At 39.3% G+C, this 129394-nt stretch overlaps 7 protein-coding genes across 11 annotated transcripts; 4 read left to right on the forward strand and 3 right to left on the reverse strand.

Moving 5' to 3' along the window:
• Window positions 1–1045: 1045 nt before the first annotated feature.
• Window positions 1046–38798, reverse strand: pax3a (paired box 3a). 3 transcript variants are annotated; one of them, XM_041803492.1, is made up of 11 exons: window positions 38664–38798; window positions 38437–38496; window positions 37768–37827; window positions 18738–18973; window positions 18227–18356; window positions 17855–17998; window positions 8633–8832; window positions 7930–8095; window positions 7611–7831; window positions 3512–3775; window positions 1046–2087 (listed from the first exon to the last, which is right to left on the reverse strand). In XM_041803492.1, exons 4-11 carry the CDS (start codon window positions 18873–18875, stop codon window positions 2070–2072), a joined length of 1281 nt encoding a protein of 426 aa, XP_041659426.1. In that variant the 5' UTR covers window positions 18876–18973; window positions 37768–37827; window positions 38437–38496; window positions 38664–38798; the 3' UTR covers window positions 1046–2069. The 3 variants fall into 3 exon arrangements, with proteins under 3 accessions (XP_041659426.1, XP_041659425.1, XP_041659424.1); XM_041803491.1 differs by lacking the exon at window positions 38437–38496; XM_041803490.1 differs by lacking the exons at window positions 37768–37827; window positions 38437–38496; window positions 38664–38798 and adding an exon at window positions 19576–19958.
• Window positions 26585–31620, forward strand: LOC121520156 (E3 ubiquitin-protein ligase RNF182-like). The gene has a single exon (XM_041803493.1). It carries the CDS (start codon window positions 28922–28924, stop codon window positions 29564–29566), a length of 645 nt encoding a protein of 214 aa, XP_041659427.1. The 5' UTR covers window positions 26585–28921; the 3' UTR covers window positions 29567–31620.
• A 5659-nt stretch (window positions 38799–44457) lies between the features above and the next one.
• acsl3b (acyl-CoA synthetase long chain family member 3b) lies at window positions 44458–69964 on the forward strand. Its single transcript, XM_041803211.1, has 15 exons — window positions 44458–44646; window positions 49230–49705; window positions 52119–52296; window positions 52386–52495; window positions 52671–52809; window positions 55052–55202; window positions 55380–55503; window positions 55763–55834; window positions 58379–58518; window positions 58921–59093; window positions 60532–60606; window positions 60693–60884; window positions 61585–61699; window positions 61875–62032; window positions 64873–69964. The coding sequence occupies exons 2-15, from the start codon at window positions 49355–49357 to the stop codon at window positions 65028–65030; spliced, it is 2136 nt and encodes a 711-aa protein (XP_041659145.1). The 5' UTR covers window positions 44458–44646; window positions 49230–49354; the 3' UTR covers window positions 65031–69964.
• An 18659-nt stretch (window positions 69965–88623) lies between these two features.
• scg2b (secretogranin II b) lies at window positions 88624–91691 on the forward strand. The gene is made up of 2 exons (XM_041802689.1): window positions 88624–88710; window positions 89140–91691. The coding sequence occupies exon 2, from the start codon at window positions 89157–89159 to the stop codon at window positions 90939–90941; it is 1785 nt and encodes a 594-aa protein (XP_041658623.1). The 5' UTR covers window positions 88624–88710; window positions 89140–89156; the 3' UTR covers window positions 90942–91691.
• A 167-nt stretch (window positions 91692–91858) lies between these two features.
• ap1s3b (adaptor related protein complex 1 subunit sigma 3b) lies at window positions 91859–102068 on the reverse strand. Of its 2 annotated transcripts, XM_041804383.1 has the most exons (6): window positions 101921–102068; window positions 98897–99075; window positions 98632–98740; window positions 96146–96283; window positions 92706–92767; window positions 91859–92547 (listed from the first exon to the last, which is right to left on the reverse strand). In XM_041804383.1, the coding sequence occupies exons 1-5, from the start codon at window positions 101921–101923 to the stop codon at window positions 92726–92728; spliced, it is 471 nt and encodes a 156-aa protein (XP_041660317.1). In that variant the 5' UTR covers window positions 101924–102068; the 3' UTR covers window positions 91859–92547; window positions 92706–92725. The 2 variants fall into 2 exon arrangements, with proteins under 2 accessions (XP_041660317.1, XP_041660319.1); XM_041804385.1 differs by lacking the exon at window positions 92706–92767 and having other exon boundaries at window positions 101921–102066.
• Window positions 102069–102182: 114 nt separating this feature from the next.
• Window positions 102183–107219, forward strand: LOC121520770 (dehydrogenase/reductase SDR family member 12-like). 2 transcript variants are annotated; one of them, XM_041804381.1, is made up of 10 exons: window positions 102184–102485; window positions 102827–102960; window positions 103035–103117; window positions 103225–103320; window positions 103395–103476; window positions 103552–103613; window positions 103756–103860; window positions 106003–106093; window positions 106814–106951; window positions 107023–107219. In XM_041804381.1, the coding sequence occupies exons 1-10, from the start codon at window positions 102430–102432 to the stop codon at window positions 107187–107189; spliced, it is 1014 nt and encodes a 337-aa protein (XP_041660315.1). In that variant the 5' UTR covers window positions 102184–102429; the 3' UTR covers window positions 107190–107219. The 2 variants fall into 2 exon arrangements, with proteins under 2 accessions (XP_041660316.1, XP_041660315.1); XM_041804382.1 differs by lacking the exon at window positions 103756–103860 and having other exon boundaries at window positions 102183–102485.
• Window positions 107220–107889: 670 nt separating this feature from the next.
• LOC121520679 (cullin-3-like) lies at window positions 107890–120341 on the reverse strand. Its single transcript, XM_041804248.1, has 16 exons — window positions 120064–120341; window positions 117324–117521; window positions 115871–115984; window positions 114256–114416; window positions 113952–114066; window positions 113634–113862; window positions 113328–113473; window positions 111930–112106; window positions 111652–111822; window positions 111438–111545; window positions 110111–110235; window positions 109924–110020; window positions 109404–109538; window positions 109046–109232; window positions 108573–108718; window positions 107890–108441 (listed from the first exon to the last, which is right to left on the reverse strand). Exons 1-16 carry the CDS (start codon window positions 120121–120123, stop codon window positions 108310–108312), a joined length of 2301 nt encoding a protein of 766 aa, XP_041660182.1. The 5' UTR covers window positions 120124–120341; the 3' UTR covers window positions 107890–108309.
• Between the last annotated feature and the right edge of the window lie 9053 nt (window positions 120342–129394).

Below are 129394 nucleotides of genomic sequence, written 5' to 3' on the forward strand. Positions count from 1 at the left end.
CTAAAATATGTTTGTTCCCAGTGATGAGGAAATGTTAGAAACAATCATTTATTTAAAAAGGAAGTTGGCTTTTAAGGATAATTTTTTAGGTAGAACTGCATCATGTTAGCCCAAATGCTGTGCTGATTTGTTAGCATTCTGTATCTAAACTTTTTTATGAATGACTTGAAAATAGTATGTATAACTGACTGATGAGCAAAACATTTCCAGGGAGGCATGTCTCTAGACCCTTCCAAGTTTGGGCTTAGCCACGGATTTTTAAATCCTTTGGCTCCACCCCTGTTAAATTCATTTCTGATTGAATGTATAGGTTGTTAAATATGAGGAGGAGGACCTTAGACTAGCCTTTGTCAACTAGGGTGCCTTTGGCATTGTCAGGGGTTCCTTCAAAATGCTTTAAAATCAAACAAACATTACTCTGAATGTGCAGATCATTAGCTATCCAGGTATAAATGATCAAAATGTCTCATTTGCCCTTTTCCTGAAAACACATCAGTGTTGGGGCGAGCAAAGAAATGCCAGTTCAGCAGATGTGCCAAAACGTGTCAAAGTGTGTTTTAAAAGTCTACACGGCTATTCTGTAAAATATTGACATTTTAATTGTTTTAAGAGATTGCTTGCACATTTATTTTGTTAATCCTATCACTGCATGGATCCCACTGGATAGAAATGTAGAATGTTACTTTTTTATCCATACATTCTGACAGGGGTGACCTGAGACTTTTCACATTTTTAAAGAGTACCCTAACAGAAAAAGGTTGAGAACCATTACCTTAGACCTCTCAGCGGTTGCTACAGCCCTGGTATACATTTAAAATGTAATTTTATTGACTATGTTTATTTTTTAATTTTTTTTAAATAAATGATAAACACAGGCAAACAGCATACTTTCTGTAAAGACTCTAACAAGTTCAGTTTTAAAAGGTGTAGGATGAAGAATAAAACACGCCTAGTCCCGAGCCTTACGCTACAATTAATGACACCCACTTTGGCCAGTTTTCTGCATTTTTATACAGTTTATTATAAATAGTAAATAGTGCTGTATTGTACACAAAACTTCTTACAACAAAATCATTTGACACCAATGTAAATGAAAATTATACAAAAGAGGAAAAATGTTTACAGAGCATTGTGTAAGACTTACTGCACAAAAAAGACTTTACACTTACACACTAAATAAATAAGAAATGAAACCAAGTTTTGCAAGTTCCTGTTGAAAACTAATTAAAAACATGCAAAAAAAAAAAAGACAAATTAACTGTCAAACTGAATCATTTATCCACCGGCAGAAAATTTTTGGCTTAATGACATCACAGCTACCCTTGCTAGTTTTCATCGCCTGATGATGTCCCCTGATTGGTCGATGCACACAACCAACCTGAATGAATTTAAAAAGAAAGAGCAGTTTTTGGGCTTTAATCAGGGGCGTTTGTTCCTTGTTAATTTACATCACATGAGGTATGAATGTATTGCACTTTCTTTGGGTTGCAGTGGTTTCACTCTGACTCCACCCAGCCTCCGTTCACACCCCTCTGCCGGTGAAGTCACATATTCATTACAATGTCTTATGCAAAAGTCACATCAATGTATGGTAAACATTTTCCTAAGACACCGGGATGAGGGAGAGCAGAGGGGAGGGGTTGTAAAGGCTGCCTCAGCTTGTATCTCTGCCACGTATTACATAAATCAAACACAGAATCTTGAATGTATTTACTCCTTCTCTCTTCTTTTCCTCCTTAAGCGTGGACAATGAATCGTGCTTGGTCCTTGGAGCATGACGTGAAGCACAAGCAAAGCAAAGATTGCCAGGTAACAGGAGAGGCTGCTGCCTTTGGTCCTAATTACTCCAGCCGGCCCCCTCCTTCCCCAGCACCACACCTCCATCTCAGCTCAGTCTCTTGCTGGAGGAGAAAACTTCAACTTCCTCCACCAGCTAACTTTTCTCTCTGTTTTGCTGTCCCCAGGGCTGAAGAGGTTTTGCAAAGGCAGCATGTCGGGGTAGAGGGGGTTGTTCTCTGGCGATAAATGTCAGACTGGTTGGGAAGCCCGTTAAGGCCATGTTGGGGGTTTCATATAATGAAAGGCACCTGAGGAGAAGAGGACATAAAAAGATGGAGGGTTAAAGAGAATCACTGTTTTTTATTTAAGTTATATGAGAAGTGATGGAAGGAAAAGGTGCTTCAGAGCAGGTGTGAATGGAAATTGGGGTCCTAGGTTAAATAATAAACCTTAAAAACAGGTGAAGAACTTTGGAAATCTCCAGTTTTTTTTAAATCTCATGTGGTTGGTGAATGTATCCTTAGACTGAGCCTTAGCCTGGATCTCTGGCTCTGCTTCACTGATCAATAACAACTTTAAATCTGACCTCCAGTGGGACACATGGTTCTAATCCTGGCCTGCCAAGGGCCATAATCGGCCCCTGTTAAAGAGCCCCTTTTATACACGCATACATCCACACATAGACGCACACAGGTTCCCCCAAACCCCCAAAAGCTACATGCAAGTCTCTCCCAGGACGAGCTAAATTAATGACATCAAGATGTTGCCACTGATGGGCCAGTCAACATGTGGAAGCGTAGCTCAGATCAGCCCCGCCCTGACCCACACTCCCCTCCTTCCCCTCTGTCAAACACGCTTTGGGAAGTGGCTCCTTCCTTTCATTTGGGCGGCGATCTCTGTTACCAAAGGGTCATTACATGGCTAAGTGAGCTACACCGCAGGTTTGGATGGGCGAGCTCATCATATGGGGTCGTGAAAGGACAGTGAGTGAAAATGTGAGTGTGGGGATAAGACCCGGACATGCCTCCGCATCAGGACACGTGGATAGCATGATGATGGTAATGTAAACTGAGGGAGCCTGGCCACTAGCGCTCTCTAGAATCATGTAATTTCAGTGCTGTGCAGGGTGATTGGAGAAGCAGGCTCATCAGAGAGGAATGTGCAATTAACATGGGTTTGAGAATATAAACTAAGCAGACCTCCCAATTCAAATATAGGCAATTAAAATTTATAGTTGAAGCCTAAAAACCCCCACCTCTTTTTTCAAACAGAAACTTTTGCATTTGCACAACATGTGTACTTCTTTTATGGCCTAAAAATTTGAGATACAGTAATTGTGAAACTTAGGGCAGATGCCAATACCAGTGTTTAAAAGAACACTTTAGCTGATACAGATGCCAATACTATAATTCTCCAACAGGTTCATTTTTTTGCCCTGCAAAAATGTGTTATTGGCCAGATGTACAAGATAGTTTAAATTGATTGAAAATAATAGAAAAACACTAAAAACTGATATCTGTCCATGCCACATAAATTTGTCAATGGCCAGTGTTGGAAACAGGGATGATGTCGGCTAATCCCAATGTTAAAGCAATGCATCTGTGCATCCCTACTAAAAATACAAATACAAATTATTTTTACATCTAAACCAAACTTTTAATAACCTTTGAGCCTAATTTTAATCCATTACTTTTAAAAATAACTCAATAAACATGGTGGTTTTCTGGCATACCTTGCTCTGACTGTACTGTCCATACTGGTAGGATGGATGGTGGTCCACAGCATAGGCAGGGGTGGTGTAGGACGGTGGACAGTAAGACTGTGTGCTAGGCAGGGTGGGCATACTAGTCAGGCCTGGTAAAGCCTCCAGACGCTGGGAGCCGTGGCAGCTAGCAGCCATGCCACCGTTAGGCTCCAGGCCTCCAGTCAGCGGAGAGAGGGCGAAGTCACTCTGGGACTGATGCGGGACACCACCTGGGTTCAATAGGCCCATTACCTGTGAGGAAACACAAGAAAGCAGGGTTTCAGAAAGGTTGTTTTTCCCCCCTTCTACTGCACACTAAAAAAAATTACACCAGTCATTAATTTTCTTGTCCACACTGGTGGGCTATGGTGTGGACCCTCTCCTTGTTCATTGTCAGACATACATTATTAGTCTTCCTCACACATGTGGTTTCCCTTTCCTCTACTTGACTGATGGAGGAGCTGATGCTGCAAAGAGTTCTATCTTTCAGCCAAACAGTGCCACCTGATGCAGAAAACCTGTCAAACTCACAGGTATACACATTACATTACATTTGTATCATTCATTTTTCTTACAAGATTCCAACCTGAACTATTTATGAGAATTCAGGTGTTAATAAAAATAAAAATTATATACTGTTATATTAGGCCTCTTCAAAGCACTGCACCCTCTCCTGTCGTGTCTCTTTTCCTCTCCCACTTTCTCTTGATGCCCTAAAATCACCATGTCCTTGTGAGGCCAGGGTGAAGAGGCCAAAGGGTACGTGGGAACGAGGAGCACGGTGTGTTTATGTATGTGTGTGAGGGCTACCTCTCCTACGTGTGGATGGGGGTATTTAACAGTAGGTGTGTGTGCGGCGGTGTGTAATACAAGCATTTTTTTGCCCCGGTGTCGGGGGGTTGAAGGGGTATTGGTGATACATCATGAACAGCTGCACGTAGGTTTGCGTGAGAAGCAAAGTTATGAAAGTGTCGGAAAAATGGTTAAAGACAGAAGAAGAATTATAGTCTATGAAGTACAGAAATTTTATAAATAAATACACTTGAACAGATTAAAAGGGAGAAAAAAGTATCACTGTGATTTAAAAACAACAGATTTCCTAAATGACAGCAAGCAGCCTCACATGTCTTTAATGTATGTAATTTATAGTCAGTCTGTCAGAAGGATTTAGTCGCACGCATCTGTCAAACACATCACTGTGGTGTACCGCCAAACCATCCTACCGCTGAGATGTGTGATGTTCTTTGAGATTGCTGAAGTGTTTTACAAAAGTTTATGAAACCTTTTTTTTCAAGACTGACACTTTATGGGAAATGCTCAATCAATTCACCCAAAAACACACGTTGCTCTAAATATATTCTTTCCTTTAAGCTTCAAAAATATGTCTCCAAATATTTAGGTATGGATAGTTATTGGTAATAATACAAGAATTTCTAGTGGCTTGTTTAAGATCATATTTCCTTGTTTTTAGTCATGTCTTCTGAAAACACCCCCTGTATTTGTATTCTGTTCCCTCTCTGCAGTCTGAACGGCAGCAGTTCCCGATGGTGTCTGTTTTGAGGTTGTTCCGGGGATTAGGTCTCAGGGGGGTGCAAATCCAGGCCGCTCGCTTCCTTGGTGAGAAAGGGTTCCTTTGGTATGCACCAGATCAGCAGTGAGACGCCACAGATCCCGCACCACAGGGAAACCACCAGTCTGACTGAAGCTCCAAATACAGAGCTAACTGCCCAGACAAGAATATCACCTATCTAAAGTAAACTTTATCCATATCCAAACTCTGTGGTGCTCTAATGTGACCATATCTGGAGTTAACTGAACCTCTGAATCTCCTGCTGGATACAGAGTCGTAGATAGAGTAGCTTTTATAGGCTGATCTGGAGTTCAGATAACCAGATAATTCCAGGGAGGATTTAGCGCAGAATAGACCCAGCTATGTAGCTATTGGAGGAAATTGAAGCAGTTAAGTTTTCAAGTGCAGAGAGGTCTTGGTTTATTAAGTACCAATGTCATAGAATTTAATCAATTCTCATTTCCTCCCTCTTATTGAAGCCAAAATTAGAAAATTAATTCTGTCCCTGTTTGATAAAGAGAAAACTGTATCTAAATATACATTCAAACTCAGGCAGTGAATACATGAATTAAAACAAATTAGTCAACAAAGTGAGTCATTTGCATATATTACACACTTTGTTACAAGGAGATAGATTACTTCATTCCAATCAATTAACACACTGGAACGTTCTCTGATTGCAATTCCAGACAGAGCAAACATTCCAGGCTCGCCGCTGCCGTCCCTATGCAAGATGAGATGAGTGTTCAGTACGGAGCAGCCCGGCAAAGTTAATGCTGAAACCATGCACAAGGCTGCAGCACCTTTGGCCTCTTTATTGGCGGTAAAGTCAGTCTGTGACCCTGTGGGTGTGTGAATGCACACCACAGCCATGCACCCGGTTACAGGAGGGGAGGTCTGCATTCCACATATGCTCCAACTAAGTCATTAAACTAGGTACAAATTACAAGGTAGCAATCATGACACATGCTGACAGTTTGCATCATGCTGTCTTCATTTTCTCTTTTTTGTTCGATAAAATAAACAGTTGTTTTTTATAGTCAGACAACTTTCTGAGGAGGAAATCCAGTACTCATATTTCAAAGCAGTCAATTATACCTTCAGCAACAGCAGTACCACCTACCACTTACTCACTGTCACCTACTGCCACAACAAAGATCCACTTTTTTCAATAAACATACCTCCTCAGGCATCCACACATCAAACCTGCCCAAGGCTGTGTTTTTATCTGTCCCTGACAGGAGCCTGAGATTTCTCTCCCATGGGAATTAGTACCCAGCATGCATTGCACATGGGCCTGCCACCCTTTGTGGCGGTTAAAAGCTCGTTTTCCGCCTGTTAGTCCATCTTCTGGGCCGCCGGGGAGCCACTGATGGACACTGATGACTGTGTAATCGACCATAATTGTCTTTTCAGTTTTGATTTGTGTCATCATGCGACATCCATGCGTCCGTCCTCATGTCTGGTTCCCCCCCCCCTTCCCCAAAGACTGACGTTAACCACATTTTTAAATTCATCAAACAACCCATCAGAATCAACAGAAATGGAAAGCTACCGTGTTTCTTGGTCTAACAAGGTTTTCATCGATGTCACTGCAATGACACCTCCAAGGTCAAACACAAGCAATGTTGTCCTGTTTAATGGTGTGATATTGTGTGAGTGGACAGTTGTGTATTATTAGGAAGAGAATTCAAGTGTCGGTTTTTCTAACTACACTTGTACAAATAATCATACATTTGTTTTTTAGAGTTATTTTTATTGTTTTTCTTACAATCATGGCAGATTCCATGCAAAGGCCTGGTTCTGCTCAAAGTCTCTGACTGTCAAAAGAATGTTTAACTAGCCACTGCGTGGTATTTGCATGATCATGGATTATTGCTGGGTCTCTATAAATGAGAGTATGGTCTAGATCAGAGGTCACACACCTGTAGACTGCAATCAACTGGTGGATCTTTGAAACATTTCAAGCAGAACCCGAATTCTAAATAATTTCCAACTCTAATCGACACCCTGCCTCCGTTCAATTATCAGTATGAGCAAGGTAATAAGACTATTGAAATGTACTGTTCTAGCCATATACTGGTAAATTTAAAAAGTTGTGCAAATTTTTCTTTGTATTAGGCAATTAGGTAATTTTACACTAATTTTCCAGAAGGTTTGAATACATTCAATTCTTGCAGAAATTCTTAGGTTTGTATCAACACATAAATTTGAACATTTAATAACAGCGGGAATGCAAATGAAAAACATTACATGTTTTCTTCCTTCCCTTCACTACTTTGATAGATCAAAGAATTTAATTATACTGATAAAAAGTAGATATTGATTTCTCTCAGTGAATTTGGGTGGGAAGATCTAGCCGTCTCCATTCACATCAGATGAGATTTTTAGTTTAGTTGGTGACCACTGGTCTTTACCCTCTCCTTATGTAAAGTCTTTTGCGGTCACTTTTGTTGTGGTTTGGTGCTATACAAATAAAAATGGCTGATTGGTTGAAAGATGAAAGGAGGATCAAACCTGTGGAGAGAGGCTGTTGCTGATGGTGGGGTTGACCGTATTGGAGTGTCCTGTCGGGGCCACAAAACTTTCAGAGTATCCTGAGAAGCCATGACGTCCAGACGCCAGGCAGTAGGCGGAGCTTGCATCCTGTGAGCCAGTTGCAGAGCTTAGCCCAGTTTGGTGCACAGAGGTGGGTGGCAGAGGCTGCGGCCGGTGGACTGTACTGGGCTGCTCGGATGCTATAGAGGATAAAACATATGACTTTTAAATCATCTTTTTCTATCAGATTGTAACTTAATCCTGTGTGGATATCTGAAGACGTGCATGGTGAACCCACCTTGAGATATGGATGTAGGAGTGTAGGGGCTGTCTGAGAGCTGGTAGGGCTGCAAACCTGACATGGCTGATGGAGGGAAACCACCAGGGATGAGATGGTTAAATGCCATCAGCTGGCTGGCACCTGCTTGCTTCCTCCATCTTGCTCTCCTATTGCTGAACCACACCTGAAAGAAGATACAGAAACAAATGAAACTCATCCACTAACCTAACAGAAAATGTTGTACATACTATATGGTTATTTGTGTGAGTTTGAAGCTTCTCCAATCAATTACAGGCAGCTGAACTGATAAAGATCTCCACATCTGGAGCATGTAGTGAAACATTACGTCATTGTGCTACTGAAAGTCACTGAGTTCAAAGGGTATAATGCCAGAGGGCTGGTACAGCTGTAAAAGCCTGTATTGGAACACTATTTAAATTGGGTGTATTTTTAGAGATCTTTACATAGCGCCTTTTAGCAAAGTCTGACAAAAGGACAAAAATAAGAGCCCCTCTTCACACACAGGGTGTCTGTGTTTGTGTATGTGGAGAAGGAGGTCAGACATGACATACAGTAAAGTCTAATGGCTCTAAGGAATGTGTGGCAACATCCCCAGGGCAATTTAACACCCACATGACACGTATCCGTGACAAGCCGACACATTGCTTTGCTCTGCGGGGCCTTTATTCTAAAGAGCGTGTCCATGCATGATGTTTCTAACCTGAACCCGAGCCTCCGTCAGTTTGGCCCGCTGAGCCAGCTCCTCCCGTGTGTAAATGTCGGGGTAGTGTGTGCGTTCGAAGGCCCTCTCCAGCTCCTCCAACTGCTCCGCTGTGAAAGTGGTGCGACTTCGACGCTGCTTCCTCTTGAGGGGTAGGCCCGGTTCAGAGTCTACATCAGAGCCCTCGTCCGAGTGGCTTGCTAGAAGTAAAATAGAATTGTTAGTCGACAGCTCAAAGGCTGATACAGAATGAAGCTGAAAAGTAGGGATACAATAGATTATAGATTCTGCTGAGTAGAACACATGGTACTGAGCAACTTTAGATTGTGTCCTCCTGCTTCATTTAAACTCCTCAGTGGTTCCTGAGGGGATCAAACACCAGAAGCTGCTTGAACACGGATTAAAGGGGACTAGATCCCTCCAGGGCATCTATTCCCTGGGACACAGTGTCTCTCCTAGTCTTAGCCATGCTGTGCATGATGGCGATAGGGTCCCTTGGTGCCTTTTCTTGCAGGTGCTTCTTAATCTGTTTGTTCAGTTGAGGGTAGGAGAGAGCGACTGGGTAACTGGGAGACAGCTATTGGGATCTAATTCAGCAGAAGACTGGAATCAATGCAGGCTTGAGACCTGAGACAGAGAACTATTGCTACATTTCGGGGGGAGGTTACCCATCTATTAAATAATGATTAGGCTCCACAAGCTAGCGTGACAGCCAGCTATTGTGCACCATTACACGTCTGCACCCGACCCCCCTCATCCATTTCTCAGTTATACGCACACTCACAAACATGCATCTGCTCTGTCTCAGCAATGCGCTTTCACTCAATGAAGGCAAGTCCATGACAATGTGTCAAACGCAGATGGACACAAGGCAGAATCCACTCCCAAATCCAAACCCAGAACGACCTCTCAAAGCTCATGAGGAAGGTTCACTGCATCTTTTCAACACTGAAGACTATGTAGCAAACATCTCAACTGAGAGAGAGAAGAAATAAGCAGCAGACAGGTGTAAGCAGCAGAAAGGCTTGGCCTGTTTTTCCTAGACCGCTCACTCTGCCCTGCAGATTTAAAGCTTTAATTAAAAGTGCCAAGTCAGACATGGAGGGGGGTAAGCAGGGATCTCCCTTTGCCTCTGGAGCCTCTGGAGCCAAGCAGGAAATGTTTGTGCCGGTTGCCAGTGTGTGTCTGACCAGGCATTACACACGGATTTGCTCTCTGAGAATGCCTGTGTGCTGGGGACCGCCAGGGCACAAGATGCTGGTGCTGAGAAGAGCTCTTTATTACATTTGAAGCAAGGGCACCACAGGCTCGCTGTTTAAATGCTTCTCGAATGGAGTGCTATGAGTTTGTAAAGAGGTTTTTTTGGTAAAGATGAAGCCTGGGATGATATGGACAAAGTCTTGTAACAAGACAGTGGGCCTTTCCTTTAAACATATTTTCCCATCTGTCTTGAAGGTTTTTAAAGCAGTTTGGCAGATAAAGATCAAGATCTGTACCCTCTCTATGTCAGAGGCAGTGTTAATCTCGTTTACTAAAAACTGTGTAAAAATGTTAGTCAGCTGCCTTTTTTCTCAAGGAAGACAGGACTAAAACTAGCTACAAATAGATCTCTGGTACTTAAAACAAGACTAAAATGTAAGTGGTAGACTGCTAAACATTAATTTTTTATGATATTTCTCCACTCAACAGATAAGATATGTCTGTATTTTCATCAGTTTTTCATCATATTTTTTTGTTTTCATCAACCAAAACTAGAATGAAATTATTTAAGAAAAAAAAATCCTAAATGTGACTAAAAATAAAAGTCATTCTAATCGAAAGGCCTACACTAAATCTAAGATAGCTGCCAAAGTTAACACTGAACAGAGAAACAGATAAAGACACACAGAGACAAGCTGAATCCCTGCAGAAGACAGACTGTGCACCCACGGCAGCCAATAGGAGGTGAAAACAGAACTGCACTTTCAAACCTCCTGTCCTTTCTACAAGGACATTAGAGTCAAGTTCCTTCCACTTTTCACCAGCAAACAAAAAGTGTTCACAACAAACAGAAGCTCCCATATGCAAATGCTGCAGGACACTGCATGAGCTGTTGTGACAGAAGAACCTCAAACACCACAGGATTGCCTACACATATGAACAACAAACAAAAAAAATCTAAAACTCAACACTCTGATACAAATACCAATGATGATACCTTTTCTGTTATTATTTTATAAATTTGTGCACTACTTTGGCAATGCAAACTGATGTTTTCCATACCAATAAAACTTGTTGAATCGAACTGAATTGAATTGAATTAAAGTAAAAAACACAGGAAGAAAATGAAGAACCAATGATATAGGAGAAACCAAAAAGGTTCCTGAAAGAGGGAAGAAGAACTCATAAACTCCACTGAGGAGAAAGCCCCCCATTGGCACTGTAACTCATGTTAACTGCAGGGTGGGGGTGGATCTCTCCTCTTTTTGCCCCCTTTATTTCTGTCCGTCCCCCTTTATTTCTCTCTCTTTTTTTTCTCGCTCCCTGTTTTTATTATTAGTTACTACAGAGAAAACACTCCGTCACAGACTCTCCCTTAATGGCACATGACAGTGTTGCTTTTGTCATCCTCTGGCTTGCGCTTTCTCTTTTGCTCTCTTCCTCTCGCACTCTTCTCTGTCTCCTTTTTTTTATTTGGAAGTGATGTGGCCGAGCCTTTTGTATCTGAGCAGGGAAAAGCCTGTGGCAGGGCTCTATTGGGCCGATTACCACGCTCCATCTGTAGGAGCCATCAGGGACGCCCGAGCCCGCATTCAGGGGCCTGTCACCTGCCCAGCAGGGGAGTAGGTGGGGGCTGGAAGAGGGGGAGGCTGCAGGGCCAAGGGCTGAGTGGGGGAATGAAGGGTGGGAGGAAGGGGATGGAGAGGGGGCACAAAAGGGGTCCAGAGAAGGGCCATTGGGGGCTGCAGAGGGGCACAGCAGGGGAGCACCCCTTCATCCCCTCCCTTCATGGCCTGAGGGGCACCAAGCTATGGGGGGAGGGTGGGGGAGTTTAAGAGGTTGACATGGAGAGGAGATGGGAAGCTGAAGGCACCTGAAGGAGATGATGCTGGGAAACGGGTGCGGGGGTTGCTGGTCATTCTTAAAAAAAGAATCTGTCCTATCCATTCACCCACTGCTGCATCCACATCTTTGATGTTTTAAAAAAGGTCCTATGGATCGATTTTGAGGCACGCCATTGCAGAAGTGGCCCCAGAGAGCGTTATTCCCACACATTCCCAGCAACAACCAGCAGAAGAGGATACTAAAACCCACAAAGGAAGGCCCCGACCTCCTAACTTAAACACCCAAATCAAATTTTACGCTGCAGCTAAAGCGCCAGGGAGCTGAGAATGCTCCATAGCTGCTCGCTGTTTGGCTGTGGCTCCGACAAGAGTCTTAATAGAAAGATAGATTATTATCCCTCAGGCGGAAATTGGGGCTGCTGCAGAATCATCTATAAAGCAGACAATTTAAAACAAAGTAAGATGTAGGTTAATAAACTCAAAACAAGATGGTTTAGATAGTAACGTGGATTTATTTAACATAGTTTGGAGGCTGGAATTGAGCAGTGTTTAGGGAAGTATTCAACAAGTGAACTCAACAGGTTACATCAGGTTTTTCAATGGAAGAAGCTGGTGAATTCACGGGTGTGTATTTGCACATACACAACACAGATGCAGAGAGCTGCAGACAAGATAAACAGAACCATTTATTGATCCAGAGAGGAGACTGACAGGCAGAGAAGATAAACTCCAGCGGGTCACAGATGTGAACTTGGGGGATGTCCAGTTGCATTAGCTTCACCTGCACTAGCAGTACTCTTACAGGCCAAAAATACTCAGAGAGGAGTCCAACCAAGAGAATAAAGACGGTTCTTGTTTACCGCATAGCCTACATCGGCCAGGGCTCGCCTTTGCCAAGCATTCATCCCCCTCCCATCCATACAAGAGATGCTAATATGAAGAGACATGCGCATAGCCATGTTTGAGTACACATGGGGATAAAATCCAGTTACTCAGCTTGAAATAGCAAAAAAAATATGAATGAGTTGGAAAGAGAGACAAAAAGTGTGAGAGAAAATCAAAATAGATAAAGAAAATGGAAAATAGTGGGAAAAGGGAAGAGATGACATGTCTTTTCAGTGAGAAAGAAAAAAGAAAAGAAGAGCATATGGGGCCGTTTATAGCCTGGTCTTGCAAGGGGTTGGCTAGCCCTTCCTCCAGGGGCTGTTAATAGAGAAAGTAATTGAGTTGGTGACATGTGTTCGCAACCCAAAACAAAGGGCAGAAGAGACAAATGAACTAGTTATTTGCCCAGGGAAGTAGATCTGGGCCCTTTCAGGCCACGGTGCATAGTGTGAGCCGGGGCCACTGAATAAAATAGTGCCACACCACGTAGAGCCAGAGCGAGCAGATGCACCGGAGGAAAAGAATAGTTAACTGACAGCTTATGGGCTCAGCTGGGGTTAACAGTTAAGGGAAAGAACGGTAGCGTGGGCTGCTCACTTGACTTGCTAAAGAGCCCCCAGGAACCCGCAGCTGCCTGGGAAAAGAGGGGGGCAGAGAGGGAGAGGGAGATGATGATAGGATGGATGGACGAAAATGGAGTGAATACGCTCAGGAGGTTGGCACTTAACGGACAAAGAAATAGCCCGCAATATGACTTTGAAAGATGTATCTCTGTCTAATATTGGTGAAGTGACAAAAAGGCACAAATGGCCCTTCATGGCTATTATGTGTGCCCAGTGTGCGGTGGTTATTATTTAGTTCCACAGTGGTGCGGTTAGGTGACAGTTTCACGGTGGCATTTCCACCCCAGGGCAGGGACAAAGCAATGGTACAGAGCCCACGCGGGGACGAAGCAACAGGCCGGTCTGTCGCACGTTCCACTCAAACCAAGAGTAACACCTCAGCAGAAAAGAAATACAACCAAAGCAATCATCAGAATAAGCAGCATGCATGCAAAAAATGGCAACAAATATCACCATATAGTGAAGGTTTTCACATCAGAACTGACTCCCTGGTGAGATAGGGAGCCAGTCATTTGTCATCTTCTTCCAAACATTATTGTAACCTCCTTTTCCAGGGGCCTGATAGTTTTAACAGTCAAGTGACCCCAGGTTAGCCCCTGACCTTTTCACAGCTACTGCACAGCGCTGTAGGGAAAAAAAGACAAGCCCTGCAAATAAACTTCACAGGCACTCGAATAGAGAGAGAAGCCATCATCACATTCTTCAAGGCCTTTTTTAACCCAAAAGGGCAAGTTTTATGTGCTTCTTAAGACTAAGACATAATAATGCAATGTTTTGTTTTCTTTTTTTAATTTTTTAATTCTGATATTTGTTTTCCTTTTAAGGGATCAGGATAGGCAAAAAGACATTAATCAACGAGGCAACAGAGTAGTGCTGGCGTGTCCATAATGTGCAATGTGCTGGACGAAACAGCTCCACAAAAACTGAGGCTAAACAAAGTTAAGTGATTGACAACGCTGTCTGGCTTTACTCAATTAACTATCCCATTGTGCTCCTCTTTGCAGAGCCCCTTCGCCCCCGACCCTTTTCTCTCCTCGCTCCTTTATCCCCCCCATCACAGAGTTTTGCTTGGCTAATACATCCAAGGAAATAGAGAGTCCTTTTTCTGCCGGGGCTCCTCTCCTTGACCTTCCATTGCTCGCTGCCTCTCTTTCACTCACTTCACAGTGTCTCTGGGGTTAGCGGGGAGAATGCAGAGAGTACATCAGCGGCGAGGGGCCGGCTCAGGGCAGGACCCCAGCCTATTACTTCAAAGTTGGCCTGCATTCATTAATTGTCCTTTGAATTAATATTGGGGGATCACAATGTGGGTGCCAACAGAGAAAGAGGCTTTAATGAAGCATAGAGTCGGCATTCAGTTGCAGATCAGCCAGTGTGGATTTTTTCTTTCTTTTTATTAGAAGGAGGGAGAGTTTAGAAACATGCCGACATCACATGTAAAAGTGTAGAGCGTATCTATATATCCATCTATCTATATGTGTCAATTTTCACTTAACTTTGGTATACTTTAGCTCAGCAGTCCCTAAAATTAAACCAGCATTTCAACCACTATTAACACAGGAAACACATAGTGAGGCCTACATATAACTTTGCCTATTATCCAGCCCTGAGAGCAAAATGGAAATGTGGCTACAGCAGACATTCCTCTGCTAACATCGAGGCCTTCCGTCTCCAGTGTCGGCCTCCTTTAAACCTCAGATTTTTACGCATTCAGCGTGGAAATGCAACAAAAGACACAAGAAATTCAACCATCTACCTCTCCGTTTACAGTTGTGGGTCACTGACATGCTGCTCGGCTCCCCATGTGCAAGGGAAATAAATGTTTTTATTCTTAGATTTCTCAGGAGAACACGGGTCTTGAACTCTAAAATTGGATTAGACGGCTGTTCGTGCAAGTTTCATCATCTCCTGTAAAAAGATGCTTAACACGTCTTGAAAATATGGCAAACGCATATGATCTATCTGCCCTCCTCACGCTTTAAATTTCCCTCATGCCAAAGTCACAGGGAGCCAGTAACCCACTTTATTTACACAAACAAAGTCCCACTCAGCTCCTTTTACAAAAGCAGCTAAATCTTTCATGTTTTGTCAGCACTTGATTCCTCCTGTCCCCCTGGCTATTTGCCTGCCTGTGGACAATGGAGGCAGGAGAATGGCAGCAGATTGTTGGAATGCACCTCAATGAAACCAATTATTACATGTTGACTGCGTTCACCATGGCACATTTGAAAGAACTGGCCTCATTCAGTTTGGCACCGCGGGACTCCCTTTAAAGAAAAGTTATCCCTTTGACTGTTTGTATTTCTGAGCTTTTCTTTTTCCCTCCGTCTTTCTCCTTCTTCACCCCCACGGCCATAAATGAATCCTGCAAGAGTGGCTGCTTCTCTTTCATGACTTTGGTTACTTTAATTAGTTAAATGAGGCTAAAGTGCTAACATTAATAAAAAGAGAGAGAGGGATGCTATCAATTAATCCAGAGCCACTCAATTCTTGGCATCATTTTTCCCAATTAGAATAAATATCCAAAGACGCATTTGTGTTGCATCTTCTTCTACTTTATGTACAAATGTGATAAACCACAAATAAATCTTTCAAATGCCTTTCAAATCTGCAGCTGATTCAAGCATGTTGCTTTAATTCTGCACACTTGCAAATCCAACCACAGAAAAACAAGGCATAAACAACTTAGCATCAACTTCATCCCAAGAAACATCCTTTTCCCACAATGCTGCAGCCACTTGCTAATGCCATGCAGACCTGAGGCTACCCAGTTTACTTTATCCCACAAACCTTAGCAGTCCCTTTTCCCAGACAAATAAATCTAAATGAGCCAGCTTTGATCTTAGCACTTAGGGAAAGCCAACAATAGTGGTCGAGGAGAGAGGGGCAGAGAGCAACAGGCCTCTCTCCGGCACAACAATAGCCTCTGCAAACACCTACTTAATCAATATTTGGCCAGAAGACACTCTCTCAGTCCCTGAAGCAGCCTTTTCACATTCTAATGAAGAGCTATAAAAGAGAAAAACAACAACTACTTCCACAAAGAGACACAAGAATGAAATAGTGGAGTCCTGTATATCAATGGGGGAAAGTTTCCTCAGAGCTGTTTGCATATAGGATGTTACCTATTTAAAGTAAAAAGCTAATGTTATTTTTTTAAGTGTGTTGAATTATCAGCCTTAATTTCTTAGTTATATAATTAATAAACATCACATGTTTTCTGAGAGATTAATTCAGCATTTTGTTTAAAGTTTAGCCATCTCAAAACTTGAGTTTAAGCTGCTTATCAACAAAGATTCCAAATTACTTTTGAAGCACAAAATGAATCCTTAAATTTTAGTTAATGTGATTAATTGCAACTTCGACCATCTTCTCTGCAGGTATATAGATTTTTTTTTTCACTTTCCAAACAGAAGTTTTCGTCTGGCCTGGATGAGAGAAGTGCCCGCAGATAGCGCATGAATGTCTGCGCCCTGGGCGGAGAGGAAAGGGGCGGACTTTTGTCTGAGATGAAAGTGGAGAGAAAGAAAAGGTTTGGATTTAATCTAGTGGCGAGAAGAAGGCAGAGAGAAGGGCTTTCCCTGCCCTTCACGGGCTGGAGGCGTCACGCTCACATGCGCAAAGACTGTGCACAAAAGCGTCGTGCGTAAAAGTAACGGCACAGTTCAATTTGATTACGCAAGATGTGATTTTTTTTACGTATTTTGAGCAAAATCCATGAGCTCCTGTCAGTTGCTAAACGTGTTAACTAAATGTTTATCTTAAATGTATCATGTGTTGAATTTACCAGCCAATAAAAGTGCGCAACAAAACCAAGTCCAATAAACACTACAACAATAAACAAAAGGAATAAATCTGCGCGTCATGACGTTCCCAAAACACTCCAACTGTTTCTAGAAGTCAATAATTAACTGCAGACTGCATCATGTCTCCAGCAGCAACCTCCTCTTTTACGCCAACACTCCTCAACACCCAACAGGTCGTAAATCAACAGGTGTTTGCATAAACGCTTTCCCTCTGTATCTTTTCTTTTGAGATGACAAACTGTAAGAATCAGGGCGAAAAAAGCCCAGATTGGCACTTTTTTGAGCAGTCTATAAACCAGGTCGCTCTGGGCCCATTGGTGTCCCTGAATAATTCATCGCTCATTGCGGGTTCATAATGTCTTCTCGCGGCCTTTTGTCAGCGCACTTTTTTCTCCTTTTCTTTGGCCGTTTTGAAAGGCGCTGGCGTCTTTTTGTACACCACTGAGCCGCTAACCGGAGTTTGGCTTTTGTGCTCGTCAAACTGAGGTGTGATTTTCAATGGACTCTCCCGGCTTTGTCCACTGAAGTTCATCCTCAAGTGTCCGATTGTGCGTAAAAACAAAGTTTCTCAGGCTTGGAAGGTCGACAAATGTTTACTTATCCACTTTATAAAAAAAATCTCAGCGCATTTGTTAAATGTCAGACCCTTAACGCATGCGTGTTAGAGATGGGATTTTAATTTCTTGAACTTTTCTGCTTGTTAAAATTAACGCTAAAACCATTAAATGTATTATTATTGTTATTATTATTTATTCATGATAATAAAAATTTTAATATTTTAAAACTTGATCAGTTTTATTCCAGTGTTTTAACTGCTCATAATTTTCTTTTGAAAAGCACAGAGCATTCTTGTTCTTTACTTACATCTGTCACCCAGAATCCCATCGATGCTGTGTTTAGTGCGTGGTTCGCTCTCCTCCATCTCCCTCTTCACCACTTCATCGTCATCTTCTTCATCATCACCCACTCCGCCGAATTTAGAGCGCATGATGCGACTGATGGCACTCACTTTAAAAAAAAAAAATCAGATGAATTACATATTTAACGTGCCCTGACAGATAAATAAACAAAAATGCACACATAAGATTCCTTGCATGCTGACCATAAATGACCATAGAAAGTATTTTTAATTATCTGAGAGGCCTAAATAAGAGTAAAATTAATTTAAAGTAGGCTTATTATTTTCACATCCTTGTTTTTTAAGCCAGAGGTCAAGAAAAAAAAAAGTTTCCTCACCTGAGGGAACATTGTTCCTGTCGCAGATTCCATCTTTGAGTAATTTGTCCCTGATTTCCCAGCTGAACATGCCCGGGTTCTCTCTCTTGTACTCTTCAATTTTCTTGTCCACCTCTGGAGAAGAAGTTTGCTTTGATGGGAGGAAAGAAAGAAGAGGTATTTTTTACTTTTAAAGCACTCTGAAATACTGTCGATTTTTCTGAAAGGTGCCACTTAAATCAAAGTTTAGATCCAGGAGGACTTAAGATGCGCAAAACACACTTTAAAAGATTATTTACCAAAAGAAAAGTATGTAGTGCAACTTTCTCATTTTTTCACAGGGTATGTAAGGACCTATTGGCTTTTAACAAACTTGGTTTTATAGCCTGTTATTCAGCCAGATTTACTCTTCAAACTGAGGCCTGCATTAACCAGAGTAAAAGCTCATCGTGTTGCAGATTTACCTTCACTATCCTCTGCTGCTCACATTCAAACTCGACTTCAATAAGTTGTAAAAACATCAACTCCTTACCTTTGGCTTGCTTCCTCCGATGGCCCCCGGCCTGATGGAGCCTGTCTCCTGGTACCGGCACAGGATTTTGGACACGCAGCCGTGGGACACGCGCAGCTGGCGGGAGATGACGCACGGACGGACGCCGTGATGCGCCATTTCCACGATCTTATGTCGGATGTGGTTGGGGAGAGGTCTGCCGTTTATGAAGACTCCACCGAGCTGGTTGACCCGACCCTGTCCTAACGGAGTGGACACTGGACAGCAGGCCATGGGACATAGAAGTTAGGGTAACCTCAGCACTTCAGTCTGATATAGCTCTTGTTAAAATGTAAGAGCCTGCTAAAGGCCAGAACATTTACAGCAGATCAAAAGTTCTATAAATTTTACAATCAAAGAAAAGTATCTTTAAAATAGTTTTATTCAGCCTACTGATTAAAAGAATGCTCTTACAATATTTCTGAGAGTGGCACGAGACAGCCAAACTGTCAGTGATGCGCCTCATATAATCATTGAGATATGTTTGTGTTTTAAAGAAGAGTAAAATAATAACAAACAGTCTCTAATATCCTTAACTGATCACTCTTTATAGAACTATAGCTGTGAACATAGATAGCCTACTTTGTTGTCATGAAATATAACATAAAAAAGTTGCAACTGGACATGTAAACTTAATCCTAGTATTTTCTGTTGCTTTTTTTTTTTTTTTTTTAGATTTTATTTTAAGCAAGATTCTCTTAAATTAGTAAATTTAAATCTTTTAAAGCAGGCTTGTGAATTATTGGAGCTGTGATAAACTTCTCTCCTTAAAGCTGGACCATGTTGGACAGTCTTTCAGCGGCTGCTGTGGGCGTCTTACCCTCTAAAGAGTATCCTCCTCGGGGGTAGTTTTGGTGAGGAGTCGGTCTCATCATTCTCGGTAAACCTCCGGCCAGCGCTGTCATGATCCCTGACCGTCTGTCAGGTCACTCTCTGTAACACAGCTGCCCCTTTTCTCGTCGCTTTTTAATCCCACCAAACACTTTTTTTTGGGTGCTCGCCGTGTTTCCTCAGAGTAACAGGTTGGATCCTCGGAGCTGCTGCTGCTCTTTCTGTTGTTGTTTTTAGTGATGTTGTTGATGTGTATCCACAGGTTGGTGAGAGCCGAGCTCAGAGGTTAAAATCAAAGTACACGTCCTAACATTCCTGTAAGGACCAACAGGATGTTTTGGGAGGATGAATGGGAGTCAAACATTTTATCTGTGCTCGCTGTCCCCCTCTGTCTCCGCGCTGAGCACCCTGATTGGTCAGATACCCGGACGTTCAGGGGCCGGGGGAGCTCTGTGATTGGACAGCGCGAGCTCCAGTCTGTCTGGGTTGACCTCACGGGGTCAGCTCGCGGTGTCACAAACCCTCTGCTAGTGCAAGAAGTTTTCAGCAAGTGTAAAAACTTTTAATGATGCTATTTAGATAGGCCTGAATGTCTAAATATGCTTAAGATTGGCCTCACTGACAGGCATTAATTATTCAGATAGCTTTAATAGTTAGGCTATTACACTCTTTCTCTGTAAAGAGTCGAGACACTGATGAACTTTTAGCAAATGTTAATAACGAACAGAAGTGGATCATTTAATTGTAAAACCTGGGTTTTATTAGGCTGTGCGAGGAACGAAGGGTTGCAATAACATCCTATAATAGGGTCATGTAGCCTAAAGTAGCAGGCTCAACAACTTAGGCTTTAGGCCAAGTTATATATCTCATTTAGCCTATCATTTAAATATTTCTGGCATTTCAACCAGAAACACACATATGTGATTTTTTTTTTCTTGATGAAAAATAACGTTGTTACGTGTCAACAGACACAAAAGTGTCAGGCTAATCATAGCGAATGGATTACTGTATTTACATCATTATTTTGAAACATCTTAACCGGAAAAGGAATTAAAAGGTTAGCTTAATTTTAAAAATCACATTGACTTAGGCTTAACGACGTGATAGAGCGTAAATAAAAATCTAACGTGTTATTTAATAGAACATATTATCATCTCATATTATTTATGAGCACTCAACCTCAGGTAGCTTATTTCTACATGCGCAGAAGTGCCTGCGCAGTAAAATTTTAGCACGTTAAAAATGTTAGCAAACTGTTGATGCAGTCTCGTCTGCAACGCTTAAAAACTCTGAAGAAACGAAACAAAAACTGAATTATATTATTAATATTATTATTATTATTATTATTATTACTACTACTACTACTACTACTACTACTACTATTACTACCGTAGTTTAGTTTAGCTAGGTACCCATATAGGTGTAAATTGGACGCACGTGCCAGCGGACTCATCCACTCTGAATGTTATAAATACATTCAAATAACCTTTTGAGTGTTTTCTGGGTCGTTCTTTTTGCTCTCAAATTTATTTTCATTGTCCTACACATAGAAAAATAAACTGGAATTATTAATATTATGATTATTTAATTATTAGCCATGATGCAGTTGCCTTTTTTCTTAAATTCCCCAAAATATTAAAATGGGGGGGGGGCAATAATAAAAAATATTAATAGCACTGCTGTGGATATTAAACCGAGGGGGCTTTAGGCTACATGAAATTTTATACAACAGATATTTTCTTAAATGTACAACTGAGGATAAATATGACGTGGGGGATCTTCTCGGTGACTTTGGGGATCTTGATCCCCTCAGTTTCACTCTTCCCTGCCCACGCAAACGCTCCGCACCGTCATCTAATAGTTGCACGAATATAACAATAGCTCCTGCGCAGACACGTGGTGTAGCCATACGGCAGTGTAACACAGCCGTGGAAATGGCAGATTATGAACACATAGAAGCACATGAGGGATCATTTGACTTCTGTGAAGCTTGTAGAGTTGTTATAATGATGATAATTAGGCGTGTTTAATAGACCGCTACATTTTTTTGCCCCCTCTCACATGAATAAGACCTTATTGACCCATTCTGTTTAGAAACACATATATAGTCTATTTTTAATGAAGGCTGGTGGACATACATAAATACATACATAGATAAAATCATGCATCATAAAAGCTGAAATGTTTATTTGTTGCATTATTGTTGTTAGATAATCATATGAAGATTATTTACAGCTGCTAAAGAGGAAATAAAAAATGAATGAGCAAGTCCCATGACTTCTTTGTAAGTACACGAAAACCTGCACTATACTTTGTAGTATTTGCCTGAACTTTATTGCAGAAAAGTGTAATTTTCCCCCCTCCTTTGATTGCAGTGTCTCTCAGCATGTGGCCAAATTAATTCTTATTCCTCCTATAAGACTTCATGCAGGGAAAAAGTGGACACAGAGCAAGTTGAAACATTATACATCCATAAAAGAAGGAATGGAGGGGGGAAGAACGTTATCATAGTAAAGTTTGACTATCATGAAAAGGATATTGGATCTAGCATGTCAAATCAATTAGTGGGGTAAGCTGAGTCAGAAATGTGCTGGTGCTGCTGCTGCTGGTGGACAAAATGCAACAAGATAAAGAACAAAATGGCACCATAAAGAAATATACGCAAAGAATAAGCAATAGAGTTTCGCCGCAATATTTCAGAAACCTTACACATTATAAAAAACCCACAAATTTGCTTTGGATTGGCTCAAGATGAAGAGATTCTAGGGTAGAGATATGCAGTTTGATCTTGTCTATAGGGGTTAGATCCTACGCACTATCTCTATGAGTGTAAAAAGCTCATGATTAGCATTAAATACCATCAGATCAAACATAGATCTACATTTTTAGGTAATCAAATCCTCACAGTGATTATCCAAGCAGGAAGTAAACTGCTGAACTAACAAGCTTCAACTCAGAATTAAAATAGTCAGTCATGCATTCTTTTCTATAGGAGACATGCTGTATTTAACTACTGCAGAGGGAAAAAAACAGCTATAGCTGTGTAAATAGAACTTTGCATTTTGCATATGGCCAAAATATGGGCTTTATTATGTAAAGCAAACAGTCTCCAGTAAAAAAGCATGTACCTAACCTTCATTAGTCTGCAGAGAATCAGGCCAAAGCTGAGAGGAAATTTCAGAGTGCCATAATATCAGTTTCATTGCTAAAGGCGCCCACTAATTACAGCTGAAGGTTCTGTAGAGTTTGATCACTGCTGCCAGTTCTTTCTCTGTAATATTCTACATACTGATTTGGAAATACTGCGCTATTTCTAAGCCCCATGTTCTGCAGACAAAGTTCCTAAATAAAGCTGAGGTCTCTACACAGTAACATAGCTACATTCTGAGTGAATGCATTTATTATTATTCTTTTAATGCCATAGAGATTGAATTGTCCACTTCTTTCTTTGTGTATTTAACTATTAAGAAGTAAGTAATTGCCTGTTTCCCATTTTTTATATTCATGTATCATTAGGTGTTTTTGATGTTTACCCTTGGTTAACCTGCTGGAGCTCACTGATGGTGATTTAAAACAGCTTTGCATCACAAAAGGTGAAAAGCATATTGTGTGGAGAAACTGGTCAGAAGAATGACCAGGTCAGTGTTTAGATAATCATCTCAAAAACACTGAATGTGCAGAAGAAGGAAATCAGCTCTGTGATTAGTGGCTCTGTGATGCCACTTTTACAAGCTGCCTCTGAAAGAAGCTCTGTTTTTTTCTGATGTGATTGATCTTATCAAACACATATGAACCACAACACTTCAGTGGGAGCTCAAGCTGAGCGCAGTTATCATAACAAAGAGTGGTAAGGTGCACCCAGGTGAGGGGGAGAAGAGAAAAAGAGAAGCACAGTGTTTGTTAACCATACAGCCTGTGGGCATGCAGGGTCACCTCAAGACTTCAGCTAAGGAATGAGGCTTGGAAACAGGAAGCTGGAAGTTTAGGATCCCATGATGAAGAGCAGTTTTTACCTGCTGAAAGATTCTCATCATTCCTACAACACACAAGACCGTTTCTTTTAGTAATTTTATACAGTACGTCAGAGTGTGTAAGGGGAGAGGACATGCTATCTAATGGTGCAATAACTTGAAGGTGATTTCCCGCTTCCTAAAATGATCTAGAGCTGATATACAGTATACATCAGAATTGCAAGTTTCCCATACTAAGAACAAAGGCAAAACTTTATGTGAGTGACTGTGCAACAAAATACATTTTTTCAATGAATATATTCCTGCAGACAATGTGATTTACAAATATTTGTTTACATGCTTTGTGAATCCACAGAATTAGCAGAACGGAATCAGTGCTCTGCTGCAGATGTCTGCTGTTTGCAAAGTACATATTAGATGGCATCTACTTTGTACGTCCCACATAGGACAATGTTCATTGCATGTATCCCTTGATATAAACAAATAGTAACTGCATAACATTCAGAAAGCATTCAGACCCCTTTCAGTTTTTTAGTTTTGTTATTTTGCAGCCTAATGCTATAGTCAAGAAAAAAAAGTTTTATCCTCATTTATCCAGACTCAGTACCCCATCATGTCAATGTGAAAACAGAATTTTAGAACTTTTTGCAAAACCATGAAAAATAAAAAACAGAAATACCACCTATAAATGCATTCAGACCCTTTGCAAAACAAGTGAAATTTAGACCAGGTTTCTCCCATTTCTCCCAATCTTTGCTGACAATGTATCAGAGCCAAAAACCAAGCCATGAGGTCAAAGAAAATGCCTGCAGAGCTCAGAGACATGATTGATTGAAGGCCCGGATCTAGAAAAAGAAGAAAAATCTGCCTGAGCTCCAGAGATCCTGTGTGGAGACGGGACAAAGTTCCAGAAGGACAACTGTCACTGCAGCCCCCCACTGATCTGGGCTTATTGCAGAGTGGCTGGACGGAAAACACACATGAAAGCCCACTTTTCCCTGGAGTTTTTGGCAAACACTGAGCAGATTTTCATGTGTTTTGCACTGAGGAGAGACTTCCATCTTGCTTTTCTGCCATAAGCCCAGATCAGTGGAGGCCTGCAGTCCTTCTGGAATTTTGTCCCACCTCCACCAGGATCTCTGGAGCATAGTCAGAGTGACCATAGAGTTCTTGGTCATCTCTCTTGCTTTCTCATCTAGTTGCTTAGTTTGATTGGGCAACCAGCTCTTGGAAGGGTCCTGGTTGTGCAGAACTTCTTCCATTTGAGAATTATGGAGGCCACTGTGCTCTTGGGAACTTTTAGTGCAGCAGATCAAGGTGTGGAAGTATCTCAGCAAAGATTAGGAGAAATGGGAGCAACCTGAGCTAACTTTCATGCATTTTGAAAATACTCTGAATACTTATGTCCATGTGATATTTCAAGTTTTTCTTTTTCTATTTAACATAAATTTGCAAAAATGTCTAAAATTCTGTTTTTGCTTTGGTTACTGAGTGTAGATTCATAAGAATAATTTAAAAAAAATCTCAAAAGTAGCATCAGGCTGAAACTTAAATTTAGAAAAAGTGAAGGTCTGAGTCCTTTCTAAATGAATTGTATTTTTTAATTAAACCAAAAAATAAACATGAATTCCAAGATTAACACGTATGTCCTTTAAGTCAGGGCTGCCCAAAATTTTCAGCCCATGACCCCCAAACATTGGGCCACCCCACTGTCACTGGTAGCCCATAATAGTCCTTTGTCTACACTAGCATAAGCACAACACCAAAGAAATGCATATATTTTATTATAACAAAGGCTAGAAGTGGATACGAGTAATCTTGATGTAACGAAGACTGTAGCAGAAAGTGGACAGACAAAATTTAATAATGCTTCTCATAATAGCAGCAAAGCCCCTCATCACTGCTATTATGTGCGCACTTTAAGGATTTAATGAAAAAATGTTTGCTTTTATCCCAGCATAAATCTTACCTAATTACTATGATATTTTTAAAAATGAATTCATTTTATGTATATATTTTACAATAGTTGGTAAAATATACCATTTCAAAACATTTAAAAATGTTTTTGTGAGTGACCTCCACATCTTAACCCCCACTGTAGGAGCCCCTGCTCTACATTACAGACTGGACAAGGAGCCAAATGTTACAAGTACCTTCAAAAGCATCAACAATACTGTTACTGTTTTGTTAATCATTTTTAACACTTTTTGAACTGTGAAAATGTACATTGAACATTAAGTTACTTTAATCTAGTTAACATAAAAAATACCATGGAATATTTACTATCACATGAACTGGCATGCAGTCATACATTCCACCACAAGAGGGCGCACATTTAATTCAGTACAAGTATATGGAGACATCCTTGAGTTTATACTGGCTGAAGCCTATCTGGTATTATCAAACTCTCTAATCCCTTGTATATTTACATATTCTGTTTGAAAACAACTTTATCATGCATTAGTCTCTATAAATAACCCACTTTAGTGTTATCATGTTTAAATAAGTGAAGAAAATACTGTTACCATTAAATGATGAAATAAAACTGGAACACATAGTATAGCATGCTATATATCACAGTTTTCTCCCATTGTTTAAACACAAGAAACAAAGCACTGAAAACTACAGTCTCTATTCTCAAAACTGATTCCTTCCACCAAAAATGACAAACACAGTGATTGTGTGCTTCTGTTGAATAAAAACTGATGTGATCTGTTCAAAACACTTCCATCAAAAGTGTTTAAACTTGTTTTTAAGCTTCATGAGGTCACGTTACATATCTAATGTTGCAAGTTTGTGGAAAAAAGTTTCCCTTTTATTATTTTCGCCAATGTCAGGGATTGTTGTCCCTAAAATAAAAAATATCCACAATGTAATTTTATTGTTTTAATATGTGTCAAAAATAAGTAATTACACCTAAGTTACTAGAATGGGAAAAACTTCCAAGAAAATCAGTGCACAGATGTAGAAAGATAGAGTCAGTTGAGGCTTTATTTCACTCTTACACATGATTGAGGTGTTATTCATGCTGAGGCTACAACAAGTAAAATAAGCAAGACTAATTGGTGATCAGGGTGTTGCATGTTAAAGGTCAGTATTTCATAGTGATCAAAGTGTGCCATATGATGCAATTTGTGTTCAAAGTTTACACAAGTATGATTAAGAATGACATTTCAGTGAGATCAACAAAATCAGTTTAGAGTCATGTTGAGTCAAGTTTTCAAAATGTGCGGGTAGTTGCATTTTTTTGTGAGTAGAAAATGTATTGAAACTGTCAAATCTATCAACCAAGAGGACAGGATGTGTGACAGGTGGAGGTTGTTACATCCCGACACTCCTTAATAACTATACCAATTGATTTTACTTGGGAGGGGGGGTCAGTTTTACAAATTAGCCTTTATTTTCTCTATATTTAAAGGTGAACAATATATACGTCTAAACCTTCAAACCTACTGGTTTATACATGCATAGATGCACTAATTCTCATAGGGTATGGGAACCCCACCTCCCAGGTGGGGCAGCGGGGGGTTGATTGTTGGGATTCATCCAATGAAAACAACTAAACATTTTTACATAAATCAGGGTGGCACCAAGGAAAAGAAGTTCAGAACCAACACTTGTAGGTTTACCAGGCCTTTCCTTGGCAACAGGGCCAAAATTGTACCCATGCATATGCAGGGGTGGAAAGTAACTAATTATATTTACTCACATCACTCTAATTGAGTAGCTTTTTATATGTACTTGTACTTCCTGAGATAGTTTAAAAATAAGTAATTTCACTTTTACTCAAGAATATTTTGTGGAAAGAATTTTACTTGACTACATTTTAAAAAGCACCAATGGCTGATTAAAAATGTTTAATCTAATAGACAAACAAGGAGGCCCAAGCCTTCTGTCTCTGAAATAAAACAGAGCTCCAAAAGTCTGAATTATTTATTGTAAAATTGAAATCCAACAGTAAGAAAAAAACTGCTGTTAAAAATGGGAAAAGCAAAGCATGGAGAAAAAAACTTCCCTTGACTTTTCAGGCAGTTCCATAATTAATTGCAAGCTGAGAAATCAAAACAAGCCATTTTTTATGTTTTTGTCTAAATGACTCAGTTTTTATTCTTTATTCCTAATTCAATACCAAACCGCCTTTTCTGCGTTTTATTTCCCTATTTTTTCAAAGCAATTGGGAATCAGGTTGTTTCTTGGTTTTGGATTTCAAAACAAAAAAATATTTGGCTGTGAAATACATTGACCCATTATAACAACCCAAAGTTGTTGCATTTCACTTTATTATAAAGGTGTGACTTTGTGAACAATGATATTTTTCTGTTACATCTGTTCTGGTGTTTAAAGTAGCTATTCAGTACTCTGAGTTCACTCTAAAATGAAATACTTTTTGCTTTTACTTCGGTAGATTTATAGACCTGTATTTTGCTCTTTATCTGTACTTTTACTTGTACAGTTCTCTTCTACTCTTTCCACCTCTGCCTATATGTAGTTACCCAAATCCTTTATTTTTCTCAAAAAAAAAAATCTTAATTTAAATGAACAAATAAAAATAAAATTGTAGGATTAGAGAGCCAAAATAGTTTCTATTTGAGTTTTATTTTAATACATTCAAAAAGGATACTTAAGAGCTGCAAATGAGCAATAGGAAAAATTATTACAGAATGCATAAACTTAGAGCAGGTTCTCAACTTTTTTTCTTTGGATGACTTTTCAATGAGATGAGAAACAATCGGGCCAAAACGAAGCCCTAGGTTGGGAACCACTGACTTACATGACAGTTCAGACTCAGTTTCCAACTTTTCTTTCCAGGAGAACAGTCCATCTTTCAAAGTTAACATGATGAAAGAAGCACATCAGACTATGGTACAGTGACATGGTGAAAATAATAAAAGCTGCTGCTGTTTTGATGTAGTTGGAGGTGTCACTGCTGCTCGGAGCTGTCCACTGCCTGTGGTGCTGAAACCACGGCCCCCTTCACTGTCACTGCAGGCGCTAAATTCTAATCATACGCTTAAATAGACCCATTACATTCATCACAGATAACCCACTCTTGTGTTAAATCAGCCACATACGACAGGTTGGCAAAATGATTTCATAAACTAGTTTTTTTCTGTAATAAGCAAGCGTCCTAAAACTGTCCCAGTGCGTCGCTCATTTCCCGAGCTGGTTACACAACAAGTGCGTAAACACAACCGGAAGGACAATGAGCTAACGGGACTGACTAGTAGCGAAAGATTTGCATGTTTTATTTTCATCCGGGCTTTTCTTACCCGGAAATACGCATCTGTGCGCTATGGAAATCATTAAATCGATGCTTTAGGGGTTTAGCTGGAATTAAACAGCTTGAAGCCTAAATGGACAAACATGGCAGAGGTGGACACCGCAGAAGGCGACTCTGGTTCTGCCCCGCCTGGTTTGTTCCTCAACGAGGAGTACGAGTGCAAAATCTGCTATAATTACTTCGACCTGGACCGCCACACTCCCAAACTGCTGAGCTGCTCCCACACCTTCTGCCAGGAGTGCCTGGACATACTTCACTCCCGAGAGGGTCGAGGATGGAGGATCGGTTGTCCTGTTTGTCGCCACAAAACTCCTGTCCCGGAATACCAGGTTCGCAAACTCCCCGACAACACTGTGCTGTGTGAAGCTCTTCCCCTGAAAACACAGGAGTTTGTGAACTCAGATGTCCTCGTACCTGGCGCCGTAGTCTCCTCTGCTGTCTCCACAGAGAACAATGAAAGCTGTCAGACCTGCAAACAGGTTGCGTTTATGACAATCTGCGCGTGCGCCATCTTCTCCTTCCTGTCCATGGTGATGCTCCTGTTTGTGGGCCTCATTTTTGTACACTTCGACGACAGCTCGAAGTCGCCCGTCGGGCCTGCCTGTTTATTTACTGGCAGTATTCTCGCTCTGTTTTCGCTCATTCTCACTTGGGTAGTGTGCATGATAAAGTACCGACCTGAAACAGAGACGAGTAACTTCAGTTCCCCCACCTCAAATCAGATATGATCCTCTGCTGGGGCTATCAAAGTTGGCAAGACTGTGGACCAAAACCCTTATTGTTTGTAACAACACTGGAACTAGCTGTAAGTTATATCAGGGTATTTGTAGCTTTTAATTCATACAGGGTTGTAATGAGTAACCTTTGGTCTCAAGTGTGCACACTATCCAAGAGCCATAAATATTTGTGTAAATGTCAACTTTGAGGTCAATCAGCCTCCCTAGATCAGAAGAAACTTTTATGGTCTCATTGTCAGTCCTCATCAAAGTAGTTAGTGCCCACCCCCCATGAAAAAGATGTGAAGACAAACTAAAAAAGCAGACATAGCTTTTATATAGGTGGTGGCACAGTACTTTTCATGCATGAAATATAAACTCTAATTTTGTAGTGATCCTGACGGTTTTGTCGATGGCAAACATGAATCTCTCCACAGTTGCCTTAATGCCCCCCCCCAATCTAAATTGTTTTAGCACCAACTCTGAGCCTAATGATGGCTAATTTCATTCAGGAGGCTCAGTGACAGGGTCCTGGTGCTGTTCATGCTAGCTTAGTCTTGCTGGGTTTCAGATATTGAACATAGTTATCATTATTTATGACACCTAGAAGTTTCCTCTGATACAACTTAAAATGTCTGCTGTGAACAAACTGTTAAACTGTAACAATCCAAGCATGCACTATCTATAGCATATAACCGACTGTGAAGCTTTATTGTCCATCTTCTGTTGTTTGTATGCATCCGTACTTCCTGTTTGACCCATAGATTATATACTGTATGGAGAAGCACTTTGTGTTTATTTGAGTCAAGAACAACTTTGAAAAATGATGTACTATCTGTCATATGACTTTAACATGCATTACTAATGGCAACCTTTGCACACACTGATTTGACTGAAGATAGATAATTACAGCCTTCTCGACCCTCTCCCAGCTTTTTCTGCACTGAAATCTTGAATATTAAGAATTTGAAGGTGCTAAAGAACCAGTGTAATCATTGCCATGTTGTTGTACCAGCTATGTGTAAGTTCTGCCTTATCTCACCTAAAAGAACATTACATCTAAACTAATCAAAATACTAAAGCAGAAATTGTTGCCAGTAAGACATTTTTAATGCAGTGCTATTTCAGTGTTTTCTTCTGGAAAGATTAATGGGTGAAAATAATGTCAATTTATCTACCATCAATCCACAAATAGCAGTGACAATAAAGTCCCCCCTATGAACACAGCAAGCCTGTGCCCTTAATCTACTCTTACAGCCAGGGCCACTCATAAGGGTGGGGGGGAGAGTGTCTCATACATATTAGGGCAGTAAAAAGATAACAATTTTTAATTGTGATTCATCTCAGAATTTATGTAGTTAATCGCTATAAATCGTACCCTATTTATAGAATTTAAAGATTCCACAGTTTTGCATTTAAAAGTGTTTTGTGTCATTTTGGATGTTTCTTCTCCCAGACTCCGAGTTCAGAAACAGACCACCTTTTATAGGTGACTGAAGATTTAATCATGAACTTAACCACAGAAAATGGAACTTGTTATGGAGTGAAAAGAAAATAGGTGGATAGTAAAAAGGTAAATCTTTGATAAATGGATAAATGGTTCAGATGACTTCTGACTTGTCCACTAAGCTGACTGTGAGTTTTTTAAAGTGAAATGAGACATTAAGGAGTAGTGGTGGACTTATTTTACATCACTGTGGCTGCAGGGAGAGCTGACACGGATTAACCAAAGTTTGTGGAAAGCGACAACAAAGTCTGCAATTAATTAAAAAACATTAGTTGCCGTAGTTATGGATTGTAGTTCATTGTGATTAATGTGATTAAAGTCACATTTGACCACGTGAGATTTGGTGTTTTTGAGAGACGAGACCAGGCCAAGACTCCTCAAGTCAGTGAACAGAATCTGTTGGGTGTGTGGTGTGCTGCGTTGATCCTCTTGTTCTACACAAAACATGAACAAAAGTGTCAAATCTTTGATTATTTGTCAGCATGTGTGGGGGTCTCTCACATTGGAAAAAGTCTGTTAAGATTTTAAAAACCTTCAAGTGTGACAGGCTTAAGTTTAATGTTGCCAGTTTCATACTAAATTTCCATTCTTTTGTGTTTATGTAATGTCAAAATGTAAGCTGCTTTATGGGCTTGTCACACTTAACCTGTAAAATATGCTGTAAAAGATCTTAGCAGGTGATTAGTGCTTGACTGCCTATTCCAAAATAGCCATACATTTACTTGCAGACATTTTCAAATATTATACACATGTATTGATATGAATAAATCAGATTTATGGAGGATCCATTCCCTGCATATTTTACTGGTCCAGTCTTTACTGTGTGCAGGCCTGTCTACAGGTCTTATATGGTGGCACCAGGCAGTGAAATCTTCACTGAAAGCATAAGGTATTTTGGCATTGCTCTATTATTAGGCTGATGCTTAAACAAAAGTGCAAGCACAAAATAAAGTCTGTAAATCTGTGATGTAATCTATCCCAGAGAAAGCACTGCAATACAGTAAAGCTCTCTGCTCCTCCCCAACACTGAAACTATTCCCACTAATACACCATGATAATGCTACTTTACAAAGAACTTTGCACCTATAACAAGCAAGGTGGGAGATTTAAGTTGTGACTTGTGCCTTTTTTGGAGCTATACCAGCTTGTGCAACACCTATTATCTTAGGAGTGCATACCTGTGTATGTGTTATGATGTGTTGTATGTTAGTGTAAAGCTGTTACGATGTGACTGATTGGCCATATACTTGTATTAGCAGCGTTTAATTAACTATGGTACCAAAGACAGTGACACAATGACCTTCTTACCCCATTTCCACCTCTGTGGTATTACACCAGCTCCCCATGGTGGACCAGGTCAGCAGGGGACCCTTGGCCAGTGACCCTGAGGGGACATGAGTCTTCACAAGATGAGAGGAATAACTTTGGGGTAGGGGGCCAGAGTAAGTACTGTTGTAAAGTAGTGAGACAAAGGAGGTGAAGATGGCCTCCTATAGAGATCTTCAATCATGAAAAGGGCTTGGTTTAATTTACAAAGTCACACAAACTGCTTGATATAAAGTTGAATGATGCATTGGCCCTGGTCTTAGGCTAAAGGGAAGCGTGCAATCACAGAATGCTTTCTTGTCTCTGATTGTTTTTTTTTTCTGTAAAAAAGAAACCTCAAATGTGTTTCCTTAAAGTTAACATTTTCAGTATTAAAAAAATATTAAATGTAAATTAAAACTGATGTTTTGCCAAGTTTTGATTATTAGAAGCTATTGAGTTAAGGTATTTGCTGAATCCTTGCATTGTTTTTCTTTAATCTCCACTTAGTGTTGTTTTGAGGGGCGACACTGGTTTAGGGAGTTGAAATGGGTCTCTTTCAGGCCTCTCAAAGAAACCCCTTCATTCGGTCATCCCATCGCTGAGTAATGCCACTTAAATGCCACCATGACAAAAGCTTGAGAAATAAAAGGGGGGTGTTTGGGCTTCTACCAGGAGCCACAGGCAACACTGTGTCTAGAGTAAGGGGGGGCTTGGTTTCACAGGGACTGCAGGGCTTAAAGTTAAAGATTACTTTGAAATCTGCATCCCCTTTACCTTCAAACTCTCCCACTATTACTCCCCAGCACCCTCCCTCCTCCCTACAGCCGTCACTCCCTCTCCCAGAAAAATAAAAAGCTGTCGCCACAGAGCAGCGGATGAGTTGGGAGCAGATCCTCTTTGATGACAGAGAAGGATCCTTTTGTTCACTAATCCCCAACACAACCCCTCCCCAGCCCTCCTTTCCCAATAAGTCCAACTGGACGACAAGGAGCTCCATAATCAGCCCTGGGGCTTCAAAGTTATGGGTTTACTTGTTTGACTTTAAAAGACTGGAGGCTAAGGGGGGTTCTTGTCGTCATACATCCTTAAATACAAATTTCTTGTGTATGGTTTCTTATGTAGTCTCTTCAGATGGTCTGTTGAGAGAACAACTAGAATTACCCTGACAAGGCAGGTGACGCTTGTCTGTGGTTGTCATAGGTGGATCCCAAGGGACATGCCATTTGCTACCGTGCATGCTTGTCCAAGAAAGACAGGGTCAGTCAGAATCACACAGTTCAAGGATAAATTTCCTCTCTTCCTGTGTCCTGTCCTTAAGTGTGTGCAAAGTGTGTCCTTCTGTCATTATCACATTGGACACACACATTTCACAGAGGAGATGAAAGTCTTCCTTTTGCTCCTAACATCTGCCCACTGATGGTCTGTGTCCCTTAAAGATGACCCCTAAGACATGGCCTGAGGACGACGATTATCACCACTCTGTACGCACTCATGTGATCGCATGCTTGTGTCAACGTCTGGACCCGTGAGTGTGGGTTTATGGGTTGGATCTGTGTGTTCGCGTGCATGTATTTGCCATGAATATGTCCATACAGACATACGGCCTAATAGGCGTACAAACACTCCAAAGACCAAGGAGAGGAGTTCAGTGTCCAGGGTCAGAGCTTACTGAAACGTTTCACTTTTATGGTGTCGCTCTTCAAAAACCAAAGGAGACTTTCTTCAGTCCACTTAAATGCAAGCATTGCTGATTCTTATCTCTGTCCTGTTGAAACTAATGCATTATAGGGAAGTCAAAGCCCTCATAGAAGAAGAAAGGCTCACTGACTCCCTCTGGTGTTTTAAAGTGATAACACAGGACATAGATACAATTAAGCCACACATAGGAAGAGATAGGGTTTGAATTTTAACATTTTGATTGGTTCTATTTGATTGTCACTTTTTCAATAAAAGGGACACATTCTCAGCACAGAAAAAAATAACTGAGCATTTAATCTTTTTTTTTACATACATCTACAGCTCTTTCTACAGTTGAAACCAGAATTTTACATACACTGTATAAAAAGACAACACTGACTCACATTAAATCACACTAAACTTTACCTCTTTAAGGCCAGTTAGGATTACCAAGATTATTTCTATTTCAATTTGCCAAATGCCAGAAAAAACATTTGACTTGAGTCAAACATTTTGGTTATCCTTTCACAAGCTTCTCACAAGAATTTTCTTGAATTGTGGCCCATTCCTCCTGACAGAACTGATGTATCTGTTTCAGGTTTGTAGGCTGCCTTGCTCGCACACACCTCCTCAGCTCTGCCCACATATTTTCTATCAGATTGAGATCAGGGCTTTGTGATGGCCACTCCAAAACATAGACTTTCTTCTCCTTAAGCTACTTTGTAACTAATTTGTTGGTATGCTTGGGTCATTACCAATTTGGGAGACCCATGTCCAAGATTTAACTTCCTGTCTGATTTCTTCTGCTTCAAAATTTCTACATAAAGTTTTCTTTCCTTATGATGTCATCTATTTGAAGAAGTGCACCAGTCCCTCCTGTAGCAAAACACCCCCACAACATGACGCTGCCACCCCCATATTTCACAGTTGGGATGGTGTTCTCATGCTTGCAAGCTTCCCCCCTTTTTTCCTCCAAATGTAACAATGGTCATTATGGCCAAAAGTTAACGTAATTACAAAAAGTTTAGGTCAGTTTAGAAAAGTTTGGCCTGGTTTAATGTCAGACACTGAGGAAGAAATGTTATGTGTCCTTTTATACACTGTATGGAAACTTCAGGTTTCAACTGTATAAACAATAATTCTAGGGATGTGCAATAATAACAGAATATACACTGGTGCTGGCAGATATTGGCTTAAAAGTTATCTGCAGAGATAAAAATTTCAGCTGTAAATATTAGCCTAAAATGGCTGTAAATATAATCCATTTGTACAAATAAGTTGAGTTTTAAGAAGTATCAGAAGATATGTGTCAGCTGAAGTCTTTTCTTCAGTTTATTCTTATTCTTTAAAGTTTGTTTCTTTGTTTCAACCTGAAACATCAAAGATTTAGGGAAATTTAAGGACTGAAGTTCTAAGTCCAAATGACATTTATATGTCTGTGTTGATAATGGTATTGGGATCAGACAGAATACATTTGTGAATATAAGATATTGGCAAAAATCCAATATTGCATCCCTAACCAGAAGGGGAAAGACTACAAGACTGTTGTATTCTGTTAAAAGTGCATTTACTTGGGTTAAAAGTTACTAAGTAGCTTTAAGGTACTGGTCAATAAATCTACTTCACTACAAGTAAAAAATGTTTTGTTTAAAGTTTACTGAAAGTACCAAATACCGAGGAGCTACTGAGGAGCTGTATGTTAAAATATGTTTTTTTTCTTATTGGTAACAACATGGAAATATGGATCCCTCACCAGGTTATTCAGGTAAAGCCAACAGCTGTCTCTGGAGGTGATTTGGACTCAGCCTCTCTCTATGTGCTACTGACCATCATGTGCAGTCACTTACTGGCCAGTTTTATGTTGCTGACAGAAGCTAGAACCTCCCTGTTTGAACTTTGAGTGTTTATTTTACTCAGTACTTGGTGCTTTTAAAATGAAATAAAGTACAATACCAACAATTAGATTAAAATTACTGGTTTTGAAATGTACTCAAAAAGTAACAGGAAAAAACTACTCAATTACAGTAATTTGACTAAATATAATAGTTACTTTCTACCCCTGTCACTAACTCATTTACATTTTCTTACAATGGTCAGGTATAACAGGGTTCAGTATATTTGAGTTTGACTGTATTGACTGTTTAGGTAAATAAAATAAAATGATAAGGTAGTTTAATGACTATCAGCAAATCTTCAAGCTTTTTAGATGCTAAATTTTTCTCTCTGTAATAAACCATAAAACTTTTCAGTCATAAGTACATTGTTTTCATGATATCTTCAAATAGCTACAAGTTACTGTCATGAGACCAGAGTATATTGATTATCAACGGTAGCAGCTAACCGACATATTTTTGTTAACAGCTGCCTCAGTGTTTATGCTTGTCAGATGACTGCAGTATACAGAGAGAATGTTATTTATGTGTTTCTGGTTAAGGAGATCTCTTTAAAATATATTTTTTAAGTATGAGCATCAGAATAAAGTTTTTGAATTTGCTCAAAGATTGTCCTCCCACTGCTTCCCTATTCATCACTCCACAATCTCTCACCTCCACACCCATCTGGGACATCTACAACTCTGTCTGACTTTCATTACTCCCCTGTTCTCACACATTCAGTCAGCACTACCTTTAAACCCACTGTTAAATGTGACAGCAGAGTGATCAGAAAGAGTAGTGTGACTTCTAGATGAGCTCAAGTGTTGTTTTAATGTCTAATATTAATTGTAAACTGGACAAATGTGTGAAAAGGTTAAGAATGAGAATAAGACATTTTTTCGTAAAATGACTAAATTTCGATGCATGATCATTTGGAAAATAAAGCAAAATAAATACAAAAATACTACTGCACATGATAATGATTTAATTTGTATGTCTGTGTGTTTCCAGAATTAACTAAATTAATTTAAAGATCATAACATAATTCAACATACCAGACACAGCCTCAGTTATGTTTCAGGTCTTTTTTAAAGTACTTTTAGAAATAGAATATGTCTAAAAAAAAAAAAAACATTTTAAGTTTTTTGTTAGGAACTGCACGCAACTGCATGTTGATTGAAAAAAGGAGACACGCCGATAGTAGAAATCGGATGGAAAAGATTTTTATAACTTTTTTTGGGTAACACTCCCACATCATTTCCCTCAAATGTTTGACTGAGAAAAAATATAATAGCTTATCTGCCTAATTATATATTTCTTTTCTAAAAAAGCAACAATATGTAGTAAATAGCAGCATTTAATTGATACACCACAACAGATAAACAGTTGTTACTGACATCAGTTCACGCCACATCATTTGCTGATGACTGATGTTTTTCAAAATGGCTGTCAGCTGATACTGATGTTAAACTAGTTCAATGTGCATCCCTATTAAAAATATCAAGATTTGAAATGTACTTTCGAAAGTTTAGATAATGTTTTTTTAATAATGAACTTTGAAATACTTCAGTTTGGTCTACAGGATAAGACACAACTGAAAATATGCACTGCTCAACCACTGACCTTTGCAATTTTCAAATTTTCTATTGGATTTTAATGATAATTTATGAATTTGATGATTATTTATTGGGCTATGGGGTAATTGGCTTAATGATAAATTATTTGATTGTTTGGGCAACTGTTATTGCCGTTTCTAAATTACTGACTGATGCTACTAAATTGGTGGTTGTTGCCAAACTACATTTCATTGTGTAGAAATATGCAATGACAATAAAGTACCTCCCTACCTTCTGACTTGAACTGTGGAGTAGGTCAGTAGGTTTTCTGAGATGGATTAGGCATAGGCCCTAATGAAGAGAAAACAGCGTTAGAAGTGGTGTCAGGCAGCCAAGAGTGCTTTGAGCATTCTTATCCACTGATATTTACCATTTTTATAACCAATTATCAGTGTTTTTGTTTGTTTATTTATTTTTTGTCCTGCACCTCTGTCAATTTAAAGTCTTTTTTATGGTGTCCAAAGTCTTATAGCTAGATGCCCACCACATGCTGGATTTAACAAACTCTGCAATTTCCTGACTAATATGAACTTGTAATTTTTTTTAAAGAAACTGACTATATAGAATAGACCTGAATAAGATTAAAGTTTTTAAATATGTTATTAGATGTGCCCCGACCCCTCATCTTATCTCCCCATAAAGCTAAGGCTCTCAGAAGACCCTGAAGCTCTTCTGCATGAACTCCCACAATATACAAAAAAACTTTTCCCAGTGTCTACAGTTCTCTCAGATTTTCTTTGTTTCAGCAGAGCAAATTATCCCCATGGCAAAGAAGGCTAGGAACATCACCTATTCTTTCCAGATATGTGTCATGTCTTCTCTCAGACTTATTTCTCTGATGTTTGACTCGTTCTCCTTTCCCCTCACTTGTTCATGTTTCCACCTCCTATTTGATTTTACCTTAACAGTCTCTGTATATGGTCAGCCATATATCCAGGCCAAACTCCCTTATTTGAAGCTCTAAAACACAGTCGAAAAAAATACTCAGTTGTCATCTAACTGCTTCAGTAACAGCGCTTTTTTAATATTTGTGACAAACACTCAACAAAATTTAACCCACTTATTTTAACTTCAGCTTGCACTAAGTTTTCTCATAACCCAACTCGCTTTGTGTTTGTCTGACAAACCTCCGAAAGGACTGTGTTCAGTTCAATTCCAGTGAAGTTTCTCTCTCGTTCCTCCCTGCTGTAGCTCGTGACTTCGTCTCTTGTCACTTCCTTACTCCCTTATTTCTTCCCGCTGTTCCTTTTAAATTCATGCCCCTCAACCTTCCTCCTGCAGCTTCCATGTTTACATCTCGTTCCGGAAGCTTCGCGATACCGCGGGACCGGGACCTACACAAAAGCTCGTCTTAAAGGGACAGTGCCTCATTAATAAAAGACACGGCTTGTAAAACATTTTTAAACAGCCTATGTAATGTGTATTTTTGTAAGGGCTTTTTAAAAATTGAGGCGGGTTTTCTACCTACCTGATTAAACAAGATATAAAACGACAACGGCAGTTGATAGGCAACTGATTGCAGGGGTGGATTTAGCAATTATGGGGCCCAAGGCGAACGCTGATATGGGTCCCATTGTTCTCCTCTGTTTTGAATTATTATTTATCAAAGAAAAAACAGTAGTCAATGGGTTTTTTTGTTTGTTTTGTTTTTTTACAGAAATTTCCAGACAGATTTTAAAATGTGTGAAAGTTTTTGTTGGTTATGTTTTACCAACGAAAACATCTCAAAAAGTGGCCAAATATATTCTGTTTGTCAATATATTTGTATAACATCTATTATAAAATATTTGATAACAGCTACACCAAATGGCAAATGGCTTGCTTTTGGTGTTTTTCAAATGAAAATCTTGGAAAAAAAAAAAAACATAATTCACACAAATATTTAGGCTACTTTTGTTGTTTATGCTTTAATGCCACAATAACATGACCAAGTTTACTTTATATTTGAAGCTTTTAATGAGTGTGTTAACCCTTTAAGATTTTAAACAGCCAGAGAGCAGGCCGTTGGAGTAGAAAGGGTTAAGTCAGTCACGTGTTAAAGGAGCCCCCAGTTGTCCGAGTCCTCAGGCAATCGCCTGCTTTTGCCTAACGGTAAAGTCCGCCTCTAACTGATGAGGGGAAACTCTATGTCATCTTAGCGGCCGGCCATGTGTCTCTATCTCTATTGCTCTCTACGGGATTGCCTGCTTTTTTAAATGCATGTATTCTCATGTCTGTGCGTCTCATCTTTATTCCTTGTTATAAAACAGGCAGAACATGCAGTAGACTGACCTCACATGTTTTCTGTGAGGCTGCAGGTCCTGCCTCCAACAAGACTTTCAGACTCCTATCCATGACCCAGGGACTTGAAAAATGAGTATTTGAAGTTCCTGTCTTAATATTCCACAAAATGGTAGCTGTGGTGGGTCCTTGCACAACACAGCTTCACCAGATTAGTGCAGAAACAGCTGTCTAATTCATACCCATCAACCAGACTAAACGTTTGCACCTCCAGCATATGACCACACCCCTGAATGTGTGTCTGAAAGAATGCTTTGTGATCTTTTTAACATATTCCTGTGTCCTTTAAATGTATTGTGTTTTCTCATTAATTTCATTGTGCATGATTTCAGGGTGTCCTGTTTGAGTTGTTTAGCTTAGCTGCTAGCACTCATGCTAGCTAAGTGATTAGCTTTTATCTCCGTTGTAGCCTGGCCTTTCTCTGATGACTTTAAATTTGCCCACTTTTCATTTGTTTGCTAACTTATCAAACATAACATTGTAATGAAGGCCTTAAATAATATTTTGCATTGTTTTAAATTGGACTGGATTGGATAATTGTTTGTTTCACTGTTATTTTTAGCAGATAATTGTGTTTAATGTATTTGTGTAAATAAATCATCAGTTTGAGAATGATGCACATTGCTCTAGCTGGGGATGCTGCAACATTAATACACAAGCAAGTCATAAAATCTGGTCTGAAGAGTGTCCAAAATCAGTCTCTATAAAATGTTCACCTGGCTAACATTTGATTCCTGAAAACAACAAAGGTATCCATTACCCTCGGTATTTGTGGTTCTTTTATGTATTCAGTTGAACGTGGGTGTGTTTATTCTGTGGAGTAGAAAGATGTTAAATTAACTAACCTGGTTGAAAGCAAAGGCTGTGAATTTGTGCCTGCTACCTCAAATCAACAAGCTTACCAGTCCAGACCATATATGAACTACTGACTTCATCTTTCATGAATGAATGAACGAATGACAGAAAGAACGAATGAATGCGTAAAAAATAAAGCACATAGGCCGTCCACAAAATCAGCAAAGATGATCAGTTGTTGGTCCAGTCAAAGTTTTAGTTCAAAACGTGATTATATCCATAAAGATCCATGGACTGGTTCTGTATAAATTCAATTTATCATTGTTGTTCTCAGTAGTCAGCTGCATTTACCTAATAATGTCTATTTCCAGGCAATTATACAACTAGCAATGCTCTATGGAAAATGTCTGCAAATCTTGAAACTGTTTGGAGTCCCCAGTTGAAAACACCTGGTCTTTTCCTCGTAAAATCCTCATTTTCAGCCAATACCTCCTACCGACAATCATCAACAGGTCTCTGTTTCACAATACAGCTTCAGATAGGAAACAAATATTTGCCTTTTTGTTGTATTACCAGATACCAGTAGCAGCTACAGTCAGTCCAGTAGTTTGGGAAGAAACTTCAGAGTGTTACCTTTCTCAACACCTTTTTGTGCTTGCACACTCAATGGTCAAAACACAGCATTCAGTTTAATTTGGGTATTCCTGGATAGGCATTTTTGACTCATTGAGCCAGAATTCTAATGAGATAACTTACCAATTGCTGATTAAACAGCAAAGGAAAAGACAATAAACTGTGGAGTCAGGAGGAACTGCTGGAGAAAAGCTTTTCCATCTTAAACCTGGATAAATGAGGTCAAACCAAAAAAAACATGAAAAATCATGCTGTGGGTATGTGAACTTGTGACTAGGCCTACACAGGAAGTGTGTGCACATGGATTTTTTTTACTGCCCTAGATATCAACAGAAGAGATGAATACTGCACTCCAAATGAAGTGGATAAACTTCAAGGCTATTTTTCATATTCCACAAAAAAAAAGAAAAAAAAATAGGGAATCAAAACAACGTGTTCATGTAATATCATAGACATAGTATGTGTTCTAATCCACAGAAGATTGCAATAATGCACCCCAAATTGTTGCCAACTTCAACAACAAAAGAACAAATGACAGTTTTTCCAGCATCCAATTAGAAGAGAGTGGAACAACTCATTCTCGGTGACATGTTTGGAAGGTCTTAAGCTGATCAATTAATAGATCTATCGATTGATCGATTAATTAATATCTTTAATTCAAACATGTAAAATGACAAACAGTTAAATAAAGAAAAAGCATTATTCAAGTAGAACCAGACATTAGCAGTGGGTGGTGTTTAGTTGTAAGGTGAGCTGATCAACAAAGGTGACTGATGAGGTCAGATGTTAACCTGACACGCCAAATGGATTGGTTTCACACATCCATCTGGTAAACCTTCCATAGACAGTGTTTGGGAAAGGGCAGAGCCTTTGAAAAAAAATCGGAGGGTGACTGCTGAACATCTGTCTGTCATATCTTTACGGGCCAAACAGAGCAACAAAACATGTGACGTAGCCGCTACTGAGGTGTGCCCCTACTGAGGAGTAAACTCCATAGAGAACTGCATAACGCAAACCATGGCGACTGTAGACATGTCAGTACACGACTTTTGTCGTTTTTGAAAAGAAAACAACTCAGTTATGTTCTTTGTTTTTCTTTTAATGAAGAAATGTTGTCAAGTTCTGATAAAACTGGCGCTTTAGCAGCATCCATGCTAATGTCTTCCGCCATAATTGCACTGGCTTCTTGTTGCTGCTTGCTTATGTCACAGCTTCCCAGATGGATGTCAAATATATTCCATGCAATTTGTATGTGAAACAGTCAATGTGGCATGTCGGGTAACAGAAGCTTAAGGGCACAGCCTGACATGCACTCCTTCAAAAACGTAACTAACTACCTGTTGAAACACCAACTCACAATGGTGCAGACCACTCTAGCAGCGCAGACTTGGCACAGAAGTAGGTAATAAATCAGCTTCAGGGTGTAGAAATTCTACCTGACTTCTACAAATGCAGTGTGTTGATGGGTAGAAATAGGGCATGTTAGCACACAGAATTTCTGTTAACATGCCAGGTTTTACACATGTTGACACTGACTGATTTTATTTATTTATTATTCAAAAAAAATTACTCAACCAGGAAAACCATTTTAAGATCAAGAATCTCATTTACAAGCGTGTCCCTGCCAAGACAAGCAAACAGAGTTACACACATATAACAGAAAAAAATAACAAAAACAGATTTCCAAATAACTCAAATTTCAAGACCTAAGAGAGATTAAAAAGATAAGTCATCAGTTTGAAAATAAAATCAGCAGCAAATTTGAAAAAAAAACAAGACTTAAGATTCTCCTCTGATATAAAGTCTGTGGGCCTTACTCACAGTAACTGGCCTGAAACTAAACTGCTGAGGAACAGGAACAGTTATATAATGCTCAGAACAGACAGGGGGGTTTGTTTTCACATGGCTAACTTTGTCAAACAAGGGCCCTGAGGCAATAAAATGCTCATTAAACAAATTTATCAAGGCTTTATCACAAAGGGGGCAGTTCAATAGATTTCTCCATAGAATAGAAAACGTATTGAGTTGCACCTGCACTGTGGCATTTCTGATTGCCACATTGCAGATGTTCCTCAGACTAAATAAAGACAATAAAGTAGAAACACTGAAACTATAACAGTAGTTGCAAAAATGTAGACAAAATTGGCAAAAAGGGCAAAAAAAATGGATAAATTAGTGGTATAAAATGGTTATAAAGGGGCAAAAATGGGTTAAAGTTGCAACAACAAAAAATAAAATTGGGCAAAATAGGTTGAGGGGGCAAAAACAGGCAAAATGGGCAAAAACAAATGTAGTGGTTAAAAGTGGCAATGTGGTTAAAACTGGCAAAAATCTACTGTCAAAAATTGATTAAAAAAAGTGGTTAAAGAGAGGCAAAAATAGGTTAAAATGGTAAAAATTGGATGACAATTGTAAAAATTGGCAGAAAACTATGAAAAGTGGTTGAAAAGTGGCAAAATGGAATAAAGTTGTAAAAAACGGATTAACGGATGCAAAAATGGATGGAAAGTGGAAAAACATGCTAAATTGATTGGAAACAGTGATAATAAGGGGTTAAAAAAGTGACATAAATAAATAAGTTGAACATCACAACTGAATGAACAAAGGTTGACACCCTTCAGCTCTAAACTGCAGTAACTGTTGGTCAGGACTCTAACACCAATGCTATATCCAATGCACATACATTAATATCATCAATAAATCACAACTGGGAAGGGCTCAATCGCTGTGTTCTTCAGGCCAAGTCACGCCTGCAAATGAGTATTGAAAACTGTTAATTTTAATAATTTTCTTATTCAGAGAGGAGATTGAATACTGCGTTAACATCCGGTTGTGGGTCTTACAGAGTACACTGTTGTGTGACAAACATGTATCTTAGTATCTTTTAAATTAAATTACATTCTGATTATCAATACCTATTTTCGGTGAACTCATGCTCCTTACTATTACTACTTAGTTAGGGAGTTCTTTTATTTCTTTTTTTTTTTTTAATTAAAAAAAGGGAAAAAAAAGGTCAAACGTGTTGTTTTTGATAATGCCGGGAAATCGAGCCAATGTTTGATATATCGGGCAACATTTCCTTGTCTGTCTCGACAGTTGTGACCGCTAGTAACCTTACTGACGTCCCCGTTGCCTCAAGCACGCGCCACCTTCAGTGATCCAATCACTGACGGGAAATATTCCAACGTCATACAGCACTTCCGGGCTGGTAGCACTGTCCCGGTGATGCTCTGATTTAGAATATTACAGAATTTTATACTTTATTTTACCACAGACTTGTCGTTATAATTTATTACCATATACACCGTGTTACTAGATAATACTGATACAATGCCTGAGCTCTGGTTATTAGGATAAAAAGAGCAGATCCGACCCTGCAGCGACTCGGGCGTTAAGAAAGAGGTGAGAATGTGTTGCTGTGTGAACCTTTTGCAGATGTTGATGGGAGACTGATTGTTAGCCACCGGTCCACCCAACAGTGTCTCATCATCACCATCATTACCACGCTGGGTTTTAATGCAACAGAATATGAGTCTCTCTGTTATTCTTTAAATAATTTGAATATGAATAAAAAAGATCTCACAACAAAAGCAGCATGTCAGCTGCAGTGGTTAACTGAAGCTCAATGCTAGCTCTTCTCTTAGCTAGTAGCCGTTAGCGCGTCTTTGAGCTGTCCGCTAGCTGCTTGTCTTAATGCTACATTGCTAGCATTTATAGCTTTAGACATAAAACAGTGAAATGAACGAAGTTAGGCTCTTGTAGCTGTGTTACAGCGATGCGTTTTTATATTGTCTTACATTTATGCTGGTTATTTAAATTAAGGACACACGAATGAAAATACTGAAGCGATACCTTGTCAAATGAATGAGTTCAATAGTTAGCCTAATGTGGACTTAAAGGGATGCGATTATCTGACTCAAAAATATAAATACAACGAAAGATAATCACATGAAACCAACACTAGGTATCAATTAGAGTTATTTTTTGATACAGTGTATAAAAGTGATTTAATACCAACTATTTGTACGTCTCACTGCGTCGACGAGAATCGATTTTTTTAAATGGCATTTCTTTTTAAGACAATTGCAAAAGTCAGGAATGAGTCAGCCAATTCATGCAAGAAAACCCCTGCACATCGTATTTATTGCAAAACATTATTGCCAGTGTTTTTTGTGAAATTCAGACTGTGCTAGGGCTGCAATTGCTATTATAATCAAGAAATGAATAAACATTGGGTGTTTAGGATCCCTGTGTTTGCTTTAGCATTAAAATAGGTATAGATGTTTTCTGATTTTTATTAGAGTTTATTCAAAAATATGGCACTGAGACAACCTTACACCAGAATTACAGTCGAAAAGTGTGGGTTCTTATTTAGCTTCATTCGGTAGTCTTGACACACATACTATAGACTTTAATCATATATAACTATAGTTAGAAATGTTCACTCTGAAGCAGTGCTGCTTTTAAAGTTGGACTTGCAGGAAGGCATGTTTTCTTAGGCATTGAACGCTGATTATTTTACACACCAGAACTTTATGACGATTTTGTGATAAAACAAGCTTTATCACTATAACATTACAAACCTTTATTGATCATCTTGCATTGCCCTTATGATGAAATTGTCACTAGTGTCAATTGTGAAGCTTTATTTATGGTGGGCCATAAATACCTGTGTGTCAGGTTGGAGTGGGTGTGTCTGCTTTATTCCAAATAAAGTAGACAGTGACTTTGCCTGTTAGTTGGATGTGACCCTTCCCTTGTGACTGTTTATTCTTGGTGAGTTATCACATAGGAATTGTGTCGGTTGGTTGTGGTTTGTAAGTTGCCGCCAAACAGGTGAGACATGTTTAACCTCCACTTCTTGGGCTGGATTGGTTTATGTAGGCTTAGTTTAGATAAGGTGAAGATTGAGCTGCTTTGTGTGTTTTTTAAAAGAACTTTCTTATTTTACCTACTCTATCTAAAAATGAAGTTTAATTGTAGGTTTCTGCAAATGTGTTAATACGAGATAGCTCGAAGCACTCGTGTAACCATTCACGTGTACTCTGTAACACGTAAGTATGGGTTTTTTGAATTTATATTACAGTCATCTATTGTGTAGAAACAGATAGGCCACTGCAGTGTTGTTTGTTTTCCCAGCTGTGGTATTACAGTCCTTTCTGGAGCACAAGAGAGTGGTGCAGTGCAGGCGACTGATACTGAATAACACAAACATGTTAAATTTCTGCACACTGTGGTGTCTCTCTGCCATCAAAACAGATCAATGTAGAGCTTATAGAAAATACTAGTTTATCTAAATTAAATCTTCCCGAAATGGTCTTGAATGGGCTGCTTTGCATGTGGAGTCTCTTAGTAACATTTCAAATGTTTCCTGGTTTCTTCCTGCTTGTGTTTGCACAAGTCCAGGTGCGGCCCGCTTCATCAGCCAGCGCTAGATTCTCCTCAGTGCTGTTACATTCTCTGTCCAGGTTATGCTAACCTCCCACATGACCTCTGGACCTCTGCTTCTGAGCTGCAAAAATGAGTCACAGCCGCTAGTTCCAGCATGCTCCGGCTCAGTGGCTATTCTGAAAATTACACTGTGGCCCAAAGGATCCACTAGAAATAGCAGAGGGTCAGAGTTGATCCAAAGGTTTTTGGAGTACAGCCAAGGGACTGAAAGCAGTAAGGAGTGTAGCACATGGTGTAATACTGACGTTGCAGACACAATTATACCTTGGGGTGTAAATTGCAACAAGTGATGATAAGGCATGGAGCATGTGTTTAAAGCAGGAACACCAATGCTTCATTGAGCTGGACTATAAAGTTGTTGTCTATAAAGTTGCCTGAAATTGTATTTTAAATTACAATATTGTACAGTAGGATTAGGTGACGTTTTAGGCAGAACCAAAAAGCGTACCATGGCTGAAGGTTTTCCTCCCTTTTTTTCATCCTCACTGAAAAAGGGAACCACCCTGCAGTTGTGTTGTTTCGTTAAGGATATATAGTTAGGGGTGTAATTATAATCTGAAAGTATAAGCTCTGTAAAATAGGGTGCCATTTTTACTCTACATAGAGCACACTGTCAGTCAGGAGTTTGTTACAGCGATGTTTAGAGCTCTCAAAAACATAGGTCAAGTTTGGTTTGGTTCCCTTAGAAATCATATATCAATCATTAAATATATAAATATTACACTTGCTGAAGTTAAAATCTAAAGTTTAAGTTCTTAGAGCACACTTTAAAGTTTAAGGAAAGAGGATAATGGAGAGAAAAGAAAAGTGAAGGTAGGTTCATTAACCTTGTTTTATATAATGTCCAAACTACAGACACATGATATTATCGGCATGATACCAGCATCAGCAGATATTAGCTTAAAAAGTTCATTATCAGTATTGGCACATTGACACACATTTCAGCTGATATTTTTAGTTAGTATTTTTATTGATATAAATATCAGTCTATATCGGCTATAAATATTGACCTTATATAGAAATAAGTTTGTGGAGTTTTAGGCTGGACCAACAGATCCACATCAGCTGATGTCTTTTACTTTGTTTCACTTTGTTCATCCTCTCATCTCCTACTTTTAAGCGTGTTTTATGAACTGAAGTTTTAGGGCCTAACTGCAAAAAATCATCACTATCAACATCAGAAATTAATAAAATTAATTTGTAAATATTGGCATATTATATATTGGCAAAAATCCAATACTATGCATCCCTAGTACAAACTTATTCATGCATTCTGCAGATATGTTTAGTTGAAATAACGGCTGTAAATTGTTAGAAACAAATACACAGATAATTAGCATATTGACCCAAATATCAGACAACTCTGATTATAAGACAACCCCACTTTTCACATTACTTTCAATGAAAAACCCTCCTCCCCATATTCGTGACAATACAATACTTCTTTGACCTTTTATCTGCTAATACTAGCATCATGCAAAAATATTTGGCATTTAATGTACATTTAATTCAAGGAAAGTGTTCCCAGTTCTTCAGTATTGAATGTCTCTATTTGAAAAGAAAACATGCATCATTTATTGTTGAATCAAATGTTGATTGTCTTTTTTTAAAGTCTATTTGTAAAGCAAATAGACTCTCAAGCCTAAAAGGTAAAATCTAGTACAGGAGAGAATTGGTTTTTACTAAAGATGCACTGATGCATCAGGTTACCATCCATATCGGCCGATATTGACCCTGTTCACAAACAGCAGCCATCAGCAAATAATGCGGCATGAACAGACATCAGTGGCCATTGTTTATTTGGTGTGTCCAATCAGTTTATTGCTTCTGTCTGGTATATAAAACTGCTGAATCAAAGAAGATTTTTTTTATCGGGCTGAAGAAGTTGTGTGCTGGGCAAACTGATCTGGTTCCATGGTCAGACATCAGCAAAAAATGTCAGAACAGGGAGTCTTGGACTACAAGACATCAGGAAAATCTCAGTATCAGCATCGGTTAAAATATTACTTTGAACAGCAGTGTTGGCCTTAATTTTCCTGATCAACATCTCTTGTGTTTACAGTAAAAATAAGTGTGTATCAATATTGGTATTAGCTACATTTGCTAGGAAATATCAACATATCTGGAAAATCCTGTAGTGCATCACTAAAATATGTGGATGTGGAAACAAATCATGCATTCAAATGACTGTTTCTTAGATTTAAAAGAAACAACATCATAAAAGAAGATATTTTTCCAGTGATTTAACCTTTTTCTGAATTAGCTTATTCCATTCAGAACTATTTTGAAATCATGACGATGTTCAGCATGTGTGATGCTTTCTCTGTAACGCTGGAGTCCGTGCAGCAGGCCCAGTGAGTCTGGTGAGAGAAAAAGTGCTGACGAAGAGCTGGCCCAAGAATAGGCAGCCGAGGATTAATTTACCAGGAGGCCATAGCTCACATTTGACGCCACTCAATATTTCTCAATGTGCTAACTCATCTTTTATTCAAGACTCAACCTCTAAAGTTTCATGCTGTGTATTTGTGTTGCAGGTGTGTTGCATTGCTGCACAAAAGAGCCCCCGCCTGCGGCCTTCAACCTCGGCAGCGAGTCAAAATAGATCAGTGACAGTGGGTGCAGTGTATCATTGCCTCTCTGGTTGACTTCACCCTCAAAGATGAAGCTGAAGGAGGATATGAACCCACTGCTGCTGCAGGTCTTCCGCTCAGTCGTCTGGGTTTACTCCTTCATCACCTTCATACCCTGGTACTTCTTCTCCGGAGCTGGATCCAACCTGGAGCGAGCTCGTCGGCTCAAGGCACGCTCGATCAGTGGACACCCTTCGGGGCCTTACAGGGCTATCAACAGCCAGGAAAAGCTGGTGGCATGGCTGCACCCTGGGGTGGACACAATAGATAAAATGTTTGAATATGCTGCAGGGAAGTTTGCAGAGAGGAATTGTCTGGGTACCAGGGAGGTGCTGAGTGAGGAAGATGAGATCCAGCCTAATGGGAAGGTCTTCAAAAAGGTGAGATGAACTTAACTTTTTCCTACATGCAAGAGACTGTGCATCAATTTTAGTGCCTTGAACAACTCCTGTAAATTACCTGAATTTTACAGCGTAAGCTGCCTGTGTGAATGCAAATGGCCCAATTTTTCACCAACCTTTAGTCAGACTTTTTTTTTTACCTGGCACATATGATTTCTGTGTGTTGGGATGAGACGTTATTTGTAAGGAAATTTTCATGAAAACACACCACAGGCTAATGGAAGAGAGGTGATGATATTTAATCCTTCAGCCTGTGTGACCTCTGTGCATGTAGTGAAACTTTCATTCTCGGCAGATAGCGGAGCGTTTAGGCTGTGCCCCATGGCGTCTTCACTCAGGTTCAAATCAACCTGTGGTTCCTTTCTTATACACTATATTGCCAAAAGTATTCACTCACCTGCCTTGACTCACATATGAACTTAAGTGACATCCGATTCTTAATCCATAGGGTTTAATATGATGTCGGTCCACACTTTGCAGCTATAACAGCTTCAACTCTTCTGGGAAGACTTTCCACAAGGTTTAGGAGTGTGTTTATAAAAATTTTTGACCATTCTTCCAGAAACGCATTTGTGAGGTCACACACTGATGTTGGACGAGAAGGCCTGGCTCTCAGTCTCCGCTCTAATTCATCCCAAAGGTGTTCTTTTGGGTTGAGGTCAGGACTCTGTGCAGGCCAGTCAAGTTCATCCTCACCAAACTCTTTCATCCATGTCTTTATGGACCTTGCTTTGTGCACTGGTGCACAGTCATGTTGGAACAGGAAGTGGCCATCCCCAAACTGTTCCACAAAGTTGGTAGCATGGAATTGTCCAAAATCTCTTGGTATGCTGAAGCATTCAGAGTTCCTTTCACTTGAACAAAGGGGCCAAGCCCAGCTCTTGAAAAACAACCCCACACCATAATCCCCCCTCCACCAAACTTTACACTTGGCACAATGCAGTTAGACAAGTACCGTTCTCCTGGCAACCACCAAACCCAGACTCATCCATCAGATTGCCAGATGGAGAAGCGCGATTCCTCACTCCAGAGAACGCGTCTCCACTGCTCTAGAGTCCAGTGGCGGCGTGCTTTACACCACTGCATCTGATGCTTTACATTGCACTTGGTGATGTATGGCTTGGATGCAGCTGCTCAGCCATGGAAACCCATTCCATGAAGCTCTCTACGCACTGTTCTTGAGTTAATCTGAAGGCCACATGAAGTTTGGAGGTCTGTAGCAATTGACTTCTCCAAAAAGTTGGCGACCTCTGCACACTATGCACCTCAGCATCCGCTGACCCCACTCCGTCATTTTACGTGGCCTGCCACTCCGTGGCTGAGTTGCTGTCATTCCCAATCGCTTCCACTTTGTTATAATACCACTGACAGTTCACTGTGGAATATTTAGGAGCGAGGAAATTTCCTGACTGGACTTGTAGCACAGGTGGCATCCTATCATAGTACCACGCTGGAATTCACTGAGCTCCTGAGAGCGACCCATTCTTTCACAAATGTTTGTAGAAACAGTCTGCATGCCTAGGTACTTGATTTTATACATCTATGGCCATGGAAGTGATTGGAACACCTGATTTCAATTATTTGGATGGGTGAGTGAATACTTTTGGCAATATAGTGTATGTCATTCCCTGATCTCTCATACCCATTTCTGTCTCTATCCACTGTCCTATCTCTATAATGAAGGTATCAGAAAGCCCCAAAACAATTCTTAAATTAACCTAAAATGCAAAACAATACATAGCATAGATATAAAGGCATAAAGATTCTGTTGCTTCGTCAACCATTTCCCTGTTGTTTATCCTTCCTCCTGACACCCCCTCCCATCAGGCAGGCAGTCTTCTGCTGCGAAGAGCACATTTAAACAACTAACTCAGGAAGATTTAAACTGCTATAGAAATCTTTATGAGTGCACATAAGAAAACAGTTTTTCAATGTTTGTCATCAGGCTCAAAGACATACGTAAGCCTGTGGGTGGTGCATCTCATTACATGTTGTCTATAAGTGTGAATCTGTGGGTTGACAGGGTGAGTTCTTCCGTCTCTTGTGTGAGGCTGACAGCTCAGTCTGCTGCTGTGCATCGTGTGAGGATTGTGGGTGGAGGAGCAGCAGCCAGCTGAGTGGGACCTCATTAACACCTGCATAGCTGCTGTGGTCCTGTAGGTGGTGCTAACTGACTGTATGATTGGTGATGTGTGAGTGATGACAGCTTCAAAGCCTTCTCAGTTTAAACACTGTTAGTATTCGTTCTGCTGGGTTTTATTTTGAACTAAAACTTCTCCTGAAAAGATACCCCTGTCCTGGAGAATACATGCACATTAAAGTGTTAAAGTTGTGTGGAATAAAAGTGAAAATAATCCTGAATTTTGTTTATGTATTTTCATGTTGTGTGTAGGTCATTCTTGGCAACTACAACTGGCTGTCTTATGAGGAGGCGTACCAGGCAGCGAAGTGTTTCGGCAGTGGTCTGGCGGCTCTGGGTCAGAGGCCTCAGTGCAACATCGCCATCTTCTGTGAGACCAGAGCAGAGTGGATCCTTGCAGCACAAGCCTGCTTCATGTATAATTTTCCATGTGAGTGCCACACACATGTCGCAAGAATCATAAAATAATCTGAGGCCTACAGGGCAATGTCTGACTTGATCTTGATTTTAATTTGACAGTGGTGACCCTGTACTCCACTCTTGGACCCACAGCCATCGCCCATGGCTTGAATGAAACCGAGGTCACACACATCATCACGAGCAAAGACCTGCTTCAGAGCCGTCTCATGGTAGCCACCTCTCAGACATCACCTGTCTCCTTTAATCGGCTGTGTGAAACAAGGCTAAGCCCTTTAGAGTCATTGATTTGTCTGTGAATTACAGGTTGTAACAATAAGACTTGATAAGGAGCTTGGCTCTATTTGCACAATTTTTTTTCCTGCCACCCCCCCACCCCCTCCACAGGCCATACTGTGCGATGTACCCAGACTGCGCTATGTCATCATCGTCGACAGTCGACCAACCAGTTGGCCAAACATCCCCAGAGGCATTGTGGTGCTCAACATGGATGCTGTGAAAGAGATGGGGTCCAAGCCTCACAACAGTGAGTGTCTGATTAAAAAGGCTACTAATTTAGTCAGGAAATGGAAGTGCACTGATGCAGGCTTAATACAAAGCCAACACCCTGATGTGTAATTAAAGTGATGTGCTGTACATGCAGGATTCAACCAGGTCAGATTAAACTTGCAAAACACTGATGCCCAAATGGCATTGGTCTGCTCATCACTACCAGGTGTACCTTTTGATAAGGAAAACAAAGAAGGAAATATTCAAATCCCAGTTAGTAAACAGTAAATGGATCTGAACCTGTATAGCACATCTGACGACTCAAAGCGCTTTTCACTCTGCACCGCACATTTACCATTCACACACAGATGGTGGAGGCTGCTATGTAGAGTGTCCATATTAGCAAACCTCATCCATGCACATTTACACACCACTGGTGCAGCAAGGGGAGAGAGAGTGTCTTTCCCAAACACACAGCTACAGTAGCTGCAGTTTAAAAATCCTGACCTTACCCTACATAGACGGCAAACTCTATCACTGATACACAACCGCCCACAGTTCCCTTCACAGTTACACTGAGAACAAGAATATCAAGAAAGACTGCTGTTGTATAAATCCTCAGGTATTTCAAGAAACATTCCAAGGGGGTCATGCAAACAAACATTATGAAGCCTTTTAATGATTGGTATTCGTCCTAGTACTGGGTGATTGAGTTTCAATTACCATTTTAGTTTCCCACGTTCATTAGATCAGAGTAATTGCAAACAAGTGAGTACTTAGCTATATGTGGTTTTGCACCCGCTTTGTTGTACACAAAACAGAGTGCTTGCACCTTCCCTTCTTTCACAGCTTGTACTGTGAGCTTGTGCTTGCAGCGCTGTGTCTGAACCAGAAGTCGAAAAAGTACACAGCCATTTTACTCAAGTAAAAGCACAGTTAGTTTTAAAGTAAAAGAACTGGTCTATAACTCTACTTAAGTAAAAGTAAAAAGTGTTCAATTTAAAGTTTACTTCAAGTACTGAGTGCTAGGTAGCTACTGAGGAGTTAATATTAGCTTTCCTTATAGGCAAGACAACAAAAGAATAGATCTCCGACGAGGTTGTTCAGGCAAAGTCGCACCTCTATAATAAAGTAAAATACACTGCAAAACTAATGTTAATTCAACTCATATAGAGTTACATTTAACACTTTACAAGTGGCTATATTCATCAACTCTTCATATAGGTAAAACACACATTTGAAAGTGTTAAATATTTTACAGTATGACAAAGCTGCAATTATGCTGGAAAATTAGTGTCATGAGGTAGGTCTCCTCTGGCAAGAACAAAGCAGAGTCAACATCATAGCAAGGCAATGCATACTGATGCTCTATTTACCCTTTAGGAACACCTGAAATCACAGGCAGGCACTCTAACTCAGTCGATAACTTCACTCATGGTGCAAATGTGTCTAACATCAAAAACAACAACAATCCACCAGAAACATGAGCGAAAGAACCCAAGCAAGGATCACTGTACAACAGACAACATCTAAACACAACCAAACACATCTTACCGCTCTGCCTGAGGACATGGTGGGGAACTTGTGAGTCAGTAATGCAGGGTGGGAGTATTTTTTCTGAAAACAAAAGAAGCTCAGTGCAAATATAAATGAATAAATTAAAAGAAAAGGAAAACATAATAGTTGCTTTTTTTTGGTCTGTGAACTTAGTTCTAAATGTCAAAGTGAAAAAAATCTATGTGATTGAACATGGAAAAATACAAAATATTTTTGAGAATTTGGTACAGATGTGGCTGCCTCTAAGGCAATATGATGATTTATTCAACCATTTAAAATCCACACATAAAATCATAGGTAATTGTGTTCAATAATCAAAATAAACTCAATCATGATTTTTGCGACAGTGGAGCAGCTCTAATATGTCTTATCAAAGTGATTATTTAAATAGGAGTATGTAGAAAACAATAGAAAGCTGTTTGGCCATCTGTCTCTTTTCATGTATTATTAGGACTTTTCTCAGAATTGGTATGTGGTGCAGTTGATCAAATAATGAATCTGGTCCTCTACTTACTTCTGACACTAACAGAGCAAACAATGAAGAAAAATAATCACTGGTTTTATTCAGTGTGAAAATGATCATTACATGCAGCTCTTCAAAAAATATTTACAGCCTGTAAAAGTATCAAGCTGTTGCTTTTTTTTTACCTCTATATATTCAAACTTTTCTATAACAGCTGATCATTTTACACTGGTGAGTGATCCATTTCCTGTCTTTCCAGTCGCCGTTAGCCGCAAGAAGCCAGAGCCCTTGGACATCGCTGTCATCATGTACACCAGCGGCTCCACAGGCATCCCCAAGGGTGTCATGATCTCCCATGGCAACATCATTGCTGGAATCACCGGCATGGCTGAGCGGATTCCTAACCTCAAGTATGCTGATATCAAGTCAACAATATCTCTTCCTGTCCTACGCCCCTGCTTCTTTTGTGCTGCAACTCTTTCAAGATACCACACACACCTTTTCTGCCCTGTCTTTATCACGGCATTTGCGCTCTCTTCTTCTTTGTCTTTATGTAAATTAATCTGCTTCTGTTTCTTCTCTGGCAGTGAAACAGACACCTACATCGGCTATCTGCCACTGGCTCACGTTTTAGAGCTCAGCGCTGAGCTGGTGTGCATCTCTCACGGCTGTCGCATCGGCTACTCCTCCCCTCAGACCCTCGCAGACCAGGTCAGTGTGTGAAGAAGCTCATACATAGACGTGCTGCTGCCTGCATGTTTTTGGTGCAGTCAGTGATGCATGTCTAATATGATCATACTAAGTTGCTCTCTATCCTCAGCTGTAATGATATTAACTACATAATGTCTGTATTTATTTAATCCTTTAGCTAAAATTCACAATCCTCACATCCCTTTCATCACAATGCATGTTTGAGAACTTCTCTGGTTTAATGAATAAGATGAGTCATTTTTTCATGTCATTTTCACAGTCCACCAAGATAAAGAAGGGCAGTAAGGGGGATACCAGTGTGCTGAAACCAACACTAATGGCTGCTGTACCAGTAAGTCCTTTTTATCACCAAACAAAGCCATTAATCCATCCAGACTGTGATTGGATTACAGGATGTTATAAAGATGACTGCAATATCTTTGTTTATCTCTGATGGAAATTTCAGGAAATGTTTTTTTTTGCAGTCATTTTGATACTTCTGAATAGTGTCCTTTTGTAAAATTGAAAAGCCTCCTCTGTTATTTTTAGCTCAAACGTTCGACAAGCCATGCTATGGAGATAAGGTTATCAAACTAAAACAACAAGCAGGTTTATGAATATGCTAACAAGCTGTACAGATGTCTGCTGACAACAATTTTTTTCTATCTGTGCTGCATGTATTAGTGTATTCTTCATCAGAGGCCTGTAGTACCAAGCAGGATTTTAGTTAGTGATGTTATTTCAGGGTTATTTTTGAGTTTTTAGTACTATGAATATGGGGTAGATCACCATGGTTACTTCTACTGAACACCATACTTGCTCCAGATCATGCTGTGAACTGGAGAAGGGCTAAACTGGTATGAAGCATCCGCCTACTGACCAAGCATGTCTCTTCATAGTGGAGGTCTGTGAGCTGATCGTAAGAGGGGAAGAGGGACAGACAAACACTTCCATTTTTTTTTTGTGCCTATTAATATCTTTCATATGATGTCAAACACTTGTGGAACAGCCCCCCGGTGGGCAAGAAAAGCCTATTATTGCAGTACACTATAGAGACACTGAATTTCTTTCCCTTCAATCCCAAAACAGCAGCACTATAGACCTATATGCATCATAGATACAGAAACTGTGTGCTCTTTTGTAAACGTTCATCCATCCATTTGCAAATATTTGTGATATAAAGTGGGTCTTTCTGCAGAGCTCAGTGACTTCAACCGTGGTACTGTGATGGATGCCATCTTTGTAATAAGACAGTTTGTGAAATTTCAATTCTGTTGGATGTTTCACGCTTAACTGTAAGTGATCCAGTTAGAAAGTGGAAGCATTGAGGAACAATAGCAAGTCAGCCATGAGACTGAAGACCATGTAAAGTCACAGAGTGGAGCCAGCAACTGCTAATGTAGTGCTTGAAAGTTGCCAACACTCTGCTGATTCCATACTTGTACAGTTCTGGACTTCCACTGGTATTAATGTAAGCACAAAATCAGTGCAGTGGGAGCTTAATGGAATGAATTTCGTGGCTGAGCAGCTGCATGCAAGCCTCACATCACCAAGTCCAATGCCAAATATCAGATGGAGTGGTGTAAAACACACTGACATTGAACTATGTAGCAATGGGAACTGTGGAGTGAGGAATCACACTTATGTTTTTGGCAATCAGATGGGCGAGTTTGGGTTTGGTGGATCCTGGGAGAATGTTACCTTTCTGACTGCATTGTGCCAACAGTCAAGTTTGGTGGAGGAGGGATAATGGGGCTGTTTTTCAGGGTTTGGGCTAGGCCCATTCTTGTGAAGTGAGGGACAGTCTTAATGCTTCAGTTTACCAAGACATTTTGGACAATGCTATGCTTCCAACTTTGTGGCAACAGTTTGGGGAACTTGACTGGCCTGCACAGAGTCCTGACCTCAAACCCCATCAAGCACCTTTGGGATGAACTGGAACAACAATTGCGAGCCAGGCCTTCTTGTCCAATATCTGTGCCTGTTCTCATGAATTCTCTACAGAATGAATGGGCAAAAATTCCCACGGGATGACAGAAGAAGAGCGGAGGCCCTTATAGCTACAAAAAAGGCGGGCAACTATATATTATAGTACATGCAATTGAATAAAATGTTATCACAGCCCCTATTGATGTTATGGTCAGGCAGCCAAATACTTTTGTCCATATAGTGTATATCTTTATGTAAACATCCCTGAAGTGAAATTCTGGCTGTGCCTTTCCTGATTTTAGATTTTAAAAGTGTCCTTATGTTAGGGTCCAACATATAAAAAGCTTACAGTCCAGAGTACTATCTTGCTTTTCTGCGTTTGTCAGGTAATGTACTGTAAATGTGCATAGTTAAAAAGAGCTTGAGAATTAAAATGCCTGACGCATCAGCACCTCAAAGATGTCAACAGTAGCTGCCAATGCCCCAAGCCTTTTTGACCTCCATGCCAGTCACTCTACTGTGAGCTGTGAATAAAATACAGTATATGACAGGAGACAGCTATCCCCCTCTAGCAAAAACTAAAGCACAGACGCCCTCCTCTTCTTGTCTGTACAAGTTATTGAATAAAGCATAATTCACTTTCAGTTACTTTTTTCATGTTTATTTTTACAAGCATCATTTTCCATTTACCATCAGAGCTGCAGCTGAAATACAGATGTTTGCAGGCAGGTGGTTCAAAGACTGAGGTCAGGTTGCTTTGTGAAGGACTGCACTTGTAAAATCTGAAACTTTTTAGAATCGTTATTTCCAAAGTATGACTTATCTCAAGTGAGGCTACTGCACATGTGCATATTTGACAATGAAACAGCATTTTGCAAACCCAAGCCTCTAACTGGAATAACTTGGATGCAAAAAGTCAATATATATCAGATTATTAACTACAACGTCATCTGCTTGTTGTGTGTAGGAGATCATGGACCGAATCTACAAGAATGTGATGACAAAAGTGGAGGAGATGAGCCGATTCCAGAAGACACTCTTTGTGCTGGCTTATAACTATAAGATGGAGCAGATCTCAAAGGGTTACACCACACCTCTTTGTGACAGGTAACACATTTATATAAAACCCATATAAGACCTGATTTAAGGAATCTTACATTCCTGCATAGGGGCTGGCATGTGCCTCCCCTGTGATATTTGAGCAAACATTAACTAACCTCTGTTAACTTATGTCTAATCATAACCTAGCACATTTCCTTTAGTCCTTACAGAAGATGTAAAAATACTTCTCTTACACATAGGAGTCATTGCATGGTGTTGATTCAGATTTTGTTTGCACTTACAACTCTTCAGTATAAGTCAATATAGTCTATTTTTTATACTGTATGGTTTGAAGGCTCATTTTTAAATTATTGTTTGCAACTTTTTAAAGTTATTTGAGTCTCCTCTTACCCCTCTTTTAATCTCTGTGTTGTTTATTTTGGTTTTCCTCCTTCTCCTCTTTGTTAGTCTCGTATTCAAACGGGTGCGTGCTCTCTTGGGAGGAAACACGCGGGTGCTGCTTTCAGGCGGAGCTCCACTGTCAGCTGCCACACAGCGCTTCATGAACATCTGCCTGTGCTGCCCTGTGGGTCAGGGCTACGGCCTGACCGAGACCTGTGGAGCCGGCACCATCAGTGAAGGTAATGCAGTTTTCATGATGGAGGAGGGAAAGAGTGACAAACGGCAGAATTTTTTGCCACACTTTTGAAAATTAAGAGGTGCAGTTGTTTGGTCCTAGTACTAATCCTTGACTTTTTCTGTTATTTAATTCTTTAATTTATTCGTGATTCTTTTTCCCACAAATTGTAGTACATCACTTTATGAAAAGTTGACTTAAGTTTTGAAAAATTATGATAAAGGCTAACGAAAGTTTCTGAAAATTATTGGCAAATTTTTCAAGACAGTCTGGCTACAGCACTTTCATTTCTGATGACCACTCTCACATCTGTTTATCTGTTACGTCATATAGCTCAGAACGGAAATAAATACCAAAACCTTTGAAATAAAATTGGATTAAATTTCCATTTAGGGTGGAGGTAAGGGTAAAGGTAAGGGTTCTGATACCAAAAGTTTGATGTCCAAAACCTAATTACAAAACATTAAATAAAGCAGAGTAAACAGTCTACTTACATGAAAAAAGCTCATCCTCCATAAAAACGCCATAATGCAAAAAAAACAGCTTAAGTAAGCTACGTATCCGAGGAGCTACATAGCTAACAGAGCTACATGGCTAACACATCTAAAGATAAGCTCACAAAGCAGCTAAGCGATGTATTTACGTCATCTGCATAGCTAAGTTAGCTTTAGCTACATTCATTTAAGTTCATGTTGCTAAAGCTAACTTAGCTATAGATAACATAGCTTATGTAATTAATGTTAAATCTAAGCTCACAAAGCAGTTATGTAAGCTACGTAGGTATGTTATCTTTGCAAGCTTAGGTGCATTTGCTAAAGCTCACATTGTCAAGCTACCATAGCTGCAATGGCTTACAGTATGTACTAATGTTAATTATGTAGCTAGCATAGCTATGTTAGCTATAGCTAAAGCTAACAAAGCTAAATCGAGGTACTTTTCATGTATATACTTAAATATCAGGTGTATACATGATTAGACTTCTAACCTTTTTTTTTGTCTTTTTTCTTTTTTTTTTTTTTTTGCTATTTTATTATTATGTAATATTTGAATTGTGGTTATTTCATGAATGTAACTGCCAGACTTTATTAACACAGTAAAAAAATCTTAAACTGGAAAAACGTTGTACTGGAAAATTACAGCTTCTTTTCTAAGTTATACGGAGTCTCAGATGAACAGTCTGTTAGAGTGGCTGTCAGAAATGTACGGTCTACCGTCAGACCCCTCTCACATTTTCTGGAATTCCTAGCTATTGTTTTCAAGCATTTTTGATGAATTTGTCAAAAAAAATAATTTAGACAATTTAAATCTTTTGAAAAAAGTTTTGGGATTTTAGAAAAAATGTCAAAGATTTTGATGGCAATTGAAATAACTTCCAATAAAAGATTCAGCCTTTTCTTACAATAGTTCAGATTTTTCTAAATGCGTTTGCTTTTGTATTTCAGTGTGGGACTACAGCACAGGACGTGTTGGTGCTCCTCTGGTTTGTTCAGAGATTACGCTCAAGGACTGGGAGGAAGGTGAGTCTACATGTAATAACCTGACCTTTATAGGAGCCAACAGATGCACTCATACATTCCTGCTAATTGGATTTGTGCTGTTTTAGGTGGTTACTACAGCACAGACAAACCTTTTCCAAGGGGGGAAATTGTCATTGGAGGTCCCAATGTCACCATGGGTTACTACAAAAATGAAGGAAAGAACGGTAATGACTTTTTTGTGGATGAAAACGGTCAGCGGTGGTTCTGCACAGGAGACATCGGAGAGTTTCACCCAGACGGATGCCTCAAGATCATCGGTGAGAGATCTAGAGTTGTGTGTGTGTGTTTGGTTTGAGCAGAGGTGGGAATGTATTGGTTATTTGTTGCTGAGAAGAAATACAGATAGTAATGTAGGAAAAGGCCCAGAAGAGTAAAAGAAAAAAGCCCATTGTACTTATTTACTGAAGCTGAAATGTAAAAAGTAAATGCTACAAAAAAACGTGTAAAGGTAAGAAGTAGCTGTCTCAAGGACATTCCTGCTTGGTGGGTTTTTTTTTCTTATATGCAGATCTGTTTGAGGACGATGTATTTTTGTGTTTGTTTCAGTGTTTGCCGTGTTAGCTGGATCCCTTTCTTCTACAGGTTCTCAATGTTTTCTCAAAACATTCAGTATGTGGTTGTTGATATAGTCAGGTTTCACTCTTCTGTGTTTTTGCTTGATTGATCTTTTTCATGGTCTTGATGTTTGAGAGGAAGCCTGCAGGGATTCATAAAAGTGTAATGAATATTCCTAATCAGTATAATAAAGCTAAACCAGCAAATCAGAGTTCAGAATGCAAGGAGTGGAACGTGACACATTTGTGTTGCCATATAGTGTTACAGTAGCTGTCTGAAAATTAAAATGAATAATGTATGGATACTAAAGTTATGATAAAGGAACTACTACTTATAATCTTCTCTTTGATTTATTATTTATCTTTCCAAGGACTATAATATGTGCTCTCTCTCTCTCCACAGACCGTAAAAAGGACCTGGTGAAACTGCAGGCGGGAGAGTACGTCTCTCTCGGAAAAGTGGAGGCTGTTTTGAAGAATTGTTCGCTCATAGACAACATCTGTGCCTACGCCAACAGGTATAACCCTGCACACACTCCACCTCAAATATTTCTTTCTAACATTTGATAATTATTCAGGTACATATTTAAATGCATGCCAAACAGTCAGTATCATATTAGCGAGCGTCTCTCTTTTTTTTTTTTTTTTTTTTTGCTTCGTTAAACTCTCAGACTCTCTTGTATTGATTTTCAGTGACCAGTCGTACGTGATCAGCTTTGTGGTGCCTAACCACAAGCAGCTGATGGCGCTGGCGGAGCAGATGCACGTGAAAGGTACGTGGGAGGAGATCTGCAACAACCCCCAGGTGGAGAATGAGGTCCTCCGCATCATTACAGAGGCTGCTGTTGCAGGTAGGGACCTAGATTCTTGTGTTTCTTTACTGAAGTCCATCCTGATTACCAAAAATGAGAAAATATTCAGCTATCATCAAATAGAGTGGTATGGCTATTCAGGATTTTCCTGCCAATTCCATACCTCTGATACCAAAGACAATTAGAAAAAATACCTATCATCACCGAACCACTGTGTAGTACTTGCCTTGTATGAATTAAGTAGGATTTCTATTGTAGTTATACAGTGTCTATAAAAGTATTCACCACCTTGGATGTTTTACCCTTTTATTGGTTTTTATAAATCATAGTCATGGTTAAAATCATTTGGCTTTTTTGCCAAAATAAATTCATTCCAAAGTGAAAACAGATTTCTACCAAGTAAGGTCTATTAAAGAGAAATATATTTATGTAAAATAAGTGACTGCATAAATATTCGCCCCCTTTAAAGTGACTGACTTTATTAAACAGAGGTCCACCTGAATGGTGCTAGTAGTTTCACAATGAATGAAATGAGGATCACCTGAGTGCAGTGAATTTGTCTCAAGTGATTGTAGTATAAAGACACCTGTTTCTGGAAGGTCCTGTCACTGGTTAATCGGTTTTCCTGGCTACCATTACATCATGAAGACAAAGGAACACTCCAACTCAGAGAAGAGGTTATTAAGAAAGTATAAGTTGGAGGATAGTTACAAAAAAATTCGAAGGCCCTGAACATCCCCCAAAGTTCAGTTAAATCCATCATGGAGGAATGGAAAGAATATGGCACATTTGTAAATCTGCGAAGACCAGGCTGTCCTCATGGAGTGATTCTATAAGAAGGAGACTAGTTAGAGAGGCCACCAAGACACTTAATAACTACTCTGAAGGAGTTACAAGCTTCAGCAGCAGAGATGGGAGAGACTCTGCGTACAACTGTTTCCCGGGTTCTTCACCAGTCAAAGGTTTATGGTAGAGTGGCAAAAAGAAAGCCACTGTTAAAGAAAACTCATATTAAGCCAAATTATATTGACTATTAGGCCTGGGTTCAAAAGATCATTTCTCCGATTTAGATCAATTCTTTAAAAAAAAAAATCCGATATCAATCCATAAAATCCAAAGGCCGTTGACCAGCACTCACTTCTAAAAACGTTTAGATTGATACAAGGTTTAAATCTCACCCCCATCATCTATTTTTGGATATCTGGGCACGTTATTAATACGAGCTTGATATCTCTTCCTCAAATGTAAACTCCTGCTGGTGCAGCGCGAGCAGCAGAGCTCTACAGGTGAAGAGCACTTAAGCCACTGCTGCTACAGACGGGGCAGACTCACACACACAATAGTGATCATCTGAGATGCTACGATTAAGAGGAGCAAACCCAGACTGATTTGTGAAACCCCTGTATATGCCGCTCTGTACAGTGTGCTTGATTTTACAACTCCCTACTCCTCCGTTTCACGCACAAATTACGCATGGCCCCGCCGTTTACAGCAGGGAAATGACGGAGTGCTCAGTCATTTAGAGAGATGTGAGTAAAAAACTCGCATCTCTTGTAGATTTACTATCAAGTTAGCATAATATAACATTCACAACAACATACAATGTACATAATATGGTAGATAACATGGTGCATGTTTGTTTATATAAGCACTGTGGGTCTTTTAATAAAAGAGCATAGGTGTGTGTCTATAGTACACACCTCACAGACAGCAGACAGATAAACATTAAAGCACCACACTGTATGCACTATATCTGAAAATGTGACTGTTACTACTACCACATTCTAAACTTCAGTGTAATTATATATCATGGACTTAATCAGATTTAGTTAAAAATAATTGATCAAATTTACTTATTTTATTCATTTAACAACAATAGTTTAAACTTAGTATGCAATAAGTGACTTATCTCTGTAAAAGCAAACATGATGGAGCCTGGCAGCTCTGCTCCTCTGAAGGAACTTCCAAACCTGACTGCATTTTGGATTTAAACACTACAAAGACAGAGGCAAACTGACCAAAAAAGACCATATCCAGGATGGGCCACATGTAGATAAAATAGTGATGTAAATACTACTAGTCTAGGTTCAATTTTTGATGCAAACCCTGAAATTTTTAATAATGTGCCTAGTTGGAACTTTCTTTGTACTATTTCCAGCTTAAGTTCTCTGAGAATCTCTTAAATGTAGAAGCAACATAGGATTTTTTACTAAAATATCTCTACATGAATCGTTATTGAATCGAATCGAGAATCGAATCGGGGCCTTGAGAATCAGAATCGAATTGATTCAGGAAGTCAGTGGCAATACCCAGCTCTGTTGACCATGATTGATTTCTATAATCAATAAAAGGGTAAAACATCTAAGAGGCTGAATGTTTTTTATAGGCACTATGGCCTGGCTATGTACACCAGAGAAATCATAAACAAGATGAGCTAATGTTAGTTCATCAGATTCAGGTGACTTTATTTATACTAGAAGGGCCATTTAGTTTCAGTCTCATTAAAATAAATCAAAATAATCCAAGCAACTGAAAGACACAAACAGTCGCAACAGTATTTAGATGATCATAATCACTTGTCAGTGACAGCAGACCAGCAGATGCACGGGTCTGCCCTATATAGCAGCCTTTACTATCAGTGACCAGAAAAGCACTATTAAAGCTCAAGTTGATCATTCATTTTTTGCTGTAAACATTAGTTTTAGTCATGTTGGTGCACTGGCTGGCCTATTTATGAATGTAGAATATGCATTTTCATCACAGACTTTTTTTTGGAACATCTCTTGATATTATTTTATCAGTCCAGATTTGCTCTAATATTATCGGGGTTAATACACTGCAGCTTTGACTTGTAATTCTGCTCTTTCCCTAAAAACCAGCAAAACTGGAGCGCTTCGAGATTCCCAAGAAGATCCGTCTGAGTGCAGAGCCCTGGACACCAGAAACTGGCCTGGTCACTGACGCTTTCAAATTGAAACGCAAGGAGCTGAAATCACACTACCAGGAGGACATAGAGAGGATGTACGGAGGGAAATAACACACAGACTCACTCCTATTTGACATAGAAACAAGTACACACATCTCTACTCATACACAAAGAGCTCAGAGCCACTACCAGGACTACTTAGAGAGGAGTTCTACCTTCGATACAGGTAACACAAACACATGTATACACTTTACAGACACGTGACATCTCATGCACCTCCTACTGGCTTTCCTGTGACCAGATTTGATCAAAGAGGAGATAAAAAAACACTTGTCTCATCCAAGACCAAGAGGCGACAACTGAGCTGAGCCCCGTCTTTGATGGATTAAGCCCTTTGCGTTGTTATGACAACAGAGGCGGCACATGAAGTGGGACGTGTGCGAGGCTTAAAGTGAAACAAACGTCTGTGTATCTGGATCAATGTCAGCGCACCCTCCCTGTTGCTTTTCTCCCTCTTCCTCATTCCTTTCTCTTCCTTCGCTGTCTGCGGTCCAGGACTGGACGTGCAGATGACATGGCAGGGACTCTGGGTAGCATGAGCTTGATAGAGGAGATCCCTGCTGGGCTTTAAGTTACATTCAGGTAGGAATCAATGCAGGGATCTCTATTTTATGTTTCTGTTTATGTGCTCTCTTCATGTCTGGCTTTGAAACCCATTCGTCTGTGAGTTTTCATGTGGGAGGAATCTGCGTCGCAAAGCCATGAGAGATTGAGGTTTTAGACATTTTGAAGTACTTTTTCTTACTGTTTTTATTTTGTATCTTTCTGATGTTTGTTTTTTTTTTTTTTACTTTTCCTCATCCTCCATTTTTTACTGCCAACTTGTTTATGCTAACTGTATTTAAATGAGCTTTGTTTACAGGCTTTTTTATGTCCTTCTCTTATTTGCCCGTTTCCTGAAGTTTGTACCTTTTTGAGCGTGCGTTTACTAACTTGATGATAGAAGTGATTCGGAGGAGTTATTTTTATCTGCTTTTGGCCTTTGCAGCTGATACAAATGTCTTTTTACAAAGGCATCCATTGAGACATTTTCTGTCCTGCACTTTGCCCCATAGCATCATTTATTCTAGGGGTGTACTACAAAGTGAGATCAGTATGTCCAGGCTTTCTTCAGATAATCAGCGAGACAAAGCCTGAAGCTCCAGTTAAAGACACTTTCGGGCAGGGGTAGGGAAAGGGGACAGAAGCACTGCAGAATTGTTTATTAATTTGTATAGGCTATTTACCAATTAGCTGGCATTAGTTTATGCATAGTTGTCATTAATTTCTAATGTAAAAACTTCACACAGTACAACTCGTAAACTTTTCAGTTACAACCTTGATTTTAACTGTATAATCATAAAGTGTAGTTAGGTCTGATAGCTATTTACTTCATAAAAATAGTCTGCACTGAAATAACTGCCAAACTGAAGTTTATTTGTATTTAATATGTGATGATAACTGAAGACTAATCAATTTTGTCAACTGTACTTCTGCTGTAAAAGCAGCTGTTTTTGACTAGCTCTGTAGGATAGATTGACCAAACATGAATTGCTAGTTTCCCATGATGCAGTGTTCTCATCATTTTCTTACTATATAGATGATCTGCTGACAGTAAACATGTGGAGCCGACATGAACAAACAGGTAAAACAGGATGTATACAGTGCTTCTTATACATACAGTAGGCTTATGTGCCACTGTGACCTCACAGCTCTTTTCTGTGGCATTAGGGATAGAGCAGGCCCCCATGTACAGAAGCTACAGTCCTTGATGCACTGGTGGCAGGTTTGAATCTTGATCTTGGTGCTGTTTAGTGCTTAATCTTATCATATCTGTTTCTGATCTTTCAGATCAGATTAACAGTTCACAGAGGTCATGTTTTGGTTTGTACCTCATTTTTCTTGGATCACAGTCCAGTATGGGTTCAGTTCATCAGGAAAAAATTAACCTAAAGTCCCAGATTTATGACTCTAGATTTTAATTATTCCATTTAACTGGCAGGCAGTAGTGAAGCTTACAGTTTGTTCCATCTAGTGTGATAGTTGGTACAGCCTGTGCTGTATCAATCATAAAACACTAAAAAGGAGGATAACGATAAATGTGACGCAAAATAAAAAGCAACACAGAAATGAATAGGATTTGGAATGATGAAATAAAAAAGATAATAAAATTAAATTAAAAGAACTATATGTGCATTCTGGAGCGATGGAACATATTTAGGATTTTCAGAGTGTACTTTGACACCATCACATTGTTGTAAGTAAATACCTGGTGCCATGGTTAGTCATGCAAAATCACTACTTGTGTTTGCCAATGAAGAGCCCCTTGTTGACTAATGTAAACAACAAGATTGGATGTTGTAATGGAGCCTAAGCAGAGCACTTAAATACCCACTGGTAGCTAGTGTTCTCCACTTCTACATATCTGTGCAATGCCTTATAAAATGTATCAGTATCCATAATCTCTTTGACTCTTACTGCTTTTACATTGAGAGGCTTATTAAAACCAGCCTGAACAGATGAGAAACCAGCAGGTCTTGTAGCTCTAGTAGCTCCGCTGCTCTTGCTACTGACGCTAACTTTTCTTCTTCATGTGTTTTGTTGTGTCTGCTACTTCCTCTTCTCCATTAGCTGTTTAACAGCATTTAAAAAAAAATGTTACGAGTGTTACTGCCACCGAGCATGCAAAATGCATTATACATTTCATGACTATATGCACTAAACTGTGATCCCTGAACGTTACACCTCTACTCCCTTTTTCCATCTTATCCGATAAAGACAGAAAGAAGGGATGAACCAGTGCATCTGTTTAACATTAGTATCGACCGATATCAACCTTTTGACAAACAACAGCCACCTGCAAATGATGTGGTAAGAACCAATATCAGTGGCAGATGTTTATCTGTTATGTCCAGTCCATTTAATCCTTGCATCTAGTCCACCTACCTGCTGAATCAAAGAGAAGTTCTTTATTAGGCACCTGTTGGATAATCTGTTTTCATTGTCAAACACATTAGACATGTTGCAAAATGGGAGTTAAACCAGTTGATCTCAGAACCCGGAAATTTGGAGAGGCTAGCGGGATACGTCATCCTGAACTCCCCATAAAGTCAGAATTCTAATTCAGAAACTCAGAGGAACTCCAGTACCCTGAGTTACAAGCATGTTGTAGCTGGACTGGATCAACTTGAGTGTGATGTCATTTTGAGCTGCAACATATAACACCCTAGGTAAATGGCACACAGCATTCCACCAAAACACTTTTATTTTGAACCCCTGTATCAGCACTTGTTTTCACAATCAGTGCAACTCTAGCAGAAAGCCTGGATGCACAATCCAAAAAGGAAAGGAAAAAGGAACACTGCAATTTCCATAAACATACTCCTAAAACTTAAAAGAATTACACTGCCTGCAGAGACCATTCTGGGTAATTTATACTTAGCCCTCAATCTTCCTTTGTGGTACACCTCCTCTGTATCCTATCAGCTTTCTAAACGCCTCCCAACTTGTGTCTTAATGGTGTTTTTGTTGGATTCACTGACATACTGTAGCCCTGCCACATCTGCCACATACTCAATCATGACCAATGCACCATATGGATGTCTCCAAGGGAAGTTAGCCTACTGTAGAAGAATATTTAGACTTTCTTTTGCCCTCCTTAGCTCCTTTTTTGTGCAGCTGTACATGTTGTTCTCTTAGCTATAGGTCTAGCTTATTGTTACTTTTATCGATCTTTTTTATACTTACGAATATTAAATACAAAATGAATGTGCAATATTTATACACAAATTTTAAACTTGCATAGGTAGGAAAAAAGCGCACAGACAGCAGCCCCTCCATAGTGTATGAATGTGTAGTAACTTTGCAGTGCATATTTGAAGAGCATAAGCATAGGAATCACAGACAGGACGGTAGAGAGACACTGATAGAGAAGTCGTGCTGTAGCCCTTTCTAAACGTACTGTGCTAAACCATGTAAAGACTGTAAAGTGAAAAATGTACTATCTGGCATTGTAGAAAACTGCATGAAGAGAAATGTGCAACCGTACCAAAGCAGAAGCTTGAAAATATATATTTGAAAGAGAAATGAGAAAGTTGCACTCCAGTCGAACAACTGAAGAAACTCCTTATTTAATTGTGAGTGTATAGCATAAACTCAAATATTTCTGTATCTTTATTTCAACTGCTTTATGTGTATGATACTGTATGTGTAATGTATATAAAAGGGTTTTACAGTTCTCTGATGTTTATTTGACCTCCTGTGTAACTTTAATGGCTGTAGGTTTTCAAATTAACAGTTAAATTCTCTGAATGGCTTTGAAACACTTTGCTTCACTTCTTGTATTATCAGCATCCTTTATAAGGGCCACATTTTTTCTGCATTAAACCCTTTATTTGCATTCACTGAAAACATTTAGCATTAAGGTACAGTCAGGAACTATAACTACTAGCTTGGACAGCTTATTTTAGCATGTAAAATTTTAACAGTGCCATCATAATGCGGTCTCTCCCTTCCTGTTTTTGCAATATTTCTCTCATGATCTTTCAGCAGGAAAGTCAGTAGCTGTATGCTGCTTTTCTTCTGCCCGTCTGCAGGCGGCTAGTTGCCTTCCAACACAGATGAGCTGTCTTCAGGGGTCTTATGAATGTGAAGCACTCCCTGTGTTTCTGTTGATAGCACTCATGCTGTGCCCCCGCTACACCCGCTTGTACATCCAATGACGAGGCAAAGACAGAGCGGTGGATGAATATCATCACTCCTGTTGTTTTCACTTGCTTTGTAAATAATTTAAAATAGGAGGGGATTTATGATCAAAGTTCATTCAAACTACCAATAATTGTACAGGTGTAAAGTCTCCTGTTAACATATTTAATAATCTTTGTTACTGACCAGTTTGTTTGAGGGGGGTCTTCTTGTTTGTGTGCTAGATTGGCCCTTGATGACGGGCGATTGCAAGTGTCTCCTTCCTTATTTATTTGTGATTTGGCCTTGAAAATAATGTAATGAAATAAAGAAGTGTTGTAATTAATGCTGCTGTTTGTGTGTTTTTAGAGGTGTGTGTGCACCTGTATTCAACCTGTGCAGTGCACTGTGACTGATCCCATCTTGATTAGAATCATCCTGAAACCAGGGTTTCTATAGCAACGAAGGCCAGTGTGTTTGAGTGGATGTGAGAGAGCATGTGGTGAGTAGATGCAAAGAGAACACACAGTCCTGGGAGTCAACCTTCAGCCACAGTGAGTAAACAAAGGACCTTTTTTTCTCTTTTCTTTATTTTTCTCCATGTTAGATCACAGACATGTGAAATCACTTGGTTTGTTAAAAGAAGCTCCCTCTCTTTTACATCTGCTATTCCGCTGCCATCTGAGTGAATCTCTCATCCATCTGGGCTGTAGCCCATTTATAATGTCATTTTGACTATCCACCTGCTGTTTTCTTAATCAATGAATCACTAATTCATAGGATGGCAGAAAAAATGTTGAATGGCAGTCATGTTTTCCTAAAACACAAGTTAACACATTGAAAAACAACCCAAAGATGCACTGTTTTAGAGAAGATGACCTAAAGATGATTAACATAAGACTGTGATAACTCATCCAGCTCTATGAGATTTAACATCAGAAATTAGCATTACTTTTTTTAATGCACAAATCCAATGCTTTTTTTATTTTGATAGGCACACCATTCTAAAACTAAATATAATTTGGCTTTTTTGACAAAAAAAAGAAAAATCTTTAATGTCAAAGTAAAAACAGACTTTTACAAACTAATGTTAGAAATATTCACCTTGTTGTTATTCAAACACTTATGTGAAGCTTTGCTGTATGTTTTGTGTCATTGTCTTGCTGTGAAATAAATCTTCTCCCAAGCTGTAGTTATGTAGACTGAATAATGTTGTTGTCCAGGATTTTCCTATACTTTGCCACATTCATTTTACCCTCTACCTTTGCAAGCATTCCAGGGCAGGCTGCTGAGAAGCATCCCCACAGCACGATGCTGCCACCACCGTGCCTCACAGTGGCAATGACGTGTTCGTGGTGATGTTCAGTGTTGGGTGTCTGCCAAACAAAGTGTCTTGTCTGATGGCCAAAAAGCATAATTTTGGTCTCATCAGACCAAAGAACTTCCTTCAACTTGACCATGGAGTTCTCCATATGCCTTCTGGCAACCTCTATTTGAGATTTAATTTGAGTTTTCTTTAACAGTGGCTTCCTCTTTGCCACTCTCCCATAAAGCTTTGACTGGTGAAAAACCCAGACAACATTTGATGTATGAAAAGTCTCTCCCATCTCAGCTGCTAAAGTTTGTAACTCCTTCAGAGTAGTCATAGGTGTCTTGGTGGCCTCTCTCACTAGTCTACTTCTTGCACAGTCGCTCTGTGAGGGCAGCCTGGTCTAGGCAGATTTACACATGTGCCATATTCCTTCCATGTCTTGATGATGAACTGAACTTTAAGGGATGTTCAGTGCCTTGGGGATTTTTTTGTAACCATGCCCTGACATACTTTTCAATAACCTTTTTCACTGAGCCAGGAATACTGATTAACCAGCGGCTGGACCTTCCAAATGTCTTTATACAACAATCACTTGAGACTCATTCACCTCCATCAGGTGATCCCCATTTCACTAATTGTCAGACTACAGCATTAGCACCATTCAGCTGGACCTCTGCTGAATTAGGCCAGTCACTTAAAATGGGGTAAATATGTATGCAGTCACTTATTAAACATCACATATTTTTTTAGTTTGACATTACTCTGTTGAAATCTGTTCTCACTTTGATATCACATTATTTTTGTCACCTTTTTTGTAACAAAAAAAAGTATATTGACCATGTTTGACTTACAAAATCAATAAAAGGGTCAAACAGACAAGGGGTAAATGCTTATCTTGGCATCCCACATTTCCTGGAAAAGCACTTTGATGCTGTCTCCTTCCTTGCTTTTTTTCATGTCAACCAAACTGTTTTGTTGCTTCAGCAATTCAGGAGCAAATTTTTTAAGTATCTTATGAACGAACATTATTGTAAAACAATGTTGTTTCTTATAAATACAGGGTTAGGGTTAGAGTTAGCTGAGCCAGTGTAATGACATGAATCCAGCCACATTACTTCTGAACATCTGTGCTTATTCTAACAGGTTTACAAGGATTTGATGAAAATGGATCCATATAAATGAAAAGCCAACAAAGCATGATAAAGTTTTTATAATTCCAATGAAATACAATTGTTTAGCTTAGCCTTAAATGTAAAGATGAAAACACTTCTCACCTACAGCAGAGCTTCAACGGCAACAACAAACCGCACTCGCAGTGAAAGCAGTCTGTGAGGACGCATGCGGTTAAACCCTGCATGATGCGTCTGTCTGTGATTGTTTTGCATTTCATTTCCAATAAAGCAGAAGCTACAAGACCACAGAGAGACAAATGCTTCATCTCACCCCTCCTTCTCTTCTCCTTTCTATTCCCTCCATCCAACCCTATGGGACCAGAGAGTGCGTCAGAGGCATAATGCTCCCTTCATTAGCCCACTGATTCTGACGCACACACACACACTCACAGAGCCTCCACCATAAAGGCAACAACACCACCACCAAGCAGCAAGGAGCTGTGAAGGCTGTCTCTCCTATTCTAAGATGTGTTTGTGTGCTTGTCATCTCTTTGCTCTCTGACACTTTATTCCAACTTTTTTTCCTCCTACTCCCTCTGTATGTCCTTTGCCTTCCTTCTCTTCCTGTCTACTTATGACTCAGAAGTGCGGAAAAAAAAAACAAAAAAAAAAACAACTTTATCCGTGTTTGTGGTCCACGCGCACACTCCTGTGTGAGCCAATAAGCCACGCTGGAGTTTACCCAAGGATGAGCGGAGATGAACTGGAGCTGCCTCATAACCCTGGAGAGATGGGTGGGTGGTGGAAGGAGAAAACTGAGAGTAATTACATGTTAGGTGGCAAGATGGCGGCACAGCAAGGACTGGAAACAAGATATGACTCTAGAGTGTTGACAACATGTTAGATGTGTGCAGGTACAGTGGGAATTGGCCGCATTTGAGATACAAGGTGGATTTTGGGCAGGAAAGGTATAGATGATTCCCATTTTTTCCACTTGTGTCTACAGTCGCCTAAAAAACTTTTGTTTTCATTATTCCTGCTGCTCTATTATATCTCCTCTGCAGGCACACATGTAACAAAATGTATGATAAATCACTGCTAAAGCACAGAACTGCTTTTTAAATTGAAATCCACATTCAAAAGTTTCCTTAGAAAGCAATTATCTGGCCTAAAATGCAGTAAAATGTAAAAAAAAAAAAGAAGAAGAGAGACTTTTCTTTTGATGTGAGAGCTTGCTGCACTGGAACAAGTCAGCGCTGAATATATCTCTTTTGGCTTCACATTGCAAGAGAGAAAAAATGTCTTTGCCTGACTTTGAAGCTCCATAGGGGGCATTTGAGGAAAACGAAGGCTGCATTTCTTCTCAGCTAATTGGAAACGTAATGAATATGATGCAGTACTTTTTGGTTTCCCAAAGTTTGTGCTCTCCAGCTGTTCTTGTTTTTTTGGTTCTTAGGTGTTGTGCTGACCTTTGGCTGCACCTGCTGCACCACACCAGGCGCAGGTCACAATGATGTAAGGGCCAAAAGTGGAGGCGGGGAAAGGTGTGAGATCTGGAGTAGAAAGAAGGGGGGGAAAGCAGGAGGAGATCGGAGAAAGAGGAGGGGGGTGAAGATGAAGAAGGGGAGAGGCAACCGATACGTCTCGGCGATGACTCACCGATGCTGGGTATTTATAGCATCAGGAGGGAGGGAAGTGTGGGGGTGGAGGCATGGGGGGGGGCAAACGGTTTGGGAGCCAGCCAGAGCAGCATCACCGTACTGCCCGACAGGGAGTGGTGGAGGAAGAGACAGAGACCGCAGAGATAAAGCAGCAGAAAGAAGGGGATAGTGAGAGGGACGGATAAGAGAAAAAAGTTGGACAAACAGGCAAAGTGGAGGAGAGGAAAAAAGAGGGGAGGGGAGGATGAATGAGAATGAGGGGAGACAAAAATAGAACAACGCTCACAAGAGAAAGAGCATATTTAAAACTCTCACATTGAAAACAATCGCTCCATGGTGAGAAGAGGCTTGTCAATAGACAGCTGGGCATGATTAAAAATCACATATTTGGTTTCAGACTTGAATGTTTGCTATCTTTATCTGTGTTTGCAGTGATTCACATTCTCAAAAACACTTTTCCTGCAGTCTCACATTAATGCCATGGTCAAATAGAGTCATGCAGAGGAGGACAGGGAAAGGTGGCAGACTTTAATGAACATAAAAATCACTGCGGTTGCTTGGACACTACATCTCAAATAATGGCAGCACATGAAGCTGCTACATGACAGCCAACAAGAGAGCCAGAAAATCCAAAAAATCCAATTAGAGGTGCAAATATCTTCATGGACCACCATAGCAACTACACAGTCCTTTTGTAATAATGATTCACTGAAAACATGTGCCTTAATTTTAGAGCTGCTTGTATAAAAGCATTGTTAAATGTGACTTAACTACGTGTTACAAATTAATCCTTCTGTTTTGACAAATTGTAATTTTCACCCATGGTTGCTCCTGTTTCTAATTGCGCTCTCTTCATTGACAGGATTTCTTCATCAAAGCACACACATCCTGTCTCAGCCTGTGGTGACGTCAGCTGGTGCGTCACGCTGCATCCCTCACCATAGACACTAACATAATCTGTACACGTGGGCTTATATACTCACACATGCACAATACGGAGAAGAAGGGAGGGCGCATACGCACACACAAAGACACTGTCGGTGTTTCAAAAAGGGATGAGTCAGAACATCAAGGTGAATGCTCACAGACATTAAAATGAACAGGGTCTAAATGATGGGGTGGAGGGGATTAATAATGAGAGGAAAAGGCAAAAGGAAGGTTGACAGGTTAGAGCCAGAGAGCTCAACCTGAGGATAAGTTTAGAAAAGGCAGAAATAGTGCTAAAAAATGGGAGGTGGATGCTTAACAGATGGAAATAAACAGATTTTGTTATGCTGGAGGGAAAATGTGAGTGATTAAGTGACTAGAGAGTTGCACAGGGGCTTGGGTGCTAATTAGATTCAAAAGGATAAAGGAAGATTTAGTAGTATTTTACTAACAACTAGAACTAATCTGCTCACCTCAGTCTGCTTTCAAGCCACCTCACTTGTTCCAGGTCCAGTTTCTCAGAAGTCTACTCCTTATCTGATCCTGCATATCTCATCAACACCACCAGCGTCTAGACTCCAAGACCTATATCCTATTGCTGCTGTCATCACGATTTAATGAAATCACCAAAGACTTTGCACATTTCTCTTTCATTACATCTGTAAAATAAATTGATACACTCCTATTAAGTCTCTCTCGATTGAAAAACAATTACCAGACAGTGAAAACACAAAAGAGGGTCAGAAGAAAGGCGTTTCATTAGAGTGGATATTTGTGCAAACTCTAAAGATAATCCCTCAAAGTATTCTTGAGAGTGCATTTCCAAAAAAGAGATTAACATGAGACCCAAATGATTTTTATTAATGACCTCCAAAATCTAATCAGGTCCTGCTTGAGTCAGAGAACACATTTGTGTGACCTGGGCAGACCAGACACTGTAAAAACATAACACCTCTGGCCTTGGTGATCACTGATGGCATAATAACAATACATAAACTAATTTCTTTCTGTTATCAGTCATTTTCCAACCAAGTCAGTAGCCATCTGCTGTATTTTCTCATTAGCTGTGTTTGAGCTATGTTTTGGCGTCAAACTTGAAGCAGTGGGTGTGAAGCCCCAGTCCAATTAGAGTTTGAGAACAGAACTCTATTAAAATGTACTTAACAGATGCCAGATTGTAAGCAGGCATCCGAGAAGAAAGATGACAAATCCTAATAATCTTGCCTTTAAGGCACCAACCATAAACCATAAAGTCTCTAATTTAATAGGTTTGTCGATAACCATTATCAAATGTCAGTTTCAGTTTATTACCATCACTTCCTGACAAATTTACACAATTTAATGTAAGAAGAGTACAAAATGTTAAAGAAGTGTCTACAGCAAATCAAGAAGCATGAATTTAGAAGTCATCATATTTTAACTAAAGTGTGCTGCTTGAAATGAAGTTATTGATGGAGGTACAGTGCCGTGAAAAAGTATTTCCCCCCTCTCTGATTCCTGATTTTTTTTTTAATATTTATCACACTTAAATGTTTCGGATCATCAAACCAATTTTTATGTTTTACAAAGACAACCCAAGTAAATACAAAATGCAGTGTGTGTATGATTATTTAATTTTTTAAGAGGGGAGAAAATTGCCCCCCTGAACCTAATAACTGGTTGTGCCACCCTTGGCAGCAGTAACTGAAGTCAAGCATAGCGATAACTGCTGATGAGTCTTTCAAATCGCTGTGGAGGAATTTTGGCTCACTCTTCTCCACAGAATTGTCTCAACTCAGCCATATAGGAGGGTTTTTGAGCATGAACTGCCCGATTAAGGTCACGCCACAGCATCTCAATTGGATTTAAGTCCAGACTTTGACTTGGCCACTCCAAAACCTTCATTTTGATTTTCTGAGCCATTCAGAGGTGGACTTGCTGGTATATTTCAGGTCGCTGTCCTGCTGCATAACCCAAGAGGGCTTAAGCTTGAAGGCAGGAACTGATGGTTGGACGTTCTCCTTCAGAATTCATTGTTCCATCAATCACAGAAAGTGGTCCAGGTCCTGAAGCAGCAAAGCAGCCCCAGACCATCACACTGCCACCACCATGTTTGACTGTTGACATGATCTTCTTTTTTATCAAATGCTGTTATTTTTACTCCAGATGTAACGGGCCGCACACCTTCCAGAAAGTTCAACTTTTGTCTCGTCAGTCCCCAGAATATTTTTCCAAACATCTTGGGGATCATCAGGATGTTTCTTGGCAAATGTGAGACGAGCCTTTGTGTTCTTTTTTTTGTCAGCAGTGGTTTTGGGCTTGGAAAGTTCCCATGATGCCATTTTTGCCCAGAATCTTTCTTATTGAGAACAGAAGAGTAATGTCTTTGAATAAAATTAACTTAAACAGAAGAAAAACAACTGGTGAATGGTGGTAGAAAGTCTGGACCACCTTTTTTTAAGTTTTAGGGGTTTTTTAGATGCTGTGTAATATGGCAAAAGTACAATCATTTTCTCAAAAATTACCTGATTAAAATCAGTGGGTTTTTTTTAAAGTAGAAAAGTACTAGTAGGCCTACACAAAAAAGCTTTAAAGAGTAGTAATAGTAGCTGTGGCACTGGCCTGTGGTGGATGTGGCCCCAAGGAGTGTGAGGCGTCCCTTATTTTTGTGCATACAAGTTGGCAACTCTACTTATCAGAAACAAGCTACTCAGTGCTAGCATAGATAAAATAAAACCAGAACACAGGAAAAGCATTAGCACAGACTTATTTGACAGTGCCAAGTTGCATGCTGCTAGTCATGTCATTTATTATCCAGTATTTGTATGGAAAGTCATCCCTAAGGTCCCAACTCCTAGCTAAACTAATGACTGTGATTAGCATCTCCTAGTGGCACCCATCTACCACTTAGTGTGACCACACCACTTTTACAAAACTTAATCCCTACTGCCACTGACCTAATTGGGGAAATTAGTTTTAGAGATGAAAATAGCTTTACATACCAAGTTTTAAAATTGTTTAATTCTGGTTTAAAGTTAGAAATGGGACACAAAAAGACTTTTTAAGCAAACCTCTGACATTTGGTTATATGGGCCACTGATTTTACTTAAGTCTTTAGTCTAAGCTAGCCAGAAGCTAAGCATTATAGCATAGCATAATTTGCGAAGCTTAGCATTAAGACCACACTTACTGTTAGTCCAGAGTAAATGCCAAGGGATCAGCAGACACCATTCATCCTGCTACAACTGTTAAACATCCAAAATTAGCAATAATGCAATATAGGTGAGTTTAAGAGTTGTTGGGTCAGTAAGCAGATTTTGGACTAAACTAGTTTCTTCTCTTTGTTCCTAATATGAAATAATCAGCTGCTAATACAGCTATATACTTGTTTATCTTGCAGTATTAGCAAGCATGCAGTGCTACTGGAGTGTACTGGAACAACACTCTGGGACTTTTTGGACATAGAATTTCAGCAATCTGCATAACCTGGTGGAAATTAAAACAAAGTAACTTTTTTGAATACTCCAAATCTGATCATAACTAGTGTTTGTCATGTAAAGACAGACAATAAATGCAAACAATGATTTATCATTTTGAAATCTAAAGGCACGTTTATACTCTACATACAAAACGTACAAAAATAGATCTGTGTCTTAAACGTTACAAACATCACTGCCCTCATGCTGACACCCATCTGTTTTGTTCAATGTGACTATGTTCACACTGCAGTTAAATCTGACCAAAATCTGATTTCTTGACTCATATATGACTCTTACAGTCACATTGAATCTGATAATTTCATATCAGATTCAGGTAACTTTTGTAGTAAATCAGATTCATATCTGATCTTTTGGAATTTGATAGTTGTTTTAACAGCCAAACAAAAAAATCAGATCTGAGCAAAAAATCAGAATTGAACATTGAGTGTGAATGCAAATTATGTGCAATAGGGCTATGTGCAATAATATTAGCACTTTAATTCACCAGGCCAAGGGCGATGTGCAATTTCTTCTTTAAGCACAGTCATGATCATGTGCAATATATCAGCACACTTGCACTTTTGCACTACAGCGCTTTACCGTCTGCCTTATGCACTTTAACTGCAATGGTCACTTTATTCCTGGTCTGTCTTAAGCTAAGGTCATGTAGCAACCTACGGTATCGTTATCTTTGGGTCTTTGTATTTTATTGTTCTGTCTATGTTGTCTGGTCTCTTGGTGTTGTCTGATTTTTATGTAGATTTTTTATGTACTCTTTGTTGTATATACCATCAACCTGCTGGGGACTACAGATGGAAATTAGCCTATGGCTACAATCTGGCACATTAACATGTCTATGTTCATTAATGTGCATTGTCCCTTGTAATTAATAAATAAATAATAAATAAATAAATGTAGCCTATGACTTATGCTGTTTCCACTGCCGGAAAAAAATATCTGATAAGAATCACATATCAGCAAAAAAAAAAAAAAAAAAATCAGATCTGGGTCACTTTTAACTGCTGTGTGAATATAGCCTAGCATAAACAGTACTGTGCAGAATTTTACACGTCTTGTCAACAATCAAGGCTGAAATAAAGCATAGGTCAAGCCAGTAAGGGCACCACTGGGTGGGAAGTAGGACTGACACAACCCCGGTTGTGCACTGGATGTCCTTGCACATAACCAGGGGCATAGGAATTATTCTGTGAAAAACATAACTATCACTTTGATATGGCACAATTTGCACACTTTTGACCCATTTTGGAAACATTTAACCCCTTTTTCTAACTTTTTTCCTTCCTCCTTTTTGTCACTTTTACCCATTTTTGCCACGTTTAACCCATTTTTGCTACTTTTTACCCATTTTGACACTTTAAAAGCCCATTTCCTGATCTTTCCCATCCGTTTTTGCAACTTAACACCAATTTTGCCATTTTTGTACTCCCTTTTCGCCACTTTTTCTGCTATCGTGTGATAGCAGCATAGGTGAATTTCCTCTAATCTAGCTTAGTGGGGCCTGGTGTTAACTCACTCACCTTGTCTGAATGTCTGTCATCTTCAACAGGAGGCTGTTGGTGATGATTTCTTTTTTTGCTGTAGTCTTTTCCTTCTCCTGACTGGTGCAACCAGACATGACTTGCCAACAAAACCTTCGCTTTCCTTCAAATTGTGTATGCAATTAGAGACTGAATGCCAGATACTGTCCTGAGGCTTCTGAACACTACACAGACAAGAATAATCCATCAGTCACCAATTGAACTGTTTGGGTTAGTGCTTCATATTAATAGATCATCTGGTCATTATGTTAAGATTCAACATGATCAAACTATTTATAAAGTATTTGATCACGTGTTATACAATTCATTTATCTGTGAACTTGTCACAGAAGGGGCAGTGGTTATACAACCTTCAAAAGGAGCCAAATGTTAACCCACACATGCGTCAAAGGTGCGCTGTGATACCTATAAAGCTAATAGCACGACAGCCCTGGGTATAATTGGTGATAATCCTTTCATATAGGCCTAACTCAAACAATGCATGTGTCCTATGCGCTGTTGTGCTCAGAATAAAAACTTGACCATTAGCAGCAGTCAGACTCATTATTCAGAAAAATGAATCTCACTCCCACTGGTCTTCATCTGCATTTCTGTAGCATTACATAGACGTGCCCTTTTCAACCTCCACCTTCATTCCTTTCATACCTTCCTTCAGCTTTCCTGTCTCCTCCCTATCTTGCTAAAGACATCACACTTTCATCCTTACCTCTCCTCTATCCTAATGACTCATACAACATATTGTTGCTCTAATCAAGCCCAGCCCTGTTCCCAGCCATTACTACCTGCCTCCAGAAGACAAGGACCATACTTTAACGGCAGTAATTGGCACAAGGGGGAGAGATGAGCCTGAAAGGTACAACAGAGGAGAGATAGTAATGAATACAAGCTGCTCAGAAAATGACATTCTGAAGAAAGAGGGGGAGGAAACCAACCTGTGGGAAGAGACGAAGGTGGAAACAGATGAAAGGGCTGGGATCTGCGTCACCATGGAGACGTCGGTTGGGAAGAAGGCAAGCCATGACAACAGGAGTGCCATTCTCCCACTGCTTCATGATGGGGGTGAGAGGTGAGGAGGAGGAGGAGGATGAAAACAAAGCAATGACAGCAAATGCGGCCCTGTGGCCTCTCTTTCACAGTGATCATATTATTTTGTATTGTTATGTGAGAGTTAAGATGTTCTAGAAGAATCCAAGGCTGAAACATCTGAGGTTTGATTAGAGGGTTTCTGATTCAGCTCTCTAACCCTGACTCCAGATTGAGTCATGGATCCTTGAGCTGGTGAGGCTTCACAGCAACAATCTGAAAGCGCATAAAATATCAGAAACAGCCCTGAGACACAGCTTTGTGTGCGAACATATGGGCGTGTGCCTTTGTGACGCACACGAGCCGCTGTTGAGCTGATATCACTCTCTCCCCGCTGCTTTGATTGACACGTGGATAAACAGAAGAAGGGTCCCAATTGACTACAGTGGGTTTATTGACAGAAGAGGAGGAGGAGGGAGACGCTGGAGATGATTATACTATAATGGAAGAGACCAAATTATGCAAATGGTCTTTGGGCTGAAGGAAAAAGAAAGTCAAATTAAATTTGGCATGCAGATTAGTACCTGGCTTGAAATATTAATACCACTGCACTATATGGAAGATGGTTTTAGGGAATGCATGAGCAACAAAATGGGATGAATTTTTAATGTCTTATTAGAAATATAGACAAATATTGACTTAAATAGTTTAAAATCCCTCTGCAGATTGCTCCAAGAAAAAGGAGCAGAAAACCTGAAAGCCTTCTTTCACAGCTCAGTCCAGACTTCAGGAACAACAAACTGCACGATGTCAAACGAATGCAAGTTGTGCAGTCCATCCTTCAAGATTAAAAAAGAGGAAAGAAAGTCTAGGATTTTGCCTAGAATAGCTCTGTAAATAAAGACATACCAAAGAAGAGGTGAACTCGAAGTCCAGCTGACTTTAGAACATAAAGTACAGTGGTAAGTAAGAAATCTTAACCTTGCAAAGCAGATAGATACGGCCGTTTCCTTCTTTTCACTGGCGAATCCATCTTGCAAAGCTACCATCTGAACCGTTTGGGCCCCGTTAGAAAGTGACAGAACCAATCAGTGACGAGGGGCAGTACTTTCAGGTGCAGCAGAGTCGTGACTTAAACAAGCAGCAGCGAGAGCTGGTGCAGTTATGGAGGAAGATATTAGCGTGGATGCTGCTAAAGCCCCAGTTTTATTAGAACTTGACAACATTTCTTCGTTTAAAGAAGAACAAAGAACAGCAGTGAGTTGTTTTCTTTTCAAAAACGACAAAAGTAGAGTACTTACATGTCTATAGTTGCCATGTTTCGCGTTAATCCTCAGTAGCTGCACGCGCTGCTTGATAGTGACTACTTCATGTGTTTTGTTGCTCTGATTGGCCCGTAGAGATGTGACAGACAGAACGTTCACCCAATCATACTCCGAATTTTTTTCAAAGCCTCTGCCTTTTCTTTTAAGCTTCATTTTAGCTGAGTATGTGCGTTACCTCAAGTAGAAAGTGTGAAATTGCCATTACTCTCCCACTGTGAGTGATCCTAGAATACTATAAGTGCAGCTTGTGGCAAAGACCAGGAAAAAGTTGCTGCCTTTGAACAGCTGTTCTCCCTTTTTATTTGAAATTCCCAATGCCGGTGGAATTTGCATACTCTGTGTCTACAACGCCTCACAGAAATTTTAAGAATGCTGGATTCAATTTGACCAAAATGAGCTCAGCTTATATTTAAAAGTACAACTTACATGGTTTTAGTGTTGGGTGGGTTTTTAAATTTCCTTTAGGGGCCAAATGGCTACAGACAGATTTCGTTTGACTAGTTTGTCAGTGGAAGGAGGAAGAAAAAACTGCTTCCCATCAGAAGACTCGTTTGCAATATTTTAAACTGCACAAGCTCTCAAAAATAAAGACACTTACAATATCATATATCAGTGGTAAATGTATCTGAAAAATCTTTTCCCTCCAAATGTGGCTTATAGTTTTGCTTGGTAGGAAGTCAATCATGGAATATTACCAAAATCAGAAGCATAGAAGTAATTCATGTCTTTAATAGTTTTACCAATAACATGATGAAACTTATTTCTACAGCCATATAGAGATAAAGGAGGTTAAATAGACTAGGAAACAAGGCCAATAAACGAGTGACAGAGCACTAAGGACTCTTAATCTAGTTACTGTGATTTCCTCTCTTCCAAGCTGTAACTCCAACCAATAAATAAAGACAACGAGGGAGAAAAGAAGTATGCAGCAGTACCAATCACTGCAAATGCTCCTCTTGTTTGGAGTGTCTGACTCTGTGGGGCTGTATGGTACAATGCACTCAGACAGCCCATCACAACCCCTGAGGGGAACCACAGAATCAGACAGTGCATCTTTCAGCATGTCTAAAGAACCTGCTGGGATTTGGGTTTTAAATTCTCTGATCCATCACTCAGATTCCTCATAGCACCCAGGGGGCTGCAAATATAGGCAAAGATTTCCACACAAAGACGGACGCATGAAACACCTTTTATATGAAACAGTCAAATGACAACATAACATATTCAGATTTTATTGTATAAGATTCGATACAATAAGATACAACATGACAGTATACACTCTGTTGTCTCCTTGAGAATAGTTGACTTTGACTGTGAATGTATGCAGCACTTAGAGTCCAAGACAAATGGCCCCAAGGGGAGGGGACAATAAATTAAACTGTGTCATATCAACTATATTAAGTTATACATCACTACATTAACTTACAATGCCAATCAAAAGTATTCATCCCCTTAGATGTTTTATCTTATTATTGATTTTATAAATCAATTATGGTCAATATAATTTGAGATTTCTACAAAGTAATGTCAACTAAAAATATATATATTTAAACTTTAAAATGACTGACCTAATTCAAAAGAGGCTCAGCCAGTTGGTGCAAATAGTCTCACAATTAGTGAAATGGTGATCAACATAGTACAGTGAATGTGTCTCAAACGGTTGTTGTAAAAAGACACCTCCATCTGGACAATCAAGTCATTGGTTAATCAGTATTCCTGGCTGCCATTACACCATAAAGGCAAAAGAAATCTCCAAGCAGCTCAGAGAAAAGGTTATTGAAAAGTATCAGTCAGAGGATGAATACAAAGCCACTGAACATCCTCCAGAGTTCATCATCAAGAAATGGAAAGAATATGGCACATGTGTAAATCTGGAGTTTCAGCAGTTTCAGCTGAGATGGGAAAGACTGCGTACAACAACTGTTACAGGGTTCACCAGTCAAAGCTTTACAGGAGAGTGGCAGAGAAAGCTACTGTTAAAGAAAACTCATTTTACAACTCAACAAGAGTTGAGTGGAGTCTCCCACATATGGTCAGGCTGAAATAAGTTCTTTGGTCTCATGAGACCAAAATGTCGCTTTTGTCCAACAAAGAAGTTGCTATGTTTGTCTGACGCCAAACACAGCATATAACCACAAACACACCATCTTCACTGTGAAGCATGGTGGTGGCAGCATCATGCTGTGGGGGTGCCTATTGGACCCAGCCCTGGAAGGCTTGGGTAAAATGAATGTGGCAAAAGGTAGGAAAATTCTGCATATACACTACATATATTGTCGCTATCATTTACTATTCTTTGGAAAAACTTACAGCTGCGTTTCACCTAATGTCAAAGGGAAATCTTAACTTTAACTGGAATGCTGTAGTACTATACTTTTTTAAATAAGTGTTTCCATTTTAATCACATTTTAAATTGCAATAAATTTAATCAGATCATTTCTTACATGAGAAATTTCTAAAAAAAAAAAAAAAAGTTTTTTTTTAATTGAAATGTTGCTGATGGGGTATGGCTTTACTTGTAATGATCAAATGTAATTCACAACAACTAATCAGTCATAGGGATATTTTTTTACCTTAATGGTGTATGTTTTTCACTTGTATTAAAATCTAAGTTGGCCTCTGTTTGCATGACTTAACTAATATCTGCACTAAAACAAAGGCTGTAAATACATCTTGATTAAACTCTACAGACAGATTTTTGTTTGCCATCGATCCATTTTTTTGTACATTAGGTGCTGAGAAAGGTAAATTTGAAGATGTACTGTACCCTGCTTAAATGCAATGCTGTCTGTTTGGTGCATAATGACTCATTCACATCACAGGAGCTGTGTGACAAGTTATTTATAGCAGTGAAAAAACAACATTAGAGCCTTTCTGACTCAGACACTTAAAATACAGTACACAGGGTCACAAATATTTTCATAATTTGCCGAAAAAGCTTTCACACATCCAATCCAGCTCTCTTTCTCGTCAGTCTATATCTTTTAAGTGTACTCATCTTGCAAGACGGCAATTCCATCGGGCAGGACAGGACATAGAATTGCCTGAACGATTAGATTCATCTTCGTATATCCTTCTGTGTGCTTGTTCATTTTCCATTAAATTGATAGCATGCAATAAGCTTGTTCCACTACTCCTCCCCTAATGGGCATGCAGGAGAAAGCAACCTTTAAATGATTGATACTACAGTGTGCCGGCTGCCTTGGTGACCTCTGGAGTTGAGGCTTTTTGTGAATGGAGAGCTGTGATGTCAGAGCAGGAATGATGCTGTGGGATTATACAACACGACTGACAAACATCGCCACGCCTCTGCTTCTCTGTTTGTCCCTCTGTAGGTCTCCTGGGCTGTGATTCAGTTTCTTTTTCACCCCCTCCCTCACAAACACGGATAAATTTAAACAAGCCAGAGCAGAAAGCAGCAAGTCAGATAGATGCATCGCAGTGTCTGACCTTCCACAGCTCTTTGGATGAGCAGGGGAACTGATGACAGATATAAGTAAAAAGCTTCTCCAATTAAACATTTCAGTTTCCTGTCTTTGATTACATTATGCCTCCTCAACACAGAGTGAATTTAAAAGATGAACTTGAAAAGCTGGAAAAATAAGGATGTAATAAGAAATGCAATGAAAATAAAGGAGTTGGGTGGGGATCAGGCCTGGGATGGCAGAGAAAAAAAATCACTAAACTGTGTGTAAAGCAGACTTGAAATAACATTGGAGTATAAAAAGGCTATACTGCAGACTAAATATTAATTATTGTTTAAAGTTCTCTTAGTTTTAAAGCAAAAAAGGATATGGTAAACCAAGCAAACGACCTATACTGTCAAACTCTTTATTAGGAGGGGTGGAGTCAAACATTTTAACTGGGCCCTAACTTAAACTGGGATGATATGAAGTGTGGAGTGCATACAAACCATACAGTGCCTATAAAAAGTATTCACCCCCTTTAATTTTCCTCTAAAAACCAGATGGATGAGTTAGAAAATGTATAAATCAGCTTGTTTTATTGTGGATTTGAAAATATATATCCAAGTCACAATTTAAAGCACTAACAAAAAGAAGGGTGTGGTATTGACAAGATAGATACTGGCAAGATATGGATAAGAATAAGCAAGATTAGTAAGAAAGATACATTTACAAAACAGCCAAATGGCAGAGGTAGAAAGTAACATTTATTTGTGTTACTGCAACTGGGTAGCTTTTTTGCATTTTTAAGTTGTTTTTTGAATTAGTAATTTTACTTCAGTGTTTTGGGGAAATACTCTGCTGCATTTTAAGTAGACTTTTTGGAAAGAAAAAACTTCATGACTAAAGGAGGCAGTCTAAGCTTTCCATTGGCTACATAAGGCTGATCAGTTACTTGGTTAATGCTACTTCATGATGCTCTCATAGCAAGAGAATGAAATGACATAACACCTAAAATGTATTGATGCATTGCACTTTGATAAATGTACCTTTGATTAAATAACCTGACATGTAGATTCATAATCTCTTGTTGTTTCTGAACTACACAGGAAAGAAAAATCTTTCTTTACTTTTCAACCCCACTCCATTTAGTTATCAAAAGTAACAATCCGGTCCTAAGAAGGATATTTTGAGTCAACTTTTAAAGTAGTTTTTACCTTTTCTTGAGTAGATCTGACCAGTAGTTTTACCCCCTCTTGAGTGAGTTTCAGTGGCAGTAACTTTAACAGTAACTTTTTTGTAACTGTGCACCCGCTGCAGCCAACAGGAGGATGAAACAGAGCTCCACTTTCTAACCACCTGTCCTTAACACCAGGACACCAGGGACAAGTTCTTTCCACTTTTTACCAGCAAAATAAAAGATTTCACCAGTTTGAACAATGAACAGAAGCTTCCATATCTGCTTGGTGAAGTACACTGCTTTGGCAATGCAAACTGTGTTACATGCTTAAAAGGTTGTTGAATTAACCCTACTTGAGTACAATATTCTAGTAGCTAGTTTAAGTCCCACCTCTGACAAGGCACAAAACCAACCTCAGTTAGGAATTTTGAGGTGGCTGCTCAGATTGATAGGGTGGTCATGGCCACTTGTGGCCAGCCCTGGCTACATATATGCATATAACATTTTCAAAAAATATGCATAAAAATATAACTATCTTTCAGCTATTTTAAAATTATATCTTAAATATTAGAAAATCTACTCAATATTTGTATAACTGAAGCCATCTATCATGACAATAGATGAGCACAACCCACAGACAAAGCTGATACCGAAAGAGCAAAGACCGTGCACCCACTGCAGCCAACAGGAAGTGGAAACAGACCTGCACTTTCTACTTCCTGTCCATTGTACAAGGACTTTAGGGACAAGTCATTTCCACTTTAATGAATGTTATACCCCCAACTTTTCATGGTTCTTCTCATCCACCCTGGAGAACACTGAAAAAAGTGACCAACAAAAGTTGTGATCTAATATAAAGTGAGCACAAATCTAGCACCTTGCATTTATTTTGAATCTACCACTACAACAATGTTCACAAACACTGGTGCTAACCACTAATTCCAGGTAGAATAGAGGACAGAATTGGTCAGCAATAGATTCAACCTGCCAAAGTGGCTAGTGGGAGTCACTGCTCTCATTGCCATGGCTGAAATCTGCCAGCAGTTGGTTGTGGCAGGTGTTAATGTCAAGCCTGAAACACCACATCACCACCATGAAGAGAACTGTGGACTGCCTAAACACATTTTTAAGAAATTGATTAAAATTTCTGCAGTTTGTACCATAATTTTAAAGTAACCCAAAATGCTGATACATACACTAATTCCAATACTTTTTTTCTCTGTTATTGTTATTATATTTGTCTTTGGCAGTGACAATGATGTTTCCATGCCAATAAAGCTTATTGAATTGAACTGAATAAAGGTCACAGATTCTCTTTTTAGCGTTACCCTAGGCTTCTGATTACACCGTGATCTCTGTCACACCCTATCCCTGACCTTCCGTCATCAGGTGTCGTGCTGCTGCCCCTTCATCCTGCCGACCTGCCTGTGGAAAGAGCCAGAGGAGAGAGAGAGAGAGAGAGAGAGAGGTGGCTGCTAAACTGCGACAGCAACTCCGCGGTGGTTTTAGTCTGTGAGTCATCGCTAGAGGGTTTAACTCTTCAACTACCATGACGAAAAAAACTGCAAAACACTTCATTTCTAGATTCTTAAATTAACTTTATTGTGGCACGACATTGTGAAAGGATTTTTGGCACCGTTAAACTGCATGATGTATGATGAAAGAAACAAATAAACAGTGCTTTTGTGAATGAAGATTTCATTTATGTTTTTATGCAAGAAGAAAAGCTGAAATCCTCTGATATTTCAATGTGAACATAAACGTATCACCATGAGATCTAGCTCTGCAGTCAATGCATACTTCCAGGCTTTTAAAACCGCCTTTCCATCCAGTCGATATGCTTTTACAGACCTCTGCTGTGCAGCAGACAGCGAAGAGAACTATTTTTAACACAGCGAGGTTCTTTGGTATGCCATATCATAAACCTGAATCATTTATATGGATTTTTTCGGAGCGGCTCTTGCGTGTGTTGTGTGATGACGCGGTGGTCAGGTGTCCCCTCATATAACGAAAGGGAGCTGTCCAAGTGCTGAAAACAGAAGAGAACGAGACCGCTTCTAGAGGCGATGATAAACACCTTCACTGCTGTCTGAGCTTTATTGCCAAAGGTAAGACGCGGATTTCGTACGATATTGGGGTATTCTGGCACATTAGCATGTCTTTATTGAACAGATTGATAACCAGTTTTTTTCTACGTTGTTTTTTCCCCCCTCAAATTAACAATAGAGGTTAACGACGATGTCGCTCAACAGTCGATGATCAAACATGTTGCCACAAAGAAATGAATAAGCACATTTTTAAGGTTTGTGTTGTTCACTGGAACTCGGATGTTGAGGTTGCCCACAACAACGCGGGAGGTGACTCATCAGTGATGTGCTCCTCACGCGCAGCATCGTTTTCAATTTGCCTGATAGCATACAAAACAGTCTCGCGCTCAGTGACGCTCTACTTTCTAGTAGGTTTAAGCTCGTATTATTCGGTGAAAATGCATTTCTACCTTTATCCTCTAAAACATTTTGTTCTCTTTTGACTTCCAGGTAATAAAAAGCCTATAATGCTGCATTTTCACCACAAGTTGCCCGCGGGGGGAGCCGTGGTCCTGCTCGCCTTCCTCCTCCATGGATGCGCCGTGCAGGCAGCGTCTCTGCCCCGCCACTACAGGCTCCGAGGCGGGGAGAGTGAGGGCTCCGACATGATGAAAGCCCTGGAGTACATCGAGAACCTGAAGCAGAGAAATGGAGGGCGAGCTGAACCCGCGGATTACGACGAAGTAGACAAGTTCAGGGTCCTGCTCCAGCTCGCCTCGCAGCAGGATGAGGCTCCAGGGGACCGCCAGTCTGCCCCCGCTGCGCAGCAGAGGCAGGACATTACCGCTGAGCAGCTGATGAAAGCCCTGCTCAGATCTCTGCAGGACCAAGCCGGGAAAGACGCAAAGATCAGCCCCGCGTCTGCGCCAAGGAACGACAGGCGCACGCACAGGCACCGCACCAAAGACACGGAAGTCCCCGAGAGTGCGCCGGCAGACTACAGTAATTACCCCAGACCTCACAAGAAATACCCACTCATGTTTGAGGACGAGGAGAACGCGGACGCAGCCAAGAGGGCTACAGAGGATCTGGATGAGCAGTACACACCTCAGAGCCTCGCCAATTTACGCTCCATCTTCGAGGAGCTGGGAAGGATGCCCTCAGTCGGCGGCCAGAAGAGAGACATATTCGGGGATGAAGATGAGGAAGAGGAGGAGGGAATCAGCCTGAGGAACCAGGCCTATGAAGATGTGGCCGGGGGAGAGGAGTGGGTCCCCGTGGAGGAGAGAGAAGAGACGGAGGAGTTGGAAAACGGGAGCCATGAAGAGATGGACAGAGCGCTCGGGGAGCAGGAGGAGGCAGAGAGGGAGGAGATGCAGCGCAGGGCGAGCCAGGACCAAGAGGAAGCTGATGACGACACCAAGCTCGTGGACTACTACCTGTTGAAGGTCCTGGAGATGAGCGACCAGACCCAGAAGAGGGATAAGACCGGGGAGCAGAGGAAGAGACTCATCCGCCCCTCCATCGTGGATCCCCGGACGGTGAAGGAGCTGCTGGAGCTTTCATTGAAGCTCCACGTCCCTCCGCAGGACCTCATTGACATGCTGCTCACACAGGAGCTAAGGAAGCTCCACCGCGACCCCCACGCTCCTGTCCGCTACACCACCGGCCAGAACCCCAAGATCCGGTACTTCAGCCGCAGACTGCCACTGAAGAACAAGCCCGCCAATGAGGACATGGACAGGGAGGACTTTCTGGACATCATCGGCGTGGAAACCATCAGTAACGAGTATCCTGTGGTGCAGAGACCCCTGAAGACGTCCTCTGACAGAATCCCCGCAGCGCCCAGTCAAGGAGCAAGTTCAGGCCCGCTTAAAATCCCTCCGCCCTCCGGACGTAGGGAGAACCTGTTTCTATCCGAGCTCAATAAAATGCCCCTAAAGCGCCAGGCTGCTGCTGCTGATGATGAAGACGAGGATGGCGACGTAGAAGACGAAGTGACCACCTACCTAGCGGCCAAAATCCTCACCGAGTACCCCAACCCCATCGCCAAGAGGGACACGCAGGCGCAGCTGAAGGGCCAGTTCCCCTACGAGCTGTATGAGAGGGCTTTGAAGGATTACTTGGGGCAAGCGGACGCTGAAAAAAGGCCAGTGGCCAAGAGGGAGACCGAGGTCGCCACAGAGGGGGTCAACCCCACGGAGATGCAAGGAAAAGAGGAGATCACGGCCAAGACGTCAGCGCCACAGACCGTCAATGAAGAGGTGGAGGAAGGGAAGGAGCTCCGGGAGAAAACAGCGGCTGGGATGTAGCTTAAGACGCAGGAAATCCAGAATATAGTATTTATACTGTCTCAAAAATAAAGTTTGGTGGACGTGATATAGTTTACAAATTTCTATTATAGAATTATAGCTTATAATGTCATCCTTACGAAAATGAACATTTAAAAAAGTCCCTACTTGCTGCAAGGACATTTTAAAAATGTTAAAGGTGCAATCAATAGAAAAGACATCCTCAAAATGATTGGATGTAAACCTGTCTTTACTCCCAAATTGCCTATAAATACATCAAATAATATCACTATTTCACTATGGAAACTGATGTTAATAAAGTTTTGTGACAATGTTAAAGGTTTGTTTACATTAATGTTGTTTGCAAACAGGAACGGGCCTATATTTTCAATTATAATCAACAGAGTGCCGGTTAGAACACTTGTTTTTCATCTATACGTGAATATATCTGTTAACGGTCATGCAGACTGGGCCAGTAAAACACAAGCATACAGTATACTGACAGGAGAACTACAGGAGCATTATGGGAGTTTATTATGGCACAGAACAAGTGTTGTTTTGACTCTTGATACATTCAGGGTTAGTGGGTTTAATGTTATCATGGATGATTATTTCAAAGTCTAAATAGCAGATCGTCGCCTGCCTTCCAGCCCTTTCATACTGCGAAGCTCTGTATTGTCGGCCTACCAGTGGTTGTGCTATGTATGCTCATTTTTAAACCATTTTGTACATGTTCAATAATGTGTGATCGATCACAGATGAATAAAGCATCAGCGGTATTATTTTTCTTCTTTCTGAGTTGTGTTGTCTTATTAAAAACACCATCCAGAGTTTACATTCTCAAGGGATTTTTAAAAACACCTTTTCCCTTCTTTTAAGACGTGTGGTGATCTTTGATGTCAGGAGGAACTGCTGTAATGACAACTCAAAAAGTCAGCTGTGTATCAAAACATACTTTAATTAAAAGATTCAACATGATAAATTGCACATTATAAAAAGACATTCACACCCACATCAGAAACTGCTCTGTCTTCAAGACAAACATATGAGTTAACGGTTATAAAGATGCAAAACGGTAAGAAAGTGTCCCTCAAAATGAGTGTGGGAAGAAGCTGGAATCAAAAACACATCAAGAACATTATTTATAAATACATTTAGTTTTTTTTTTTTTTTTTACACATTACTTTCTTTTCCTGACCAACAATTTGTAGTGTCCCGAGAATTAATCATCAATATATTAACATGGTTTTTAAAAATGATGAAACACTCTTACAAATCTAAAATGACTTCATTATCACATCATATTCATCTATTTCTACTTCACTTAATTCAAACAGCTAATTAAAAAATCATCCCTTCCTACCCTTCATTTTAGCACACAACAATAAAACATTAGGCTTACTTGAAAAAGAAGTTACTTTGCAGTAAAGGCAAGAAGACATTCAGTGTGCTCATCATCTTTAGAAAAAGTTCAGGGGTATCAAATTAATCCCTGTTTTGTTTTCAGAAACTTTGACTCATAAACAGTACATTTGGCTCCTGTATTCCTCCGCTGTTACTTTAAGTCTTTTTTATTTAATCCAGGCGTGCGCTAAAATGCTGGTTTGCTCATATATTCCTCCATGGTCTAGAAAAACAGAGTGAGAAATAAGATCGTCAGCCTTGTAAACACACATTGTAAGACAATTAATATTCACAGGCAGGCAGACATCCACACACGAGCTGCTATTGAATGCTGAGCACACCAACACAAGGTACGTGACTAACACAAGCAGAACATCTAACCTTTCTGTCCATATTCAAGGTCATCCAAACAGCTCCACCTCATACCACTCACTGCTGTCATCCTGAAGCGATAATAGTCAAAATGAATGAGGAGGCTACGCTGCGCACAGTCCAACTCTGCATTGTCAAGTGTTAGTCAGCGCTGCTCAGAGGCACAGAACAACACACCCATTAACTACCGTACCACACAGAGCCACAGACCTACAGGGAGGGGAGAGGGGGAAGCATCAGCCAAACACTAAAACCTACGCCGCGGTCCAGAGAAATCCATCTCTCTATCCCAATCACAGTCAGTATGTTTACATGACATTAAAATTAATTAAATAATTGTGTTATTTTGACTAAAACTAGACTTTAAAAATGTGTGTAAACTCTTGAAATCATGCTAAATTGATTAAAGTTGGACTAACATACCTAGATAATACAGTTGGAGGTCTATTTTGTCTTTCATGTATAAGCTTTAATTGGACTAGACTAGACTAGGTTTTGTGTTTGCTCCACAGTCACTCCTCTCCAAGTATGATGTGTGTAATAACAGCAACATACAGTGAGTTTGCAAAGCGTCTCTGTCAGCCTGTCTCAGGTTTTAACACAAGCTGTGAGCTGAAATGGATTTACTCCGTTTATCTTAACCCTAGCACTATGGCCATTTATATAATAACTAGGGATGCATTATTTCTGTTACCTGACACGCCATCTGGTAAACCTCTCATAAACAGCATTTGGGAAAGGGCTGAGCCTTTGCCACATCTGTTACGTCTTTACAGGCCAATCAGAGCAACAAAACCTGTGACGTAGCCACTACCAAGGTGCACCCCTGCTGAGGAGTAAACTCCACAGAGAACTGCATAAAGTGAACCATGGCGACTGTAGACATGTCAGTACACGACTTGTTGTTTTTGAAAAGAAAACAACTAAGTGCTGTTCTTTGTTCTTCTTTTAACGAAGAAAAGTCGTCAAGCTCTGATGAAACTGGGGCTTTAGCAGCGTCCACACTAATGTCTTCTGCCATAACTGCACCGGCCTCTTGTTGCTGCTTGTTTACGTTACGACTCAGCCACACCCGAAAGTACTGCCCCTCGACGCTGATTGGTCCTGTCACTTTCTAACCGGGCCCAAACTGTTCAGATGGGAGCTTTGCAAGATGGATTGGCCAGTGAGAAGCACGGAAACGGGCGTATCCATCTGCTTTGCAAGGTTAGGATTTTTGATTATATTTGACTTTTGATGATATTTCCAGAATAATTTAAGCCAATACAGATATGTAAATGTGGTTTAGACCTAAAACTTCAGTCCTTAAAAAACACAATTAAAAGATTAAGGATGAACAAATTAATAAATTACAGTCCTTAAAACACTTTAAAGCAGGCCTATTCAATTAGCGGCCCAGGGGCTACATGCGGCCCAGAACCAACCCCCAAGTGGCCCAGCCTGTGGTCATGCCAGAAATGTAGAGGGCAACCTGTTTCGCAGGTTGTCACAAATTTCAACAGTATTTCAGCGATGAATGCAGCACTCCACCTACAATGCACTGCATTGTTTTGAAGAGTGGCTAGCGATGCTGACAGATGTAGCCCCAGGACACAGAGTATAAAACATGTCCTTTTCAACAGTAGCTACAACTGTACGAATTTAGTTTTTATGCACTTTAAGATATGCCTGGGTAAGATGTGATCAAAATTATTACTTATGGAATTTCATTTTATTTTTCATTCTATTTATTTTTTATTTATTCAAGTGGGAAAAAACATTTCTACTACCTCAGGTTATGTTCAAATACAGATCTGTTGTTGTGTTTTTACGCACTTTTTGATGTGCTTTTGTCATGTTGCTGGGTTTAAAAGGGAGACTATGAATACAAAAGTGCATATTTTTCATCAAATTGATCTGTATTGGTTCAAAATTTGAGATCACCTTGCTGCTTACTGGACACCCAACATGTCTGGCCCGGCTACATTTCTTGATTTTAAATTTGGCCCAGTTGAATTTGTAATTGAATAGCCCTGCTTTAAAGCGTAAGGAATGATGACGAATAAACAATACAGTAAGACAGCTGGTATAGGCAAATTTTACAGCCAAAATATAGGTTTTAAATATCAATACCATAAATCTTTTTTGCAGCTAACATCTGCTGATAACGCTATCATACTGATAATATAATGCAACAGTTAAAGCAACAGTTTAAAGGCGTGTTTTAACTGATGCCTTGCTTTGAGTTTTTAAGTTTATGATGACTCAAATAAGCGTGCTGTGGAGTTAAACAAGGTTGGAGAAACAGCTGTAAATACAGTAGCTCCATTCACTCCATACGCCAACCCCTCTGCTAAAGCTAAGCTAACTCATTGTTAAAACAAGCCATGTCCTATGAATTCTTCACAGTAAAAGTCTGTAGTTGTTATTGCTCCAGTGCCTTTATTGTGAACACTCACAGCAGAAAATGTGGTGTTGTCAGTTGGAGCATGACACCTAAGCAGGAGAGAAATGAAAATTTGAACTACAAAGAATTTCACACAGACAGACTTGTAAAATCATTTTCTGTTATCTTATGCATAGACATAAGACGAGTATGCCATCAAAGGGTTGTTTTAGGAGAAGGGGGGTTTCAACATCTGAATATGCATTTATGTGCATTAACTGTGTAATGTTGTAATAACACTATTACTGCAAAGGGCAAAAAAACCTTTCATAGCAATTTTAGGTCATACTGCCAAGCCCTACTAGAGGTATGGTTTTCATCTCATTTGTAAAAGTAAAGTATGGGTTTATACAATAGAGTTTATAGAATGTATAGAGCTGTAAAGTTTGTCCATGTCTTCACTTTACACATACAATCAGTTAGCTACTTGCTAACTTGTTAGCAAGGTCAAATGAAAGACAGTCCACAGTAAATAGCTGAGAGGGGACATATCACCATCTAGGCAAACATGCTCCCCCTGGTATACTTGAACAGACAACAGTTCAGTTAAACTGCGTATTCAAGCTACAACTGTAGCTCAACTTTATGATGCATGTAAACATACTGACAGGTAGAGACAGAGAGATGCACACAGGCAGACAGAGGGGGGATAGAGACAGCAGCACAAACACAAATCTATAGAAAGAAAGGAGCAACACATTAAATCCCAAGCCTAATCACCCCTAAAGACAAAGACCCACCAGAGACTCAGCAGCCCCGCTGTTATTTTATCTCATTATGACACTGACTACTACAACCACACACACTTGATTCATGAGAAGTTTTTTAAGAGCTCTGCCAATTTCTGACACCCAAACCCTTCTAAATACCCAACAGACAAGATAAAACAATCAGCTATAAACTACATTTATCAACTATTTGGAGCTGTGCAACAGATGTTAGATGATCACACCACTGATGCAAAGCCACACCTTGTGTTGTGTGTGTTGTGTCATGCACTAAAGTGTGTGTCAGAGCATCTCACCTCCTGTAACATGTCTGAAGCTTCGATGGAGCGGTTCACCGTCTGTTTGGAGGTTTCTTGTATCTCTCCTCCCATTAGAAACTCATCCAGGATAAAATAGGCCTTCTCAAAGTTAAAGATTATGTCCAGCTCACACACCTGGAAGAGGTATGATGGTGATTATTTAAATTAAATATAAATGAGACAATTCATAATAATCCCAGTCTTGTTTAATAGATAATAAGCTCTTAATTTAGGCTGGGGTTGTCTTGAAAAAAACTGATACATCATAGTTTTAAGGAATTTTAATAAAATGACTTCATGGATACATGCAGTCCAAGTATGAATATTCTATTATATACAGGTGGGTTTTCTGTGGTGTAAAAATAAGGCCTCAATATGTATTTTCCACCTTTAATGCAACCTGTAACAAATGCAATTATGCACCTTTGGATCTTATTACAACAGTCTGTGTTTTTGGATAGTAGTCTGTCAGTGTAGCCTATCTCAACTTAGTAGAATTTTCCTACTCTTCCTTTGCTCAGAATCTGTCAGATTATGAGAGTGTTTCATGTGCTTACCTCTTCAGCTCACACTGGAGATTTTCAGCAGGATTCAGGTCTGGACTCTGGCTGGGCCACCCTAAAAGGCTTATCTTTAATTGGTGAAGTTATTCTTTTGTAGACTTGGATTTATGCTTTGGGTCATTGTCACACTGAAAGGTAAAATTCATCTTCATCCTCTAGCAGATACCTGGAGGTTTTGTGCCAAATTAACTGGTATATGGAATTGTTCATAATTTCTTTACCACAGCCCCCAAATCATGATGATCTATGGTATCAGCTAGAGAGCTGGAAACACAGACCAATTTCACCTTTCAGCATGACAATGACCCAAAGCATCCAAAACTAGAACAGAATGGCTTCACCAGAAAGAGTTTGGGGGCCAGAGCCCAGACCTGAATCCTGCTGAAAATCTATGAAGAGACCTGATTTTACCAAGTCAAGGGAGGCTACGCTGATAAACATGTACCCCAAATGACTGAATATTTCTATAAAATCAAATGAGGTATGTAGTATTAGAAGTATTAGTCTACAGTTGTGCAAATTTATGCAACCTTTTTCAATTACTTCCTCATGAAAAGATTTTTATTTTATTGTTTGGACTTTACTGTTTATGTTAAAGGTGGGAAAAGTTCTGAATTTAAATATTTAGGCACCATAGAATATGACATTTTAAAAGGGAGTGTTCATTTTTTATAGCCACCTTATTTCTGAGGGGTCTACTGTAGCTACGAATGTGGGTTGAACTACCAGCACAATGATGGATAATAGCAAAAACCTGTCTCCCAATAGCTTACCAAAGTGATTTAGAGCCAACAGTGCTTTTATTTTTAAGGAATGAATCCTCAATTTAGTATGCACTGCTTTTTTAAAATCAGACATCAAGATAAATGTTATTTTCAGCTGAAAACAATGAGTTATATTTCTCTAATGCCCAGTACCTGTTGCTGTGATTGTGGGACTAATTAGACAGAGACAAATATGTGTCTTTGATTTGCTCTTGTCAATCAACAAACAAAACAAAAACTTAAAATCAAACTGACCTCTGCAGTCCAGGGATAGTGGATTTTACACAAGGATTAAAAAAAATGTCAATGTCTCTGAAAAAAATGTAGTTTCTTTAGTGTTAAATCACAAAAGTTTCTTACAAACAATTGGCATTCTCCTGATCCAAACCTTCCTGTTAAAAAAACACTCACCTTCACTGATGCCCACCCATCCTATTCTACCTGCCCATAATATAGAGGTCTCCTGGTGCCAAACCAATTAAACAAAATAACACTCTTAACAATAACAATATTGATATCAAAGTCAATCATTAAGAATCTCCCCCAAACATTGCATAGTGAAGTCAGAAGAGCTTACTCTATGGGACTGATAGGTTTTAAGATAAAAAAAAGATTTAAAAATGGTTTAATTTCAAATTAAGCAAAGTTATGTTAATTAATGAACTAAAAAGATGATGACAATACTCTTTGTCAGGCTATAAGTGGTTATATATTGCATGCTTAGGATTACAAAATTATGGTAATTTGATGCTAGTTTCAGGCTTTGTGGCATGCCAAAAACCACCATTAGGATTTCTTTTCCTCCTGCAATATATGAAATACAAAAAAAAAAAAAAATCAAACCAGAAAAAAAAGCAGTATTTTTTTTATGTATATGGCCTGGATGATATGAGACAATGTGGGATATGTCATCATGAATGCAAGCAGTTATTTCCTTATAAATTACCATTTATTACTATGAAAAAAAGTCTTTTGTGTTGTGTTTATTGTGAATGTTCATACTGCAATCATGATGCCAGTGTGATTTCTCTTGCATCTCTTCATTGTGTGCATTCTCCTCTGATGATTCTACTTCTAATCAAACATGACATTTAAACAAGTACACTTCAGGCTAACGTTGGATATTAAATTAGAAGAAAAGAAAACAATGAAATACATTGCCAAAGTATTTGTCCAGTAGCTCCACATAGCGATGAATAACCTCGAGTGCCAACAGTTCATTCTCCTGGTTCTCTATGGCCAAGCAGAAATACAAGCTGGCATACCTGAAGAAAAGGTGACACAGTGTTTTCATTGTTTAATAAATCTATAGTTGAGTTACGCATTAAACAGAGCAAGCACAGATGTGTGCAGAAGAGAGACCAGTGATCCTGCTGCTTAGGAAGAAGATAAATAATCCAACATGTGGGGGCAGCACCTACCTCTTGTAAATAATCTTCAGGTCTTTCCAGTGCAGGAAGTTGCAGGAGCGTGGTTGCCGTGACAACACCATGGAGGTCATGTCCCTGATGATCTTCTTCTTTTCACGTTCTGCCATGGGCGTGAACCACTTCTGCAGACGCAGCTTCCCTTGGCGACTGAAAAGCAGCAGGAAGCGCATCTGACAACACAGACACGCAGCAGGGTCAGAGTGGCAACTGTGATACAAGACTGAGCTGAGGGGACAGACACAAACAGCCATGCGTCGGCAGGTATAGACATTATTAACTACCCTCTAACATCAACAAAGGGTCAGACAAGGTGCTGTTCCTGTAAAGGCTCATTAAAGAGTAACTTCACTGGGAAAGAGAGGCAAACATGTGAAGGTTAAAGTAGATCAGAGTTTCCTCCTCAAGAGTTAGGTAACGGATGTTTGGAGAATATCCTTCCTTAAGTTGGAAATACATTCTCCTAATATCAGAAAAGGGTTTATTTCCCTAACTAAAATAAACACTGATACACTATTTCTTTTCCTTTTCCTTTCATTGTTGAGGTAAGAGAAGCAGAAAATGTGAATGGGGCTTTTGTGGAGTGTGACCATTAGTGGATTATTGGTCAAAATACAGGTGGTGTGTTTTTATGGCATTTTCGATGATTATGTTTTTTGTTCTATGCAAAATATTACATTTAATTTAGATCTGTGGTTCCCAAATGGTGTTCTGCAGGAATTGCATGACCACGTTACTACAACAAATGTACAACTAAAGATACTGTAAGGTGTTAGCAGCTATTTCGTATGAATATGTCCACCAATAACACTCTAGGGCAGGGGTGTCCAACTCAATCATAGCAGTGGCTGAAACCTGAATTTAGGTTTAGCCTGAGGTCTCAACAGGGTCAAGATTTAACCATAAACAATCAACCATGTTTTCACAAATAATGAATTATGGGGAAAATATAACAGTGATGATAAATAATTTTAAGATTAAAAAAAAAAAGAGTCAAAATGATAAAATATCACAGCATCACTGTTACTGTGTTCGTGTCAAATAAATGCTAAATAAATGAATAAATGAGTTTAAAGGCTCAAAATCTGAGATAAAAAGTCAACTTCATGAGTCATAAAGGTCAAAATACAAAATTAAAAGTCAAAATAAGGGTTTTAAAAGGCAAATCTAAGAGAGATAGAGTTCAAATGTGAGTTTAAAAGTCAAGATATGATGTAAAATACAAAATCAAGAATTCAAAAAGTCAAAACAGAAGATAAAATTCAAAATTGTGACTCTATAAGGTCAAAATATGAGATAAAATTCGATATCAGGAGTTTAAAAAGTGAAAATATGGGGTTAAAAGTCAAAGTTAGGAGTTTAAAAGGTCACAATATGATTTAAAATGAAAAACTGTGAGTCAAAAAGGTCATGATTTAAGAAAAACAGGTCAAAATTATTGATTAAAAAGGTCAAAATATGAAATAAAAAGTCAAAATCCTAAGTTTAAGTCATAATCTTGAAGTGCAAAATGAAAATATGAAATGAAAACACAAATTAATTTCTTTTCCTTAGTGCTCACTATTTATCTAGAATTATTTCTACTCTCTACTTTTACAGATTTTTTAAATTAATTATTAATTATAATTATTAATTTTTATTTATTTATGTATTTACCTGTTTATTTGTAATTTTCAAGGTTAAATTTAAATTCTTATACCAGAGGAAATTTGCAGACTTAATTTAGGTGAGCCACCTCTAGTTAAGATAAAGTATGATATGATCTTGCGGGTTGGGTAAAACTGCACCTTGGGCCACATTTGGCCCCCGGGCCTTGAGTTTGACACCCCTGCTCTAGGGTTTAAAATATGAATTTCTAAGTATTTCAATGAGAGCTCTATAAAGACTAAAGGACAGAGGAGGATAAGGAAGTAGCTACTGTAATGTAGACTGAGGTGAGTACACTCAGAAAGATGTGGTAAGGAGACCATTTGATATCACTACCCAGAGTGTATTAAACAAGTATGGCAGCCTACTTGTGAATCTGTTCTTCAATTTTTCCAAAATGTGGAAACCTAGTTTTAATTTATTTTTTAACTACGAAAAAGTACTTATTCAAACAAATAGTGACAATACATCTAAATATGCAGGGTTCTCATTAAAATATGTTAAAACTTGCAGTGCATAAATAATCTATCTTATGGCTGATGGTCCCAGTTGCTTTTGCGGATCTAAAAATGATAGCTATCTGTATTAATTAAAGCTTGTTCTATAACAAGGCAGGAATTCCAAACAGGAGTTTTAAGTCTGGAATACCACCAGTAAAAATCAATTTACAAGTCGATCTGATTCACAAAGCAATGTTACACTCCACGTTTTTCAGATGAGCTTGAAAATGAGCTTTGACAAAAATAAGGATTCAAAGTATTTAAAAACAAAAGTTGCTAAAACAGAATGGCCTCAAAAGAGGCGTGTGTACATTATCACTTAGGCCAGAAAAAGTTCAGTTCAAATAATGGATTAACTAATTTCATAGCCTTTAATATGACAGTTTAACTGGTTTCTTGAAATAGTCATTTAAGAACTACAGCTAGAGAAAGTTCGGTTTTAAACCACTGCCACCCTGCCGTAATAGAATTCAAGAAAGCAGGGTTGAAACCGAGAATAAACTGGTATTTCCAGGTGTGTGTCCCCTGCTAAGCTTGTAGGCAAATTGATATGGACAGCCTCAAACTGCCACCTGGGCAGGACTAAAATATAGTGACGAAACCTGTTCTGCTGAGGTCCACAGGTTAAGGAAACACACACCTTACTTCCTACTGTCGTTTAGTTCAGAATAAATACACTAAAATCCTCATTTTTTATCAAAAAAGAGCCACTTAAGAGTGGTATTTAACACCAAATCGGCGTCAGCGTTACAGGAAGTGGTGAGCAGGAGTATTTTAGCTTCTTTAGCTACCTGTCAGCGACAACAGGTGCAACAGGTGAGCAGCTGTGCGTAGACTGACGCTATTTTAATGAGAATGAAAAAACACTTACCATTTTGAAGCTGCGCCAGGGCTATACACACATTAAACGAATAAAAAAGGCCCTTTAACCCTCACAAAGGGTCAAATAGACCGGCTAAAGACATATCTGTCCGTCGTTCACTTCAGCTACTGTGAAAAGTTGGTTAACTCCGCCCCTCCTGGCCGCCGTCGGTGCCTGCTGGACGCGTCACCAAACGTCACAACCATCTGGATTGGTTGCTGTGGAAATGTAAGGCAGGGATGCAACCTACAAACGGCCCATCACAGTCTGGAAGGACATAACCACATGACCTGCACTCAAAGATGTCATGACTGAGCTCATAAAAGTTTAACTTGTGAGATTTTTACTGTAAGGCTGAGCGTGTTTGAAGTGTTATCCCCATGAATGGTCGGCAGATAGAAGCAACTGCGCCCTCTTTCTGTCTTTCTCCGCCTGTTTTTAATTGCTGATCTGTGACAGTGGTTTAAAGAGGAGGACAAGCTGAGGCACTATTTGGATTGTTTTTTTTACTTGATGACATGTCTCTGTATCGAAATACAGTCTGGTTTTTGAACGGGATTCACCATTATACAAGGTCAGTACAACTGAATCCAAACTTTTGAGCTTATTTGGAAGAGAAAAAAAAATAACTGGAGGGTATTTTATTTGAGAATATACATCCTGAAGTGTAAGTGCAGCTCGCTGACTTTTTATGTTAGTTATTTATGTATTTTTTGGTACTTTAAAACTGCTTAACACTGTAATATAAAGAGTCTGATCACTGAATGGCACCACAGACTTGCCTTACTCACAGTTGTTCCATTGACAGCCCATGCTTATTGGGAAAGACATCATCACCTGACTCTACTGAAGCTAATATCAGAAGGAAAATATGTTACACTCTAATAAACTGGGGTATTTTCTGTTTATCTTCAGGAAGGGATATGAGACAGCAGCTAGAGACTTTGACCCTCAAGAGCTGAATGTGTCTGTTGTGGGGAGGTCTTTTTTGATCACAGGAGCAAACAGTGGAATTGGCAAAGCAACAGCCATGTGTATTGCAAAAAGAGGTAAGAACTGAAGAGGTATGCTCTCTGTCAAGCCCCTTATGTTGATTAGAAAAGTATGATTTTGTTGTTTTCAGGTGGAACTGTCCACATGGTGTGCAGGAACAGAGACAAAGCAGAGGAGGCAAGGGAGGACATCATACATGAGTCTGGGAATACAGTGAGTGTTGTGCAACACTACCATGACTGTGACCAAAGGGGAAAATATTGAGATTAATCATATGATTTGTGTTATGAGAGAGGCTGATACTTATCTGATTATTTTAGGAAGTTTTTGTACATATTTTGGACATGTCAAACATTCGGAAAGTCTGGGAATTTGCAGAAGCCTTCAAAATGGAGTATCCATCCTTGAATGTGTTGGTAAGAATAATTTCTTAATATAGTATTTGCATACTGTAAAATCAATAATAATGTTGTCTTCCATTTCTTAACAGATAAACAATGCAGGCTGCATGGTGCACAAGAGAGAGCTGACTGCTGAGGGACTGGAGAGGAACTTTGCTACAAACACGATGGGTGAGCCCTGCATCTGATGGTCAAAAATCACCATGCTTCGTCAACCAAAATAACACTTTTTCTCAAACTCTTTAGGGGTGTACATCCTCACCAAGACTCTCATACCATTTCTACAAAAGAGCCGGGATCCTAGAGTGGTATAAACACACACACGTACCGTTACACACAAACAAAGTGCTCATCTGTATAATAAGGACAGCACATAAAGGCACTTCTGTTTACAGCGTTGTAGAGGCTGTTGTCTTGAGCACACTGAGCCTCTTTCTCCCTGCCTGTTAGATCACTGTGTCATCAGGAGGCATGCTGGTCCAGAAGCTCAGAGTCAGTGACTTGCAGTCAGTGAAGGGCTACTTTGATGGTGTTATGGTGTACGCCCAGAACAAGGTAGAAGACTAAAATATGACATTAACAAATATATATTTAAACCACACTCAGTCATTTCATAGCTTTATCCACTGATGGCTTTGCAGATTTAGATAACATCAGACAAACTCTCTAGCAGCAGGGACCCTGCACCAGTGTTTCCCACACTGACAATAGTATTATCCCTTAGGGGAGGTTGTGCGCATTTTACACACTTTTTATTCTTCCTTTTTAGATCATTTTGGCTATGTTTATGTATATGGTATGAATTTTGGCAAAATTGTGTATTTTTATTTGATCTTGATTTTTCCAGATCAGGTCTTACAGTAAGTCTAACATACACTTTTTACAAGCAACAGTTTTACTCAAGCTGCTAAGCACAAAAAAAGCGCCACAGAAGCCCATTCAAACCGCATTTTTTTTAATCTCACTTCCATTAAAGCATGCTCTACATGCTATTTATTATATCTGGGTGTCAATCTGGGCTTTTGCCTCGGAGTTGATTATTTTTACAATTCTCCACCAGATGGCGTCATTTTGACCATATCTTGCATATGGAGAATAAAAAACATGCAAAAAATAAACATGCATAAAAATCAATGTTGCTGCTAATCATTTAAATATCCCAAGCTGTCATAATTCAACACAAAAAATTACTTTGCATGTAGTATATTGACAATAATTCATTTTTCACCAAAAAACATGGTGGCATCATGAGGAAAAATGGCATTCAAAGGGTTAAAATCTTTTTAAATTAATGAATACTTTATACCAATATTTAGGTCAGCTGTAGGCGAAATAAAAACTCAGTGAAAATAGAATAAAATTAATGTATAATATTTTTTACAGCTACCGTATGAAAAGATATTTTTTTGCAATTAGCAGCTTGAGTTTGACTAATATTAAGGTAACCCCTAAGAGTTATCAATAACTCAAATTAAAATATAAAAATCATTTAAGTTAACTGAGACTAAATAATGTATGTTGAATGCCTTTAACCCAGAAAACCTCATTGAGATTAAAAATCCAATTTACAAGAGTGTCCTGGGCAAGAGAGTCAGCAACACAATTAACAAAACGACAGACATAAAAATAGAGCAGTTACAATCACAGAGATACCAAATCCTGAGTGACAGAGCAGAAAGTCAAAATATCTACAAACTGATACATCGTCTATCAAAGCTATCAACTACCATTAAAAATACCTTTAAAAAATATAATCTACTTTAAAAAGAAAGGTAAATAAAAACTGATCTTTACCAAAAAAAAAGCACAAACTAACTGAAACGTAAATCTGTGTATACAAAACTAAGTAAAATATGATAAAATTAGGGACAAAATCTCTTTAGTTTCAGTCTTTGACAGCAGCAGCACCCATTCCTGGGAGTGTAAAATGGCCTGATTAAATTGAAGAAAAGGTCTAATGTAGTTTTCAGATATTACATTTAAATAATTAAAAAGAAATGTAAAACATTACTTGTTTTTATGGTTTTGGATTTTTTTTTTCTTTTAAATTGTATGATATTGACTTTTTTTTTACCCCTTTAATTCTCAACCCTGACAAGTATACCGTATTGCTAAAAAAAAATGAAACTCTTAAACTAATAAATAAAAACTAACCCAAAATAAACATTTTTGTACGATGAAAACAGTCAATAGAGCAGACCAAAAAAAATGTGTTCATAACAGGACAAGGCTGGATGGCCCTCCACACTGCTAGAGTAAAGAGTAATTCTGTTGGAAACACTAATACATGCTTTGTGGCCGCATATATATTCTATTTATACAGTAATGCAAAAGATCATTATATACTTTATTAATCCTAAGAGAAGTTCAAATAAATATTTGACCAGGAAATTATTTTACTTTATGTATCCTAATGATATTTTGATGCTGAAGCATTTGTACCTTTCTCTTGCAAGCTTCCTGAATGCTCTTGCAATGCATGGTAGACTTGTATCTGTTTAAAATCCACTACAGCATTGCTTCTTCTGCTTGTGTTATATGAATAATGCTTAACTTTATACATCGCTCTGTGCTTTGGTTTCTCGGTGCAATGTGGTTCAACAGAATTCAACTGACATGCAAATACTCATCTACAGAAGTTGTGTTCTCTGCTGGGGTAGATTTGCAGCTCAGAAACAATGTGTTGTTTCTTCTCAGAGACAGCAGGTGGTGCTGACACAACAGTGGGCCAAAGAAAACCCGCTCATTCACTTCTCTGTCATGCATCCAGGCTGGGTGGATACACCAGGTACTGACTGAAGACTTGCGGCTGCTAGTATTTCATTTTCTGTTTCCCTCCTTTCTTTAATGTATAAAAGGATTTACATAAAAATTGAAAAACAAACTGTATTTGCACAGCAAATGTATGTATAGAATATTGCAACAATCATCCAGATGGTGGTGCTGTAGCTCATGTTTTAACAGTAATTTTTGAATAAAACATGAAAAAACCACCAAGCAAAACTCACCAAAAACCAAAGTCAGAAGCTCTGTAAAAGCTTTGTATTCGAATAAGTAACAAAAAAAGGTGCAACCATTGATTTTTAATTACTTTATTGCTTAAAAAAATGTATTCAGATCAAAATATGCACCTTTAAGATTTCATGTACATAAAGCTTAAAAGCTAAATTTTTAAAGAATATTTTCTTTCTTTTTAGCAGTTTTAAATAATTATTTTTATTATGAATTATATTACTCCAAAGTATCTAAATTATCCTAAAAACTAAGGAATGCCACTCTCATTTTGGCTCATTAAAAATTCAGGCATCCCTGGTTAGTTTACATTATACTAGGAATTAAATGTAGACCCTTTAATGAGCGGTAGTATCAGAGAATCATGTTATATCTTTATGAGAGGGAATAATAGTAGAGAATGTCAAGCAATCAATTTAAATCTTTTCTGCACTCATACAGTACACACTAACGAGCATACACACCATTTACCATGTCAGATTTGCTTTGTTTCCAGCTGTTGCCACCTCCATGCCTCAGTTCCACCAAATGATGGGGGATCGGCTTCGCAGCGTAGAGCAGGGAGCGGACACGGTGGTGTGGCTGGCCTTATGTCGAGCCTCTTCCCGTTCACGCAGCGGCCAGTTCTTTCAAGGTGAGCAGAGTCAAAGTCGCACATCCCTATCGTCAGGCATTACAAGCTCTGACAGGCTGCTTGTGTTTCAGATCGTAGCCCAGTTCCTGCCCACCTGCCTTTGGCCTGGACTCACAGCTCTGCCGAAGACGTTCAGCGTTTCATGAGTCAGCTGGAAAGTTTGGCCAAAGACATTCTGTCAAAATCTGTAGGGGAAGACAACAGTCCAATGAGTGCTACAAAACCCCAGTTTGTGTGAAATGTGATGGTAAAAACTGCCTCTGATCAATAAAAGCATTGGTTTCAAAGTAGCTCTATCCACATTGTCAGATTTGTTCAGTTACTTTGCCTTCTTATTCCACAGCCATCCTAAAGACAGGCGTGCTTTCAGGTCAGTGCTGCTGGGTTTATCTGCAATGTTGAGTTGGTTACTGGATGTGTCAATTTAAAGACAAATTCCTTGATTTCCATATAATGTTAATTATAGTGATCAAATGATGTTAAAACCTGCCCCTATGTTAGGTAATAAATATGGTTCTGAGGGGTCACTGCTGAATGCAAGTCACAATTTGGACCTTTGGCTCACATTTAGAGACAAGTTTTAGTGTTCAAACTATCAGAAATACTTACATTTTGGATGTGCAGAATAAACAGTTCTGCCCTTTGTCGAAAAGGTTTTTGGCACTAGAAGTGATATCAACAAATGTAATGAGAAATATGTAATCTGATCCCTTTTAACTTGCTTAGTGTTTGAAAAGAGACACTTTTAATTTATTGCTCTTACCTTCATGTGATTCCTAAAAGGCTATAAAATGTAGCAGAAATGCGTAATAGTTCCTTTTAAAGAAGATACAGTTAATCCTGTGGACAGAGTGAATGTTCACAATGACAGAGTTCAATGCTGATCTGCAAAACATCTGTGTGAAAAACTACAGAGTATCAATACTCATTACTTTTATTTTAGTTTTTTAACAATCCACATTTCCTGTTTTTAATAATTTTATTATTTTTATACAGTATTGAAACAAAAAAATAATGTGGTGCATTCACATTTTCCCAAGGGATTCTTTGCAAGTTTGATCTCTACAAGGGTAAAACAGTGAAAAGCTTGAAGCTGGATCCATCCAAAACTCACAGGGAATAGGAAGACTGGGCCCGATTTTAAAAATCATCTACAAGTTTTGATGGATTTCTTTTTCTGCGACAAAATTTCATTTCCCATTTACGAGTGTTTACTGTGTTTTTCTCAAGGATGACGAATCAGGTTCCCAGCATTTGTCTTTAAAAGAAACTTCCAGTCCATGCGTAACAACAGTCCAAAGAAAACAAACAAATCCACTGTGTCCAGTCTCTTCATCTCCTCATCCAGAGTTCATCCTCTATGCAACGTAGGTGTACACTTTTCGATCTTCTGGTGTCCTCGCCAAGTATTCTCTTTCTATTAGTCCTTCTATACGTTTTTTGATTACCACAGGACTGGGAAGAAAACGTGCCCGGAGCTGCTGGGTCACCTAAGATGCAAAAGTAAAAGATTATTATGACATATCTTAAAGTTAAGGGATTTAAAAGTAAAGATGGAGGATCATAAAAAAAGACTTCAACAGCTGATCATTAATATAGCAAAACAGTCAAATCTTCCTACCTCTGCCACCAGGACATTGTGCTGCATCTTCTTCCGTGATTTCATGATTCGAACAATGGCTGCTTCAATCTCATGCTTCCTGTCATCATCCACTTTCTGCCGCGTCTCTTTCCTTTCAGGGTCTGATTCCCCTTGTTTAGCAGCAACTGAGAGAAGAAAATACAAAGACAAGATGAAAATGTAGAATGGGAGGAATATCTGAGGTATCTGTAAATATCCTGTGCCTTATCTACCAGTGTTAACTGTTTTTTCCAAGCATAATTATTGATAAAAACTGTGCCATATTTGTTTTACAACAGGATGATCAACTTTTAAAAGCAGCATGATCTCATTTACTTCAAGTATAAAAAGAAGTCCTTGGCATCATGTTTCAGATTATAGACATCTAACTCTCAAAGCAGAACTCGCAGTTGACTAAAGCCAAGCCAGAAGTTCTCCATGGAGACCCTGTGCTGTAAACAAACTTTACCCACCTGTCTGTATTTTGACTCTGTGCAGTTTAGAAGTAAACTGATCATTGACTGTAAACACGTGGCCACTCTCGATCTCCTTGGACTTTGGCTCCTTGGTGAGAACTCTCTGTGTTGGCTTCCCGCAGGCCAAGGACTGAAGCGCTCGCACTAGCTCCCTCTCGGGAATATCTGTCTCCTGCTGGATCTCCTAAAGACGGGGTATAAGGAGGAGATAATGTCAAAGGCCAGACACAGACTTGCATTTCAATTGTGTCCTTACTCAAAGGATGCCTGAAAGTCATGCATCAAGTAATTTAATCTCTTTAAAAACAGATTGAAATTAAGATGGCTGGATGAAGATCCTTGACTGTGCCCTCACCTCAAAAGTACATCTTTCTCTGTTGTTGAAGAGCATAAGGATGGTCATCTGGAAGGTGGAAACCTGCAAGATGTGCTTCCGGGTATTAGAGCCTGTCACCTGAGCACCTCCTACGCCTACTTCTGAACCATCCTCCTGGAGGGGAAGAAGAAGAGAGGAAAGATTCCCACTTTAAATTATAGTCCTGCCTTAATGAAAACAAAGCCCTATTCACACTATCACAAAACTCCTGATAATGCCTAGAATCTACCTGGGTGAACAGCATGTGTGAACTGAGTTTTTCACCCTAGCTTTACCTTAAAATTCCCTTTTTTTTCCCTCCTATGCCCCTCCACTGACTGACAGGCAAACTGCAGAAAAAACTGTCTGCTGTGAGATACAAGTGTGAACAAACAAATCAGAAATGTTGTATGTGTGAAAAGGGCTCAAGATCCCTTCAAATTCATATACTCCACAATAATGATTTACAACACTCAAATGGAAGTCAAACAGGATTTTTAGGTGAATGTTTGGTGTTAACCTTTTTAACAGCTCCATAAAAAGTTGCATTTAGGTCTGCCCCGCCCATGTGGTGCTGCAGTGTGAGCTGTCTGCCACTGTGCTTAGCAAGGTAAAACCTGTAAAATACAGCATTTATTCATTAGTAAGCAGCATAACAATAAGCCCATTTATGTAGAGCAAGCAGATTGATAAAATTTAAGGATTACCTTCTAAAGACTTCAAACGCATGTCTGGGAGCAGGTGGGATGGTGCATTTAGGTGTTGCTGATTGTGTAGGCCAGTAGCCAGTAGTGAGGACTCTGACTGTGAGGTCCACACCACTTAAAGATGCCTTAAAGAGATATGCATAGTTTTCAGAATAAACATTTTTATAGTTAGCAGGACTAAACAGAACTTTTCAAATACAGGAAAAAAACATTACTGATATGTCATCCTTTATGACTATATGAACTATTGATGGTAGACATTTTCTTCTATTTGCTTTAAATAGTTTGTCCATTAACATACTAATGACTTGTACTTGAGAACAGATTGGTACAGTAGTGAGTCCTAAACTCAGGCATTAGATGCCTAAAGAAAGGTCTGTTGTTAACACAGGCTTCAGAGATTTTTTCCCTGTGACAAATACATCTGACACTGAACCATTTATAAACTTCACAGCTTTTTCACTTTTTCACAAAAGGTGGTTGCTAACAAGAGGCTAACCAGGACTTTAGACTTGGTCTGGGTCTGTTGTCTGCCTTTCACTTGGTGTTTTGTTAAGCTAAAACTACTCTGATGCAAACTTTGTAATTTGTTGGTCACACAGAGAGGAAAGTTTTTTAATAACTTTTTTATGAGAGGTAAGAGCATGAAAAAAGTTGGAAGCTTAGTGGTGGTGATGTTGAAGTTAGTTAACTGTGGTCTTGCTCCTTTAAAGACTAAAGTTAACTTTTATACTGTCAATTGCAACAGCACTCCGTTTGATGAACAAAATGTATTAGTGTCATAAACTTTTCTTCGTTACAGATATTATTTTCAGCAATTAGGGACACAGTGAAAATTGGGGGTTGTCCCAATCCTGATGTGTGACAACAATTCAAATAATGCCAGTGAAGACACCAATGTTTCTACACTACTTCCTCTCCATTATGGCCTTCGTATGCCAACCTTTAACTGCATTTGACCATGAAATCAGATCAGACTTTATCCAGCAGATCATCTTTTTCTGCCCTGTAAAAATCTCTTCTTTGGTTCTGCAGCTAGATAGACCAGATGCCAGCATAACATTGATTACAAACAGGAGATAACCACTGTAAACTCATATCTGCTCATGACATATAATTTGGCAATGTTTCTCTACAGGGCTGATATCAACCAATACAAATGTAAAACCGATGCATCTGTGCATTAATAATTCAGAAAACTACTGAAAATATCCATATGCCATGGAACTCATGTTATGCCGGCCTACCAAAAAAAACTCACTGCAACACTCTCGTTGCATCAAGTCTGTTTTTTACTTTATTTTGAAAGGGTGACTGACTGGCTTACCGATGTAGTTTGTATGTGCTGCCTGAACTCATCCATAGTGGTGTTGGAGATGCTCATATCTCTGAACATCCCTTCCAGTTTAGAGGTAAACTGACAGCCACATTCTGTCTGTGAGAGAGAAAAGATAGCCGACACAGAATTTCAACAAAAGCAGAAATAAAAAATGACAGAATATGAACATAAATCTGTCTTTAACTCTTCTTCACTCTTTTACCTTAAGCTTAGAGATCATATTCTTCTCAGAGTCATCTGAGACACTCTTGTTGCTGAGCAGCCTGCGGCCCAGATGCTGCTTGTAGTACCTTTCAAACACATCCTTCTCCTGCATGAACCTGAACAATACCATCGCCTTATCGAGGATGGACTCCACCTCCTGTTCTGTCAACTAGTCAAAAAATCATAAGAGAGAAAAATGTGGTCTTATTCTTAACAAACCCAAGTATAAATATGTAGAAATATGTTATACTGACAGAAAATGTAATCGTCACATACCCCTTTGACCCCCTTCTTGAGCTTGTCATCAATAAAGAGAGACAAATACTCTGGTGAGCGAGAGTTGAGGTTCAGGAAGTACTCAAAGTCTCCTGCGATGGTTTGTTTGAAGAGTCTGTCATTGTTGAAGGACTCGAGGAGAAAACGATCAAATCGTGTCTTCAGGTCTAGCAGGCCCTGTATGAGAACAAGAAGATGAGAATTTAATCAATGACATCATTTTTATTTTATATCTTGTAAATATTACTACACTGCAGTGTTTCTCACACATAGGTTATACCTGGGTGGCCAGCCCAGGTAAACTGACGCCTGCCCAAGTAAACTAAAGGGTCATTTCTGCATTTTCATATTTTAACGGTTTTGAGAATGCTGTTTCTGCCATATTTACACCAGCATTCGAACCTACTTCGCTTTGCAACTCGGCTTTCATATGCTCCCCCCTCCTGGCGTGGATCTAAAAGCACTAATTAGATTCAATTCTCCCATTTAGACCTGAATTATAATCTATAAACCTAACATTAATTTTTAGTGTCTTGGTATGTCACAAAAGCAAACATTTAAGGTAAATACAGACTGATTAGAGATGACTGGTACAGTCTAATCTATGATGCTACAGTAAATAGACCGACCAGAGATGGCTGTTACAGTCTAAACTATGATGCTACAGTAAATACAGACTGATCAGAGATGACTGTCACAGTCTAATCTATGATGCTACAGTAATTACAGACTGATCAGAGACGACTGTTACAGTCTAATCTATGATGCTACAGTAATTACAGACTGATCAGAGACGACTGTTACAGTCTAATCTATGATGCTACAGTAAATAGACTGATCAGAGATGACTGTTACAGTCTAATCTATGATGCTGCAGTAAATACAGACTGATCAGAGACGACTGTTACAGTCTAATCTATGATGCTACAGTAAATAGACTGATCAGAGACAACTGTTACAGTCTTAACTATGATGCTACAATAAATACAGACTGATTAGAGATGACTGTCACAGTCTAATCTATGATGGTACAGTAAATACAGACTGATCAGAGACAACTGTTACAGTCTAATCTATGATGCTAGAGTAAATACAGACTGATCAGAGACAACTGTTACAGTCTTATCTATGATGCTACAGTAAATAAAAATTACTGGCAGAAACTTTAACTTGGTTAGTTGCAGTGACCTCTGTAAACAAATGCTATTTTGTTTGTCTCACTCACTCCTTAATCCTTTGATTATGAGTTAGATAAGCATACATGAAATTTCTAAATATATCAAATAATTGAGTTTATTGTAAAGTATTGGTGGATACTTGGCTACCACTGCAAGTAAGATTAAGACCTGTGCAAAGCACTGTTCTGTCTCACACTGTGTCAGTGTTAAACCAGTATACCTGGATGTAGTCGACGGGGTTCTTGCCTTCTCCCTCTTCTGATACCAGAGCTTTGCCTTGCTCCCTCAGGTAAGAGCTCATACACTCACACATGGTTTTAAGGCCATTTGGCACACGGCTGAACAGCTTGTACATGCAGGCCAGGTCTGAAAAAGAGACAAGGTGAGAAAATCAATCAGAAACAAAAGAAAACTTTTGATGAAAAGCTAAAAAGATAAAAACCTCTCATCTGAAATGGTTTCACTCTATTTATAAAATCATTAGCTAACTGTTTAAAAGGAAACATTAATTAGACTAATATGCTACCTTCAGTCTTGCCGTTCTTGAGCATATGAACAAGGCCAGAGTTTTCCATCTCCACAATGGTCTTCATGTGTTTAGATATCAGCTCCCTCTCAACCACCTTCACTATGGGCTCTTCTGTAGATTTGTCTAGGCAATGCATAACTCGCTCAATCTCTTCATTGATTCTAGCTTCCACTTTCTTGATGTAGACACTGGCACTGTTTTCTGCAAGGAACTTTTGGCTCTCCATCTGAAAAAGCAGATATTTTGCGTGGTTTTAGTCCATTTCTTTTTAAGTCCTTCCAAAAAACAGGGACACCCAAAATACCACAGACTCACTTGGAAGAATTCTGCTGACATATCTAAGAAAGGGCCCTCAAAGTCTTCTTCATACACAGATCTGCCATCGAGGCCTAGTATCATCAGCATCTGGCAGGCATTTCTAATGGCACCCCTGTGATAAATGACCAAAAAACATGGAAATGAATATGTTGCATTACAGGATATGCATACAATAAGACATCATTTCAATTTAATCAACACAGAGAACAAAAAAGACAATGCATGTCATCAACTTATCTCATTATATTAAACTATCCAGGGGCAAACCCACAGTAAAAGTAACATTTTATGTCTGGCATACCTGTCTACCACCTCTCCCTTCCTCTCTCGAGCAATCATGTCCAGTAATGTCTGGCGCAGGTGGTCACGAATGCAGCCATAACGCACCACCTGGTCCCGGAAAATGATCAGGCCGAGGTTGTACACATTCTCGACATTGTTTTGTTGCACATAGACCCGGTCCTGGGAGACAAGAATATGGCAGAGGCATCAACAACTGTGTGCATAGAGAGAAGTTCTTTGGCTCAAGCCAATGCAATCAGATTCATATCAATATATGTACTTCAAAATAAGATGAGACTTTAGGAGGGGTAGGAGAACTACTGTACATTTTACAGCAGTCATATTCATTTTACAGTAGCATTTTTTCCCTCACTTTAAATGTGAGGGTTTTGGTTTGGTATTGACTGAAATTTGTGTACTATCACATGCAAGTACTGTAAATAGAAATGGCTACCTCCACTGTGGTTAAAATATTATACCTAAAACCACTTTCTATAGGGGTAGAATAAGCCAGGAAACTGTAACGATACAATATGCAATACCATTTACACGTTTCAAAGGTTTATTGGGTCACAAGTGTCCATACTAATGGTTGGTAGGAGTTTGATTTGCCAGAAATCCAAGGTTAAGAAAATATAAATATAAAAAGACACAGAAAAACATCCAGGGTTAGTCCAGACTGACAAATATTTAGCATGCCCAATTACAGGAAGGACAGTTTCATTCAGATAAAATATCCCAGGGTATGACACAGGATCGTACTGTCAGTTGCATTTATGTTTATTTAAGATTTAATTTAAAAAGTAATTAGTTTCTGTTCAACCAATTTTCACAACTGAGCTTGAGCTTATGAGGTTTGACTTTCAGGCCCCTCTCAGGTTCATTATAACAGGTTACAGGTGCTAAAATATAACAGAAGAAATACACGAGTGCTCCAGAGACCAACTAAATCAAAGGAAGTGTGTTAACACTTTCAATCATCATGAAGATATATTATTTCCTGTGAGGCAGAGCCTTTCAACAAGGGTTATAAACCTGATTAGAAAAGCAAAGTCCCACTTGTTGCATCTCTGTGGCTCTCCTTTAGAGGTCAGCAGGCAGCTGAAAACAACAGCAAGCTTCTCCATTGCATAGACGGGCTGAGTTTGACGTGGTTTAAGTGACAGAAAGCCAATTGCCTGGGGTAAGGCCAGGACAGGGAAAAATAGGAGAGTGTAGAACAAAAGAACCCCAGGAGAGCTGTCTACTCTCTGTACTGACTGTGCCATTGTTTAGCCCACGCTTCTAACCATCTCAAGGGCTCACACACAAACCCACACTCTGGACTCTCTGCTGATTGAAGTAAATCAACTAGTCCTGCCAGTTTTCCAACAAACAAATAAATACAGCAACAGAGGCTCTTTGTTAAGCCTGCAATAAAACGGCACCTTACAATCAAAGTCCAGAATAGGATATCGATGAAGGTGGGCCACAATTTAAAACAAAAGGGCATTTCTTCCGAAACAGAAATTATTCATGGCAGGAAACAAGTAACATAATGTATCTGCAGAGGCAATGGCAGATTATGGAGAAATGTAAAACTATTGGTCTTTGCCAACTTATAAAATATAAAAACAACACTTAAGTCCACTTACCATGTACATAAGGATGTCTCTTATCATGACCATGGCAGTTTGATGGTCATTCCAGGCCTGATTCAGTGTTTGCAGAAAGTTATTATTGAGAGAGTTTAGGACATCTTCCCGTACCTGGAAATACAAACAGATTACACCAGAGGTCACTAACAATGAAGTTACATTGTGTTCCTGCATCTGAAATCAATTTTTAAAAAGAGAGGTTAAAATCGTCTTTCACCTCCTTGCAGTCTAGAATTGTAGTAACATTTACTGCTTATTTTTCGTATAAAGTCTTTTTAAGCCAGTCCCATTTGTTACCAAATTGAAATAAAAATCCTACAAGTACATATTGGCTATTCTATCCACTCAATCTGTGAAAAACATAAAATCCTTGAACCTGCCCCTTTTGAATTAGTAATTTGCCTTTGGCTCAAGCTATTCTGCTGACACTATTTAACACTATGAAAGCCATTTTTAGTCTAGCAAGGCAGAGCAAAAATACACACATGGAGTTCCTAAGTGGTCCAAGTGGCTAAATGAGATCCTTGAACTTCTTAAAAACAGAACTTTGTGGTAATAAGGCAGAGACCTTGCTTTCAACAAGCCAATCAGTCTAAAATCAACAACCCCATATAGTCATGAGCTTGGCAAAGTGGCATATGACTGTAGATGCTTAAATTAATTTCTTCCACAGAGTGGCTGAGATCAATTACAGAGATAGCGTAAGAAGCTCAGACAACCAGAGGGAGGTCAGCGCACAGGTACTGCTCCTAGGCAGCTCTTAGCAGCTGAGATAGTTTGAGCATCTCATCAGAATGCATCCTGCTTTGTAGAGTTTCAGGTACATGGAACTGGAACTGAACCTCAGCGAGGCTGTTGAGTAAACTGTTTCTGGTCTTGATGCCACGGGAGCTCAGTAAGTGGGACAGCTGGAATAACTTGCTAAGCATGCTACCACTGCATCCTGATGAACATGACCATTCATGCTTTGTAACATTGCGAAAGGTCTCAACTTTTAACAGACACAGGGGATGAGAGCTCAATCACACTTGCTCGAACTTACTTTGAGAGTGTTGGCTGCACGTCAGACATTCTTTGACAGGCGGCCAAATTAAGCTTGACAGTTAGCATGCCCCAGGGCAGGCTAATTCTGTTACCTAGGTTACTGAGCAGGTGATCAAATAAGCAACAGTAATGGAATTTAACCTGAGGTTAGCATGACTTATCTAAGTAATAGCTAGGCTCCCCCCCATGCCATTAACCTCTTTGTTTACAAACCAGATAATTCTCTGTTCATTTAAGTTTAGAAGTAAAAATAGTCTGAATAATGAAAACTCTATATAGTGAGAATTTGGCAAGATCACTGAATACCTTGTATTCTTACTTCTTTATTTAGCACTAAATGGACTACACCTCAGTGCTCCATTGTTTTCAAAAAGAGATCTGCATTTGGTGGGAAAATGCCTCTTACTTTGTTGATGAGATGCTCTGTGACAACCTCCCTCAGGCCCGTGTAGAGCTTCTCTCCATGCTTGTGGAGCACCATGGTGTAGGCATTCCTGTACAGCTCCTCAAAGCTTAAACCACTGTTGTTCTTCCGCTGGATCTCTTGGATGGCATTCTTTAGAAGGTCCCAGATGTTGTTTACATACTTCTCATCCATTGTCATCTAAGACGGTCAGAGAGAAAAGTGTTCTTTGATGAGAAAAGGTAATACCAGGTGACAGAGACACATGTATGATAAAGTTTAAGTGGGTTCATTTAATTCATTAAGACTTGATTGCACGGCAGCAGACATAGACATGCAAAAGCATTGAAGTATTGACCTTAAACAAGCCTAAAATGTGTGTTTTCTCAGTTAAATTGGTGATCGTTTAAATACATGCTTCAGTCTTAATTATTGATTAGCTCACTGAAAAGGTGAGCTGGTTTATGGAAAATGAAAGAAAGACACAATGAAGTGTTAAAGGGTGATTAAATGCAACTTAGGGCTTGTAAAATGTCCCCATTCTGTTTTTCCTAATAACTGTACTTTCCTAGATCACACTAATATCAGAGGGGCACTTGTCAACAAATACTCAAATCTTGGTATCTCAATCAAGAAGGAAAACACACAATCAGGAGGTCTGAGGAACAGGCAAACAGAAAAAAAAAAGTTTTATTTCTAAGCCTACCGTCAAATAAATCGTTCAAGCTTTCTGACAACACAGATTTTTGATGACTTAAACATGCCAAGACACAAACAGCATTCTCATGCTCCATTTTTATTTTTTTTCAGGGAAAATAAATATGCCTCTCTTGACTAAATATTCATTTTAAAAGCATGAATGAGTTTCAACCATAGTACTATTCTTTACTAGGGCAGAAGGACTTTTGCTGAGAATTTTTAACCCTCCTGCAGCATGAATTTAACTCTACAGTATAATCAAGACAGTTGTACCTGAAGAGAAAACTGGAGAGGACATCAGTGAAATTTTGATAATAATCCAACATAACCTGCCTTTGTGTTTGATACTGTAGTCCAAAGTAAAGAGAAGTCCACTGGAAGCAACATGAATTATCCAAGAAACAAACATGACTGCAGTTTTGGCAGAGTTGTGATTTTGGCAGTGCATGTGAAATATTTTGGCAGTCAACATTAAAAAATGTGATATGAATTACAAATTGTGCTGAAAAGCTGAGCAGATGAAGACTGTGGAACTTTTTGAGCAAACAAAACTTGAAAAGTAGTGAAATCTAAATAGAAGCAGGTTACCAAATGCAGTGACGATAAATATCTTTTGCTGTCTATGATTGAGGATTGAAACAATTCTTATTTAGGGGAGGTTTTTTTCTAAACTGAACCTTGCAGTTTGAAGCCATACAGAGATTAAAGGAAGGTTGACAAGTAGCATCATGGTGGATCTTTGATCTCTTTACTTGCTTGAAAATGAAAAAAATTCACAGTATCATACATTTTTCATTATGAGTAAATGTGCATGAATATATGCAAAATAAATCACACGGATGGTCAATGTGATCATGACATTGGGAAAAAGCAGTTTCATCACTTGGCAGAATGTTCCTCATTTTACTCTTGTGACAATATCTTGATTAAATACATGCAAGATGTGTGCATGTGCATAGATTTACATTTTAAGGGAACTAGTATTATCAAGGTAATAAATGGGTTTAGTGTCATATAAAAACATATTGCAGGAATGCACATGATCAAAAACAAAACCCTTTCTTAACAGCTAGGACGCTGTTACATGTTTACAGGGTATCTTAACTGCATGATTATTACATTTGTTGGTTTATATCATACCTAAGACCTCCTGGTAGTAGCTGGACAAAGAGTCTGCGCTTGCACTTGCATGTGAGCTAACCATTTGAGACAGGATTAACACACTGACTCATTCTGCAAGACACCCACTCACAAAACAAGATTTTAAAGAGTAGAAAAAGCATTTATACGTTTTTCTTTACCAACACTGTTGATTTCAATAAGAAAATTAAGGATACCACTGGGGCTGGGAAACATAAACTACTGCATCTCACAAAATGGCAATTGTGCACAAGAGGGGGACGACACCGAAACTGACAGGGTAATTCTGACATTTAGCCCTGTGGTTTTTAGGTATAGTATGAAATCTAAAGGAGTAATTGGCTGAGATGACAACGTAAACATTAACTGCTCCAAGTTACCTGTAACATGTTTACATTGGTCTCGGGCTCTCATGCTAACGCGATAAGCTAATATGTTCATTTCAGTACATAGCAACCAACCTATGTCAACAGGGTGGTGCAATCAAATGCCAATAGCCAAAATCAGTTCCCCGTTTACCAAAGCGTAGTGATAGTCGGTGACTGACTGCAACTTAGCTGGCGTCAGGTCAGCTAACATTACTAGGCCTGCTACATAGCTAGCGACTAGGTACTTGTATGGCACCAAAGAACTTTCTTCATATATGCTAATATTAGCTCATGTCAAACGGCCGTAGCATGTTCAAACTAAGAAGCTTGCTATCATTAAATAAAGTGGCATGTAATAGCATTGCTGTGGTTTTTAAGATAATATGCATAGCTAGCAGCAATTTTCCAGGACAATGACATGTTTTTCTTGTTTGGTAAGCTAGCTAGCGAACAGCTGCTAGCATAGGACCTATCATCCCCGGTTCTCGAGTCTCATAGTGAGCGTCTCAGCGCTTACTGATCCGGTAAAGACTTACAGGAAAGGCTCGTATCCTCATCTTGGTATCCTTCTTGGTGCCGCCTTTGAGGTTGGACATGTTTAGGTAAAACGACTTTCGTTTCAAAGTTGACTTAAAGACTACATGAAAGGCAGTTGCTAGTTTGCTTAGTACGCCAGAAAAGCGACAGGGAAACTCAGTGACCTCCCCTTTAATAGGTCGGTGTATGTCTGTTATGTTGTTGTCACTCGCTCTCTTCTCAGTGGTTTTTAGCTAATGTTAGCTTGTGTGCAATGATGGCGGACGGCTGTACATCACTGCGCAACGCCGAAGTCTCGCGAGAGTAAAGTAATAACACTGGCAGGTGTATTCCACAGGTTGATAATGCCTACTCATATCATAGTGGTAACAATAACATTACATTTGATGTGCATATTTCGACGAAAATGTAGGGCGAGAAAATGGCTTAGGCCGACACTGCCTTAAAAGTGGATTCTGGAACAATTTACTGAATCATTCCAGTGCCATAGCTTTCATCTTCAAAACTATAACGTATTTTTTCTTTTATAAAAAACGAACATCTTTTTTACCATTTAGAGAGAACATGGCAGAAATTAGTACCAGATTTTAAACACAACATATCCTTAGAGAATTATTTGACATGAACACCTTCCTTGTTACAACTTATTTTCTGGTATGAAAAACTCAAATAAATATGAAAAAGCAGGTCATTCCAACAAAGGAATAAATTCAAAAGACCCCATAAGATGAATATACAACAATGTAATGGAGATATTTTATGGCTAATATCAAAGTTCTCAGCCTGTGACCCCCAAAAATAAAAGCACCGGAGGCTAGGGAACCCCACCAGCCCTGGATGAGGTTAAAGTATACAATGTTTCACAAAACATCATGTACAAATGATGTATTTTGGGGATTCTCTGCGCCCATTGCTTACATTTAGGCACACATCTAAGTGACAATGTGTTTTTATTTTAAATTGAACTAATTTTAAGGGGTTTTTAATATTATATACAAAACATGCCACTTTAAATTATTGTAAATTTCTCACTTTTGTCTGGAAAGCATCCCATGACCCCCCCGCCCTTGTGTCTTGCAGCCCCTCAGAGGGTCCAGATCCCCATTTTGAGAACCACTGATGTGACCAACCTTGCTTAAATTGGAAAACAGCTCATTGGCCTGTTGTTGCATTAGTTATATTTCGTCATTAAAATAACTATAGTGAAAATGCCAAAAATGATTAAAAAACTAAGTTAGTTAGCATTTTTGTCCATTAATAAAGGAACATGGCTTTCGAAGTTCTCATTTAAATGGTATTAAAGATCTTTTGTCTGATTTAATTTAACAATAAACTACATCAGGGCACAGACAGTACATTTCAGGCCTTAAACCATTCAGAATTAACATTTTTAAGTGTTATGCAGGCTACACAAAAGGATAAAAAGAAACAGGGCTAAGAGTAAGGAGTAAGAGCATTATTTGCAGTAATAATATTGCATTAGTCAGCTGCGTTAGCCAGCGGGATACACAAGCTAACTAGCTTAGGGTGTAGTAAGGTGTAAGATATAGTATAGCAATATACCTCTAATTTTAAAAAAGTATACTTTTTTGATGTGTTCAGTTGGTTTCAACATTCTGAGTTATCGAAAACAAATTTCCCTCCAAAATGGCGACGGGCCTTGTCCCAAGCAAAAAAAAAAAAAAAAAAAAAAAAAAAGGAAAAAAACATGGACACCATCAAAATTAGGTAAAGATAGAAAGATATTCACAGATTCGAACTTTCCGCTTTAATAACTCAGTAGAGGACCATCACATTTACAAAACTTACACCTCTTTTCCATCACCGTGCAGTGGCGGCGAGCTACAACACGATTTTTCTCAAACCGAACCGTCTTTGGGGCTTGACAGATAGAATTGTTCTCGGAGGCGAAGGGAGCGTCTACAAATTACCATACGGGAATGAAAAATACTCAATAACTCTAATACTGTACATTGCAGTGACTTTAAACGGACACCAAACATCAGTCATGTCCTCTACTTCATACTACAAGGCTTATTTTGGAAAAAAAAAAAGGTGTTTACTGTAATTTTTATGAATTTTTATATATGAAATTATACAATAATCTTTAATAACTCCATTATTATACATTTTAGAGACATGAAACTGACATCACACATCAACCATGTCCTGGAGTTTATACTACAAGGCTTGTCTTGGCAAAAAAGTGTTTACTGTAATTTTTATGATTTTTTTTATATATTAAATTATGCAATCATTCTTTAATAACTCCAATATTATACATAATAAAATTATAATTTGATACATAAAAATTCATTAAAAAAATACAGTAAACACTTTATGCTGAAATTAGCTTTGTAGTGTAAAGTCCAGGACATGATTGATATGTGATGTAAGTTTCATGTCACTAAAATGTAGAATATTGGAGTTATTAAAGACTAAATACCTAATTTAATATATAAAAAAAATCATAGAAATTACAGTAAATACTTTTTTGCCAAGAAAAGCCTTGTAGTATAAAGTCCAGGACATGACTGAGGTGTGATGTAAGCTTCATGTCACTAAAATGCATAATATTAGAGTTATTAAAGACTTATTACCTAATTTAATATATTAAAAAATATAGAAATTACGGTAAACACTTTATTGCCAAGAAAAGCGTTGTAGTATTAAGTCCAGGACATGACTGAGGTGTGATGTAAGTTTCATGTCACTAAAATGCATAATATTAGAGTTTTTCCCGTATGGTAATTTGTAGACGGTCCCTTCGCCTCCGATCCACCGCCGGCCGCGCATAGCGAACAATTTAATCTTTCAAGCCCCAAAGACGGTTCGGTTTGAGAAAAATCGTGTTGTAGCTCGCAGTCCATGGCATGGTGATGGAAAAGAGGTGTAAGTTTTGTAAATATGGTGGTCCTCTACTGAGTTATTAAAGCGGAAAGTCCCAATCTGTGAATATCTTTCCATCTTTACCTAAGTATCACAATTTAAGTTTTACAAAGGGAAAGGATTAAGTAATTGAGTTATAGTAACTTTGATACACAATTTAATCTAATTTTAAAGTATGTTAGAAACAACCAGTAAATTTGTGATTAGCTTACCAAGTTTTACGCCATAACTCTCATAACTCATAACTCATATCTGATCTGCAATGGGCCCCATTACCAATATATGTTTCGGTTATTTCAATAAACCTTTAACTCTTGTTTTTTTCACATTTTAAAATCGAAAACAATTGACAAGAACGAGGGACAGAGCAATATTTTATTCGTCGACCGTTTGAGGGCACAGAAACGGTTAAGCTAATTCCACTCCATGCTAGCATAGTACGGTGGGTACGAATTGGTTGGTAGCTGAGAGGTAAACGACCATTAAATGTCCATGTTTTTGCCATATATGTCCAAGCTAGTTTCTGTTGTTTTTCCAGTTCAACGCTGATTCCTAGCGTTGCCCAACTGCCAGTTCCCATTGTTGGCCAACGGCTGGAAGACTGAATATCTTCTCACTGTCATGACGATGCTCTCTGAATGAGAAAATAAAACAAGGTAAGTACCCATTTTTAAAAGCACGATTTTATGGGTAATATTTAATAGGAAAACATAACTAAATAACTTGTATGAAACAAATCGTTGAGTACGTTAACTGAAATAATCCCCGCTTACTTAAAATAATGCTGGTAAACCACACAGATTCATAATATGAACAGCATGTTACGCTTTGTCAGTGCATAGTGGTTAATATTAGCATGAAATCTACCTCTACTCTCTGCTGTCAAGATGGGAACTGTTGCATTCTTTCTTAGATTGGCCCCAGCTCTTCTCTTCAGGCCCATGTTCTCCAGCTCCAGCTTTCTGATTTCTGTCCGCATTGCACTGATCACCTGGATAATCTTCTGTTCAGTGTCCATGGTGCTGCCAACTGACATTTTCAGTCCACTTGCAGGTCAGTAAGATGCATTCAACCCACCATGTGACCCCATCTAACCTGTAAACAAAGTCTATAGTCTAGAAACCAGCAGACCACCGAGTCTTTTGTCTTTCAAATTTTATCCCAAAGCTCAGCATTTGGCTATATAAAAGCTAGACCTCTAAAAGGAAGAAAGAAGCAGCCAATCAGGAGTAACAAACTAGTCATTAGACCATTGATAGTCAGGTCACATGATGGGGAGCGTGTTTTCTTCTTAGTGATCTGATGCCTACCACTTTCTCTCCTCCTGTTAAATATTCATCTACTCTGTCAACATAAAGCAACAATAGGTACTTAGGAGACATGTTTCTTTTGGTTTTACAGTGTATCAATGTGACAGGGTGAACTGCTACTCTAGACTAATAATAATAATTCTCAGTGTGCATTGATGGATATAGAAAGGATTACAATACTTCACATTATTTGTTATTATTCTCAGCCTTTAGTGTCCTTCTATTTCCACTTTATTAAGCTATAAGATCTTATTATTATTAGTAGTAGTAGTAGTTGTTGTTGCTGTTGTTGTTGTTGTTGTTGTAGTAGAAGTAGTGGTAATGGTTTATAGTAATGCATACCACAAATCTAAGCACCTCATACAAACACAAATAAATTATAACTAAGTTTAATGAATGTAATGAATTTCCAGTTGACTAATGTATTTTATCAGTATTTGGTTATGATTTTTTTCTATAAGGCATTACACTACAAGCAGAATCAATAGAAAAGAGCCAGACAGACAGTGTGTGTTCAATGATGCTCTGCTGCTCTCTAGTGTCTACATGACCATGCATCAAGCTTGAAGCAAAGTAAGTATGTTTTACTGACCTCTTCCAGCTAAAAATGTGATCCCTCTTTTAGATCTTTGGCTACAAATAACTGTATGTACTGTATCAGGGTGTCCACGGGGTCTTAACAGTTGTATAAATTGTATCAATCAATATTGCCAAAATTAAGGCTTTTGAAAAGCATGAAAAAGTCTTAATTTTGGCAATACTATAAGGTCTTAATTTTGGTTGATTTTATTTTGTAGTAATCTCAAGAAGTTGTGGGCTTTAAAATGTTCAAAATCAGCATTTAAGAGTAAAGTTATCATCTTGAAGTGGGCAATTATATCTGTTTTTTTCTTAATAAACCTAAAGGGGTACTGTTCTACTTTTTAGCTTGAATTGCAGTGCAAAACTTGTATATAGGAACATCTACATTGTGGTATAAGTACTTGAAGGCTGCTTCACTAAAAAAGACCTACCATTCAGCTAACTTATGGTATCATTTTTTTCTCCTTGTCTAAACCCAAAAAATAGGACAAACAACTGGCATTTTCTCCTCCTGGTTGTCACATTTTTGGCAGACCGCTGAGGTCAGCCCGACACATGGGTCTGTATGTGACTGACTGAGTGACTGAGCTAGTGACCATACTTTCAGAGCCATACATACAGAGTGGCACTATGGGTGTTAATGGCTCACTCCACTGCAGTAAATACCTCTGCTATAGCTTTAGCATTGTGTCCGTTACTTGAACTGGATCACGTTTCTGTGTGAAATAAAGAATAAAAACAACCCTAAAACGTTTAATGTTGGTAAAGATTGGGGGGGGGTTTGGCTCTTCTGCCGACCTACTTTGACATGAATGATGTGGGGACAGGGTTTCTTGTGTGAGTGCTTGTATACAATGCCTGCTAGTGGAGTGATTAGCTTGGATTTTGCCACAATGGCACTTAAGTCAGAACTGGACATCATTTCTTTTGTAAAACAGGTGCAGAGGGCAACACTGAAAGCTTATGTGACAGAAAAGATGTTTTTGCTTTTCTCCTGCTGTGTTTTGGCATTGGTTTGCCATCATTACGGTGGAGTTTTCTGGTGTATCCTGGGGCTGCTGCCATGGAAGCCATTCTCGGATGTAGCTGTCGGAAAGCGCAAGTTTAATTGGAACTGGACCACATTTCTTTCTTAAACCAGAGCATAGAGCCACACCAAAAGCTTTTCTTGGCAGAGAAGATGTTTTTGCACGTCTCCTAACTGGCTTTGGTATCAATTTTAGATGAAGCTCTGCCATTAACCATCTAAGGCACAAGCCTGCACAAGAGTAGTACATGCGCTCAAAGCAAATTGTAGCTCTGCCCGTCATGAATGTGAAAGACAGAACGTTCCTTCAATCACCTTCTGAAGATTTTATGAAATGTCCTGCCCTTGTCAGGTTTGTTGTTTTATGCTAACAGGGCTTTATGTTTTAAACTTTCAGGGTCGTTCAATAATCAAACCACAGACATTAGGGGCAGCACAATTACATACCCCATAAAATAAGCACTCTGCCAGAACACACAATTCAGTCAGGTATTTCAGCAGGCATCCCAGATAGTTGCGGACAGCCATATACTAAGTTTTAAACTAGTCTTGTTGTCACAAACATGCCACTGTGTTGTTATTGTAATGGGCAAGAAAGTGAAGATGTGATAGACTTACAAATAAAGTCTATTATTTATTTATTATTATAAAATGCATGAAGAGGGTCTGGAAAGAGGTCTTAAAAAGTGTTCAATTTAATATCAGATTTTCTGTATATACCTTGACTATACAAAAATGTATGATATTTCTACAATGTCAAAGATCTTTGATGGATCTTTTGGGCATATTCACAAACTATTTTATAATTATTCTAATTTTGCCATTTAACAATGCTGCTTTTATCTTTAGTTCTTTTTCACCTAAAGCCCTTTCCATTGGATGCCAAAGCTTAAACCATCATGGTGTCAGCCAGGCTAAAAATCAATGGTTTTCAACTGGTGTAGCCAAAGGACCCACCACCAGCTTCTTAATGTGAAATGGGAACCCAAATTTTTGATATTTTTTCAACCACTAAATGTACTGAAAGAAAAATGTTGCTGTTTGTACCCTAGAGTTTGGATAAAAATGTGACAAAGAGACTGGACAAAACATTGGGAGGACATGCATGCTGGCATTATTATTTCTCTCTGTTTTGCTGAAATAGGTATTTCTGGCACAACTTCACCGACTTACAAGGTGAATGGAAGATGACCAGAAACAGAAAGCTCCAGCATAAAACTTTCTGTTTTGCCATGATAGTGTAGATTTTTTTAAAGATCTTAAGAAATTAAGATATTATGATGGGACAACCAGCTTTCTTGAAGATATATCTACCCAAGATAACATGAAAAATAGGTCAAAAGAAAAACAAACATAATTTGCACCAGTTCGCGGCCCCCTGAAAACAACTCTGAACCACTGTTGGGTCCTGACCCACCAATTGAGAACCACTTCTACAAAACATTGTACATGTTTTAAGATGGATCCTTCTCTGATATTAATAAGAATATGTCTAGTGTTCAGCTTAAGTGCATCTAACTGGGCAAACCTAATTCAACAGTAAATTAAATACTACCTCTACAGTGATGAACCTAAAACTAAATTTTGTGACATGTGAGCTCCTTGTTGGGACACATGGTTGATGACCATGAAACAGACCCTCTGTAACTCACAACTGAACTCTTAAGTGAAGTAATACTAGTGCATCTCAAAAAATTAGAATATCATGAAAAAGTTCAATATTTTTTGTCGCTTGTTTCTGAAAGTGAAACCCATATATTTATAGACTCATTACACACAGTGAAGTATTTCAAGCCTTTATTTCTTGAAATGTTGATGATAATGGCTTACAGATAAGAAAACCCAAAATTCAAGGTCCCAGAGTCTGAAGGAAGAGTGGAGAGGCACAGAATCCATGTTGCTTGAAATCCAGTGTGAAGTTTCCATAGTCAGTGATGATTTGGGCTGCCATGGCATCTGCTGGTGTTGGTCCACTGTGTTTTCTGAAGTCCACAGTCAACGCAGCCATCTACCAGGACATTTTAGAGACCTTCATGCTTCATTCTGCTGACAAGCACCATGGAGATGCTGATTTCATTTTCCAGCAGGACTTGGCACCTGTCCACACTGCCAAAGGTACCAAAAGCTGGTTCAATGACCATGGTGTTACTGTGCTTGATTGGCCAGCAAACTGGCCTGACCTGAACCCCATAGAGAATTTATGGGATATTGTTAAGAGGAAGATGAGAGACACCAGACCCAACATTGCAGATGACCTGAAGGCCGCTACCAAAACAACCTGGGCTTCCATTACACCTGAGCAGTGCCACAGGCTGATCGCCTCCATGCCACACCGCATTGATGCAGTAATTCATGCAAAAGGAGGCCCAACTGAGTATTGAAGGCATAGAAATGAACATACTTTTCAGAAGCCTGTCATTTCTGTTGAAAATATCCTTTTTTTTATTGATCTTATGTAATATTCTAATTTTTTGAGACACTGAATTTTGGGTTTTCTTGATCTGTAAGCCATAATCATCAACAATTCAAGAAATAAAGGCTTGAAATACTTCACTCTATGTGTAATGAGTCTATATGATAAATGGGTTTCACTTTCAGAAACAAGTGACAAAAAATATTGAACTTTTTCATGATAATTTTTTGAGATGCACTAGTATAACAAGTAGCCTGTTGTGAGGTGTTTTGATGGCACATTGCATACTCTAAGTTCCTCCCATTCCACAGTGTTGTGTGTAAGCTGTTTGTCTGTTGATAACAACCCCCTCAGCAACTGAGAGATAAACTCCACATGCTGCTGTACAGACAGCTAACACCAGACGTTGACAGGCTACATGACAGAAATGCATTGTGGGTGTTGAAATGAAGACTCTGTTGAATGAAAGATGTCTGTTTTAAGAGATCTTAAATAAACAGTTACAATGCTATGCGTGGGTAGGTGCCCTTTCATCTGCCATGATAACTGCTTTTATGTAAAAGTATACCTTTAGTTTTGTTGTTGTTTGCAACATAGTTTTTCCTAAGAGCCCAGCAGGTGGCGTTTGACATGGTGTTGGTTTAACAATATTAGGCCTAATGTACTCAAGCTTCTCTCCATGTGCAAGCACATGACATCCTGCAGCAGCAGGGCAAACCCAAAGGACAACAGTATAAGGTGGTGCACTTGAAAGCAGTGGTAATTGATTTTTTGCAAGTGATTACAGAGGCAGAATTTAATACACTACTTTTGATTTCTGCTCTTTTTATTGCTGCTACTTGCTTTGCAAACATGACACCAGACTCAGGATGAACGCAGCTCCCTTTAGAATCCCGCATCATCATTTTTGCCAAGTTGCTGTTGACCCAACGCCAACACCACAAAACAGGACAAGTAATTTAATTTGTCACTGCTGTCGACCTTGAAGCAGAAAATGTAGGCTAGCAGAATCCCAATAGGGAGGCTTGTAGGAAGGAGCTGAGAGAGGGTCAGGCTTGTTCCTGTAGCATCACACGTAGTCTCCTCACCACTACAGGAATACTCTCATC

Source organism: Cheilinus undulatus, linkage group 13 (assembly GCF_018320785.1).
Source record: "Cheilinus undulatus linkage group 13, ASM1832078v1, whole genome shotgun sequence".
NCBI classification, from domain to species: domain Eukaryota; kingdom Metazoa; phylum Chordata; class Actinopteri; order Labriformes; family Labridae; genus Cheilinus; species Cheilinus undulatus.

Excerpts from the sequence above, each read along its gene's own strand:
- scg2b (XM_041802689.1), top strand. The coding sequence starts at position 89,157 with ATGCTGCATTTTCACCACAAGTTGCCCGCGGGGGGAGCCGTGGTCCTG.
- pax3a (XM_041803490.1), bottom strand. The coding sequence starts at position 19,660 with ATGACAGCGCTGGCCGGAGGTTTACCGAGAATGATGAGACCGACTCCT. Across the intron at positions 17,999-18,226 it reads CAGGAACAATGTTCCCTCAG|TGAGTGCCATCAGTCGCATC; the intron begins GTGAGGAAACTT and ends TTTTTTTTAAAG. Across the intron at positions 3,776-7,610 it reads GCAACAGCCTCTCTCCACAG|GTAATGGGCCTATTGAACCC; the intron begins GTTTGATCCTCC and ends GTTTCCTCACAG.
- LOC121520156 (XM_041803493.1), top strand. The coding sequence starts at position 28,922 with ATGGCAGAGGTGGACACCGCAGAAGGCGACTCTGGTTCTGCCCCGCCT.
- LOC121520770 (XM_041804381.1), top strand. The coding sequence starts at position 102,430 with ATGTCTCTGTATCGAAATACAGTCTGGTTTTTGAACGGGATTCACCAT. Across the intron at positions 106,094-106,813 it reads AGGCTGGGTGGATACACCAG|CTGTTGCCACCTCCATGCCT; the intron begins GTACTGACTGAA and ends CTTTGTTTCCAG. Across the intron at positions 106,952-107,022 it reads CAGCGGCCAGTTCTTTCAAG|ATCGTAGCCCAGTTCCTGCC; the intron begins GTGAGCAGAGTC and ends CTTGTGTTTCAG.
- acsl3b (XM_041803211.1), top strand. The coding sequence starts at position 49,355 with ATGAAGCTGAAGGAGGATATGAACCCACTGCTGCTGCAGGTCTTCCGC. Across the intron at positions 52,297-52,385 it reads CTTCATGTATAATTTTCCAT|TGGTGACCCTGTACTCCACT; the intron begins GTGAGTGCCACA and ends TTAATTTGACAG. Across the intron at positions 60,607-60,692 it reads GCTCAAGGACTGGGAGGAAG|GTGGTTACTACAGCACAGAC; the intron begins GTGAGTCTACAT and ends GTGCTGTTTTAG.
- LOC121520679 (XM_041804248.1), bottom strand. The coding sequence starts at position 120,123 with ATGTCCAACCTCAAAGGCGGCACCAAGAAGGATACCAAGATGAGGATA. Across the intron at positions 114,417-115,870 it reads GAGACATCCTTATGTACATG|GACCGGGTCTATGTGCAACA; the intron begins GTAAGTGGACTT and ends CTTGTCTCCCAG. Across the intron at positions 111,823-111,929 it reads TCAAGAAGGGGGTCAAAGGG|TTGACAGAACAGGAGGTGGA; the intron begins GTATGTGACGAT and ends TTTTTTGACTAG.
- ap1s3b (XM_041804383.1), bottom strand. Across the intron at positions 98,741-98,896 it reads CTGAAGATTATTTACAAGAG|GTATGCCAGCTTGTATTTCT; the intron begins GTAGGTGCTGCC and ends CCTTTTCTTCAG. Across the intron at positions 96,284-98,631 it reads TGGACAAATACTTTGGCAAT|GTGTGTGAGCTGGACATAAT; the intron begins GTATTTCATTGT and ends TACCTCTTCCAG.